This window comes from Camarhynchus parvulus, chromosome 1 (genome assembly GCF_901933205.1).
Source record: "Camarhynchus parvulus chromosome 1, STF_HiC, whole genome shotgun sequence".
Classification (NCBI taxonomy): Eukaryota; Metazoa; Chordata; class Aves; order Passeriformes; family Thraupidae; genus Camarhynchus; species Camarhynchus parvulus.
In genome coordinates this window covers 81846222-81962366 of record NC_044571.1, presented here as the reverse complement: position 1 = coordinate 81962366, position 116145 = coordinate 81846222, and the positions used below count along the sequence as shown (strand labels likewise).

The 116145-nt window shown below is 43.3% G+C and overlaps 3 protein-coding genes across 10 annotated transcripts; 2 read left to right on the top strand and 1 right to left on the bottom strand.

Annotated features, from left to right (window-relative positions):
* Positions 1-26046: 26046 nt before the first annotated feature.
* RAB30 (RAB30, member RAS oncogene family) lies at positions 26047-66875 on the top strand. 6 transcript variants are annotated; one of them, XM_030946260.1, is made up of 7 exons: positions 26104-26185; positions 36714-36782; positions 39471-39570; positions 57175-57275; positions 58623-58706; positions 63453-63636; positions 65725-66875. In XM_030946260.1, exons 4-7 carry the CDS (start codon positions 57183-57185, stop codon positions 65973-65975), a joined length of 612 nt encoding a protein of 203 aa, XP_030802120.1. In that variant the 5' UTR covers positions 26104-26185; positions 36714-36782; positions 39471-39570; positions 57175-57182; the 3' UTR covers positions 65976-66875. The 6 variants fall into 6 exon arrangements, with proteins under 6 accessions (XP_030802139.1, XP_030802111.1, XP_030802120.1 ...); XM_030946271.1 differs by lacking the exon at positions 36714-36782 and adding an exon at positions 32812-32935 and having other exon boundaries at positions 26146-26185; XM_030946279.1 differs by lacking the exon at positions 36714-36782 and having other exon boundaries at positions 26047-26185.
* Positions 66876-77974: 11099 nt separating this feature from the next.
* Positions 77975-87423, bottom strand: DDIAS (DNA damage induced apoptosis suppressor). Of its 3 annotated transcripts, XM_030961269.1 has the most exons (7): positions 87326-87417; positions 87113-87223; positions 85036-85164; positions 84120-84281; positions 82920-83037; positions 78777-81165; positions 77975-78105 (listed from the first exon to the last, which is right to left on the bottom strand). In XM_030961269.1, the coding sequence occupies exons 3-7, from the start codon at positions 85146-85148 to the stop codon at positions 77975-77977; spliced, it is 2913 nt and encodes a 970-aa protein (XP_030817129.1). In that variant the 5' UTR covers positions 85149-85164; positions 87113-87223; positions 87326-87417. The 3 variants fall into 3 exon arrangements, with proteins under 3 accessions (XP_030817129.1, XP_030817119.1, XP_030817109.1); XM_030961259.1 differs by lacking the exon at positions 77975-78105 and having other exon boundaries at positions 78437-81165; positions 87031-87223; positions 87326-87423; XM_030961249.1 differs by lacking the exon at positions 77975-78105 and having other exon boundaries at positions 78437-81165; positions 87034-87223; positions 87326-87423.
* Positions 87424-87711: 288 nt separating this feature from the next.
* On the top strand, positions 87712-115363 carry PRCP (prolylcarboxypeptidase). Its single transcript, XM_030959719.1, has 9 exons — positions 87712-87963; positions 103404-103544; positions 104658-104759; positions 105093-105274; positions 105934-106091; positions 106694-106866; positions 108280-108444; positions 109602-109789; positions 114122-115363. Exons 1-9 carry the CDS (start codon positions 87835-87837, stop codon positions 114324-114326), a joined length of 1443 nt encoding a protein of 480 aa, XP_030815579.1. The 5' UTR covers positions 87712-87834; the 3' UTR covers positions 114327-115363.
* The last annotated feature ends 782 nt before the right edge of the window (positions 115364-116145 follow it).

Below are 116145 nucleotides of genomic sequence, written 5' to 3'. Positions count from 1 at the left end.
CCTTTGTTCTCCAGCCGAGATTCTCTTAAGGAAGCAGGCCGTGTCTCTCGGTGGGCTTCCCAGAGGCTGAGGGTGCAAAGCTTTACACTCTCCTCAAGCTTCCAGAGCAGTTCTGCTGTCATCAGCCTTGCACTCTCCAGCAGCTGATTCCTGGAACAGCCTTGACTAGAAAGTTTGCCGATGTAGCTGCAGTAGAAGACCTGGTAAACCCTCCTAGGGCCAGGATCCAATTTAAATTGCTTTAATAATTGGCTCTTGCTTATACCAGAGCTGCAAAGGGTGATTTGCTGTTGAAATCACACCTATGGGTTTTTGCTAGCAAAGCTGTATTGATTGGTGAGTGTTGTTACATCCTGCTATTGCTAAATCAGCAAAACTTTTAAATATAAACCAAATCCCTGTCATCTGCCAGCCAGATTACCCCTTGGCCAGGTTACATAGGTGTCAGGCAGCCTCCCTCACTTTTATTCACCTTTGGAGTTGTACTTTGGTGACCTCTGTCTGAATAACCACAAGCTTTTTCTAACCGGATTATCTCCTGTTTAAAGCTAAGGACCTGGGTTGTTCTGAATGCAGAGAGCCTAGTTTTGTTCATAAGGTCAAAATGTAGGAAATGCTGGAATTACACATCTGTGGAAGCACAAAAATTTGCAGTTTACTTTTCTGGTGAGTACAGCTGAGTTGGAGATGCATGATGAAGGAACCAACTTTCTTTACTTTCAAAATTCTGGGTATTGTAACTTTTCTAATATGTTAGCCTCAGGAAGTTTATATTTAGTAAAAGATCATTTGCTGGGTTGATAACTGAGAAAAATTCAAATACAGACATAGTGAAAAATACGTTCAGTATGTCTAGACAAATGTACCAACCAGTATTGCCTTTCAAAGTTCTGCAAGATAGTCCTGGCAGTTTGCAATCTCTGTAAGATTTTCAGTGTGATGGGTTCTTCTTTACAGGAAGGCAGACAGACCTCAAAAAGCAATGAGCCAAGATCAAAGACTAAGGATAGACAGGAAAGAAACTCTTGAATCTACATATTCCTGTCTTTGTCAATCTATACTAAATACCATGGCAATTAAAAGATCTCAGAAATATTTCGGACAGTATTATCAAACTCAGTATTTGGTATGTGGACATAGCACCCAAAGATGTGACAGTAAGTCTTGTGAAGCATATCTTTATTTACACTGACTTTAACTATATGGGCTACCACTAAAAGCCTGACCACAGCACCTTTTTTCCTTGTGTTCCTGGTGCTGAAGACTTGCTGCCTCCCCAGGAAGATTTCTGTAATCTTTGGAAACTCCATGTTGTTATGTTGTTACAGCTAGATTGTTACTGGTACCCAAGTTGACATGCCACCAGCTCACCTTCTGAAATGACATCTTCCTGGGTCTTGGGAGATTGGAGGACTCAAAACCCAGATATATTTTACTCTGGCACATCTGTGTCATCTTCAGCTACCCAGAGAGATATTTATTACCATTCTGTGTTAGCTGGGTGACATTTTGCTGGGCAAGGTTCTGGGTTGCTACAGAAACTGTCTCTGCAGATCCATTCAATCAAGCAATGCTCTAGTGACAAGACTCATGCTTTCAGCAAGATCATAAATAATTCACATTTTTGCTGGCCAGCTCTCCATGCCTTCCATACAAACAGGCTGGGAGCTCCAAGGAAAGGAAAGCAGCTGCAATTAGCTGGAACTAATATCTAGGGATTTAAAGGCATGTTTACTAAAGTAGACAATATTTTGGAAACATTTTGCTTTAGAGACTAATTTTTTTATTATTATTTTTTGAGACGGGCAATCCAGCAGGCCTCTTTGTCAACTGTTTTTTGGAAAGATGATGAGCTGGTTTGACTAAACCTGCTCCTATCACATGGCATCACACTCCCCCCCTCTATCCCTCCCCTGCCAAGGAGGCAGCTGGCTTTCTCACAGATAGAGTACGCAGTCACGTAACACCATGGAATGGACATGGAAAGGATTCCCTGGTGTTTCAGACCTGCCTGGCTCTCTCTGCCCACAAGCAGCCATTGGCACAGACAGCTCTGGGTACCCACAGCAGTGAGGGACTCGCAGTGCTAAGGCTCTGTTTACAGGGCACTGCAAGTGCTCATTAAAACTTGGCATTATGCTGGAGAACTGAAATGCTGTTTCTACACACAAATTCAAGAGAACTCCCTCTGTACAAGTTGTAAAACCTTGTCACTCCAACTTCTTCCGTCTATGCAGACTATCTGTCCAGTATTTAATCCATCCTCTTCTGAGCCATACTTCTGCTGTTCAGTTCTGAGAGTTCAACTCTTCCTCCTTCTACAACAACATCCCCTTTTACAACTATTTTCAATGAATGTGGGATGAATGTCAACAAATACAGCATAGATATTAAGGAGTATGGGATAAATCACTGAATATTGGATAGATGGAATCTACAGCAGTATTTGGATGAGCCAAAGTCTTATCCATCTTTAGCAAGAAGATTCACCCAAGAATTTTGTGAGTAAATTCCACATAATTAAGCAGTATTTGGGTTGTTTTAGTGTTTCATGTGGCTGCAGGTAGCCCAGCCTCTGCTCAAGTAATGGACTATCTCTTTTTTTGTGTGTTACAGTGAGATATTTAACACTTAAGTGTGTGCTGGTTTTGGCAGGAGTAGAGTTGATTTTTCTCACAGTGGCTGCTCTGGGGCCATGGTTTGGATTTGTGCTGGAAGCAGTGCTAGTAACACAGGGTTACTTTTGTTATCCCTTAGTGGTGGTTACACAGAGCCAAGGCCTTTTCTGCTCCTCACCCCACCCCACCAGCGAGGGGGCTGGGGTTGCACAGGGATGGGACACAGTCAGGACAGCTGACCCCAACTGACCTAAAGGACATTCCAGGCCATAAGGTGTCATGCTCAGCATATGGAGCTGGGAGAAGAAGGAAGGAAGTGGGGATGTTTGCAGTGATAATATTTGTCTTCCCAAGTCACCATTACCTGTGGTGGAGCCCTGCTGTCCTGGGGATGGCTGAACACCTGCCTGCCCATGGGGACTGGGGAATGAATTCCTAGTTTTGCTTTGCTTGTGTGTGCTTTTACGTCACCTGTTAAACTGTCTGCATCCTGACCCAAAAGATTTCTCACTTTTACCCTTGTGATTCTCTCCCCCTTCCCGCTAGTACTGGAGTGTGAGCGAGGGACTGCACAGGGCTTAGTTGCCATCTGAGGTCAAACCACAGCAACATCACATGTCCTTGGTGGTCACCTGCATCTGCTGGAGCTTGTAGGTGCCAGATCATTGTGCTGGGAGCTGCCACATGAATTACAGCCCCTCCTGCCTCCCCTGTTCTTCTCATCACAGCTGTTTCTGGCTGTGAGATATTCAGGGGGTGTTTTGAGGCTTCTGGGCATTGCACCAGCTTAATAGATATTTGAAGTTGATATGGGAGAATGCATTTGATTTTCCTCGGTCCCTTTTTAGAAATATTCCTAGTCTGCCAACTCTGAGGAATAAGGAGACTGGAAAGCTATAGACTTCTGGTTGTGATTTCAACTCGAAACAGCAACAGCACACAGATCCATGTGAGAGAAAAGACCTAATCCTGTCTATTCATGCAACTGATATTTCTGCCAGAGACTACAGTTGCAAAGTATAGCAGGTGATGGAAGGTGTGTTGTGTTTCTTTTTACTTCACAGATTCTGTTGGGAAAACCAGTGCTCACCAGCTCCTACTCAGCATGTGTGTCTGATGGTTCATGCCTTTGTGTCCTGGTCCCCATTAAGTTGCAGTCTTGAAAAAGTTGCTCTGGTTGTCAGGTTTGTTTTGAAATTGAATCCCATCCTTTATTATAACTGTGACCTTCCCAGTTTTGCACTATTGGTAAACTTCAGAGATGTATTTATTATTCCATCATCTGCATTGTTAGTGAAACATTGAAACAACTCGGCTAGAGCCATGTAGCCACCTTTTCTGTGCTGAAAATATATGAAACCAAATTTGTACTGGGCCTGGATGGGTTTCAGTTAGTTTGTTTATGAACATGCACGATGACAAAAATCTCACTGAAGTCCACGTATCTGATGATATCTACAATTTATTGCTTATTTATGAGTCTTGTTAATCTATCATAGAAAGAAATTTCATTGCAATTTCTACTAGATATAATTTATACCTGATGAATCTATGGTAGCTGCTACTCCTTTCCTAGTTATTTTCAAAATTCTTACAAGTAACTGTTTATCTACTCCAAATTGAAGGAACTGAAAGTGGCTGCCCTTAATTTGCTAGTTTCAAAGACCAAAGCCATCAGATCCTACTTCTTATTGATGTCATTGAAATTACACACAGTAACCCACCAGAAATGCTGGAATTGATTTATGTAATGAATTTACAGCCTGCACCACTTCGTGCTCCCAGTGAGTGAGGACTTGGCTAACAGAGGAGCATCTGATCTTTGCACTAACACTGTGAAAATCAATTGGGAATAAAAAAGACGGTGTAAACATCAAGCTCTGAAGAGAAAGAGCTATTCCCTTATGTCTTTATGGAAGCAGACCTGAGATGAATGCCTGCAGGTGCACATCACTGTGCTCTGACAGTGAATCACTGATAAATATGTTCTGAGAACAGTTACACAACCAGTTTTGCACCCCCTTAGAAGTTGTAGCTGCTTTGCTTATGGGACTGTTATGTGAGGCAAAAGCCCTGCTCAAGTAGACATTTTCAGTGCTTTTTCCTCTCCAAGAATCTGTTTACCCATGCAAGGTTTGCTATTGGTTTGAAAAGATTTTTTCATCTAAATCGATGTTGTCAATTACTAATGTCTTTGTTATCTATTGTAAAAAAAAAGAGATTGAAATATTGGCAAAGATTTGCAAGGCATTTCTAAAAATATATATTTGTGGGGTTTTTGTTTGATTGGTGTTTTCTAATTAAAAGCAAAGCTCCCATTTCTCTTTTAACAAAAGAACCCTGTCCATCAGAAAAATGCTCAGTTTTGCAGCGAGGTGCAAAGTAGTTTTCTCAAAATCAATAGATAAGGTAGGTGGTGTCTTTCTTTTTAGCTCTTCGTTTAGATTAGAAGGAAGCACCTTCTAATTGAATTGAATTTTATACTGCTCCCCGGGGCATTCTTCTGGGAAGAACTGTTGCGATTCTAGGCTAAAAACCTCCCATTTGCCTGAAGGTGTCCATTTTTGGGGTTCTGCTTACACTACTAGCCCAACGATAACTTTGTATAGAGGTGAAAAATCTTTTTGTATGTATTGTATTGCAGAAAGTTTCCAGCATTTCTCTTGAGAAGAGCAAATCTGGTCTTGGGATGCTGCTTTAACTCTTACTTAACACAGCTGTGGTTCCAGCAACATAAATTCCCACGAGTAGGAGTAGGACACATTAAGAGCCAGGAGCAGGGTGTAATGTTCCAGGAACATTAACACCCATTGAGTAGGAGACAAAGCCGGCACCCTCCCTCTCTTTTCCCACTCCCTTGCTGGATGGCTTGTAACGTTATGCATCTCCCTACTAACACATCTCTTCCCTCTCTAATTTTCAGCCCGGACAAGAAAACCCATGGATCAGAAAACAAATTATTCTTGCAGTGCCCCCAAGCTCGTGTGTTCATTAAAATATAATTGTTGCTAGCTCAACTGCAGAAACACTTCCTAGAACCTCTTCTCTCCTTCTCCCACCCTGGACAGACCCTGAAAAATATCAAACCACAGGGGGCTGGACTCCGCTAGCGGGATAACCACATAGAGGGTGGGGAGACTGCAGCGTTATCAGCACATTATCTCTTGTTATCCAGAAAAGGCTCTTCCCGGAGTCTTCAAACAGGATTTTCCTGTTACTGTGTGTGGGCTGGGAGGTTTAATGACATTCTGACTCTTCCTTTGCTAGGCCTGCAATTGTCTTCCAGAAATCTTTATGGAAACCTTTATGCAAGGAGGCATAAACCTGCTCGGGAGAGCAGTCTCAGTGCTCGACAAACCCAATCCTTCTAGCTGTCACCATCAAAATACAGCCAAGCGAGCAGCCAGCCCCCTCAACCCTTCACACTAAGGAACAGTTTTTGACTTAAGCCTATTTTGTATCTTGTAAGAAGATTAAAAGAATTAAAGAGAAACCTGCTCAGTCCGTTTAATATTAAGCATATGACACATAGCTTCATCTTGTACAGGGTCAGAATAAACAGAAGGACATAATGATTATACATATTTTATGCTGCTCTTGAGGACTTCTAAGCTGGAATACCCTGCCTGCATCCATCTCCAGAGGATCCCCAGAGCTTTGTAGTTGCATACAGATGCCAACAGCCACAGTTCTTGGAAAAACCATCCTGAGTGAGTGTCACAGACATCCTTTTCACAAAAATCATTTCTTTAGGATTTTTTCCTTCTGGGAAGCTGAGGCCCCAGAAACAAAAGGTAAACAATAGGTTATCTGCTTCTGTGGAATGCAACAGGTCAGTTCTGGATTGGCCCAGATTGAGTGTTTGGAAATAATGGCCAATCCAGAACTGAGCTCTCTCGGACACAGTCCGAGAGAGCAAGGTTTGTTGATCATTCTTTCTATTCTATTCTTAGGTAGTTAGCAGCTTCTGAAAACTCTCTTTTTCTTTTTCTTTTAGTATAGTTATAATGTAATATACATATATATATCATAACATAATAAATCAAGCCTTCTGATCATGGAGCCCATCTCGTCTCTTCCTTCACCCCGAAAACCTTGTGACCAACCGTCGACAAGTGAGCAGAGTAATCACTTCAGTATACTGAAAAGGAAAGCTCCCTTGGCTGTGCTGCAAGGTTTTGAGGAGGTGAAAAGTGGTTGGCAGTGGGTGGGATGGGGCTGAAGTCACAGCATCCCTGTAGACCCTGCCCAGGGGGTCCCACACAAGGTCCTCATGAACCAGCACTTCTCTCATCAAAGGTGTGAGTAGACCCTGCTCATCAATCACACCAGTGCAGTGCTGGCACATTGGTGTGGGGGACATGGAGAGGACAGAAATTTTGGCCTTGAAGGAGGGGCCCTGCAGCAGAGCTGTGCCTGCCAGCCCATTCCCCAGGACTGCAAGACAAAAGTAATATGAGCATGATGACTTCTTGCCATACTGGCCATGCCTAAAGCCCTTGCCTGTCCCTCAGTAAATGCCAAATTAAGTGCAGCCATTTTGACGACTCTGTACAGTAAAACAATTCACTGGCTGACCTAGATGGAATAATTACAGAAGTACTTACAATGTACTTCTTCACAACCATCATAAAAGTCCTGGGCTAATTCCCAACTGCTTTTATAATCTGTTTGCCCGAGTTGCTAGCAGGATAAAAGCTCCAGCTACAGTTTATTTGCATGGTATAGGAACATACAGCTGCCTAATATCCCTATTTGTTTACAGCACTGTGTTTGTTCAAAATGTACATACAGTAAATATTGTCAAACATAAACAATCCATAATGAACTAACAAACTGTTGTCTTTGTACTGGGAGCAGCTGGTATATTGGGATATACCATGAGAATCACCATTTGGAGATGTGCCAGGTGAGATAGAACTAGGATGGGTTTCTGGCCTTGTCACAGCCAGTTATTGCTTTGAGCTGGGTTTATATGTGACAATACTGTGCTTGGGTATTTTGGCATATTTTTAAACATATGTAGACAAAGGTAAAAGTTATGTGTTTCTGTCTGGAGACACAGTCTAGCTCCATAATAAAACCATCCCACAATAATCCATACATGTATTTACCCCACATTTTATATGATTTAGGCTGCAATTTCAGTTAAGTCAATAAATTTGCAGATTTGAATTATCGAGTCACTAAGTAAATACAGCAAATAAGCAGAATATATACATATTGATGAGCTAGTGATTTACAGCAGAACTCATTAGCAAGCAGACACATTACTAGGTTGCCCAAATAAAATCTTAGGTTTTCTCTATCTCAGTTTTCTCCCTGATAGCAGAAATTCTGGCTTCTCCTTTTGCCCTTTCCCCCTTGCTGCTTCCATCAGGAATAAGGAAGTATAAAGGTATCTATTTGTTTCACTCACACTATGTGAAACACTGCAAAGGGTACACACCAGCTCATAAATAGGTAGAGAAGCTGCAAATATGCTTTGTTCAAGCTCTGCATCTGTTATAAAGGGCCCCATGGTGCAAAGTGTGCAAAGGCACAAACATTTAAAAGGGCAAAACTCAGACTCATTGATACAGGCCAACAGGGTAGCTCTGCTGAGGTGCTTTATGAGTCCTTCTCTTTTGCCTTGCCCTTTTATTGCTCATTACCTCTGTACTCACCTTTTGTACGTGCAAATGCCAGAAGAACAACTTGATGCTTCCAGGACAAAGTTTAGCAATGAGTTTACATTCAAATCTTTGTTTGGCAATTGGCTCTTGTCATGGTCACATGCAAATCAGCTAAGTGCAAATCCACAGGGCAGAGGAACAGCAAACTAAGGAATTCACATTATAATCCTGCAAGATACCTTAAAGCAGGCACCTCCTCATTTTAGGGGTAATAAACATTTATAATTATATGAGCACTCTGGTGGAGTCAGCAGATCTTTGAGATGGACCTACCTCCAGTTTTCCCTTGAAAGATACATCCCAAAACACAAAGCTCTTAACTTCAGAAAGCAGATTTTGTTAAACATAAAGGAATACTTTTTACAAAACCCCAACAACAACAACAGAGACCTCTTCAAGTTAGGCAGAACAGAAACAGAAAGTTTCTAAATTAACTCCTTGTTAGTTTAGGTTCTTTCTTGCAAACACTTTTCTCTGTCCATCCTATCCTTAAAGTGGTTCACTCAACTGATCATTCTTAACAGCACCAAAGAAAAGCATCTTGTGCCCTTTCCAGGGTTCCAACCACAGCTACAGCATCCAAGAGAGAGGCAGCATCTTCCCTGGTGCCAAAACAACAGCCTGTATGTTTTGTTACACACCATGTTCCAGGGAACACAATAGTCAGTGAACAGAAAGAGAGCAGAAACTCCCCCTGAAAGCTGCAGAAGGAGGCCCCAGGCTGTGGCTGCCTTGCCACAGATGCTCTGTAACTGCCTGCTTTGTCCTGCTCCAAACCAGCTATGTGTCCAGGTAGGTACTCATTAGAGGCAAAGAATCTGGCAATTTTGTGCCTTGTGTTGACTTATGTGGGTAAATGAAGGCATGTTAGTGCATGCACAGTGCACATGCATGTTTATGCTTTATATAAACAACTACATTGTCAGCATTGCAAGATAGCAATCTCTTGTGGTCACTTGATTGGGGATGTAGAGCCTATGTAATGGAAGGCATGTAGGTAGTCACTGTGGACATGGGTTCAAGAGACTGGTGATTTCACCCCAGAGCTGAATGCCCTCAGACTGTGACCCAGCTTGTGAGCTGATGGAGTAAACACATCTCCCGCCCCATGTATGCTTGAATCTGACACAGCACATTTACCTACTTTACTTAAAATCTCAGCAGACTGACGACAAACAAATCAATGATCTATATTTTAGATGATTTAGGCTGTGTTTTCAGTGAAGTCAATAAATTAGCGGATCCAAATTGTCCAGTTACCATAACCAGGATAACCAGGTCACATAATAAAAAAAGTAAGGTTTTTTAAGCTTATCTTGGAATATAATGAAGGTCTAGTTTTCTTTTAACCAGAAAAACCCAGCTACTATTTAGCTAATATTTTATTGACACAGTTAACATGTCACTCGAGGACCCTATTATTACTGGCCATAGGTATCTGTGGAATATTAAGGATATATTTTGGTCTTTGGCCAGTTAAATGATCCAAGCAGACAAGGACTGTACCTGAGCTCAGTTCAAGAAGTGTAGTTATACAAATGCTTGCCTTTGTATAATACATCCTTAAATCTCCCTGCTTTTACATGTTAGCAGTTTCACATTGGTTTTGCCATCTCTATGCAGTTACAGAGTATTTTGAAGAATTTAACATGCAGACAGATGATGGTTGAATCATCTCCAACAGCAGTTTTCCCATAGCATTGGCTTTTTCACTGAGAAGAACATACCAGTGGCAGTGTTTTCCTTTTTCAGCAATTGTAGGAGAAACAGTTCACCTTCCTCCTCTCTGACCATGGCTTAATGACACAAAAAATCCAACATTAGGGCTCTTGGCATCGGACCAGATATACCATAACCTGCTACCCAAGGTGCAGATCCAGCTTTCAGTCACACTGTTAATAAAATTGCTCTAAAATTTTTCTGATTTCTTAATGACACACTTAATGTGATTAAAACCACTGCTCTCTCTGTGCCATTGTCACTTCGTGTCAGATTAGATATCAGCTACCAACTGTTAAAAACTCATATCAACTCCATACCAGACATACTTAATTCAATGACACATGGTGATGTGCCCACACTGACCTGGAACCAAACCTATGTGCTTGGCGATCCATCACTGCACACATCCAGTAAAAATGATGAAAAGAGCCTCATACATGCACTGCACACACTAAAATTAAGACATGCTTTCACTGAGAAAAAGTTAAAACATGAATGGTTCGAGCAACTGTTTAATTTCTTAGGGTCTCTCTCCTTAAAGTTACTCTGGGATTTTACCAAATTTGGTGTTCCTACAAAAGGGTGCAAGGCAGTGTGTAAGGGGCATGGTTGAGAAAACAGCCCTGGCTCCTGGTTCAAACTGCAAATGCAGGACCTCTATCACTATCAATTTTGTTTTACAAAAATAATCAAAATCTTAAAAAGTACAGTATGTCCTTACATTCCTTCTTTTCTTGTCAATCACTGTCATGCTTTCAGCATTTTTAAAGCACTCCAGATTCTTACTGTGGAAGAACAGAACAAGCAATAAGAGCTCACAGTTCAACTTGTTAGCTTTTGGCCTAAAAAGCACAAGGCTGTTTTGGCATTTTGTAAGAGGACATTCCACTCATAGCTAAATAGTTTTCTTGTACAAGTTGTCAAGGGGATTTTAAAAAGCTTTGCATGTTCTTCATGTGTGAGTAAATATTGAGGCTTGGGATGACATGGTATGCTGTTGGTTTTGGTTGTAGTGTTTCAGGGAAGGGTGAGGAGAAGCATGGAGAGAGAAGTGGCATAATCTCTGTTTTAAGTTAGTTCTTGAACTCCTGGCTACTTGTTTTTACTTGTATTTCTGAAAGATAGAACTGCTCTGGGCACTGCCTCACATTTTCCGCTGCTTGGAGTTTGATCTTTCAGTATTAAAAAATGGCAGTTTGCAACCACCCAAGTTCTGCACTGTTGTTTTCTCTCAGGAATTGACATGTCTGCCCCATATCACTCATGACCAGGCAGCAGGGTAATATTTTTCTGTACTGTTGTACCAATATGTGCTTCTTTCCTTTGTCATAGAAGCTGCAGCATGTCAGTAGAAAAACAGACCTTGTAATTACTGCGAAGACTTCTAATCCTTAGAGTTTCAGCTTGCTTTAATGCTTGCCTTAGCTCAACTCAATAGAATGACTGGAGTTGCAATAGCATGTACAAGGTTATTCTTTAGTAAATCTCTTTCCCTTGGCTTCCCACAAGATGAAGCACCCCCGTAGCACTGCTGCAAGGCAGAGACAAGATACATGCAGGAAAGAGTGGAGCTTGTTTTGCTGATAGGAAACTGCTTTTTGAAAGTGAAGCAGACCCTCCTCTGAGCATGCATTCTCTTCAAACATGTCACAACTTCGCTGTTTCTAAAGTCTGTCTGTCCTGTCAATTCCTTCCTTGTTGATTTTGGCAGAAAGTTCACACAAATCAATTAACTGGTGACAAATCTCTGCTCTAAGAAATTAAGATCCCACTGGGAAAACCAAGAATAGCCATTAAAAATGTTCCACAAGAAAATGCCTCATGTTGCATCTGCATTTAATTTGTCAAAGGCTTTGCAAAATTCTGTGCCTTGATGAAGCAAACGTCAGTCTAAAGGCATTGCATTTCAAACCTGGAAAACTGTTGGCTCTTTTACCCCACTGATGTAATTTGGTTTGTTCCACCTTCTTTCCTCCTTCTTTGTAGGATAACAGCTAAAATGAGCTGCTTCCAGCTTCCTTCCAGGAAGGAACTGGCATATACATTATGCTTGAGCTCACACCGGGTCCAGCGATGGGCAGGATCAATAATAGACTGTATTAGGTTGCAATGCAAGATGTAACTGCGAGTATGTATTCTGTTACCAGCTGTTAAAACCAGGTGGTTTAACCTTTTCCCACTGGATTCCCAGAGGAAGACCGGACCTGTCTGCACCTCCACTGGACCTTAAGAGGAGAACTGCACCCTTCTGCAGGATCACTGCTTCAATAGAACCACATCTGTCACTCCAGGAGAACTTGCAGCCACCATTCAATCAGACTGCTACCAACACCCTGACCCACAGGGCGTCAGGTTATATTCTGTCAGTACTTTTTTTTTTTACTACTGCATTTTTATTTTAATTTTCCTAGTAAAGAACTGTTATTCCTATTCCCATATCTTTGCCTGAGAGCCCCTTAACTTCAAAATTATAATAATTCAGAGAGAGGGGGTTTACATTTTCCATTTCAAGGGAGGCTCCTGCCTTCCTTAGCAGACACCTGTCTTTTCAAACCAAGACAGTGACTTATGACGCTGTCCCAGAGACAAACAGGAATGTCTCCCTGGCAGAAACAAATTAACAACAGCATCACTCTGCAATCTCCAGCTATTTGGCAGCAAATCCAGCAGTCTGCACAGCCACTGGAAATGCAGCTCTTCAGCCAAGATGTTATGCCAAAGTTAAACTAAACTAAATCACTCAAAATTAGGGCCATCCAACATGTTCTACCTAAGCCTTTGCTATATTCTGTAAAGAAAGGATAAAAATACCCAACAAAATATCTCACTAAAGATTTTGTGTTATGTTTTCAGGCACCTAATCTATTTCATCCCTTGAAGGGTCAGATGTCATATTGCTGAGATTTCACTGGCATTAGGGCCTCTCTCCAAAAGGCAGTGAAATATAATCTTGTGAAGCATTACAGTATGTACTTTCCATTTGAATCCAGAATTTTGTGGACCCCTGGATTCATTACGCTGTGGGAGGAGAGTTAGGTACATACAGTAAATACAAATAATTAATCCCCCAAATCAAGAGTTCATTAATTTAAACCAAATTATACACAGGTAATTTTTCAGCAAGTTATTATAATTCAAATCAGCAGTGATGTGGATCAAACCTTTTCCCCTAGGAAAGAGCAGTAATTAATCCAAAACTGGTAAAACTGGGACCAGTTCAAGTGAAAACAGTCATCCAGTATCATCAATCCAAATCCCAGGGGACAGGTCGCAAACAACAAAGAGCTTGTACAGTGAAGGCTCAGGGGTTAGAGATGACTCAATATTTCACTGCATCATCGCAAACAGGAAGAGGCTATTTCATAAGTCATGGGTCATTTCCATAACTTGAAAGCCCATCTGTATACAAACAGGTCATTACAGCAAGGAATCACACACAGGATTTTCCATCTTAACCTCAAGCAGAGCACAAGCGCTGGGCACGCTTACATCCTGCAGAAAGCTCTGATTAGCCTGGTGTAGACTGGAAACTTCCAGAAGAACCACAGTGTATGCTGGTGTCATTGATACACCCTTGTGTCTGCAATAATCTTCTCTTGTCCTCCTGATCCTTTTCCTCTAATCCCTTAATCATTGTTGTGGCATGTCTCTTTATACATACATCAAACGCTTCTTGCACTATGGATATGCTTTTGGAAACAGGCTCAAAAGGCTTGATACCTCCCAATCAGGCAGGAAGGAGGAAGTGAATGCTATTCACATTTGGTATTGCCTGTCTTCTGTGCAAGAGAAAGCCAGAGGTCATCTGCTGTTTGTAGCCTTTGTGAAGATGCCTCTTTAATTTTTTGCTTGAGTTGGTCCCTAAGTTGCTCTATTTCTGCAGAGAGGAATACTACTCTAGTAAATACTAAGGCTGCATCTGTGCTATACTTCTGCAATAGTTCAAAACTGCTGGTAGTCAGGTGTTTGGGTTTTTTAATTGAAGAACTTTAGATAGGAATTCCATTTTGAAAATAATTTCTGAGCAGTAAATAAACTGAAATCAAGAACAGAAATGTCTGAATTTCAGTTCAAACCTTTTAAAACTACTTAAATATATGTAGGAAAATTCTGAACAGAGCATCTAATTCAGAATATAAATCACTATATATTAAAACATGAAACATTTTCCATCATCATTTACTACTACCTTTTATTTTGTAAAGCTTCTCAACAGGTCTCCAATCAACAACAGCCTGAACTACATATTCACGCACACATGGTCCCATGTGGAATTCCACTGATTTCAGAGAAGTTAACGACTGTCTACTAATTACATGAACTGTTACACTTTAGTCCCTTAGATGTGAAATCAGATCTATAAAATCTACCAAGTGTGTGCAGGCCTTCAAAGATGAAGCAGAGTATGACCCAACGTTAGCAGCAGCAGCCTGCAGGCACAGTGGCTGAGCTGCATCTCAGCTAGATGTGGAGATCAGATATCTCACTCTGAGCTAGTCTAACCTCTGCTTCCTCTGTGGTCAATGAACAAACATCTCAAGAGACAAATTAGTCTCCCTGCAACACAGACACAAGAACTGAGTCCATTCCTACATAAACTACTCACATAATTAACCATCTAGTCATTAACTGTTGCACATAGTGGGACTCCACGTGAGAATAATTATACACACACAAGTGCTGTTTGGGCTCAGGCTCCTGCTAGCTTGTGTTCTCTACACGGAGATCTTGAATTAGAGTAAGAGGTGCTGAAATCAATCTTGGGATGTGTGCAGCTCTCCACAGAGCGCAAGGAAAGCCCAAGCACGCACTGGGCATCTGTTCAGCGAAATTACTTCCATTCAATATTAGTGTCTTATATTTCAATCCATAATAAATGCTAGAGCAGTGACAACTTATGTAATTATTTAACTCAAATCCCTTGATCCTTAACTATATTTGGTTAACTAACTTAACTATATTTGGTTACTCTTACCTGGAAGAATAATGCCAGAGGAGAAAAAAAAACCAAAAACAAATCAGCGAGGGGAAGCTGAAACAAAAACCTTTCCTAGATACTTCTTTTTTGTAATTACTAACTAAAGATGAAGTATTAGGCACTAAAGGAAGCACTGAGGCTGTCACACTCAATATTCATGCAGTGGAGTGTTTAAACATTACAGCAATACACAAACGGTCTTAGAGCCACCCTCTGCTGGCAGACACTCACTGGTACGCGGGGCCAGCAGCTCAGGCAGCTACAGCAGCCTCTCCAGTTCCAGAGCCAGCAGAGATCAACGCCCCTGCTGTGCATTTTGCACCACCACGTAGCATTCAGCTACTGGGAGGGACCGAGGAAGGCCCCTCTCTGTGCCCCTTTGCGTTACAGGGCGCCCAGGGTCCTGCAAGGGGAAGCTGCTATTCCCTTTCTCCCCTTACAGCTGCATCCAGCCTGGGTTTCACCTTACAGCCATGCCCCTAGGAGTTTGCCAAGAGAGAAGATATGAACAGGATTTATGATTGCACAAACCGTGCTCTTTGCTGCTCTGCAGGCAAAACAGGTGGGCTAGGAAACCACAAACCCTGCCTGAACAAACCCTGTACTTACTTGCACAACCACCTGCATGATTTTTAAATAAAATACAAATGTAATGTTTCTGTTTTGAAAATTAGACCTTCTTTTATGACATCTACTGCTTTCTAAAGAAATAACATAAATCTAGCTTGCACTTTGGACTCCGAAATGTGAACATACCTGCAGATGTCAAAACCAGGCTATATGCAAATGGATGAATAGTTAAAACTGTATCAAGAAGTTATTTATCTATGGATGGCTTCCAATATAATCTTTACTAAAGAGAGGGCAGTAGTTGACTATGATTATGAATGCACTACAAATTAGGGGAACCCCACAGAGGTACTTCAAAGTCTTTGATTCTCCTTGTTAAAATATGTCAACAAGTTTTCCAAGGGATAATAGCTTTGACACAGAACACTGTAGACATAATGTGTATGAAGGCCTGGGTTTGCTCAGCCTGCTGACAGGTTTTTGCACTATTGTATTTTAGCTGTGACAGGCTGGTGCCCAGCAATACCGTGGGTCTGCATCTTCCCTGGGCATCTGCAAACCACCACTTCTGTGTTGGAGGCATTTGAAGCAACTGGCTACAGAGGTCTGGTTTTTCTCGGGTGTCATCAGTTTAGGAAATAGAATGCACAACCTTAAAATTTTAAAATGCAAATGTTTAACATATGAAACTAGGCAGATGAAGAGCACTTTTTGTCTACTTTTTAAGTGTTATTACATCTCTTTCCCTACCCAGATTCAAAGAGGGCTCTTTCCTCCAAACTTACTTTTTTTCTTTATAATTATGGGATGCTATAGGTGGAATTCTGCAGCCACCAGAATCATCATCTCCCCTCAGCTAAAATTTATTACTATAGGGAATTATCCTAGGGTTTCTCACACACTAAACACCAAGTGCAATGTACTACTTATGGGTGACAAGGAAGTAATAGAAAAAAAAAAAAGGGAGTTTGAAAACCTGTGTGTTGGCAGACACGTTAGCTAGAAACAAAATGGTGATGAAAACCAAATGCCATTTGTGGATGGTGGACATGAGCAAAATAATGCCTTGTTTTTCCTGCTAAGTCACTGAGTGCTGAGCAGTAAATTCAGGAAAGACTGGGATAGCTATTCCCTTACATCCATGGAGGTGAACATTACCTGGAGGTTGCACACATAAAGCACTGCCAGAGCACAGGGAAAGTTCAGACCGCATGTTTCCTTTGGGAGAAATAAGATGGTAAATCAATACTACCCAAGAAGCAGAGTCACTCATACCAGTGAGTGAGGCAGACATATTCCAAAAGCAAGATCTTGCCTGATGTGATTTGTACCTAAATTTAACTTCAGGTAACAGAGAACCAAATATAGCAAAAGGTTGGGATATCTGAGGTACCATCAAACCCATGTGAATGAGGCTGCAGTGTCACTCAGAATGAATGGCAGCAATGCCACCCATCCCAGAGAGCCACATCACTGATGTGTTGACAGAAACTTGTGAGACCCTTCACATCCTTGCTTTCATGGCCAAGCATGTCACATGCCTCAGTGCTCATGATAAGGTTAATCCACCCTCCCAAGGTTAAGAGTTTAAAAGACAGTCATGAGCAGTTTTAACAAAATAATTAATGCCAACTGTAGATCATTCATGCTGTGGACCAGACGTTTGTGTTCTATTTGTTCTCAAGAAGGAATAGCTTCTGCATCCCACGAGTTTGTCAATACAAAGCTCCTCTCCTTTTCCATGATTCTCTCAACTTACTAATTTGTATTTTAGTAAGTGTTAGATTATGAATTATAAAACAATGTATACAAATGTATTTAAATACATACATTTTATATACATATATGCCTAGATTTCCAGATATGTACTTAGAAACAATTTACACTATAAAAATATTTATGAATTATTGTATAAATATTTATAATTAATAACATTCATTTATTCTCTTTGGACCTACTAAAATAAACTCTATTTCATCACCCCCTTGTTTCCAGGAGGTAGCGTGGGACAGCAGTTCCTCCAGTCACAATCTACCCTGGAGATAAGAGCTTTCAGTTGAGAAGAATTTTCAGGAGGGCAAATGCACCTCACTGCTGTGAGTTAGTAAAGTGTGACTGCCTGTCATTCCTGGTGACACACAGCACCCACCTGGCTGCCAGCTCATGTGAGGATTGCACATGCCTCTACTTCGTGTTTGTTTCTCCAGAAAGGTCAACAGCAGCAACAGCCTAACTCTTGGGGGATGCAATTACTCTCTTAGCTGACATCCACTGAGGCAGAGCATGTACAGTGAAGCCACTGCAGATCTCTCTGAAACAGCTGCCACCTCATTGTCCTCATCAGAGGGCAACATTCACCATTATCAGAACAGGGAAAGAAAATCATAATTGCATAGCAAGAGCTCACAGCAGAGCAGCCTACACTGGAAGCAGAAGCATTGCAAAAATGACAATAGGGAGTAGCTTTTCACCTATCGTATGTGCAACATTTTAGTACCCGATTCTCTTTTGCTGATCTACTCTGCCACCAAATATATAATTGTATTTGGCTATGTATGCAGGGGTAATATACAACTCCCTATATGTAAGAATTAGTTCAATCAAAGGAAAATATATCGGTAGTCTCAGTAATTTAAAAAACCTCAAACTTAGGAGAAAAGTGTTCCATATCTTACTCCAGCTCTGTTTGCACAAGGATTTGTCTGGAGTATGTTGAACAATCTCTAGTGCTGCTTACAGACATCAGGATCATTTGAGCTGCCTGGTCAGAAGGCTACACACAGCAAAACCACAAAAAGGCTGTGTCATGAGACCTAACACAGAAACACATGGTTAAAAAAGCAGCCATATGCACAAGGGACACAGCTGCTCCTCCCCGACGAAATTAACAGCATCCTTAGGTGCATAATTTCATGAGTCAGAGACTTCAGCAACAAGGCAACAACTCTGGACTTCTGGCAGGCACCCAGTCACCTGGTTTTTGTGCCATGGTGAAAATGCTCTAAACCAGTTCACAAACCTAATTCAAGTTCTAGAAAGCCACAGAACTACAAACCTCTTCCTCCAGACATCGGCAGTGACCCACAGAAAAGCATACCCAGGGCAGGGAGTGTGTGTTAACACCCTGATTGAGACACTGATAGCTCTGTATGCTGCTCCAGATAGTTGCATTGGCGTGAAAGGGAATGGTGTACTGCAGCATGGGAAGGCAAGGGCAGAAGGTAACACCAAATTCCTGAAACTACCAATGTCACTGCTGCCTCTGCTTCATGCAACTGCATTTTTCAAGAGCTCAAAAGCAGGGAATTCAAGTAATTACACCATCTAGGAATGCATGCCCAAAGAGGCTCTACTAGAAACAGAACAATGCCGATACACATGAAACCAGAACATGAGGGTTAAAGGTTACCTTGAGCAAGGTTGCCTAAGCAATCAACTACACATCTCTAAGCTATCTTTCCTGTATTGTGGCACATCAGACCTATTAAGACCTGAAGAATGTATCCTTCTCACCTTGTGAGCCCTAGGTGCTGTGCATGCAGAACAAGGTTCAGAAATCATTCTGGGTCCTGCAACTCAGCAGGTAAAGTGAGCAACGCTAGTGTGACCAACTTTAAATCTCTGCAAGAGCAGTGTAACATTATCTTTTTCATAAAGTTGTGCATCAGGAAACCAATGGCTGCAAGAATAGCTACTGAATTCAAGAGGAAGCAGGTTTGTCTAACTTATGTGGACTGCAGCCAACACATGTAGGTTAGCTCCTCACTAGCAATCCACTAAATTACATCCTTAGGACACCACATGTAAATAACTTGGCAGAATGGAGCAAGTGAAACCATGTGAGTGGAAACTTGGCCAGGAATCTGAGATACTTACTGTTGCTGCCAGTTTTCCAGGAAGAGGCATTTGCAAATAAACAGCAAAAAAAACCCACCCAAAAATGGAAGAGTAAACCAGTGGTAACTTACTAGAAGTTACCATATAGAAATACTAGAAGTTTGGGTAAAGAGTCCAGGGCAAGGAAGAGAGCAAACTCAAGGGACTGTAGCACAGGCAACACAAATGGTGCTGTCCTAGGAGCTGCATGCTTTTTCACAGTGCAGCATTACTTACCCAAAAGGAAATGTTTCTGTGCACTGAGGAATGCTCTGACTACAATACTGTTGTTTAGGTACTTGCTGCCCAAGCTTGTATTTTAAGCTGAATCATACAGGAATGCAACATGTAATTTTGCACCACTGCACTCAGCCCAAGAACCCAAAGACACTTGCACGCATGATCAGGGATTCCATCAATTTAGATGCGGAACTTGCTTTGAAAATTAATAATGGTGCATCACTTCACATAAACATAGTTGCTAAAATTAAATGTTAACCTCTGGTTATGGCTTTCACTTTTCCTTCATCCAACACTCTTCCCCTACAACCTCACAAAAGAAAGCACCAAGGAACAGTGTGCGACACTTGCCATAACCACAGGCTAATATTGCCCTTGTCAAAGGAGGCAATTTCCCAAAATGCATTCTTTCAATGAAGATATTCTTAGTGAGCTTTTAATTTCAGTAGAACTTATGTGGCCCTTAAAAATCCTCTGCTCTTTCCCCTCCCACCTTTTAAAGTTTTCATTTTTTTTTAATGTCAAAAGATGTAAAAGCTAGTACCATGCTTGAATGTTTGTCAGCTCATGGACTGCTCTTCTGGCACAGACAAACCCATCAGCTGAACAGTATCAGCTACCAACTCAGGTTTACCACACCACAACAAAAATAGACCTTCCTCGGATTAGTGGCAACTGAGTCAGGTCCACACCAACCATAACCTCTGGGATACCTCTACCTGCTTTATGCAATACAGGATTTTATCAAGCTTTGTGCTGAAGAGGGCAGTGCATACAGAAAGTACATCTAAACCTGCACTCCAAGTGTTTCTTGTTCCACATGGAAATGCTCAGGCTACTCATTGTACATATTAAAGCCAGAACAGTGGCAGCCAAAGGATTCATGCTCAGCCCTGAGTCCATCTGAGCCATGTTTGTGTGCCATTATCCAGCAATCCACGGGTGAGGAAGGCTTATCTTCAGTGCACAGCTACAATCAGCCAGCTGGCTCTGCAGGAGTTAGGGGGCCAAGAAAAGCTATTGTTCCAGGAACTAAAAGTACTTGACAAAAACTGAAGCTCTCTGGGTGGTTCTGAACTGCGTAGTGGCATATATCCTTTTAAGAGAAATGCAGTCTGCCTACAGCCTTATGGTCTTTAGTGGTCATGTCAGGCCATCCCACCTTAAGAGACATATCCATGTGTAGCTAACAGCTGCAGAAGTTTTCTCCTTGTGTTTAGCAAGTTCTCCCCACTGCTAGTGTGCCTTCCAAAAGGGAGCTTCCCACAAGTGGAGTCTTGGAGCCTCCTGTCCTTCAGCTGCTTGCAGTTTTTCAGTGTCCTGACCAGCACTTTTAAATTCTGCATATTGCGACTATCTTCCCCAGTATCTAAAATAAAATTAATTTCCTGTTTCAGTATTAGAGGAGCTCTCTTTTCAAATGAGTTTGCTTGAGTGAACTGAGTGAGCTCAAAGCTGTGGAAGCAACCACCTTTTTCTCTCTACTGAGCTCTTTCAGATACCAGATCTAAAGAACACAGGGACTTGCAGCAGCCTGCACACCCTTTCCTATTGTGTAACTGCTATTGAACTGCTGCCATGTTTCAGCTGAAGAACATGTCCATCCTATTTTCGCTCTTGACTGCTCTTAAAGCACTCTTCTCTGTGCTGAAAGACAAAAAAAAAAAAAAAAAAGGAAAACACTTTATAATTAGTCATTAGAATAATTTCCAGAGTTGCTTTACACTTGTTTGGCTATGCACAAATACTAGGTTCTTCCAGATATTGGTTTAACAGTTGCCTCCCCACAATTTCCTTTAGAACACTTCAAAAAGGCACAGAAGCCTTCCACTCTTTTTCTATTTTTTCCAAGCTCACAATGTATTCTTGGCATTATCATTAAGATACTTGGAAACGGTAACACGATATACAAGTACTCACCTGTTCTTCCCAGCTGAACTCATCCTCTCACCTTTCCCCTTGCAGCTCCAGAAACTTTTTGGCAAACAGCTCCATAAGAAACAATTAAAATAAACCAACCTTCATCACAGCTTCTTCATCCACTATCATCTGAGCAGTAACTTTAATTTGAAAGAGTTTATGCTCTTCCCCCACAGGCTTTGAAATAAGCAGTTGGCCAGTGACACTTCCAACTCCTTCCCCCAAAGGGACTTAGAGCCAGGATAATTAAGAGGATCTGAAAACAAAATTTATGTGCCAAGATGAGCATAGATGGTATCAGTCTTAGAAATGATATTCCACTTCGTTTCAGTGCACATGTAAACCTTTTTGTCCAGTTAATTTGTATACCAGAATGACATTATGCCTGACCATCATTTCCAAGAACCCCAACAGCTCTCTGCTGACATGGATGTGACAGTAGACCTAGACCACCACACACCCCAAAAATTATGACATGATGTATTAGTACACTTCATCTTGAAATCTGTGTTTCTTATGCAGCCTGGCTTTGTATACTACCCAGTGAATACTCAATTTAAGCATCCAAATGCTTGGTTTCTTTAAGAGCAAACTTGTCAGAATGAGCACCGAGACACAAAGACAGGTTTCTACGTATGAACTTGGATTAAACTTAGACTGAGCATTTTCTTCTTTGAGCAAAATCACCACACCTTCCTACTTCCTCATCTCTCCTTCAGGATCTCCCAACTGATTCTCCAGGTCAGGAAACAGGGCGGTTGCTTACCAGAGTCCTCAGTGCCCAAAATCACTTCAGTAACAAAGACAACCCACAGGTATTGCAGTGCAGGATGACAGCACAGTAAAGCACACAAAAACCTCTCAGCTGCATAGGCTGAGAAGCACACAGACACTGGAGCAGGTGTTCACTAACAGCATTAAAGCAGAGCATACTGATGTTTAGGAAATTCCACAGCGAGGTTTTCAGTTCTGCTGTCACCTTCTGTCGTTTCCTATGGGATGCAGCCACAGCACCTATTTCTGCAATAGGACGGCAAGCTTCTTACAGACATTGCAATTGAGGCCTGTTGGGTCAGGATAGATTTGGACACTGGCACTTTCAGGTGAACAGATTATCTAAGTCTGAGACATGTAACACAGGTTTCATCATTGACATCTCTGACAAGCTGTAACCAACGAGTAAGATCCATGCACTGGCAAGGATCAAATCCTCCAAAACAGACCAAAGTGAACAACACACGCAGGGAAAACTTGTTTTACTTCTCTCTCGCATCAGCTGATCATTTTGGTAGTTTCTGAAGTAATTTCCATTTTCTTACCTTAGCTGAGACATCAGTGGCACCTACATCTACCGATAAAGAAATAAGATATGAATAACAAAATAAAATTATCTGTGAAGTGGGGTGCACAGCATCCTCCTCAGAGCAGCAGCACTGACTGCAGGGGAATGGGGACGGAATGAAGGGAACCACTGCAGGTAAAACCAACTGTTTGTAAACCAGTTTAACAAAACATCCTGTCATTCAGCCAGCAGACCATCCTGGATGAGAATTTCACATGCACTTTTTCTGACAGTTATAGAAAAGATAACCAAGCTTCACCCACTCATTCCACTGCAATATTTACCATCCTTACCAGGTATCTTTACGCAGAGATAAAATCACAGGCCTAAAGTCTACAGTGGGCAACAGCTGTGACAGAAGTCATCATGCCAGTGCCCTTTATTTCACCCACAGCTCATCTAATTGAAAGATATCTGCATAGAGGAGAAACAGAATAAGGAAAGAAAAAGGGCTGTACTTGTAATTCAGAATTCTCCGGATATATGGAACTATTGATGCTATAAATTTTATTAAAAGAGCATTACCCCACCACTCCTTTTCTTCAGTGAGGAGAATGATAAAACTGGAGAACCCGCCTGTGAGGAGAAGCATTCTTAGAACACCGGACTTTTTGCAGGATGGCATGCAACTGGCTCAGCTTCCTTAACTACAGAGAGCTGCACCTAAAGTGATAAAAGTATAGCATACATTGCTGTAGTACCAGCAAATCTTGAAAGGCTGCAACGTCCAGGTGAAGTATCTGCACCACAGAACATCTCACAACATCCTTCCTCCAGCACTCGTGCACCTTGTGGCAAACACACCACCTGTGTAGTTACTGGGCAGCAATACCCTGGGCCAATGCCTTGTACTTACCTCCAGGAGGAGCCAAAGGACGAAATAAACCCTTGTGACTCCATTTTACCTGAGCTGTACCACCACTGGACTTTAGCCAAGACTTCAAGCAAGCCTGCAAAACTCTTCAGGACAGTTTGCAATTAAATATCCTCTTGGCATAATGCATGCTTTATTTCACAGGAATCAGCTGTAACTAGAAATGGTATTATTTCACAAGCCATGCCAACACTTTGACCATCTTCCCTTCCAGTTTCGAGCACAGCCCTTCCACACAGGGTTTCAGGGAACTCCAGTCCCCTTAAGGCTCACAGAGCTTTGATTACTCACTCATTTGGTGAACACATTCCCATTCCCCAGCACAAAAGACTAGCACAAGCAGGGACAATGTTCACTACAAGAAAGTCTAAAAGCACTGCTCAAAATTCCAGCCTACCTTCTGCATGCCAGCCGGAGGGCTGGAACTAAGACAGCACCTAGTCAGCTGGCTAAGCCATGCCAGTGTGAGACAGCAAGCACAGACAAACAGTGGAGAAGCAAGTCAGCGTGGCTGCTCCCATACCATGTTGAGATGTCTTACACGATCTCATCCGCCCTCTCAGCTTTTTCAAACTTGATTTACGTGTCTATGGACATAGAATTATACATTTGGATTGGAAGTGACCTCAAAGACCATCCGGTTGCAACCCTTTCCTGCCATGGGCAGTGACATCTTCCAGTAGATTAGGCTGCCCAGTACCCCATCCAGCCTGGCCTTGAGCACTTGCAGGGATAGGGTATCACAGCTTCTCCGGGCAACCTGTGATAGTGCCTCACCACCCCCACAGTAAAGAATTTCTGCCTCATATCTAATCACAATCTACCCTCTTCCAGATATACTAAGGACTTGAAAAGGAAGCAAAGCTCCTCCTGCTGGTCACACCAAGCCATATGTCTCTGACAACCAGACTCCATTAGTGCAATTATCAGGCATCGGGAAGAGCCAGAACCCTTAAAAAACCCCTCAAACCAGGGAAGCGCAGGCTGTCACCTGCCGTGTGACAAGGGCACGTTCCAATCTGCTCCCTGCGGGCAGCCGCCCCACCAAGGCGTGCCCTGCTCTTTAACCCATAGGCCGTGCTCGGTCCAAGGGCCCAGCACCGTGGCCGGTACGGCCCCGCCCGGGCCCCTCTCCCGGTAAGGCGGGGGGCACAGCCCAAGAGGCACCGTGCCCGCCGCGGCTCCTGCGCCACAGCGCGGCCTCCCCGTGCGCGCCCGCACCGCCCGCACGCCCCGGCAGCCGTGACCGGCCGCCGCTTCACCGCCACGCCGCCGCTCCTGCCACGCACCCACCGCAGCCCCTCCAGGCCCCGGGACAGACTCCGATCCCACGGCCCCGCTCCCAGCACAGAGAGGCGCTGCCTCAGCCAGAGCCGGCAGTCACCGAGTGACAATCGGCCGTGTCCTTCAGGGCACCTCCCCTCCCCGCCGCGCCCCTCCGGCTACTCCTCAGCCTCCCCCTTCTTTGTCAACCGCTCGCACGAGCTCTTCCTTGCCCCTTAAACCAAGACAAGACTCCCACCCTTCCCCTTTTTCCGACATCTTAACCCGGCTCCCCGACCGCTCCTCCAGAGCTAAGCGTCCCACGCCATCAACATGGCGACGGCCACCGCCTCCTTCTATACTCCTCTCCCCAACGCGGCCGCGCGGCGCAGGATCTGCCGGGAAATGGAGTCCACGCCCCGCACGCTGCCGCACTGTGGCCGCTGTAAGAAAACTACAAGCCCCAGAAGCCCTCGCTGCCAAGGGGCGCCAGCCAATGGCGAGGCGGCGGCGCGGGCAGTGGCCCCGCCCCGGCGGGCGAGAGGGGTGATGTCATTGCCCAGCGGGGGCCGCGGGGGCGCGCCGCGCGCCGCCGCTCATTGTGCTCGGCCGGTGCCGCGTCCGCGTCCGGCGCCGGCGGGGGGGCCGCGCTCCCGCTGCTGCTGCGCTGCCTGCGGCGGGCGGCCCCGCTCGTATCCCGCACACCGCTGCCCTGCGCCCAGCCCTGCAGCTCCTGTCCCGGGCGTCCTGGCCCCAGGGTGGTTCGGCAGCGTTCCGGAGGGCTGCGCTGCGCTGTACGGGCGGTGGGGACTGAATACGCATCCCCGAGCGGGACTGCCTCTTGCGCCCAGCCCCGCTGCACCCATCCCGGGGAGTTGCCCCGTGCCGGGAGGGTGTCCAGCACCCATCCCAGTGGAAGTGGGCTGTCTCCCGCTCATCTCCGGGCTGCGCACCTCGCCCGGCGTGCGGGGGCTGCAGCGCCCAGCCCCGCTGTGCCCGGCGTGCGGCGGCGGCCCGGGGCTGCCGCTTCTTCCCAGCGCCGCCGACCGGCTCCTGGCTCCCGCCTCGTTTTATGGTCGTGGAGAGGGAGGACAAATCCCAAACCAGGTGAGTTCTGCGCTGCTCTTCTCTTTTTGCGTGCTTTTCCTTGTCCTGTTACGTCCTCCCTCCCAGGCCCCCGTCTCCCGATGCCCTTCCCCGCACTATGTGCTCCTCAGCGGGAGCAGCGTTGCCGGGCGGGACCGCGCCGTCTTTCCCTGGTCCTGCTGAAAAAGGAGGGGCGGAGGGACGGGGAAGGGGGCGACAAAACCCGCTACATGGTGTCATCCCGCGGAGATGAGTCCCTCTCGCTGCTCTTGGGGCCCGGGGCTGCATGTCCCGCAGCCCCCGGGAAAGTCCCGCAACTCCGGGATGCTCCGGGCGCCCCGGCGCTGCGCGGTCCCTGCCCGCGGGGAGCCCTGGCTCCTCTGTCTCCCTCTCTGGGTAAGAGTGGAAAATAAGATGGATTTGGAATCGGTGTCGTTAAGCGCTGCGGAGCCTGAGAGCCGGGCTCCTGAGGACTGGATAAATCCGAGGTGTGCTTTAGGGTGGTTTTGGGGGCGTTGGTGTGCTGTCGTGCGGCTTCCTTGCTTTGACTCCGCTATTCCTCCCCTCTTTCAGGGAAACGGGGAGATTTGAATCCAGCTGGCTCTCAGTCCTGGCTATGTGCTGTTGGTCCAGGTTTCTTTTCCAAGTCACATTATGAGTTAGTATCTTAAAAATTCTTGGCTGGACAGTCGGATGTTTTATTTCAACTTCCATACTACTCTTCTGATCTTTTTCAGTTTTATTGTAAATGCAAAAAGCGCCTCTGTTTTAAACTTTGTACAAACTTCGTGGTCCAGCAGAGCTTCATTTTAGTGTGGCTTTTTATTTGTTTCGCTGTTCCTTGCTGTTTGCAAGGTGCGATTTGGATCTTTACTTGAACAGTGCTAAGATATTAGTACAATGTAAGAGATTTTTTTTCACTATTATGTAACATCAGAAGGTTTTATCCCCTTCTATAACTAAATTGCTTCTGCGATTGCTAGTGGACCCCAGACACCTCATTTTGTGCTGGTGCAATGAAATGTGTGCACACAGAGGGGTCCTGCTCCCTTCAAGTCTGTCAGTATCTTTCAGTGCCTTTTAAAGTTAATCTTCACCAAAGCCCCACTTGGAGGCTGCTCTGAGAGCAGCAGGAGAGTGTGCAGCTGAGCTGATATTTTTAATTTTTTTCCTCCCCTCTGCTGCATATTTGCTTCTGCGCTTGTCTTGTGTAACTGGCACTGTGTGTCCTCTGGCAGGGCTCTCCCTGGAATTGCAGTGCTGGGGAGAGGGTGACATGAGTGCAGTGGGGACAATGAAACTCCCTGTTTGGTTTGCTTAAAGTGTTTGTAAACACCCAGGCGGTGTTGGGGTGTCCCTCTGCAAGGGATGGTGCTTTACAGCTGCCCCTCTTCCAGTGGGATAAACATGCTGCATCCACACCTCCTTGCCTTTATTTTAACTGTGTTTTTTTCTTCCTTCCTCTTTGCTACTGACTCAAAGGGGAAGAACAACAGTGCAGGCAGGCGTTGCCTTTACTTAGTCTTTTTTAACATTTTTGTTTCCTGGAATGGCGTTTTCCTCTTTATTTTACAAGGGAGGGCGCAGACAATCTAATAGAATGTTTCCCATTTTGGCTGTAAAAGGAGAAGTTTTATAGCAGTGATTTTGTTAGCTTGGGATAGAAGGCACTGGATATGAAGTGATAATTTGAAAGTGTAGCCTGGGATTTGTTCTGGGAAACACTGATGTAGAAGCTGGTAAGAACAAGCAAAGAATCCATGGCCAGGGATTTTGCATTTAAATCCTACAATTTTTGTGATGCACATATTTTTAATTTCTGCTTTCAACTTTCTGTATGTATTTATATTGAACAAAACAAGCAATACATATTTGTATGTTTTTCAAACTTTATTACATATTTTGGATTTAGAAATACTTGTGACAAGGTATGTGCTAGCATTTTCAAGCTATATTATACTATATCAGGAGGTGGATTAAAAATGTACCTCAGAAATCTACTTTATTGTATTAATCAGCTTAAACTTTGCCTTTCAGAAACTGAAGTATGGACACATGAAAAGGGATAAAAAGCTGAAAATCACTTGATTGCTATGAAAAAACCCAGAGTTAGGGGACCCTCCCTGTTGTCCCACAAAGACCTAGATGCAGTGTATGTGTATGTGTTTACTCTGAATCAAGAATTCTCCAAAGCAAAGAAAATATCCCAGGAAGGCAGCTTACTTCCCCCCCCCCGCATTTCTTACTCAGGTCAAGTTTCTGAAGGGAAGTTTAGGATTAGGTGGTCTCATGGTCATACTCTCTGGAGTTTTCTTGTATTTTAGTCCTGTTCCTCATGAAATTGAGTATGATGCCATTTATTGGCTTCCCAGTGAAGCCAGAAATCACATCCTTGCAAATGGGTTTTATGAGCATCACCTGTGTGCCTTGGTCTGTGTCAAATTGCCTGTCCCAGAAGTGTTGCTGCCCTGAGATGCTTGGATGTCACCCAACCTTGTGGACAGGAATACCCAAAGACTGGTGAGATGAGAGGAATTAGGAAGAGCCAGAGCTGGGCCAGCCTTGCTGACTCTTCAGCTTCTTTGCTCCAGAGATGAGCTATCAGAGGACAGGGATTTCTGTAACCTGGAGCTGGGACCTGGTGAGACAGCTGAAGTTCCTGAAGCCAGAGGTGGATGGCTGGAGGTGGCTGTTTGGGGAGGAACTGCGGAGTCGCTTCCCAAGCAAGCAAGGGGAGAAAGGTGTCTGCAGGCAAACACCCCCCATTTGTCGCCCTGCTGTGAAAGAGCTTTTCTCTGTTGGCTGCTCTGGGCTGTGTGCTCCCCATCTTCCCAGACCCAGCTGCAGGTGGTGGATGTTGCTCACAGCCTGAGCTGAGTGTGGGGGCTCTCTAATGCAAGCTGTAGAGAGCTTGTGTTTCCAGCTCTGGAGCTGCCCAGGTTTGGGTCCTCGCTGGGACAGCCAAGCTGGCATCCATCAGCTGGCAAACTGAGACACTCGCTCTGAGTTTTGTGGTGTGTCCCAGAGAGGTGTATTTGCAGCTGGGCTTTTTGTGGGAGGCACAGGTTTGTTGGCATTTTCTTATTTTTACATAAAATGTAGCCAAACAAGGAATTATAATAGCTGGGATCTAGATAGATTCCATTTCTCATTTTAAGGCTTATTGCCTTTTTTTAAGGACAGGACCAGAAGTTTGAGTGCAAGCCTTGCTCTCTGTGAGTACAGAAGGAGGAGTGGGGAATGTGCTAGGTTCTAGTTTGTGCATATACAAATATGCACATATTTGTCAAATAACCACCCAGGCATGGAGAAAATTAGAGAGATTTGTTGCACTTGTGTGGCTGGCATGGCAGGAGTGCAGAAAGTAGCACAAGATGGGCATACCCATACCTTGCAGTGATGAAGCTCTTTAGATACTGATGCTCATGTGGATGTTTGCAAAACTTTGGAACAGGAGGTTTAAGAGACAGTAGAATAATTTCCTATATTACAGATGGGTTTCTGACACCAAAAACATCAGCCCAGTTGGAGAGGTCTTGGGGCAGTTGGAGAGGTCTTGGGGCAGAGATGCTCAGCAACAGCTCTACTTTGGCTGGAGGGCAGATGAGATGACCTGAGGCAGTGTTTTGATTGACTTCCTAGTTTCCACAATTTCATTTTGCAGCAAGTCATTTAGCTTCCCTCTCCCTCCCAATGCTTCTGTCAATAAATAACTAAATTCTCATTTTATTTTTAATGGCTCTCTTACAGTGGGAAAGAAGTGGTCTGTCATGTTTGTCATATAATCCTCGTTGGCCTGTGCATAAATCATGAATTTAAAGTGGGGGGAGGGAAGGGGTTTAGCGAAGTATTCCTCAGGTGCTAATATGTTGAAATAATTAGGGCAGAGCAAGGATAAAACTTGTCCCTTAAAATCATTGTCAGCTTTTAAACAGTCAAGATCACACTGAAGTCTGTTGCTGTTGCAGTAGTTTCATAACTAATCTGTGCTATTAAACATTGGCCCTGCATAAGGTATTAGTGAGATTTGTGTTGTAATGTCATTTGATTTCACCTTGCATAGATAAAAATAATTAGAGAGCTTTGTTGCTTTGAGCTGAGGAGAGATATTTAGGTTGTGAGCAGCTTGAGATTCGCTTCCTATTTGTCATCTCACCTCTCCTGGAGTTACTGCTTCCACTACACTGCAGAGGTGCACTGTTCCCTAATATACTTAAGGCAAAATTTAAACCTATTTAAAACCTATTTAACCTAGCTATTAGTTTCCTGAGATAATTTGGGAATACTTGTACAAACAGAGGAGAAAACCTTCAGTAAGGTCTCACAGAAATCCGCTGCTGTCCTTTTAAACATCACAGGATACCCTGTTTATTTTCTTTCCTTTTAGCAGAAATACTGTCTTTTGAGTGCTGCTGAACTAAAAAGTTAACTGTAACCTTTAAGTATCTGAATAGTGTTTTCTTTTAGACCTTGAAAAGAGTAATGAGAAAAGGAAAGAGAGAAGAGGAAAGGGAGGAAGGGCTCTGCTGGCATGAAAAAAGATGAGCTTGTGCATGGTTTCTTAGAAGACTGTATCCTGCAGGCTGAATTTAAAAGGGGAGTAAAAAAAGAGGTGTTAGAGATGCCAAAGTACAGAAGTCAAGCAGTGCTTGGATTACTGTGTCCTGCTAAAGATGCCCTCCATAGAGAGAGGGACTTCATGCAGGGCCCCAGCAGCCCAACCCTCTGCTGCACTGTGCTGCTTCTCCTCTGCAATGAAGGCTCCAAAAACTTGACTCTGCTTTTTTTGATTAAGCAAAAACTCAGTTTCTCAAAGGGCAGCATGTGTGCATTTAAAGTGGGAGTATTTCTTGATATAAATCCAGGCTGTTGTTTGTAAAAGAGAATTGTCATGGAACTACCATCCTGTAGGCTGGTGCTGAGCCCTGGTGCCAGTTTTTTTGGAGCAGTGCAGAAAATGAATCTGACTGCGTATGAGAGTCTCGCATCCCCCACAGGAACAATCATTTGCATGTGCTTTCCTGAGTGTTTCGAACCAAAATTCTTGCAGCCAAAAAAAAAAAAAAAGAGCTTTTATTGCTTTGGCAGGAGGGATTACCCGTTACCTGGCTCTGCAAGGATGGGAACCCTCTCCAGAGTAATCAAGCAGTTAGAATAGAATACTTTCAGTTGGAAAGAACCTACAAGGATCATCTAGTCCAGCTGCCTGAACAATTCAGGGCTGACCATAAACATGTTAAAGGCATTGTCCAAATGTCTCTTGAACACTGACAGGCTGGGGTATCAACTATCTCTCTCTCTCTAGGAAGCCTGTTGCAGTGTTTCACCATGCTCTTGGTGAGAAATACTTCCTCGTGTCCAGTCTGGACTTTCTCTGGTGCAGTTTTGAACCATTCCTATGCATCCTACCACTGGATATAAGGGAGAAGAGAGATCAGCCCCTCTCTCTCCACTTTCATTCCTCAGGAAGCTTCAGGGATCAATGAGGTCACCTCTTTTCTCCAAACCAGAGAAGCCCAAAGCCTTCAGTGCTGTCCATAGTGCTCTTCCAGCCTCAGCAAAGCTGTGTGGGGTTGTACAGGACATTTCACCACTTAGTGGGGTGCTGCTGAAGAGACAGCACCAGCTCCAGGGGAGTTGCTAATGTCCTTGTTCCCACCTTCTTTCTCCCTTGTTTTCCATCTCCCTGAACCTCTTGCTCCAATGCAGCCACCCCAGCTGCACCTTCAGGAGCTTGGATACTCCCAGACTACAAATAAATCTGAAGAGTAGGTATAAATGGAGACTTTAACTGAGGAAGATGGGATGCCTATAGGAAACAGATTATTAGAGGTGCTGAGTAGAAGAATTTGTGTCTGGTTAGTAGATCACCCTACATGAGACATGAAACTTAAGGCACAGGAACTTGTCAAACCTTCCTGTCTTTTCAGTGCTTTCTTTTGCTCCAAATAGTCATTTATCCATAAATATCAGCATGACGAGAGATCCAGAAAAATCTGTGCTCCAGAAAAGTCCCAGATCCATGCTTGGGACATGGGCCATTAGTTGAGATGTGAATGCCAGCATTCAGATTTACAACCAATCAAAGGAAACTTAAAGGACTGCCAGATTTAGAAAAGATTTTGGGCTTGCTGTGTTGCAAAGAACGTGTTCAGTAATGAAAAGCGGACTTGAAAAATAATCATTAGCACTTCTCTGTGATTTAAATTTCATTGCCTGAACTTGGAGAAATGGAAAACAGATCAGTCAAGGCTTTTCATCTAACAAGTTTTTAAAGAAAGCCAGATTTGTGTCTAATTAGTGAGAATTTCTTCATGGTGTTTCTAGGGCCTAAAGAGTGGCGTTTTCGTGACAGTTGGGGCTGCGCGGGAATATTTACTGAAAATAACATCCTTACTTAAAAACATGGTAAGACAACCTTGTAAAACCTGAATTGGCATCAAGAAATCCACTACGGCGTCTCCATACTGTGTGGTCTTATTGTCCTGTTGCTTTCTGATGGTAGTAGGGAGTTGCAAATTCCTTCTTCTCCAACACTGGCAGTTGAGACTTTATAATAATACCTATTGAACTTGATTAACTGAGAGAGAGGACAACTGCCCCTTGAAAATTTTTTTTTTAATTTTTCTGTTGTTCTTGCCTTACAGCTTTTAACACAAATACCTGAAAAGTAAATGTAGTCTTGAAAAAGCTTTCCTGGCTCATTTGGTATCCCTGCTACTCCTCTGGAGACATCAGATTATTCCATCCTGAGACGAGTAATCTTTAGAGGTGAGAATCAGGTAGCCTGAAATTGCTGTGGGGGTGTCAGTTCATTTTTGCATATTGAGAACAAGGTTAAGAGAAATAACATTGGCCTTTTTATTCTTGCATCCCCCCTGACGTTCACCGTGCAACATGTCCTGTAGAGAAAAGGTCTAAATTCAGATAAACCTGTGGTAATGAGTTTATTTAAACCCCAGCAAAGACTAGAGAAATTTCTAGCTGTTATGAAAACATAAGGGCAGATTTGGGATTTCTGTGTTTCTGTGGACTGCTGAGGACATCAGAACAGTCAGCATCTGGTTCACTGGAGATGTAGCAGTGAGTTCAACCTGTGTGATGATGGCTTTGGGCTGTGCTGTTCTTCTCTGTAATCCCTTTTTCTGTGGCATAATTACAGAAAGTGCTTTTACTCTAAAGGGGATGTTTTGACACAGTTTGCAGCTAATTCCATTTATTCTGTCTAAAATACACTCAAGTGCAGTGAGTATCTGCATCATTGCAATTACTCCAGCCTTGCTGGCAGTAGCTGTCTTCTGTCTGTAGCCAACAGAAGATAGTGGTACCCTCTAATTTCTCACATATAAGAATCCTTACTGTAAATATTTGCTCTTGAGAGTGTTAAGTACTTATGAGGGGATTTTTGAACAATGTTGGGTCTATTGGAAAAACCAAACATGTGAAGACTGTGTCAGAGTTACATGTACCAGCAGCTTGAAACAGTAGAAGCAGAGTCGGTGCTTGATTTCTCTGTTGCATTTGTCCTTGTTCTGAACAATTTGTTATTTCTAAAAAGGGAAATGTGCCCATTCCCTTCAAGTCAGCAGTATTCACATTTCTAAAATGTGGTAATAGCATTTTGCTTGTATTGATATGTGTGTGCACACCTAGAAAACCCCCAGATAAACACAGGTTTCTGTTAACTCTTTAGTTTCAGCAGGCAAGCAGGAGTCTAAAGGTGAGCTCTTGACTCCAGGCTGACGGATTTCTGCTCGACCTGTTTAGGAGAAGGAGGCATGAGCATAGGGTTCGGATGGAAACTGCTTTGTGGGATCTGTAAGAGTGAAGTCTCATCTTGTGTGGTTGGCGTGCCGTGAACACCTTGTGCAGGGATGTAGTGTATGGTCAGTGCAGAAACAATCAGTGTCTTTTAGCAGTTGTTAACTCCAAATTCTGTCTCTTTGCCTATCACCCAAAACTGAAGAATAAACTTAAATAGATCCATATTGTGATTCTGAGGTACTTCTCAGTATTTCCATTATGTTTGTAAATGACTTTTGCTACTGTAGAGTGTTTCCCTCTACTAGGAAATTTTTTTTTTCTTTTAAGTAGCGGTTCTGTTGTCATAGTTCTGCAGGAAAGCTGTGTCTTGGTGCACTTGCACTTAGCTATGCAGGTCACTGGTCCCTTTGTGTCACTAGGAAGCCCGGACAAAAGTGTCTTCAAAAGCATGGCTTGTGAGAAGTGTCTGCTGGGTCACATCCCTGTGCTGGAGATGCTGGAGATTGCCCTTTCCTGTGCCATTATATGTGGTTATTATGGACCATTCCTGAATTTTCTACTGCAGATGTGAATGTAGTATGGGGAACTTGTAAAGCTCCTTCTCAAGCTGCTGCCTGGCCTTCATGTTACTCGTGTGCTTCCATCACGACTAACTTCACCTTGCTCATTGTGAGTATCCAGTCTTTTGTCAAGGGCCATCACATTTATATCAGTGTTGTCTCTGATCTGTTGTGCCTCTGGATTGGGAAACTGCTTGGATAAGTCTGTCTTAAAATTAATCTTTTTTGCTAGGTTAACTTTTTGGGATAGCATCCTCAGGCTGATTCATTTTGCAGCCATGTGGATGGTTAGCTGGTGTTTAATAATAATAATAAATAAAGGCATGTTTAAAACAAATCCCCTCAGTTAAGAATTTGCAACTGAAGAAATTCGAAATAAATTGAGTATTGATTTGTACAATGAAATAACCAAGGAAAACATTCATTGTGGGCTGAAGCTAATTCTGTTAGAATAAATGAGGCTGATTGTGAAATAAATATTAAATAAAGTATCTCATTAAGTTCTGCAGTTTTGCAAAAGCCGTCGCCACAGGGAGGAAGAACCTGGTGTGAATGATTGTTTGTTTACTGCAGCTGTCAGTCATTGTGGGGGTGAGTGTGGTGCATCAGTTTGTGGAGTAGCCACTAGTAACCAGGTCATCCTGCTTAAATGTCAGGCTTCTTGCTGGAAAATGTGTGAAACTACATAAAAATTCTTTCCATCTTCTTAGCACATCTCTCACAATATTTCTCGTTTTGCTTGATGACATCAGTTCTTGGAGATACAGAGGAAGGTTTTAAAAATATCTCCTGGGCAATGCTGGGTGATGCTTAGCTAATGAATTTATTGATGTCTTCCTGATACTCCGGAGGGTTGATCCATTTCTTGTTCTTCCTCTGATGCAGTTTTTGAGTCATTAATCTCTTCGTGGCTGCTCCTGTATTTTGTGTATGGATTGAGTTTTATTATCCATTATAAGGTCTTTGGGATAGAACTTCTGTCTGTTAGTCCCCCTTTCTACAGTGAAAAATGTGCAGTTTTCTACAGTCTGTAGGTGTTACTGTAATGTGAGTAAACAGTGCTGTGACTTGGGTGGGAATAGCCATTAGCAGTTTTGGGGAAACACAGTCTCCTTGCATTCATTGCAAATCAATTTATATAAGTCACAGTTTCCACTAGAAATTACATCTTTTGTACTTTGAAGGCAAGACAATTGAATTCTGCATCTCTCTTCTGTTTATAGGCAAGATCCTTCTAAACTTTGTTTCTTGGTTGCCTCCATGCATAAAATTGAGATAACCTCAGAGGGCTGCCCTGAATATTCATCAGTCATTTATTGTATGCCACTGAAGAAAAGTGTTACCAGCAATGCTAATGAAGTTTATTACTCAGCCCCTCTGCTTCACATTTATTGGTATTTCAAAGATCTGCAGTCTCCACAGTGAGCTCTAGCAAGTTCTTGACTGGACTTAGCCTGTAGATGACACTAATAACTTTGATTTATGTGGGGCTTTCCCTTTGGAAGAGCTCCAAAGAATTTTATAAACTGCAATGCAAGCCGTAGTGTAAATATTGCCTTAGCAGCCACCAGCTATCAGGGAGGTGCTGTGTGATGGATATTGCAGTGCAGCTGGATGTGAGGGGATAGCAAGGAAAAAAAGGAGTTCTGCAAGTGTTGGAGGTGACATAAGGAGAGCAGTAAGAAAACAAGCAGCCACTACCTGAGTTCTGATTTTTATCTTTGACATGATTGATTCTTCTGGATCAAATGACTCTCACATGAAAGGTGGCATTTTTGTCACAGCCTCGTGATGCTGTGGTCCTGGTTCAGTGCTAGTCGAGCAGAACAAGCCCTCCTAGCAACCAGGGTTTTCTTTTCATGCAGAGTGTGTATATTTCTGGATGTCTTAATTCAAATTCTGGGGTGCAGCAATGTGTTTTCAGTGGTTCCTCAGGCTGGTATGGTTGGCTCTGGGATGTCCTCCTCCTGCAGAGGCAAAAGGCGCAGTTGCTTTGAGTTTGCCTTGTATAAGATCCAAAAGACTTGAACACATACCCTCTTTACTATTAAGCTGATGTCCTATTAATTCTAAATCCTTTTAGAAAGTGTAAATAACTTTGCAAAGGTGTTGGCTTAGAATTTATTGCATTCAGTTGGGTTTGTTCACTGAATGGTATAGCCTTGGCTTCCCCCCTGAATTATAGGTGCCCAACTTGCACTGTCTAAATAACATTGTTATTTTAGGTCCCAGACACCATCATTGGAGAGAGATGGCAGAGTCAGAAGTGGGTCATTTTGGTTAATTCCTTGAAGGTGAGTGACATAAAACAGTGCCACCATGTATGACATAATCTGCCAGACCAGTTAGTGTGCTAATGGAACTGGGCACAGGGCTCAAGGTGTCAGATCACTTATTGATAAAGGAGTGGTCCAGCTTTTCTGCCCCATGCAGGAGCATCTTTTTTAGAAAGGTTTGGAGCACTTTCAACTCTGGTAGCTGAGTGCTGCAGCTTCAAGGGCTCAGAAGCAGTGAACGGAGGTCCAGAAAGCAGATAGTACAAATGAGTAGCTAGAAGTGGTAGCTGTTTGGAACAGTTGGAGAAGAAATGCATGGTTGCTAAGTGTGCTCTTGTTCAGTGTCCTGAACAACCAGCCAGCTGTAGCCAAACAAAAAATGGCAAGAGCAGAGGTCAGCCCAATAGTGACAGTGTGGATGCTGATTTTGGGCTCATCCCAGCCACCTGGGGATCAAAAGAATTGTAGCAATGATACTGTTCTTTATAATTTTGCCAAAACAGTCTTCCTTCAGTAAATTCTGAGCCTGTTGACTAGATGATTGTAAAAGCTTGTTTTTCTTAGAAAACAGGGCTAAAGTGTGTATAATGCTTTGAGGAACAGGAATTCAGCTTTAGGAGCTGTTGAATTCAGATGCTTGTTTGGCAGTGCTCATCTGAAGATTGACTGGCATGAGGTAGAGGTTGCACTGTATCATATTTAGGCTTGCTGTGGGCAAACAAGTATTTCTTTTGGAGCACCTAATGGAGACCTCAGCAGTCAATAGAGCAGAGTTTGTGGCTTGGCTTTGTGCCTGGCTATAGGCTTACAGCCGTCTTTACAGCAAAAAGAAAACACAAAGTATAACTATAGCCTGGTGGATGAATTTATATTTTTGGTATATTCTATTGCTGGGACTATTTTAAAGCCTCAGTGTCCAGGATTCTGGTCTTTCTAGATATTTAGTTCTGCATTTTTCTAGGCCATACCATTAAATATATATATATTGATAACAGTCAATGAGTGCATTAATGTTTAATCCAGTACATTTTTCAGTTTTAGGATCCCATTCATCCATATTGCTGTAATCGATTCCTCCTGGAAATGCTGTGGTAATTAGAGGAGAGAATGATTTGCAAGCAGTGCTGTGACATGTGTAACCAACCTGTCTTGTTTTGAGCCTTTCATTACCTTAGCTTATGACTATAATTGTGTACCATCTCAAGGAGGAGTGTGAACTTTTCATTTGCATGTTAATGGCACTTTGTCTGGGAAGGTGCTACAGGGTTTCAAGCAGTGCTATGCAGAAAAAGTAATGTGCCCAGTAAGCAAACAATTTTGATGGTTAGTGGTTCAGACATTGGTAATAATAAGGGTCTTTTTTCTTCTGATACAGCAAATGCATCTTTCAAATGGGCAAGACAATTGGGATGGTTTAGAAAGAGAATTGTTACAGAGAACTCCTTCCTGTAATCAGCATCTGTCTCTTCTTAGGAAGGAAGGAAGTGCTTATAACTTGTGTGCCCCTTTGAGAGGGAGACTGCATTGATTGAGTCTTTATATGTGTTGTGATACATAGAGATATGTTGGGAAGATCTGTGTGCTGAAACTCACCGGCTTTCTCATGTGTGAGATGTGAAGCTTGTTTGGCATTTGAGGGCCTTGTCCAAGGCTCTGACATTTTACTCTCCAGCTTGTAGTTTTACAAAGGAACATCTGTGATTTTTATCCTAAGCCTGAAGTGGGTCCCAGTGCCTCAGTGTGGGATTGAGGTTGTTTGTGCTCTTGCAAAGAACAGGATCATAAAGGCTATTTTGGTTGTTCCTGGGAAAGTAGACTCTCCATCACACTTCTGCTTTTGTGTGGGAAGGGCTCCCTCTGAAGGCACAGAAATCCCTGTAAATATCAAAAATGCATCTTGTGTCACATTTCAAATCTTTCATAATTCCCTACTCTCCTGCTTTTTGCAAGAAACCCAAGCCACATGCTTTCCTGTCACCATCACCTCTCAGCCTCATGGATCCAAGAGGAATTGCCATTTGCTGTAGGTCAGACCTGGAGGAAAATGAGTAACATGGGCATAACAGCTTAACATTTCCATTTAGGAACAGTTGGATGAGCCTCAAGAGGGGAGACCTGCTGCTTTAAATTAGGAGTGACCACTCAAGTGAGATTCCTTCTGCCTCCTGCCACTGTATGTTGCTGCAGCATCCCGTGGTCCATCATTGCATCCACAGTAGCTGTCAGTGGCAAAATGCAGTTTCCACCTGTCAGAGCTCAGTGCTTTCTGGTGGGTGACTGCAGGTTGTGATCACTAAGAGGTAGGGAAAGGCCAGATAACAGCAGTATTTTTGTGCAGGGGAAAGCTCAGTGAGTGTTTTCAAGAGACCTGACCGGCTGAGAGGGAGAGCACGGTTGACAGGGCTGCTTTTGCTTTCAGGATAATTGGCATTTGGGGATGTAGGCTAGGCTGTAAAATGAATATGAAAAGTAATAACAAGGAGTTGGAGCCATAGAAAGAAGAAAAACTGGAAACCCTGAAGATACAAATTGGGTGAATTGTGCTTTAACAGGATATTTTTTTTCGTGTGTGTGGAGATGCCAGTGATCCAAGATGAGATCTATCGAGGCTAGAGAGGTACAATTGCAATAACTGAGATGTGAGAAGATGCTGGGTTGTATTAATCCTGAAGGGACTTCTCTTTTTTTTTTCTTTTTTTTTTCTAGAAGGCTTCACTGCTGCACTTCTGCAGGAAATTACTCTCTTGCCAGCTGAAAGTAAACCAGTTCTTCATGTGAATGATCTGTGTGAGCAGCAAAGGTGCAGGTTGGTGAGGGTTTGGTTGGGAAGAGTAAGGCTGTTCTGTGAGAAAAGGGAGGAGAGGGTTTAAGGGAAGCTGGGTGGTGTCTGTTTTAAGCTGGAAATCTGAAATCTTCTTAGGTAAGTATCAGCTACTTGAGAGCTGCATCAGCCAGTTCAGATGCTGCACACAGAATGTTAAATCAGGATAGACAGTATTCCTGTTTGAGTCTGGGGACAGAGGCACTAGTGTCTGGGAGAGAATTTGGACAGCTGCAGAGCGGTGGGATGTGGCCTGTCTGCCTGGAGAAATGGTGAAGACCCCAGGAAAGGCTGGGCCATCATGGATGGCCTGTCTTCCAGCATCTAGGAGCGAGTGGGAAGAGAAGGTAGAAGAAAGTATTATCTTCTCTATTGTGGTAGCTACAGCTTTTATACAAAACTTAAAAAGGTAAATTTCCTGAATATGGTATAAAAATAGTTCCCACAGAAAAACATCAGCCCTATTACAACTTCCTTGACAGACAAAGACAAAAAATGTACATAGAGAGCATGATACCAGGGCAGAGGAAGGTGGGTATTGAGACTGCAGAATGAAAAGATACTCATCAATGATAGTAAAGAAAAGCAAAGCGAAGCTGGGGACATCAGCAGGGAAAGAGTCTGGAGAGGTAAAATAGTTCAACCAAGATAATATGAGGCATAGGTCTGGTTTACATGGGATTATTTCTGAGTTTCTCTTTTTGAACAAATTACCTGATTTGTTATTTTTTTCTCATTTTGCCTCTGTTTACAGAGTGTTTAAAGATGGACAATAATTCTTAGTAAGTAATTTTTCTGTAGTACAGAATATAATCAGGCTATCAGCCCCAAATTGAAGTTTTATCATGATACAGGCTTGAAGTTACTGTTAATGATGAGGAAAGGAGAATATGTACATACTGTTTACACCCAACTTGCTCTCCTTTAAAATTTAAAGGATGTACAAGGTCGTAGGTGTGAGGTGGAAAGTGTGCTTGCGATAGTCAAATGTTGAGTGTACCTTTCGACTTCTTAATGCAACATTTTTAAAATGCCACAGGCTACTTTCAATGTGATAGACCAAAAAAAGAGATATATTCTCTCAAAGCACAACTCACGTGTTGTAGGAGCCCATGCAACTTTCTGTACAATCTGGTATAAAGAAAACTCTTGTCATGCACATGGAGGTACCAACAAGGAGAAAATAACAAAACAGAGAAGAAGAGTCCAGCAAGTGTGTAAAGCAGAGACACCACCCCTATTAGGTCTGCAACACTTCTCTGGTGCTCTTACATAACCCAGATAATGTTTGACTCTGTTTCTTGTTCAGTGTTGGCTGTTGTAATAAATGAAGTAATAATTTACTTTTCTTCTATATTACATATTTAATCATGGCTTCCTAATTCCTCTGTGCTTATCACTACCAGGCTCCGGATCTGTCCATGAGTGTATTTGTGTTGAGGGTGAAGGGAATGATACTTGTAACCATGGTGAGACTTTACTTTGCTTGTTTTGGGGCAGATGTGAGTGGACACAGACCTGCTCCAAAAAACATGCACTGACTTTTTAAAAAGCATTCACTGACTGCTTAAGTGTAATAAATATACAAAAGAAAAAAACAAAAAAAAAACCAAGCACAGTGCTTTCTGTGTGACCCCCTTTATTTGCAACTCTTGTATTGTACCTGGGAACTCTCACTTGGTGCTTGCCCAATTTTGTGGGAAGGGGAGAGAGGAGGTTGCCAAGAAAAGAGACCCAAATGAATTTCAGGGAGTGCTTGGAACTGCTGGCTGTAGCTTTGAGCAGTATGTGAGGCTCCTGCTGTGTAGCATCAATAGGGCTTTAAACCAAAGCATGGAGTTAGCAAGCCCACAATGAAAACTTATATCTTTCCACTGGAGGTGAAGTTGTTCACTCCAAATGCTACATGGATGTGGAACATTTGGCTTTGCCCCAGGCCCACCTACATTGCTATGCCAAAACCATACTCAAACCTGTCCCCTTGCATTGCGCCGCAAATGGGACACTTGTCCTTTAATGCCTAATATTCCCTGATTGTCGTGGGCTGTTTGGTGCTCTTGAGCAGAAGCCTATTTGTGTCTTACAAAGGCATGTTCTGGTACAGGTAGATGTGTTAGCTGGAGCTGTAGTAGCTGTTCTTCAGGCTGGCACTGGAACCTGATTTATGCTCAGGGTTTGAATTCAGATTCCCAGATCCAACACACAGAATTGCCAACGTATGCACCTCCTTTGCAATTTTAAAAACAGGGGGTGTTCTAACTTTTGGCAGAGATGACCTTGTGGCTTTTGTCTCTGTAGGCAGCTGGCGGGTGTCATTCCAGAGTTAGGGATAGTTTTTTTGCCATTTGTTTTTCCCATCTTTCCCTGTGGGCAGTGTTCTTCCTGCCCTTTTTTGCTGTGCTGGGCAGGGATGTTCCTCTCCACAGTGCAGCTGGCTGGACTCATGCCTTGGTGCTCCAGCAGCATCTGCAGAGACATCCTTAGCCCAGATTCATCCCCTGTTCTTCCTGTTTCTGCTGTCTTTTCAACCTATAAATCTTATTTCTTCCTTTCATAATCTTAACCTAAAATTGCCTCATGGTTTCTGAAAAACACTTTTTTCTTCTTCTTTAAACTTAGATTTTTACAGCTGTAACATGTTTCCGTTCTCCATCATCTGTAGCAATTGAGACTACTGCCAGCTAAGCAAATATCCCAGTCCAGATGAGGCCAGTTTTACAAGCCTTGTTACCCTGCCTGGATTCTTGACCTCTGCAGCAGCTTCTCTTCTGCTTTTTGTCATACATGTATCCAGTAGTTCAAGTTGCCTCAATTCCAGTTGTTCTGCACATGACAATTGCAGAGACACTGAGGAACTTAGGCTACAAGGGAGCAGCAGCACATGATAAGAGGGATACTTTTTCCCTTGGAATGAAGCTAAATAGATTGGAGGAGAAGGTAATTTGAAAAGGTAGTTCAAAGCTGAAATTCTTATGTTCTTGCTGGAGTTAGCTGACTGCAATAAAATTGTGCAAGTCATTGTAATCCCTCTGTTTTCAGAGAGAAAACTAGTGAGTTCTTATAAATCTGCTTTTAAAATTAAGACTTAAGATAATGCTGTCATTCAAGTTCCTTGCACAGAGCTTTACAGGATGGGTGGATTTGGGCTTGCAGTGCCATTTCAGGGCAGTGCTGATGGTTGCTGCCTTGGAAAGAATAAATTCTAAAGTGCTAAATAGCACTGTCCTGCAAGCAGTCAGCCAAATATCCTCTTATATTCTGACTTGTGGTTTTGGTCTTCACCTCTTTTACCTGCTAAGAGGATAAATATGCACCAAAATAGGAAAAAAAACCCTATTCTGTTGTCTGGATATCCAATTTCAGTCATGTGCAGTATAGAAATACATACTGAAAGAAATAAATATGGAGCTTCTACAGAAGTCTTGTCTTTGCTTTACACAGGCTCTGTTAGACATGAAGTCTCTTTAGAACTCACGACAATTTGCTGTGCAAGAGGAGCTGTTGTTGGTACATTGCTTTGTACTTGGTGGGAGCATGCTGTGCTGGAGGGCAGCAAGGCTGTGCTTGTGTTTGAGGGGATAAATGGCAAACTGAAACACAGTGTGAGGGAATTCTTTATTTCCCTAAATAAAAATGCCTTATGTTGAGTTTTGAATTACAAGCAGTATTTTTGGGTAGGCTGCCCATTTTGTTAAAGAACAAATGGTGCTAGTCTAAATAGTTTTGTGCAAAATTGGGAAAATGCAAGGGATGAACAAATGTGAAAGGTACCTTACTCCCATAGGCACAGTCTGTCTGCCTCATACCATCTCAATTGTCAAGCTCTATCCTAAAGGAAAATGTTTAAGTAAATATGTATTTGAGAAGCTGAAAATGCAGTCTTTTTTGTGACTGAAACACTTTTCTTTCTGTATTGTGTGTCAAGATCTTGAACACCTGAGTGTAACTAGTTGTAGCCTTGAGACTACCACTGGGTCTCCTAGTCAGGATGGAAAATATTTGCTCTGTGACATCCTTTCAGCCTAAAGCTGTAGAACTGTGTGGTGTCCTAAAGTGACAGCCTGTTCTTCTGTAATACCCAATGAGAGCTACTGTTGCTTGGTTTTGGTTTTCTCAGTTTCCCTTTTTCTTTTGCAGCATGCCTTCAAATTCCCCTTTGGCCTGTGCTCTCTCCCTTGCCCATTCCTTCCCACAGCCATGTGCGTGCACAGCAATCCAGACACTCTGCACCCTGAGCTGAAGGTGCCAGCCAGCAACCCTTGCAGGGAGAGCATGCCCTGGGACCAGTGTGATGGGGGTTAGTCTGGCTGGAATCCTCCATGGAACAATCATGTTTTCTGTGTAGTTGGCTTATTGGATGGGTGAAAGACCCGAGTTCTTCTGTCCCTTGGCTTGTGGTTGTATTCCCGGTAACTTCGGTAACCTGAATGTTCCATCCCCTTGGTGTGGGTGAGGGTTAATGCCTGAGCCTTGTGATACAATTCAGTGTTGCAGCTGAAGTTATTGTGGGAATCGATTTATCTCGTACTTGAGACAAAGTGACCTCGTTTGGTACTTGCCACCTGGAAATAAAGGTGGTGTCTCACCCATGGTCCTGCGGGCGCAGCCTGGCCATGGAGGAAGAACGATGGCTCGCCTTCCTTCTGCCTCATACCCCAAAGATAAAGGATCCAAATTAGTTATCCATGTGTTATCTCATTATCTTTAGCTAATGTGCATGGGCATCCCTGATGCTGGATAAGGTTTGTGCAGGAGCATGGTTTTGCTGTTGTGATGAAGGTTCAGCAGTGCAAACACACTGAGGCTTTGGGAGGATGCAGGCCTCAGTGTACATGGCCAGTGTTGGAGTGCAGTGGTGTAGTTTGGTACACAGCTGCTTTTTCAGAAAGGTAAGGGCAAGAGCTTGTGGCTTTCCTTAGAGAAGGGGCTGCTTTCCAGCCAGCTGCCCATCTGTGGTGGTGCAACTTCTGCTCTCCCCAAGCAATCACAGTGGATGGGGGTGTTGGAAAAAAACCTAACACGCAGAGGAGCACTGCTTGCCACACTGTACAATAAACATTATTCCTTAGGGTCCTCTTGTTCCTTCTAATCAAGAGTATTGCACTGAAGTCTAGGAGTGGAGAGCAATTTGCAGGAGGGGAAGGGCTGGAGATAAACCAATGAACTAAAACCTGCTAATGAAATGAGTGATGTAAATCTGCTGTGGGGATATCCTCAGCTTCCCAGATTTTAAGCATGCAGCCAAAGACAAAAGGCAGTGTGACTGGAAGGAACAGACTCTCTGGGGACCTGCTTTTGAAGTTACAGACAAATTATTTCCCTATATTTAGAAAATCTACTGTAATGAAAGATGTGTGGTGCTGGTCATGCTGGCAGGGTGTTTTGTGTTGCCTGGGTGGGAGCAAACGCTGGGGTTTCTTTGCTGCTGTTAACCTGTCTGGCAGATCAAAACTCACAAACATCCATGGTTCTGGCTTGCTTTGAGAACATGGGAAAACACACCCGTTGTTGGGCATGTGGCAAGAAATGGCATGGTGATGCTGAGTGTGGGAGCAGAGGAGGGGGCTCACACTGCTGCCAGCTTCTCCTGGCCATGCTGTGCTGGCAGCCTCCCCTGGGGGCTGGTGGCTGAGCCCTCATGGAGCTGAGACGCCCCTTGCAGCTAGTTCAGGCTCCCTTTGGCAGGCAAGAAGTCACCACATCCAAGAGCACGTGATTTTCATTGCCCGCGCCTGAATGTCTGCTGGGGCTGAATTGCTTGGATCCCCAAGAGCTGCTCAGCAAGAAACAGCAAACATTGTCCCTGGGAAGGAGCAGCTGTTTATATAGAGTGCACAGTGGGTTCATGAGTGATTATTAGGAAAACATTGCTTTCCAGTCATAAAAAAGGGCATTTTTGTTGTTTCCTTTCCTCTAAAACAGGCAAGTTGGAGAGTCAGGGATTTTCATTTGCCATGACAACCGATGAAACTGCCAAGCCATGTGATATCTTTATCCTTCCTATGATTAAATTTTTTTTTTTTTTTCATTTTTAAGGCCATGTTGCTAACAGTGGGGAAACATCAGGTGTTGTTTGCTTTTCTCATGTAGATTAGTCAGGATTTAATTTGCATGTTTTTATTTAAGAGCTTTGGAGAGCTGGGAGGTATTGATATTTCCATGATTTATGGTAAGGATGGTATCTTAGTTCAGAATTGCTGTATTGTACTGCAGTTTTCCCCCCTCTGCCCCTCTCCCCCTTTGAGACAGGACCACTCAGCACTGTCTCCCACAGGACAAAAATTATCGTGGGACCCATCAGTGCTGCTGAGCAGTGATGAGGCTCAGAGCCTTGGAGATGTTGGTTTACACAGGATACAAATGGCTTAGAGACTTTATAAGCCAATAGCTGTTCTTGTGCCAGGGCAAGGTTTTGCAAAGACCAGGTGTGAGGGATGTGACTCTTGATGTTTGGTCCGTGTGAGAGCTTCCCTTGGCTCTAGGTCTGAGCACTTCACACTAACCAGGAGCCTGGTGGTGGTGTTGCTGTCAGCAAAGCTGAGTGCCAGCATTTATCGTCTCTTTTAAAAATTGCTGTCTTCTATTTAGGAATTTCCTCAGGGTGCCAAATATAGATTCAACACAAGAAAAAAAGCCCCACAAGCTCAAAGCTCAACCCCAAAAGCTGCTCTGTTGCTAAGGAATAAAAATAGATGGTCACAAACAGGGTGCTGACGTGCCAAGTTGTGTCCCCATGACCGTGCAGCTGCATGTGCCAGGTCCCTGTCCCAGTGGCAGCACTGCCCAGGCTGCACACCTCAGGTTGGCAGCAGTGTCTATGAAGGACTGGCTGCTGCTTGCTTTAAGTAAGCAAGAGGAAGTAACTTTGTTTCCTAATCTTAGTCCCAAAGAGGTAAAAACTTCAGAGGGCTGCTGCCAGGAGATAGTAGTAGTACAGAAAAAAAAACTTTTTTGTGTGCTAATATCTATAATACAGCAATGTCTGTACTGGAGGAGTTCTGAGAGATGGGAAGATATTTTTGAACAAAAGCACCATTCCTTGGGAGATCCTGGGCTGTCACAGAATTGCTGGTCATTGATGGCATCAGGAGGATGAGTATTGGTGCCGCAGGAGCTGTGGCTGTGCCTTCACCTTCTCTCCAAATGCAAATCTTTCTCTGCACATCTCTGCAATAATTTATTAACCCATGTGGCTGGAGATGGGCAGTAGCTGAGCTGGGTGCAGAGGTGTGCAGAGGTGTAGACATGATTTATCTGGGCTGGAGAGCTGCTGTGGCCAGTGCCATCTTTTAATATGTGTGTGCATGCACATGCAATTCTTGGTTTTGTGGGGCCCTGCCTGCTTAGTCCTCAAGGTACTGCTTGCTGCATCAGCTCTAAACAATAAATCTCAACGACCCTGGAACACAATTTTAAAAATAATATTTTCAGATTTTGTATTTCTAGGTGAGCTGTTTGACTAACGTCCCTGCAGTAGCAGGAGCCTGGAGCAGAAAGCTTCTGCTAAGAGCTGCTTTTTTGTGTTTAAGGATTTGTTTTGGTGCCAAATTTACCCTGTGCAGTTTCTTGAATTGCAGCTGGTCCAAAGCTGAGATGAGGTTTTAACAGCGGATAGCTGCCCTAGAAGACTAACTGTACGTTTGCAGTGGTTTAGGGTAAATAAAAAGTACTGTAACCACCTGAAACTATAAGGGGAGCTGAAAATAGGCTGTGTGTTAATGTGTGAGCTAAAATGTAATCAAAGCATGGATACTGAAGAGACCTGTGATATCCTTATAAAAATCTTACTTGGGAGCCATCATATGATGTTGCTGTTATTGAGATACTCAAGATAGTAAACATACTTCTTTACAAAATTAAATTCTGTAACCCAGGCTATAAAGTCTAATTCTGCTGTCCCACCCTCAGTTTTTTTTTTTCCCCACATCTGGATTGGGTCCCTCCTGCAGCTGTCTGGAGCAGGCAGGGTTGGAAGCCTTCCCTTTGGAAACATCTTCTTAAGCCAGTCCTGAAGCTACACCCAAGTCTCTATTGTTTCTACTTTCTTCCCTCTCTGAACAATTTGTTTTTGTGAAACATCTGCTGCTCTGGCAGATACTCACAGTTAAAGCTGTACTGCAGTGTTTCTTTGCAGAAATGCAAAGAATGTTTCCTGCCAGATCAGTCCCTTGCCAGACAGGATGGTTGATCCCAGCTGAGGAGTTTCCATCAAATGAGACCATTTTTAGAGGGGAGAACTTCTTAGAGGGCATGTACAATGCTTGAGCTGGTGGTGTAGTTCCATTAGGAAGCTGAAGCATTGTGTGCATGAGCATGCCTGGTCCAGGTAAAACGTGCTTCCCATCTGGAAATAGGAGGTGGTAAGCTGAGGACCACTGGGGCAATAATTAGCCTAGGAATAGGTCAGAACTTATCACCCCAAACTTGGCTTAGTGGCAGACAGGGCCCCTGGTTTGGGACTCCAAGCTCATCCTTTGGAGGCAAAAGCCTGTAACACTCAACTGTATTCCTCCTATCCTGTAGCTTCATGTTCAAAAAGGTTGTCACTTCTAGATAAAAATCCTTCCCTTACAAGGTGTAACAGAGGCAGAAATCTTTCTGAAATGCAAACCTGCTGTGGCAAAGTGCTGCCTGTCCTATTGCGGTGGCCCGGGTGTGATGCCCAGCTCACATGTGGCTTACGTACGATGTTGCATGTGTGCTCATGAAGAGGGAGCTTCCAGCTGAAACACAGGGTCACTTCTTTCTTTCCTCGTGTAAGTTGAAAAATAACCACAATGAAGAAGTATTTTATCTCAACAATCCACCTCTGGAGTAGTAGGTTGCCCTTGAATTAGGGGGTATGCCTGAAAGTTTTGCCTGGGAGTGACAGCCACCTTCTTGAGGCACCAGGAAGAAGCTGCCCCTGTAACCCAGGTGCAGATGACTGACTGAAGATGGGTTGCTTGAACTTTGCAAATTAATGCCCTGATGAATTTGTGTTCGTTCCTGGATAAAGTTGCTCTAAGCAATTGTCCTGGGGAGGCTGTTTCACTGCACATGATGCTGTAACAAAATGTACCAGAGGAGCTGGTTAGGGATTGAGTTCCTCTCAGTGAAGTGTAATTGTAGAATCCTAGAGTGGCTTGGCTTGGAAGGGACCTGAAAGATCATCTGGTTCCATCTCCCCTGTTATGGGCAGGGAACCTTCCTCTAGATCAGATTACTCAGAGTCTCATGCAACCTGGCCTCAGACACTTCCAGGGATGATTTTCACTAGTCCCTTAGAACCCAAACTATTGTATGGATCTATGATTTTTTATCTTTCTTCTCTTCCTCTGCTGCTGGTATTGCTAATTTATTACTATTACAATATTTAAATTACATATTTACAATATATATATAGAATATATATTATATATTCAAATGCATATTATTTATATGTAGAAAATGTATTTTAGAATATATTTATATATTCTATATTTAGACTTCAGGTATGATATATCTGTCCTGAGCCAAAAGCTTTCTTTTTTTAGCTTTTTGATTGTTACTCCAGGACCCTGTTGATTTGGCACAGCCTAGGCTTCCCCAGTGGCATGGCAGAGGAGCATCATGCACAGGGCTGCATGGAGCCCAGAGCCCAAGCTGTGAGGTACCAAGCACAGCCCAGACCTCAGACACCTGAAAGTGCAGTTAGCTGAGGTTTAATTACTTACTACTTCTAATAGGTTTGATGGAGGAGTGATATAAATCCCAGTAAATCACAAGCTTACTTAAGCAGAAGTGAAGAGATGGAAATAACGGCTTATTTTTTCAATTAGAAAGCATTCTTGCTAAACAAAACCTTATTGGATTTTTTTTTGTTCATACCACAAACTGACACAATGAAAACAAGATGGTCATCAGCAATTAGACATATCACTGCAGTTAAAACTCAAGAAAATTTTCTTGGATAGTCTGGGTTATGAAAGTGTGTCTAAGGCACATATTCATATTTCACAAAACATTTATGATTATGTCACTGCTAAATGGCACAGTTACACTTGTGCTAATTCTGCACTTGCAACCCCATTTGAGTCATGATGTTCCTGTAAATACTTTCTTGAAATTCTTTGGTTATGATAGCTTTTCTCGTATATTCTCCTAAATGATGGTGTCAAGCTGTCTAATCTTCCAAGTTTTTAGCAGAACCTTGTCACCCAGTTTCAAAACTTTTCCACGTATGATCATGATGCCACTCAAACCCCTGCCAGCCCAGCAAACTAATGCATCAGGAGATTTCTTTGCTTTTTATGTGCTTGACATGCACAAGCCTTTATTGTACCCCAAGGATTTGTTTCTCCTCTGGCTTTGCCTCCCTATGGGTGGGCAGCCTGCACTTCACTGCTGGGGGTTGCACTGTCCCCAGAAACCTCATGGAGACACCTGGGGTTCAGCCTGATCCTGCACCTCGTTTCTAAAGACACAAAATCTCACATAAGTTGCTGATGGATTTCCCCATTTTAGTGGGCCAGGTCTTGGTGTGGGAGCTTTAGTTCACCCAGAGAGCTGGACTCAGTAAGCTTTCCTGGCTTTTCCATGCAAGATATGTTTCACTTACCTCTGGGCTGTAGTTTAAAAAATAATTTTGTTGGGTTTTTTCCCTCCTTTGGGAAGAGGCTGTTGTTTTTGAGTGGATGAAACAGCATTTTTTGGCTGGATTTCTGGCAGTGGAGTTTTTTCCACACTTGGAAGTCAGCCTGTCTGCTGTGCTGGCTGTAAATGCTGCAACACACAAAAACATGTTGCTGCAGGGTGTACAGCTTGGTGGTCGCAGGATGTGCTAAAATGTAGCCAAGACCAAGGGAGTGTTGCTTTGAGCATGCAGTATTGTCCCCATTCCCAGGCATGTTTTAAAAGATGTTTATAAATGCAAATGTTAATATTGCACCAACTTTTTTGCAGTGAAAACCCAGATTCTGACAGTAAATAGAGTGTCAGGCTGTTCTCATGCTTCTGAAGATGGTGTGTGTCCTGGGGGTGATGGTATGTGGTTTGCTCAGGCGCCATTGAGGCATTGTGGCTGTGCATCCCAGCACGTTTTTTGTTTAATCTTAAAGAAATTATTTTTCTGTTTATCATTTTGTAACTACTGCATGTACCTCATTATTCCTACATAACACAGAAATCTTGATTAGTTTATCTGTGTGAGGAGAATTATTATTAACAGTTCCATCCTCAGATGTGTGTGATGGAATATAACTTGCTGTCTGCATGTGGTATTTAGCGCTTCCATGGCCATTGCTAATGCTGACATGTACCAGTGTCTCTGGGTGAGACAACTTTCTCTCCAGGAGGTGAGGAAGTTAGATAAGGACACTGCAGCAGGCGAGCTCTGAGTTGCCTGATCTCTCACCCAGGGTCTTTGGTGGCACTGAGATCCCCCAGGAGGTGTCCAACCCAAACACATCTTTCCACTCCAACCAAAAAGGATTAATGATGTGTGTTAATGCAAAGTCCCCCAGAAGGTTTCACTCAGAAAGCCTGGACACAAAGCCCTTTCACAATCAGGAGATGCTTGGATTGTGTGAAAATCCAAAGATTGTTCCTGGTTGTGAGATCTGTACCCTCCAGAGTTAGGCCAAGCAGGCAGATGGAGAGGGCAGCCTGCAGGCTCTGATGTCCAGCCATGGGCTGGGGTAAGGCTGGGGTGTCTTGTGTTAAGTGGGAGCACCACAGCAGAGCATCCTGCTCTCTGGAGCTCTGGCTCCAGGCTCTTCTTTGGGATGATATTGGTGCTGGATTTACCTGCTTGTTCTGTGGGGGAGCAGCTGTAATTGCTGGTCAGTGGGTTCTTCTGTAGTACCTACACAAGCTCCTGGAGGCCAACTCATGTGTGAGCCATGACCTGAGCAAAGTAGTTCAATGAGCTGCAAATTTTCCCTGGTGGCAAAAGGGGTAAGTGTGTGCTCTGTATGGTCATTGATCCAAAACCTTTCAGCATCAGCTTGCCTTTTATTTACAGAAATATGTCTGTGGCATAAAACATACATCTGATACATGACCACTTGTACCTTCTCAATCTGCTTGGTTGGTGTAGGAGAAACCCCCTGAGTGAAGCATTGAGGAGCATGAATCTCTCTATGTAGCATAGGGCTGAGGTTTTCATAATCTGGGTTTTTTTTCCAGATGCACTTTTTAAAATGTGTCTAGACTTTTGAATGATCAGCAGCTCATCAGCCAATGTTGCACCATCCCATGTACTTGTGGTTTTGCCACCATCAGCGCAGAGGCATGACCCAGACTTTCTCGGGAATTAAGTCCCTCTTAATTTTTCTAATGTGAGTGGAAGTGAAATTAAATCCTGTGGAGATGAGGAGTGAGGAAGGTGGGCAAGGAAGCAGAGGGAATTGCAGCCTGCTCGTTTGCAGCGGGCACAAGCTGGACTCATGCTTGCTGAGTGCAGGAGCCTGCTTGGGTTGGCAGGTGCTTTGGGAACAAAAATATTTTATCCTAAGTTACATAACGCAGCAGCATGTCCAGACCTGAATTCCCTGCAATTTTCTGGCCTGCGAGGAATAATTTTCTGCTTGAAATATTAGCCTGAGCTTTGAATTTTGTTGCTCATATGGCATATGCAATCAGTGTAATATCTGTATACATAACTGCTGCTGTTTGAACTTGAGATGTTTGGGTAAATTTATTTTTGTTTATAGCTGTTGGGTGATGAAGAACAGAAAATACTTGTTTATTAAGAACTATATAAATACATCAAAACCTGCCTTGGGCTACTGCTTAAATCCAGCAGGTGAAAAGGCTGCAGATCCTTCTCTGTGCCTGATTGCAGCACCAGGCTGTGATGGGGTTTTGAGGGTGGGATAGACCTGAGGTGCAAATTATCAGCATTCCTGGCTTGATATGGTTTTAGTCTTAATCCTTAAATGGGGTGAAACCTTTGCAGCTGTGGATAGTTTGGTTTTTGTTCTGTTTTGTTTCTCATCCAGCTTGTTACTGGGTAGAAAACTGGCTGAATGGCTGAGCCCAGAGAGAGGTGGTGAATGCAGTTACATCCAGCTGGCAGCTGGTCCCAGGTGGTGTTCCCAGGGGCTCAGTTTTGGGGACACTCCTGTTTAGTGTCTTTATCAGTGACCTGGAGAGGGGATCAAGGGCACCCTCAGTCAAGTGGATCACATCAAGTGGAGTGGCAATGTCGATCTGCTGGATGCCAGGAAGGCTCTGCAGAGGGATCTGGACAGGCTGGATCTGATCCTCTGTATGAGGCTCAGCAAGGCAAAGTTGGGTCCTGCACTTGGATGACAGCAGCCCAGGCTGGGGGCAGAGTGGCTGGGAAGCTGCCCAGTGGATAAGGCAACAGCAGCTGAACATGAGCATGGGAAAAGCAGCCCACTTCCCTTTTCAGGTGTCTCCCTGGGAACAGGAACTTGTTTTTACAAGGGTGGGTGAGAGGAGGAGAGGTGAAAGTGCCTGGTTTCTGTGCTTTTGGTTTGGATGGATCTCGCCAGTCTTTTGGCTGAATTGGAATTAAAAAGTGAAGAATATTGAAAACTTGTATTGCACTGTCTCACCCAAGTAGAGAAACACTGAGGTTCTGGAGCATGTCCTGAGAAGGGCAGTGGAACTGATGAGGGGTCTGGAGCGCAAGTCTGATGAGGAATGGCTGAGGGAGCTGGGGGTGTTTAGTCTGGAGAAAAGGAGACTCAGGGGGACCTTCTCATTCTACAGCTGCCTGAAAGGAGGCTGTAGTGGAGTAGGAGTCAGTCTCCTCTCTCATGTGAAAAGCAATAGGATGAGAGGAAGCATCAAGTTGCATCAGGGGAGAATGAGGTTGGAATGAGGAAAAATTTCTTCACCAAAAGGGTGATGAAGCACTGGAACAGGCTGCCCGGGGAAGTGGTGGAGTCGCCACCCCTGGAAGTGTTTGAAAAACATGAAGATGTGTCAGTTAGGGAAATGCTTTAGTGGTGGACTTGGCAGTGTTGAACTCAATGAGCTTAGAGGTCTTTTCCAACCTTAATAATTCTATGAATCTGTGAAAACTAAGTCTAAAACACATCCTGCTGTCCTTCAGCTGCATTCCCACTGATGGACCACCTCTCCAGGTAGAATCAAAGCCCTGCTTCAATTTATCCCTCCTGACCTCTTGTTCTGTCCAGAGGGACCATGTGTGGGGTCTCATGATGGGGTGAAGCAGAGCAGTGACACAAATGAAATAAAGGCCCACAAAACTGATCCTGTGTGAGGCTGGCAGGAACCGCCCATGGAGGCTGGTTGGGATGCCAGCTGCATAAACTGCCTTGGGGAAAAACAGCTGTGAAACCAAATTTTCGGCCCTGCTGCCAGCCTTGGACTCTACTCCTGCTTCATCTCATGACAGGACATGTCTCTGTGCTGTAGTGTTTGTGATTTAAATGAGTGTGGTGAGGGGTGGCTGAGGCAAGGACTGGCATCCCATCTCCTGCCCTCACTGCAGGGTCTTGTCTCCTTCAGAGGGTGGGACAGGCAGCTGCATCCTGAACACTTGAAACCACTGCAGGGATGTGAGGCAGAGCCTTGTACCTACAAACACAAGAAAAGAAAGGGGAAGAAAAAACCCAAACCCACACCAAAAATCCAAGAAAACAAAAACAAATAGAGAAGTTGTGCTCTGCATTTGTTTTGGGTTTTTTTCAAGCTTATAATGCAATGTGCTGTCTTGCTGAGATGCACATTCCCCAGCTGTGGTAAGTGGGGTAGAGGGTGAGACACATCTCTGGGGAGAGGGGAGGGTGTTGTGAGCCTGAGTCAGCAGCAAAGGTCACTTGGCTGCAAGGCTTGGCGTGCAGCAGGAGGAGAGGGTTTCATGACGGGGCCAGGGCAGTGTTTGTGTGTCCAGCACTGGCAGCGTGTGCGCTCAGAGGGAGGAGCACCCGCTGGGGTGACAGGGTGGCATGGGCAGCTCCACCTGCCCACTCTGCCTCACAAAGCCCTGCTCACTCTTCCTTGCTGCCTCCTTTGCTTTCTCCCTTCCCATGCCCTGACTTCTCGTATCTCTTCAGTTCTGGCATTTAATCTCATCATTGCATGATTTGTTTTATGGTCTTGGCTCATCTTTCAGTTCCTTTTGGGGTCATTATCACATATGATTAGTCCTAGAGCCTAATGAAAGGGATCAGACATAACTCCAGGGTATATCTGAGCCATTTAGCATTTCTGACCTCAAAGATCTGCAGAGAAAGTTTATTTTTAAGCTTCCTAAGAAGATAAAGTTGAATTTTGGATTGTTTAGGGTGCAAGTAATGGAAGTGAAATCTCTCTGGGTGGAGCATGCCCTCTGGGGTATGAAGGATCCCAGGAATGATTATGCAGTGCTGCATGAGTATCATTAGTCTTGAAATAGACTTTTGGTGGATGATCATGTTTTTGTACATGGCAGAAGCTAGTGTGAAACCTTGAAACCTTATGTTAGCTTTTAGTCTTCATTTAAGAGAACTGTCAATGGGTGTTTAATACTGCTTTTGTTATCCAGTCTCACTCTGGGAAAGCCAGTCACGAAGATATGGAATGATTGTAGCAAAGTAAGAACCCCAGAAAATAAAAAAGGGCGCATTTTTTGGGCTGTTTTTTAAGGTCCCGTTCTTTCACTCTCCTAAGAGAGGAAGGATCTGCAAGGACTTGTGTGTTGGAGCAAGGTGAAGTCAGAGCATCCTCAGGACACCTCCAGCTGCTGCTGTTTGGTGGCACTGTGCTGCACTGTGTCCCTGACCCGGGTGAAGTGACACGTCTGTGCAGTGACTCAGCTGTGTTCCTACTAACCATCTGCTGATGTGATGCAGCTCATTAGTCACTAATTGGTGTGGTTACCCTTTTTTTGGGCTGTTGGAAAGGCCAAGGGCCACATAGATGTGAAGCAGCTGAGTCAGTCTTCTACCCCTTTTGCCCTCAGGTCCAGCAGACTCTTGGTGGTGGCTGGAGAGCTGTTTCAATGTTCTCTGCCAGGCAGAAACAGACTGTCTCAGCTTTATCTTGTACTCTCTGATTGTTTGACTATAAGCCTCTCACAGCAGTTTGGTGGGACTGTGGCTGGAGCCTTCTGGTGTGTGTCACAGTGAACCTCCAAAGGAAGGACCTTTGGAGGCAGTGGGAGGCAGCACCCTGACTTTGGACTGACCATGAGAAGCTGGTTTCTCCCAGCCTGCATTTCCTCCCTTTGTCAGCTCTGTAAAAATCCTCTAAGCAATCTGGGGATTTACTGAGGATAGCACTTCTGTAATACATTTTCCCCCCATTCCCCACCCATCTGCCCTGTACTTCTGCTGCACTTACCATCCTTGACTCTATCACCTCATTCTTTACCTTATCTATAGGTACTGGTGGGTTAGGTACTGATGTTTTGGTTTTGCCTTACATGGTATCTGAACTGACGGTGTGTAAATCTGTCCCTTTCTTGATATCTTGAGGGCAGGTCTTTGATGCTGTGTGTAATACCTAGATCCTCCTGGACACAGCTGGATTTGGACACTGTCCTCTGCTTTCTTGTCTCTGGGTTTTTCTCTCTGCCTAAAATCTCCACCTGAATCTCTTCTGGCTGTTGTTGCTTTCCTGGGAGGTTACAGACCCCTTTTCTGGGCCCCGTGTTGGCAGCACCCTTGGGAGCCCTGGAGATGGAGGTGTGGGTGCTCATCCCTCATGACTTGCTCAGCTGCAGCAAATGCATTTGTCAGCAGCTCAGCTCTGCATTTGTCTCTTTGGTCCTCCCCATGCTGTCAGTGGCATAGGAAGCCACATGGATCTTCCCCCATGCAGGCAACCCTGCCCATCTCCTGTGACATTGCTGAAATATCAGTCTCTGCATCCTGCCAAGGAGCTTGGATTTGGGGCATGGAGTGTGCTGGATAATTCCTAAGCTCCTCTCTGTTCACTTCCCATTTGAGCAATCTGAAGATTCCTCACAAAACTAAAGAAAATTATCAGACCAGTAATATTCCTAACAGCATCTATTATTTATTTTCTTCTAAAAACCTCTTGTACTTCAGCTAAACTGTTGCCCCACTTTTCACTACACTTTTAGAACATGAGCTCTTTCTGTTTTTAAGGCAAGCAAATGCTGCTCTTGTTTTAAAATGAAGTCCCCTACCTGTTCTGCCCTCATGTGTGCCCAAGCCCTGCTCTGTTTGCACCGTGTGCTCCTGGAGTTGCTCATGGTAGGATTTGGGATATTTCCCTCACAGGAGTCAGTTACATGATCCCCTCAGACAATGTGATAAAGTCCATGCTGTCCTTTAGGGCTGCTGTAGTTAAAAGCAAAACAAACATTTGGGAACATCTAGGAATCAGTGTCTCAGGTTTGTGGAGCACTGCTTGGAAAGCAGAAACCAGCATCCCTGACTTGTGGGCAGCCAGGTGAGACTGCATGAGAACCAGAATGGGGCCAAGGTTTCAGAGCAGCTGACTTTGACTACGTGGATGCCCCAGCTCAGAGTGAAAAATGTTCTTCTCCCTTATCAAGGATCCCTGTGCATGCCAAGAGACCTTTGTCCTGAATATTTGGAGTAATAAAGTTCAGCTGGGATAAAAGGGCATGTCCCCACTGGCTTGGTTCACACAGTGTTGTGCTCTCTGTCTCTCTCGCAGCTGCGTAAATGAGTATGGAAGATTATGATTTCCTCTTCAAAATTGTTTTAATCGGCAACGCCGGGGTGGGGAAGACCTGCTTAGTCCGTCGCTTCACTCAGGTAAGGCTGGCTGCCTCTTGGACTGTAGAGTGTTGGGATGGGGACAGCACTGGCATGGGAGCATGGAGCCTGTGGCTCTGCACTGAGGGCTCTGCCAGTGTCACATCTCCAAAGCGTTTTGCTGCTCACACCCTTGGTGCATGCATCACATACTGGCACAAGCAGTGCATCTGTACCTAATGCTGCACCTGGCCTTGTTCTGGAGTTTGTGTTGGAGAAACCTCATTCCTCTCTGAAGGTAGAAAGTCCCCCCTGAAAGCCACTGGGACATCTCCTCCTGTTTTGGTGGTGTTCTGGACCAGTTATAAGACCAACACATTTCCTGGTCTCCTCTCCAACCTTTGCCACACAAAGTGCTCCCTGTTATTTGTCATTACTAAAGAAATAATCTGGGTCCTGAGCTGTCAGTCCAGTGTCCTTTGTTGTGACAGAATAGCCTCTGTGATCCAGGGCAAGGGAAGACTTTGCATGATGCATAATAAAGCACAAGTTGTGGGGTTTTGGACTCTCCACCAGGAATTGTCAGCAATTTTACCCTTCGCTGTTAATTTTAGTTCTGAAGCTATAGTGATTTTAGATGCTCTCCAAAAACATGTGGCAGCCAGTGGCAATAAAGCTAGTCATACCCAAAAGGTCTACAGCAAAAATCTTTGGCAACTTCTGCTGCTTGTTCTTTGGCAGCACAGCTGCTGTAGGGGATGGATGTGCCCCAAAACCAACATGACTTGGTGGGCCAGAAATCAAAAAGCTCTCATTTGGTTTGCTGCTGCTCTTTTCTGATGGTGCTGCAATCAAATACCACCAGCATTGTGCTGTCCCTTGCCATTGCTGTGGCACTGGTGATGGCTGGCACTACTGTGCTTTGCTCCTGAAATGTGACTCCATTGTTGAGAGCTGCCAGAAATGCCTATTGGTGCCACAGGGTGCTGTGGAGGGAGAAGGGAAGGCATGAGGTTGCAAATGCATCTCATCCCACACAGATGTTCACACATCTTTCAGTGCATTGGGAAGTAGGGTGGAGGGTCCTCACACTTTCCCTGCTCCTTCCAACTGTACAGAAGAGCTTTCCCTCCTCTATTTTATCCTCCTTTTCTTTTCCTGTGCTCCTACTTCTGAAGTTGATGACTTGCTGCATAATTAGGAATGTATAAGGCAGGGAAAACACAGTTTAAATTTATGGTAACCTTCATGCTGGGGAAATGTCACATTCTAAATGTGATGGAAGTCTCATGGGAAAGGGACATTGGATGAATAGTTTTGAAGATGGAAAAGGGTGAGGATTGGCACCCAGTGAGACTTTTGTCTTGCTCTAGAAATAAGTTTAATCAAACTCTTGTTTTCTTCCAGGGGCTTTTCCCACCAGGGCAAGGAGCCACGATTGGGGTTGACTTTATGATTAAAACTGTGGAGATAAACGGTGAAAAAGTAAAGGTAGGAGCCTGATGATTTAAAATCTAAATTCATGTGGCTGTACGATAGCTGAGGTTTCTTGCTGCAGCCCTTCCTCCGCTGGAAGGCACTCAGGGAATGTCAGGGCTGCCTGGCATGGCTTGGGCAATGCAGGGTCTAACAATCTGTGTGCCCCTCTCCACCATTACTATCAGGATTGTAAAAGTGAACCTGCTGGAGGGGAGAAAATGGAACAGGGAGACCTTGCAAAACTGCTGTCTTTGCTTAGGAGACAGCAAGGTCATGCCTAGCTTGAGGAAGCCCAAAGAAGCATTTCAATGCAGCCTCTGCTCACTGTGTTTCTGACAAGCAGAAATTTGTTGCAGAAATTCCCACTGGGATGTGCTTGAGGAAAGTCTTCTCCTGTGAGCTCCCAAGATGGCCACTGGGGAGAACAGACATCTGGACTTGTGTGGTTCTGCACAACGGAGGCTCATCTTCCACTTCTGCCAAGTTATGGATTTGGGAGAAGCAGAGCCAATCACAGTACTTGTGTTTCAGCAAACAGGTTGACTGCAAAGGGCAAAGTTCTCCATATTTTTAACTCTTTCACCCTCTAAAATAGCATGGAAGCCACTTCTGGGAAACTGTCCTTGTCCTGAGCTGACTCCCAAACTGAGCCTGAGCATCACTTGGCAGAGAGCTGCTTTGCCTGGGCCAAAACACACAAAGCATGGGATTGGAGACCCATCTCATGCTTTAATGGGGTCCATGGTTGAGTTCCAGAGCCCCAAAATGTTGGCTGCTACCACTTTGTTTGCTAGTAGAGGTTTCACTTGAGCTGCTATGGTATTTGAGATGAGAAAAAAGTAGTTATTTGAGCCTCTAAGGTCAAGGTGTCCATGGTCCCTGAGCTGCTCCTGGATTTACTCTGCCTGCAGGAAATTCAGGGGCATCAAAGTGAAAACCAGAAGTTTTCCCCTTGCTGTCTTCATCAAATGCAATAGTGAGCAAATGCAAGAGTGGCACCAGTGTGACAGTGGCTGGGTGTGACGCTGAGACCTGTTTTTAAGCTTGTGTAAGTTATGGGATGGAAACAGTGGACTTGGGCAGATTTTCAGCCCTGGTTTTTTTTAGACCTGTACCACAGCACCACAGAGGTGTTTAAGATGAAAATGAGGTGTTGTGTTGTTAAGTTTAGGATGTATTTTGAGAGCTGTGGTCATGCCAGCAAGCTGTGACTCTGCTGCATGTGGAGCTTACAAACCTATGGGAAGTGGTGGTGCTTCTCCAGGAGACCTTCCCACCTGAGCAGGTGAAGGACAAGGGGTGGAAAATCCTTCGTCTGATCAAGACCAACTTTATACTTAGCATGTGGCTGTGCAAATGGGCCAGAGAAGCAGAGAGCATCATGTGTAGCCCGGGTGGTGCTGATACTCAGCTTGCTGGTTATGATGCTCATTAGCAGGGCTGGCCAGGACATGAATGCTGCTTGTCCCAAGCTCTTCAGAGAGCAGAGATGCTTCTTGCAGCCAAGAGCAGCTCCAGTGAAGCAACTCAAGGATCTGAGCTGGTAAAGGGTGTGATCCCTGTACTGGAGGTGGAATTTGTTCTGTCTTGTATACATAGTTTAAATCAGTGGCCTCGAGACTGTCCTGGTCATTGGAGGGAGAAAAGCAGTCCTAGGGGACATGAATCCCATCCACTTCAGATACCTCTCCTTTTCAAGCATCTGGCTCTCTGTCAAATTCTGCTGGAGCTTTAGAACATCACTTGTATATGAGCTCTGGGGTTTGTACTGGTGAACTTACCCTCAGGATTTGTCTGTGTTTGAAGTGTTGCTCCTGTCACATAATCCTGTTTTAAGACTAATTTGGACTGAAGGTGCAAAGTTCTTAAGAGAATATTGGAAGCAGTTGTGCCAGTATGAGCTGTCTCAGGGGCAAGGATGGTTCAGGGGAGCTCTACAAGCTAAATGAAAAGTCTCTGCTGCCCTGCAAATGTCTGATGAATGCACAAGTGTCCTTTCTGCATCACCTTGGGGCAGGATTGTGTGTCACAGGGCCTTGGCAAGTGCTAGCTGGGGTATCTGCTGTGTTTCACATGGCCAATACTGGGTTCTAAGGTCCCTGTCCTGCCCCCACCAGTGCAGTAAGTTGGAGTTGCTGGAGCTGTTTCAGTGACCAAGCCTTGGTGGGAACTTAGTGTGATACATTTGGGCATTGGAATGAGCCCTCTGGCATCTGGAAGGCAAACAGATTTCTTTCAGTGGTCTTGTAGCTGAAACTTTTTGAGTAAGCAGTGCTTGTGAGAATGAACATTTAATGAGAGGGGAAAGCAGGAATGAGTCAGAACAGAGCTGCTCCGGCTGTTAGCCATTTAGCAGTGCCCAAGCTATGACTCTTGCCTCTGTACTGGGCAGCCTCCCCTGCATGTCTGCTGGGATCCAGAATGAGGGAGCAGAGCTGTTTACCAAAGAGTTTTGAGACTTGAAAATAAATTATGGATTTCTGGGAGAAAATACTTTCCAGCTTTCAAAATAGCATTATAAAGTCAGTGGAGAGGGACTCGCTAGTATGAAAGCTGTGTGCAAGCTTTTCCAGATATGAGCAGCTACCAAAGCTCACTGCCCAGTGAGCTGGGAGAGCGCTGTGCAGTTCTGGGGGGATTTTGATCTGCCTGGCTTCTTCCAGTAAACTCCAAAAATATGTGCAGCACTTGTAGCAAGAGGGCCCACAAATTGAAGCAAAGCAGATAGCAGTTACCATGCTGGTCAAAGCTAAGCATCCTCGGTGCTGTGAGCAGAAGGCTGTGCTATCTGGGCTTGGTGGAAAGCTAAATGTGTGTGCAAATGTTGGGAGGGCAGGAAGCATCAGCTGACACCAAGAAAATAAACATCTATGTTTTCTGCAGGCTGAGTCAGACACTGTCCTTTGGTTATTCTGGGGGAAAAAAAAATTGTACAAATAAAATAGTTGCTGTGAAATATTTTATTTGACAGAAATGACCAGTGAGGGAAAGTGTGAGGCATGCATTTTGGGTGCAGGAAGAGTTTATCAGTGGCTGTAAGACTGGGGGCTCTTCCCTGCCTTCTGCACCCAGCTCACAGGTAAACTCAGGTCTGCTCTCCCCAGATCCCACAATCTCTTCTGCTTTCAGTGTTCATTGGATTAAAGCAGTGGAAGAACATATTCACATCAAGTTTTTATCAATTAAGAGATCTTCTCAATAAAGGCAGAATATATATAAGCCGGAGTTAGCCAGCAGACAGTGATTAAATGTTTTTCCTGGGAAACAGCTGAATAACAACAGAATTACCTGTATCTTTCCATCTGCCAGAGTTTGGAGGCTGGTTTGTTTTAACAAGGACTCATTCATTATCTGGTTTTCATGTGCAAGTAATTTCACTTTTGGTTTTGTGTGTTACTTTACAGATACCAGGTTCAGCCATTTAAGTATGACTATGCCTAGAGATAAAAGCACAAAGGTGCCCAGGAGCTGTAAGCCAGCCACAATTACTTTCTCTGCAAAAAAGTGTTGGTTTTGTTTTTTTTTTTTCCAAAATTATACCCCACATCTAAAAGCTGCTATTGGGAGCTCTCATTTCAAACTAACATATTTATGATGAGTGGCTGGCATAGCTCAGCTTTGGAACTGGGCAAGAATAAGGTTTTCTCTGTACAGGCTGCTGAATATATGGAAAATATCTCAAATGCTTTACCTTTTTCTTCCCAAAATACACAGGATTTTGGCTGGAAATCATCTTTCCACATATTTAATTCCAGGGAGAGATGCTTTAAAAAAATAAAAGCTGAAGCAGAGAAATATTCTTTTATCTTGAAATTACGTTAATCGTGGATGTTTTTCTTAGACTTCCTTTTTGAAGAATTGAGGTTTTGATGACCCACTAAAAACTATCAGATGGTCAAAATATAAAATCAGTGTAAGTGTAGTTTCTGTTGGGAAATGTAGGCTTTGTGGATTCAGAGGGTTTGGCAAACATTCTTGAGTTCTTTGGTGGTGAGACACAGAAACAGGCTATCCAGAGAAGCTGTGGATGCCCCATCTCTGGAAGTGTTCAAGGCCAGGCTGAACAGGGCTTTGAGCAACCTGGTCTGGTGGAAGGTGTCCCTGCCCATGGCAGAGGGGTTGGAGCTGGATGGTCCCTTCCAACTCAAACCATTTTGGGATTCTGTGATGTAGCCAATTCTGCATGTTGGGAAGGCAAACCGTGAGCAGCTGGATGAGATGGCTGAAGCTGTAGAGAGGAAATGTGTTCCAAACTTTAGATAAGCTTTCAGCTGAGCTCCTTGTTCAATGCTGTGCTTTTCACCCATCACTGCATTGTCTCCAGATAACTGCAACCAGCTCCATGAGCTAGAGGAGAGGCATTCTTATTCCTTCTTGGGAATGGAAGCTGCTGTTGTTAAACTTCAGGGGTGGGAGAAGTTAATGTCTCCCTCTAGCCCCTCCAGGCTGGCAGCTCTGCCCACTGCAGAGGGAGATGCTGGAAGTTGCATGGAACCGTGACAGACCCGCAGCTTCCAGGGCTGTCGGCCGCAGTGCCAGCTGACTTTGTGCCTTGCATTTCAATCCACAAGTGCAGGAACACAAACAAGCAATGCTGGGGGAGGGGAAGCCAAAGGGAGAAGAGCAAAGTGCTTTCCCAGCATTGGTTTTGCCCTGAAGGGGATTTTTTAGGTCAAAATGGTGCTGCTATCAAATAAAAAAAATTAAATAACTTTTTTTTTTTCCTCCTTTTTCCACCCTTCCTTGCTGTGGCCAAAGCTGCAGATCTGGGACACGGCGGGCCAGGAACGGTTCCGGTCCATCACGCAGAGCTACTACCGCAGCGCCAACGCGCTGATCCTGACCTACGACATCACCTGCGAGGAGTCCTTCCGCTGCCTGCCCGAGTGGCTGCGTGAGATCGAGCAGTACGCCAGCAACAAGGTCATCACCGTGCTCGTGGGTAAGCCATGAGGCCCCGGGGGCTGCCTCTGCAGCCTGTGCTTGCACCATTCCTTCTGCAAATGGCCCCAGGACACTCCAAGGGGTGTTCAGGATGCCACCCCGTGAAGGGTGGTCCTGGTTGGGGTCTGAGGCTGTTGCATGCAGAGAGGGATGCTTCCCACCGTAGGGACTGACATGTAGATGGTGCAGCTACCACCGAGCTAAGGATGGAGCAGTTCCCCTTGTGACTCCCAAGCCCAGATCTCCACAAATAAGTGAGGACCTGCTCGAGCTGGTGATGCCTAAGATCCGATAGAAAAGAGGGCGTTCCCTTTTTGCAGGGGACTTTTATGCCCGAGGGAATGGGGGCAGAAGAATAGGACCGCAGCCAATGGGATACCACTGAGGAGGGGCGAGGGTAACCAGGGGCCAGACCACCAGGGGGTATAAGGCACAGGGGTGGATGAGGGAGAGACCATGGGATGGGAGAAGGGAAATAACAATCTACGTGACATAACATATTCAGTGCAAATTTCAAATCACCCAGTGCAAAACAACAACTAAATAAACTATTTAGTGCAATACAGCAGTGATGCTGTACTCCACTGGTGTGGGACAACCAGTCCTGTCTCAAGTGGTCAGGATCTGGGAACAGCATCAGGACATGGCGGTTGTGTGGGTGACAGCATTCATAGGTGGGGCAGTGCTGCTGGAAAACTGGATGTTCTTGCATGGATTTTAGGGAGACTAAAAATAAACAACAGAATGTTATATTAATCTGTAGAGCTTCAACTCAAGGCAAAACAGACCTCAGGCCATCTGTCTGCTACAGGCAAGGGGAAGGTTATTTTGCCTACCAGTGCTTTTCCATGCTCTGCTTGCAGCATCTGATAGTTGGGACGTGGCTTTTAAAGGTCCAAGAATATATAAAGAACAGTGGAAAAATAACTTGGGGAAAGCTAAGAAGTTTCATGCTACAGTGTCACCTTTAATAGTTTGCTATTTAAATGAAAAAATCTAGGTCATTGTAAGAGGTGTCTAAAAGTGTATTTTAGAGGGGAAAAAAAAGTCTTTCGGTTTAACATGCCCAGGTGCTACTTCAAGTGAGCTATGGGGTTTATAGAGCTTCCATACAAGAAACTCATACTCCATGAGTATGGCCCGGGTAGAAATGGTGCAGAAATAATTAATAAATTACTAACAAATGTACATTAATTTTTTTCAGTGAACATTAAGGTAATTGATAGCATCTACAGCACAGCATATAAATCATATTTTAGTCATAACATACCCTTTGAAGATGGTGACACCCATAAATCACTTGTGTTGGGTAATAATCTGTTCAGAAGGGTAACTTCAGTGCAGGTAGGAGTGGGCCAGGAGAGGTTTCCTCCTGAGCCTGCTGAGTCTGTGGACAGAGCAGCCTGTTATTGCAGGACCTGGTCTGTTACCATTGTTGTAAGATTAATTTATGGCAGAAACATCATGTTTGAAGTTAAGTGGCCAGCAATAGTGTATAATCATATCAGATGCTGGCTTGAGGCTTTAATCAACTCTCTGCCAGACAGATCTCTCTGAACCAAAGGGTTGATTTTTCACCCCACCTCACTCTGCAAGTGCCCCACAAGCCCATCCCTCTTCCAACCTCCACAGCCAAGTCCTACACTGGAATATTGAAATAGGGAATCTTCCACAACAGGCTTTTTAAAAAGCTTGTAACAACATGATGAATATCGCATTTAGCGTCTCATATGCTATAATTGACATTTTAAGTGCTCCTCAGAGCAAGCACAGGAGAATTTTCAGTAGATGTTAGCATGGAAATCCTTTAATGTTGGTTGATAGCAGCAAACAGATGCACTGGTGCTAAATTAAAGCATACTGGCTTGGATGTTTACAGGGCATATTTCATTACATGAGCTGATATTAAATGGACTTGAGTGTATCAGGGAACCCATTATTTGGAGGGAAGAGCAAGCACTAGGAGTTACATATCCAAACCACTGTCCATACATATATCAAACCCAGCTCTTATTTATCCTTCATAGACCTCAGTTTCTCTTGGTTTTGAAATTAACTCCTTTTCTAAAATATTTTATCAATGCAGGTAATAAGATTGATTTAGCTGATAAGAGGGAAGTCTCCCAGCAAAGAGCTGCAGAGTTTTCTGAAGCACAGGACATGTACTATCTGGAAACGTCAGCAAAAGAATCGGATAATGTGGAGAAACTCTTCCTGGACTTGGCCTGCCGGCTGATCAGCGAGGCACGACAGAACACCCTTGTGAACAATGTCTCATCCCCCTTACCAGGAGAGGGGAAAAGCATCAGCTACTTGACTTGCTGTAATTTTAATTAAAGTGCTGGCATGTGGTTGCCCCTTCTGCCATGGGCCAAGTGGATTTTTTTTTTTCTATGCTGGGATTTATCTACTTGAAGGAGTTCCTGCCAATCAGACCCATCTGGCTTACTCAGAGTCAGGTTACAGTCCTGGAAGCATTGCAGGCTGATGGTTCCAGCTGCATGGCAATGTAGCAGAATACAACAGGGTTTAAATTTCATTTTTCTTGCAGTCTGTGGAGCAGATCAGAAAAGGAAGAGTTGCACAAGTGCTTCATGTAATGCAGAACATGAGCTGTTTTGTTTCCTTCTGTGCGAGAGTAGACCAGCCTTTGTTGAAGATACTGAAGAGATCAAAATCTCTCTTACAGAACAATGTGTTTGACCCTTTTTAAAGTAAAACAAAGTAAGAAGAAACGCAACAATGAACACTGACTTTGGACTACCCTGGCAATCTTCTGGGCTGTCAGTGAGCGAGCTCGTAGGATGTGTACATAACGTCTGCCCCTGCGTCTTCATGGAGGACTCTGGTGTTTGAAATAGTGTTATGTCTCTCATCTACAGGCACTTTCATGAATGTGGAATAAACAAAAAAGTTACATATAGCAGCATTTTCAAGACTGAAGGAGACATGGATGCGGCTCAGTTGCTCCCTTTGGTGCTAGCAGTTCAGCAAATATTCCATAGGCCAAATGTAGTCTTACGACATTACTGTCTTCTGAATGTGTAACTTAGACTGGTTAGGAAAAAACACTAATAAGCACTGTTCATAAAAAAAAAAAAAAAACAAACTCATTACCTCTTTTTCTAGGCCGGAACATAGTGGGAAAGGACTGTGTGCTTCTTTGATATCCAAGAAAGGATGAAAAGACTTTCCAGAAATAAAAATAAATAAATAAATTAACCATTCCTCCTCTAATTAGTCATGTCCTGATGTAAAAAGTTAGCCTTGGGAAAGATGTTTGGTGGACTTGGCAGAAGTGCACGAGACATGACCAAAGTCTTGTGGGTGCATGGATGGTGTACAGGGACTCCAAGGAAGCACAGTCTGAGCTGGCACTCTACAATGTGTGCAGCTGGAAAACACAGCCTGGAGACAGAGCTCTTGTTGGGAGGCAGGAGTACAGATTTGTAGAGGGTTTTTTGATGGTCAGTGGAAGTAGCAATGGGTTGCAAGTGGTGTCCTTCCATGCTGCTCCATCCAGCTCTCGCCTTGTGGAACTGCTCTCAAAGGTGCTCTTGGAGGTCTCTTCTTGGTATCCGGGCTCTCTGCTAGGGTAGCTTTTAGGTTCAGGGCTGTAGAGTAATTTTATTTACCTGATGCTTTGCACCCTAAATCCCAAACTCTAGTACATGTAACTGTTTAGGCAACTTCTTCCTGTAGAAATTCTGAAGGGGAAGCAGCCTGGAGTTTGTGATGTTACTCCACCTCTAGCGCCATACAATGCATTGCAGTTTTACACCTTGGCATGGAAGCGAAATCAGGAGATAGTGAATGCACACATAAACAGTTATATTTAGGAGTTTGAGTTCAGTTTAGCTAATCTGGATAAATCTCTCCTGGTGATTACATGGCTGTGATATGCTGCAATTTAGAGTTAATCAATTTAATATTATTTGGCTTTTACTGAAGATTATAACAGAGCTTTTGTATTGACGTAAAAAGCTACCAGTAAGTACTTATTGAAAAAAATAGCAATTAAAAAAAGAGGCATTTTGAAATGCTTTTTTTGTTTCCTGGGAAGATTTTTTTTGGGCTGTATCATGTTGTGCCTTTGATATGTAACAGGAAGTTGACTCTGTGTCAGAGAGAGGTGGGATTGGTTTGTCATATGGCCATTTTTAATATTTTCTTGTTAATTTTAAGTCATTTTTATGACTAGTGGTAAAAGAAAGCTGTAAAAGTTATGGTATGAAGCTTGTTTGTCATTTAGGTAACATTTAGCAAAGAGCTTCTCTAAGTGTGAGATGCTGGGGGACACGTCATCTGCTGCTCTGCTCTGGTGCATTTCAGCCTCTGCTCATGTTGTAATCTGGAGGATTTGGAAATGTGTGGGACTTGGTGGCTTCTGCTGTGCTGGACCATGTGATCTGTGCTGAAGAGCAGTATCTTTTTTCTTGAGCATTCCCGATATCACCAAATGCAGCTTCATTTGAGCTTGTGAAGAGCACCCAACTCCAAGAGAGCTGATTCTGCCCAGCTCTTAGGTACTTCTTTAGAGCTGGGCTCACAGTGTTCCATGGCAGGTAAAACTCAAGTTAAAAATCAATACCATGTGCATTTAATTTGTAGTAGGTCTTAGTCCCTGAAGCTGGACCTGTCAGCATATAATTGATAACCAACAGGGCAGGGCTCTTTGATCAGCTTAATCAAGGAGAAAGGAGACTGCCCAATAAAACACCCATGGGTTACTCAGCCAGGTTTCCAAAAAGATCAAAGCTGGGCAGGTACTCTTCATCCCTGCCGAGTAGCACTATGAATGCATTTTAAAGTGCTCTGTGCATCACTTCTGGAGCTGGAACATGACTGAACAAACTGAGCTGGTCAAATAGCAGAAGCTTGCTAACTTTATTTTCTTGGATATTTACTTTGTGATTTCTAGAAGCCTAAATCTTCTCCCAGTGCTTTCCTAATCTGTAGGTGGCTATTTTGGGGACTAGCTACCTACTAGCAACCTCAAAGCACTGGTTCTTTTTATTGCTAGTGAATCTTTGTGTAACGACTCCATCTCCAGACAGTGATGTGTTTTTGTGGTGGGGTGGATGTTCAAGTAAATGACCCGACTTCTCCAGTCAAATTTGAACTGATTCCTTTCAGTGTTTATCCCATGTAGACTTAAAAAGCTGAAAGGAAACAATGGTGGTGTGTGCAACACTTTTTACGCGGTCATAAACCAAAGCTGTAGTTTGAGACTCGCCTCTCTCTCTGCTGTTTGCAGACACACCTCTTGTTGAAGAAGTGGTGTTTTATTGTAGTAACTCCTTTCCTGGAGTTACTTTTGTACACCTCTGAATATCTCTGTAGTACATACAGCCAAACTTTCCTTGTAGCACTGAGGGCTTATCTTCTCTTCTGCAGTCTGATCCACCGCTGAAGGCTTCCCGACTGGAAGAGGAACTTTATCAACTGCAGAATCTTGAAAAATAAAAAAAATCACAATTATGTGATAATCAGCTCTCCAACTAAACACCTTGCTAGATTTTTGAGAGAACTGTCAGTAAAAACCTTGTGATGATTTCTGGATAAAGTATCCAAAACCCATGCAGAATTGATATAATGGGGCCAAATTTGACTGGGAATGTTCTATCAGAGGAGCCAAGCTTTTAGTGTGGTTACTGGATTTGTATGGGTTTTGAGGGTGATATATTCACAGCCATGGAGTTCCTTATTTCTGGCTGAATGTTAATTTTTGTAGTAGTCCTGCAATGAGACCATTTTGTGACATTTTTAGCACAATGATTATGTCCAAGCAGAAGCCAATACTGGATGATCAACAGCTGTTTGCTTAATCTAGCAAGCCTGTTAGCAGAGATTAATAGAAGCATCTCTGAAAACTGGATGGTCTAAACTGATTTGCAGTGGGAGCCACTGGTTCAGTCAGGCTGATCTTGAGTAAACCACCAAACATTCAGTGCTTCAGATTGCTGGGTGTGAAGTACTTGCTGTGAAGTTTTGAATTGGGTGTTGACACAGAGTTTTCTGAGATAAGCCATGACTCCCTTCTGGCCATATTTGCATTCCCCCATGAAAATGCTAGGGGACAAAAAACCCAATTAAAAAAAACCCTTGAGATCAAAGAAATAAGATGGAAAAAGTGAAATTATGAGCTCTATAAAGAAAGGGGATGCTGGGTGCCTCTTCCTACCTCGAGCCCTTAAGTCTTGCTTTGACCTCCAGGTAAGCTGTTTGAGCGTGCAGTCAGAGATGTGTTTGTGCCGAATGCTAAAGGGCTCTATGATCATTATTTAATGAAAACCACACATGACAAATTATCAGGCAAGATAAGTTTGTTCTTTGCTATAGAACACATGAAACAGCCCCTAAAATCTGTCAGCTGGCTGGTGGTGTTTGTGTTTTTTTGGAGGTGGCTGTGTTGGTAACAGTTGGCTCCTGCTAGTCTAGGTTGAGCAGTTAATGGCTATCGAATTCCTTCAGCATCAGTAATGCCAGCAGCAGACTGGGGCTGACACAGGAGACAGTGATTTGAAAAGAGGGAAAGTCGAAGTTAGTGATGCAGAAGCACAGTGGGTGCACACACGTGGGACAACAGGCTTTCCAGAGCTTTTGCTGACAAGGGATGCAATTAGTTAGAGCCAAAGCCACTGGGTTCTGCCTTGTTTGTTATCCCTAAGGACTGCTGTTTGTTCAGCTGCTTTTCCACTTGTCTTCTCTTTTCAGTATGAAGGACTGTCTGTAAATCAGTCTGAAATGTTGAGCTGGCATGATTCCTGCAGTCAGAGACTGAATTCAATTGGAAAATAGGTGAAATTCTCCAGCTATTGGAACAGGCTGAGCAAACACATAGGATACGCTGCCCTTTGGGAACCTGGGGTGCCATCAGGGTCAGACATGGCTGGAGACACTGTCACAGAAACCCTCTCCCAGCTGTGGGGCAGAAATGAATGCTACAGCCATTTCTGCAATGGAAAGATGACTCTGGAGTAGAAAATGCAAGTAAAGAGATGGCTCCATGTGCTCATTTCTCCATCCCATCCTCTTTTAAAATTTATAGATTCAATGAAAGCTCTGGGCTTTCATAAAGGTTTCCTTTGAAATTTAGTCTGAAATTCTGCATTGCTCTACTTCTAGTGTCAAAGCACCAAATATCCTTATGTGATTGGCTCCTACCAACTCTACTAACAAAATCCTTTTTTGAGTTAATTCAGTTAGAAAAAGGTGTTTATAGAAGATATTTTGGGAATTCCCAGTGAGCAAGTATGGAAACTCTTCATACTTTTTTAAATGTCTCTGTACATAAGGGCTCACCAGAAAACCCTCTGGAGCCAAAGGAGATACTCTTAATCCATTCTAGTAGTGAAAACCCTGTTAAATCAACATATTTTCTTCCTCTTTTTACAAACTTTGTTATCTCAACAAATTTTGGGTTGACATCTCCCTTTTTCCTTGCATCAGTTCTATCCACTTGTTGCTGTGGGTAATAATTGTTGTAGCTGCTGTTCAAGGATCATCATTTGGAAGGACAGTCTTGTCTTATGATGATGAATGGTGGTGAAACAATAGCTTGATTTCTTATAAGCATGCAGTGCATCCTAAGCAGAGCAGCCTCAACTGGAACTGGTGATGTCTTTGAAATGCAATCATCCACTTGAGCTGTAGCTAAATGTACCATAAATGTTACTGACCTCACATCTGCCTCAGTTTAGGATTTGTCTTGGCTGGGAAAGCAGACAGCAGGGTAGTCATGCTGACCATGATGCAGGGCTCCCAAAGCAGTAGATGCCTTGCTCTGACTTACCCTTCTAATCACCACCTCACTCACCTGACCCAAAGTTGCCTTTGCTGTACTGAACCATATCCAGCTGGGATAGATCACCAGCTGTTGTCACTCACAGACGCCATCACAACCTTTCCCCTCATGTGAACGAGCTGTAACTTAAACCAGAAGTAAAAACTATGCCATGGGAGTTACAGGTGTGTGTTTCTTTCCCAGTGGGAGCCACATATCTAGAAAAAAAGCCTCATCTCTAAAGCTTGCTCCTTCAAATACAGTTAATGGGATAACTGGGGAAAGATAATTGAGAGCAGAAAATGAGGTGGCAATGAGTGTAATTCAGGCTGTAAATGCTGTCAGTGAAAAATTAGACTGGTTTTAAGAGCACAGCCAGGATCAACAGCTCAGCTTCTCTGTCTGGATGAACAGGAGCTGGGTTTATAAGACTCAGAGATTGTCTCTGTTTTCACACTAATAACTTGCAATTAGGACTTGGTGGATGTGACCACATTTTTTGAACAAGTTATCCTTTTCCAGTAAGCTCAGAAGATAATTTTACCTCTGGTTAGTGCTACAATATTACTCAAAAACAGATGCCAGTTTTACATTTGCACCTTTGCTTTTTCCAGTTATGATTATCTTAGGATAACATTCTCAAGGACATGCACACTCGTGAGTACGCAGTGGTGGTGTCCCTGGTGAGCATTTCCTGAATGCCTGGTCCTCAGGCAAAAAATGACATGGTCAAAACCTGTGCCAGTCATGGTTTTAGCTGTGCACCGGTCCCTGGGGCAGAGGGGATGTTAAAAGTATTCTTGTGCTTTCATGGGCAGCAGTTGAGGGCTCTGGAGTGTCTGGTGTCACATGAATGCAAACCTCGGCACTTCTCAAATCTTGATTCCTCTAGCACCCCTCATCAATGAATCTGTTCTTCTCTAATTACTGCTCATGCCTCAAGCACTGTGGAGGGATGATCTGATTGCATGAAACACTAGATCTGACTCCTGCTTTACTTAGAAAGAAGAGCAGCAGAGACTCATTTTCTGTGCCACCTTGAGCTTCTTACTATGGACAAAAGTTAATAATTCAATAAGCCCCTTCTAGCCAGGGCACCCTGTAAGGAATACTTCCCTTCTTAGAGGACCAATAAAGGAGATTCAGACATTGAGAATTTATGGGAGTTTGGTGCAAATGAGTTGCTCTCTAGTGAGTAGGTGGGTGCTGCTCTCCATCCAGTGAGACTTGGGGTGGTGTGGAGAAGGAGCTGTCCCTGGGGAGGGGGAGTGCTGAGAATGTCTCTGAGGGCTGGGGTTGCATCATTGCCACTGAGCTTTAGTAAATGCAGTGTCCCACAGTGTCCCAGCAGCTGATTCTTTACAGAAGGGCAAGCAGAGGAGAGGGAATGTCAGTTTCACATTTTAATAGAGGGGGGGTTAAATACTTGGTCTATGGTGGGGACAGCTGCTATGATTTCAGGCACTGGTGTTGCCTCAGTTCTTACAGACCTTTGGGGAAGAAAGGGTTACCACTCACCCCCACACACAGCCAGCATTGAAGGGGGAAAAACGAACTTCTGAAGCCAACATTTTAGTGGAGAAAAGGCCCTCTAATGAGAGTATGGAGCAAGCCCAGTGCTTGTTACTATGCTGATTGGGAGTGACAAGTATATCTCTGGATATTAGGGAAGTAGTTTAAAATATGCCATAGTTTTTAGCATAATAAGATGCACTGCAGATATGTCACATCCATTTTATTCTCCACAGCTGTTTACAAAAGGAAAAAAATCCCCAAAACCCTGAGATTGGAGCAGCTGTAGTCACTCAGCTGTCAATATGGGACAAGGCTCTTTCTGCTCTTTTATTTCCACTTCACTCTGTTCTGCTGCTCATATTTGGCTGTTCTGTGAATTTGCAGATCATGAGATTTTTTTCAAACTGCTTTTGATCTATACAGAAAGAATCACCCCGTTCTCATTTGAATTCATTAATACTTTGAGTAGGCATTTTAATTTTATGTTTACTGGCTTGTTTCCCTTTGTAATGTTATCTAACTGACAAGTTTGTCATGCTCTGCATTACCTTTAGACTTTTGAATCTAAAACATTTCCTCTTTCCTGAAAGCTATGATAATTTTCAGAGATGCTACAAAGGCATCTTCATTTCCTCAGGAGAAAACCTGAATTACCCTCAGCTTTGATTACTATCAAATCAACATTGAAACACGTAATTTCTTTTACAGCATGAACAAAGTATATTTTACACCATCAACTATAGTTTGAATTGTAGTTTAAATCATCTGCTTAAGCACTAACAGCAGCATTTTGTTTGTGATTTCCATGCCAGGGAAGTCACAGCATTAAAGGAATTTTCTGTGTTGGGGTTTTTCCCACAAAGGTCTGCTGTCTTTTCCCCAACAATTGTGAATTTAGCACAATGTACAGAATTTTAGCAAGAACCCTCATTCCTAAACATTTGGCCAGAAGGATGAGCAGAGGATGTGGTTTTTGTTGATCAAGCACAACCATTTCAGTGGAGAGAATGCACTACAGCTGGTCAGACAATTGATCTCGTTGGTGGGGTAGTGCTGTCCTTGGGGAGGGTATAGGTGTTAGCAGATCACCAAACTGTGAATCATTCACTGTCAGAAGCATTTGGCTTGTCTCTTCTTTAAGTTCTTGTGGTCAAGTGTGGTACAGTGGGCTTGAGAAAGGAATGTGTTTTGAATGACCAGGATGATGAATGTATGATGCTTCACATTTATTTGTAATGTCCTTTTTATACTTAGAAATTGCTTACATGTGTATCTGTATGTAAATAAATGTTTAATCCTTTCCACTTGGTGTCTAAAGTGTTGGATTTGTTTGGTTTTTGATTTGGACTGAAAAGCAAAGTTGCCTTAAATACAAAGCATTCAGTTGACATGATTTGACATTAGACCAGCAAATGAATGGCTACTGAGGATTTTCTGCTTGGGCTGAGCATATCGAGGCTCTTGCAGCATGAGACTCACAAGAAGAGCAGATGTAGAGGTGCTGCCCATGGGAGCAAGGTGCCTTTGCAGGAGAAGAGAAAAAAACCCAAACAAACCTCAAAGTAGGAGAAATTATAGAGATTTGAAATGCCAAAGAAATGCCAGCATCAGGCACTAGAGGGTGGCCTTTGACAGGGGCACCATCCACCCACTGGCCTTGCAAACCTGTGGCAGGTTAAACTCTTGTTCATGCAAGATCCTGGATTTGTGTAGGATAAATGTTGGATGATAGTTGGATGCTTTGGTTGTCTTTTATTCTTTGACCTAGTAATTTTTTTGGTTTTTAATGCCATTCCTTCTGTTCAGCCTTCAACTTTCTGTTTTCATCCTCACTGAACTCCCCTGGAGTTCCCCAGTGATCTGCCTTCCTCAAGACCTAAAATCCTTTTGGACAAGATCTCTCATTTTAAGCCTATTGTCTTTTGGTAAATACATTTCAGTTTATACTCTGACTTCTGGGGATCAGGTTTCTTCCCCTGTGCTCTGCCTCACATCAAAGATGCCTCCTGCTAACACTTACACGGAGAAACGAGCTGTGAAGCTTGAAGACACCATGTGTCTTTTATTGCCTCTTCCACTGACCTTGAAGCTCCTTCCTTGGTAAATGCCTGACATGAGGGCTGGACCATCTGCTCTTCCTTCCCCAGGAAGCTGGCAATTTGAGTCAGTGAGAGAACAGAGAGGTATTTCGATAGGGAAAAGTCCCTGCATGCTTCCAGGTAGGTACAAGGTAAAGGGAGGCGAAGGAAACATCCTCTAGATGCTCAGACCTCTTGGGAAGTGAATATTTATTGAAAGAGAGGAGGGCTGGAGTGTGTTGCTTTTGGGAGTTGTGTTTTGTGTTGCTTTTGCTGGAGAAAACAGACCAAACTCTTCCTGGGAAAGGTAAGGGGCATGTGAAGAGTGGCAGCTCTTCCTTCCAAGGAGCATGTAACCAGTGGGATGTGCAACCTGCTTCTTGTTCAGCAGGTGTAGCAGCAAGGGTACAGCCTGTGCCAGGCTTTGCTGGGGGTGAAAGAAATGGGAGCATACAAAGGCTCCCTGCAAAAAGGGAACAAGCTGCCCTGGGGAGCACATGCAAGGCTAACTGACTACAGGAGCAAAAGCAAGAGAGCTTTTTGTGCCTCTCTTCCATCCTCTCATGGTCAAAGTCTCCCTACCGAGCACGTGGGGAGCTCTGCCCAGAAGATGGCATCTTGCTGACAGGGGCCTGTCACACAACAATATTTTTTGCTCTCACTCTGTGTGTAGTCCTCTTGCACAAAGCACAGGAGATCTGAGTGCTCTGCTTTAATTTCAATAGTATGGCGCAGACAGTCCTGCCTAATTTAAAATCTAGTCTTGATTTATGGATTTCTATGCATAGGGAATCAATCACAAACCCAGTGTGCATTTTCAGGAGTTTTATTACCCTCAGAATTAAACATGCTGAGCTTTAGTCTTTTCGTACAAGCTTATAATTATAATCACATCAGCCTGCACCAAAGCTATCACTTACCCTGGTATGTGAATGAATTGTCTGCTGAAAAAAAAATCACTCATGCTGGACCAAACATTTCATGTCAAGATGCTGCCAGGTGTATGATGTAGAAGCTCTAGCAGTGTTTCATAGCCAGCTGCATTAAGTCTCTGGTGTCTCACTTGGATCAGCTCTAACTCCTGGTGATAGAGTGGGTATCAGTCCAGTTCATCACAAGGCAGCGCTTAAAGAGCCAGTGATAACTGCAGTACCCTATTATGTGCTGTAGTAGAAAAAACTGGTTTCAAGTGTTATGTCTTAAAACCTTTTCTGTATTGCCTTCCCTAAGCTCAGTGATTTGGGTATGAGTAATGCAGTCTTTCACTTCATTTCTTCTACATAAGCTATACATGCAGATTTATAATTTCCAGGCAGGCAACATTTCTTACTCCTTTTCCACTTGCCCCAAGGGTTCATCAAGTTGGATTTTATTTGCAATGCATAAAATCTTTCCACTAGGCACAGCACTTGGTAAATGCAGGCACGAGTCCAGGCCTTTTCACTTGGCCTCATCCTGAAGCCTTGCCCTACCCTGACTGAAGCAGCCCTGGTGTGGTTTTGGTGCACTGATTTGCTGGGCTAAAGCTCAGCTGGACAACTCAGCAGCAGCTTGCAAAGCCCTTGTAACTCCTTCTCCTGTCTGTGCCAGGAGGCCTTGCATAGGGAGCTCTGTGTCCTTTACAGCAGAGCCCTGCCATGTTCTGCAACATGTTCTGCTGTCACTGGCACCACACTTTGCAAGCAACTACACTCACAGGTTACCTTGGTCACAGAACCACAGAATGATTTTGGGTTGGAAGGGACTTCAAAGATCTTCCAATATCCCTGCTGCATCCAACCTGGCCTTGAATGCTTTCAGGAATGGGGCATCCACAGCTTCTCTGGGCAACCTGTGCCAGTGCCTCACCACCCTCACAGTGAAGAATTTCTTCTGTGTATTTAACCTAAATTTCCCCTCTCTGTTAAAAAACATCATCAGTTTATCAATTAAACATTGTTAAAAATTGCGATGTCTAATTTTGCTCTTTCTCTGTCTCTCTCTTTGCTATAACAAGATGTTCCTTTTTCTTCTGTTTATGTCTAGGGTTCAGGGCTGCAGAGCTCTAGGCTTGGACCTGTCTGAAGAAATCTTGCACCTCTTTCCACTGCCATCTGCTCTTGCAGGATCCTTAAATACCAGAGGTACTTTCGTAGTGTGCTTGAGATTCTTGCTGGGGACAGCAAGAAGAGATAAGGTCTTTCAGTGATCTCCAGAGCTGTGCTCCCTGTCCTTTCAATGCCAGGCAAGTCTTTGAACCTGTGCCTAAATTTCAACTGTAAATAAGGAGAAAAAAAAAATAACCGAACCAACCAATGCTGACTTGAAAAAGCTTCTTTGTAGAAGGAATTTACCTGTGCAGACCTGCTACATAACCATGTGTGACTTTTTCTTGGGTCAGCCTGCAGGAATGCCTGCAGCCTCACCACATCTGCACCCTTGGCAGGAGAGGCTGTACCTCATTCATTCCCTGCTCAGCCACAGGAGAAGCTTGTTTGATTCCAAATACCCTCCTCCCTCCCATCTCTCAAAGGGAAAAGCATTTGATTAGAAGGTGCAGAAGTTAGGCTAGAGACTGAGAAACTGAAAATGTTTACCTGTATGTTCTGTGATGGTGATCTATGCTAAAAATCATAGATAAGGAACAATGTAGTGAGAGTGAATGCCCTTATTCCTGAAAAACTCTTCTGAACGAAGAGGGAGGCTTAAGTAGATTCTGTAGAAATTATGAGGCCTCAAACATAGGAAGATAAAAACATCTGCCTTGCAGCTGAGAAGGAACCAAGTAACCCCTCCCTGTCACCAGTCACAATGTAAATGGTTCACATTCATTTTATACCTCAAAATAAAAAGTCACAGCAAGTTCTTTTAGGTCCGTTTCTGGTTCTACAAGTGTGGTGCATTCCCTTCACCCCCTTGGGCCACAGTAGGACCTTAGAGCACTCACTCACTACAAAATGTCAGCATTTTCAGGCTGCTCAGATCCTGTGACACCAGATTCCCACATCCTTCTGCCGGACCTGACCTACAAGCTTACAAGCAGCAAATCCAAGATTTCTCTGTTCAATGATCCCAAATGCAGCTGGTTTGGATTTGGGATACAGAAGACCTTAATGCAAGGAGAGGGAAGACAGTCAGGAACCTGCCACTAGCCATCTTTAACTTGAAAAAGCCTGTAGGAAAACTGGGAGCTGCTGCCAAGCTCTCAGGATGGCCCCCTCCACCCAACTCAAGGCTGTCACAGGATCTCAATGGGCTCAGATACAAGGCACCATCAAATCTTCAATGAAAATTTGGCCCTTCTCCCGAGAGTCATCAGGCAAAAATGTGGAGTGGACATGGATTCCAGTGCTGCTCTTGTGATGAAAAGACAGCAGTGAACATTAAAACACTCCACCTACTTGTACTTTATGAAGTGAGACTTATTCAATACTCACACATTTACAGAAGTGTTTATTGCACATTCTCATTAATTTTCAAGAGAACATAGTAACTACAAATTCTAATTTCCCTCATCTCTGTGGTACAAAGGTCTGAAAATAAACTTAATTCCTCTTTGCAAGACATATGCTGACAGGTGTATAAACAATTTAACTTTTAAATAGCTCTTTTCTTCCACCAGATCCTTCCCAAAAGTTACAAAAAATTAAAAAGAACACAGCACAGAAATGTATCTTTCCTAGTATTTTGGCTTCTTGGAAAAAGGGGTCCGTGCTTGGAAGAACAGCTCAGGGGACCAGACACTTGGCCTTTCCAACACAACCCCTGAATAATTTCCACCTGAGAGGTGATTCTCACCTTCTGAAGGGGAACAAGTTTTCAGGACAGGATCATTTAAAAACAAGGTCTTGGTGACACTTGCAGATAAAGGAGTTGTTAGAATCCTGGCTCTATCCCCAGGGCTTATTCTGTCATTTTGGATGAGATTTGCATCATTTTCACTGCTCTTTCTGCTTTCAGAAATAGGGTTCCTGCCAGTGTGCCCACAGGTGGATTGCAAGTCAGCAGCCCAGCTAACTGCTTTTAAATTTAAAGATGGAGTTGGTTTCAGCCCTTTGTTTGAAGATGGAGGGATCCAGTCCTCCAAGCTGGCAGGCAGTTGACTGTTCAGGAACTTCTGGGAAGCAGAGCTACCACTTTCTTTGTCTTTCCTGTTCCTTGGTCTCTCACGTTTCACTAACTTCCCAGTAAGCTGCTGCAGCAGCGTGTTCTGAAAGGAAGACCTGGATCGCTTGCCTTTGGAATGGATTTTAGTGGGATTTTTAGGGGTGAAGAGGGTGACAAAAGAGCTTCTTTCCCCAACAGGCCATAATTTCTGCAGAGGTTTTGTCATAGGAGTTGACTGTGAATAAGGAATGAAGTCCTGAGCACAAACTGAACTGCATTCTGAATCCCAAAAGGAGTAAGTGACAGGTGTACTGTGCTTGCTGAAAGCATGAGGGGACGTGGGTAGGGATGAGCTCAGTTTTGAACTCTTACAAGGAACACCTCCAGGAGAAAGCACCGATTCAGCTGTGACCTTCTCTGTCAAAGTATCTTCCTGCATTGAAGAACTACATGATTTATTTAAGAATTCCACAGGTTTTGCTACATCTCTTACACTTGCATCAAAGAGATCAGCAGAAGCATTGTAGCTGCCTTCAGGGAAGATGTTGTTCCACTGCAGCTCTTTCCTACTAACACTTCTGAAGGTATTATCTGACAGTTCTGTCAATGGTTTTAATTCTCTTTTATAAATACTTCTTGCATTGTTGGGAGCTGGTGGATCAGAGACCTGGGCTCCTGTGAGTGTAAGATCTGTTTTTTGGCTCGGTGTAGAATAGTTTTCTTTATTTTCACAAGAAGCTAAACAGCTTTCCCATGCAGAATGCACACAGGTGGCTGTCTTGCTCTTTTTTGAACAGGAGGTTTCTCCATGCAGCCTAATAAAAGACCAAGATGAATTTGCAACGTCATTATTTGCTTCTTTGGACTGCATACATCTGCTCTGAGAAACAGAAGGCTCTGGTGTAACTGGTGAGGACGCTCCACCTTCCTTGAGGGTTGAAGATAAATCACTAGGGGAAGACTCATATTGTGAGACATCACTTGGAGAGTTTGCATTTGACTGAAGAAAAGCAAACACTGTGGTCTCCCAGCTATCATTCCCTACTGCTGGCAAGAGCCTCCCTGAGACACTGGCTGCAGGCAAATCACCTACAGCTTGCCTGGAATACGATTTGTTAACACTTACACCCAACTTGCTGCTCTCAAGATGGACAAGTTTGCCTGCAAGGCTGGGTGATGTTACAACACTCCTGCCATCCTCTATTCTGGCCAACAATTCATTTAGGCTTTCTGAGAATGGGAGCTCTTCCCAAAATACGGAGTCCATCTGAGACATTCCAGCTACATTTATGTAATTAGGAGTTGAGGCATCTCTCTTGCAAACAAGGGAGTTGTGGGATTTTTCTGCATAAGAATAATTTCTACTATTAGTTTTTGGGTAATTGTTTTTTACCTCAGATTCCAAGGGATGTTGTAACAACTTGGAACTGTTTCCACGTGAACATTTGGTGTTTGAAGAGGAAACTCTCTCCAATTTATCCGTTGCAGAGATACCATCAGTCCAACTAAGCTGTGAACTTGATTCATTATCCTTCTCTTTATCCCCTTCCTTCACAGAAGAGATCAGAAACTGTGAGTCCCAAAGAGTTTGATTGTTGAGGCTTACACTGCCCAATTCTGCAGAGACAGGCTTCTCCTCTTGTTCATGCTGTTCACTCACCAGCTTTCCCACTTCCAGAGTGGGAAAGTCTTCCGCTGTTACCCAAGCAACAGATGAAGTCAGACTTAAGGATTGCTGCCAGCACCCTAAAAAACTTTCCCTGCCACTAGACTGAACAGAACAGGCGCTCCTGCTCAGGCTAGACAAGCTGCTGAGCTCACTGAGAGGTTCATCTATGGGAGCTGATGACGCATCAGGTAAATCTGAGCTGTTCTTGCAGCTCCTGAATTGTGCCAACTGCAGGAGATGATCTAAGTAGCTGATAACAGTGAAGCCAGTAACAGCAGCACTTGGCGGGAAGATCTGGCATGCCACAAGGTTTTTTGTATTTCTATTAATTCTGGAACACTTCTGCAAGATGCTGCTGGCAGCAGAATGCCCTCCATCTTCCCTTGCACAAACCTGTGCGAGGAGAAAGAAAACAAAAAAACCAATCAACTTATAGAAAAAAATATTAACACATGTTCTTTAAGTCAGGCGTAAATTTAGATCTCCCTTTTTGTCAGGATCTGCAGGGGAGAGAATACAAAACAGTCTGTCACACAAGGCCCTTCCTGGGAAATAAACCCTGGCAAGGGCTGTAAAGGGCATCTCAGTGAGAGGCTCTTTGCTTGTTGCAATTACAGAGTTTTGGAGCTGGAAAAACAACCAAGAACTCTGAGAAAGGACTTCACAGAAAATTTCTTCCTCCCTTTAGGGCACTGAATGCTTCCGGGCCTCCTCTAGTGCAGTTCAGAGTGAATGGCTGGCAGCCTAAGGCCAGTGCTTTGCTTTTATGCAGGAGGCACTGGGCAGCACTTGAAACAAAGCACTCTGGTAGCAGACACTTGACTTGGCAGCTCAGCTGCCAAAGCCAGCGTGGTACTTTCTGTGCACTACATCCGTGAAAGGGAAATGAGCTACGACCTTCATCTGCTCAGAGTTTTTTAGAGAGCAGTGCTTCAAAGGAGCTTCAACTGCAATTCTGTATAAAACCTGCTTCTCTCTACACTGAAATTACAGGTGAAAAATGACATTAAAACAGAGAGGGAATTAGCTCATGTTTTAAGAAGTGGATAAACCCTTTCTCATCTACCCCTCAAGGTCTGGCAAAGCCAGAGAGGCCAAAAAGCAGATACAGTTATCTCCAACAACCCTCCTCCTCCCTGAGTCTGTGTACAATTTGAGGCTGAAGGCTGCTAGCCAAGGACAATGCCCTCCCAGGTAAGTCTTTAAAAAGTATGTTATGCTGATTCTGAGAACTATCTGGGACATATACACAGCTGAACACAACTGTACAGAAATGTCTACAGCCAAGGGCTGAACAAAGTCTTTGAATGTGTGTTCAGCTCTTGTGTGTGCAGGAGCAGCCACAAGGCTGCTGATATCTAGGATTAGTTATATTTGTCAAGGCATCAAGCCCAGAGACCCAGTAAAGTTAATGGATTAAGTCCTCCAACTTCCATTACTTAAGATTCTGTCCACCAGGAAAAATCTCAGTTCAGATACAACCTGTGGGAGAGGCAAAACACCTGCCAGGTAGGATTTAGTTCAGAGATTTCATAATATGAATGACTCACATAAGCACCACTTGAAGAGAACCTTGAACACTGTTTCTATAGAAATACTGCTAAGAACTAATATTTCAAAGGGTGTTAAACACACAAAAGAGCCACCAATGCACATGCTGAACAGCTGTACTTTAACAACATTTTGAAAATGCTCTTAAATCCAGAAATATTAAAATGCTATAAGGGGATGTGCTTCTCCTTACATTTTAGACTGGAAAGGAGAATACACAGCATGGGAAAGGTAGGGCAGTGCTTGGAAAGAGCGTCTGTTTCCTGCTCCAACCGTACATGGTTTTTTTACAGGCTGCAAGCTGTTACTGATATGCATAGGAGCTGGCATTGCTCAGCCTCTCCAAAAAGCACCCTGACAAGCTGTTAAGCTGACTATTGCCATTCAAGATGATTTTTGGATGTGACTCATTCAAAAAAAAAACAACCCACAAACCAAACTACAGGAGTTTTGGGGAAAAGAAGCAGAGTCGTTCTCATGTCCTAGCCTTACATTTTCTGAAAAAGAAGTTGTACATGAAGCTTTGATAAGTCAGTCTATACCCCCAACTGGCTACAGAACCTCACTAAAAGGCCATAATATGGATTAAAGGTTACCTTTACTCCAAATATAAACCTTTTTCCAATGAAACAGGTTTCCACTGCTTGAACTAATGCTCTTGCAGTTGACTCTGTGTTTGTTTCTCCTGACAGCTGATTGAAGTCTTGAATATACCTAGAATAAAAACACACAGAAGTACTGGACCAGCAGAGGAAGAAGCCTTACATAGCATTTTAGCTGTACTATAGTGCTAATGAGGACACATGTTAAGGAAAAGATTTTGTACTGGCTTCAACTAAACTCAGAATGAAAACAGGAAAACCATGGACCCATAAATGAAATTCTTTCGTTCACCTAACTTGTTAGTGAGATAAAGTAAACAAAACAACCACTCTGGACAAGTTCAATACACCCACAACTTTCAGGTGTTCCCCACATGGTTGTGATTTTTCTGCCAACACAGTGACTGTACATTGCTGGTCAAGATGCTGCTGTTCCTTACACATCCTTCCTGCCCAGCCTTTACAGCACGGCAGTATCCATGTAAGACATGGAAATAACTGCTTTCCACAGCTGACAGCAGTACAGCAGTGTAGGGCAGAATGCCTGTCACAAGCATGTTACTAATGCTGCTAATATGCCATTACAAATAATTCATCTTTGAGCCAAGGCACTGGGAAAATAACAGACTAGAGAAAAAAGCAGGGAATCTATCAGAATATCCCATCCTGGCAGTTTCACATTTCAGAAAATCTGAAGCCTATAATGTGGGTGGTCAGGCTCTGAGGACTAACAGACTTTCTTAGAAATCCCTTCTTTCTTCAGGAAAATTTGGTTATACTGCCAATTAGTCACAAGGTGCATTCAAACTGTTAAAAAAGAAAAGCCAGAGGCACTATCTGGAAAAGCCAACTTACTTAAACAAAGGAAATTCAATCATCTCAAAAAAGGAGAAAGGACACAAGGAAGAAGCCAAACCAACCAAGAAGTGAGGCTCACTTAACAGGTAGCAGCAGGCTTCAATAGACAACTGGAGGATTTCTTCTATTACCTAGAAGTAATCTATCTCAAAACATCAAGATTTCAGGAAGAAACTAACTTCCACACTTTCTCAAGGTGATGGGTACCAAGGAAATGCTGGAAGGGAGCACTTTAGCAGTTATTTCCCACTCATCTTCCCACCATCTCAGCTCACTGCAGTTTTGTTAGTCTGAATAAATAGCAGCAGCTATATGGTCAGACAATCTATTCCTTACCTCTGCAGATTCTCTGCGGTGACCCCAAAGAATGGATCTAAGCAACTTCCAAAAACAGTGATGTCAAACAAATCATTAGTGTCAGCAATCTTTAGGGACAATCTATATCTGTAGCTTGCATCTTTAGCTTCACCTGTGCAGCCACATTTTAGACAGTTGAACCTGACAAAAGACAGTAAAAGGATAAAAAAGATTGAATAGATGAACTTCTGTTAATCACTGCTGAGGTAAGAATTTATCTGCAGCCGTAAATATTACTACTATAATGTATCAAATATTTCATTAAAACCTGTAAGATTTTTTCCTTATTCTTTATTCCTTGAGGCATTCATCTTACCAAAGGCTCAGAGCAAGATGTGTGTATTATGACAGAATGCCTCTGGTTTCTTTCACTGATTTATTAAATGCTAGCCTGTTGTGAAATTGAAGGGACAGTGGGTTTTGAGAGACTGTTGGGGTGCAATTTTGAACTTCCTGCGCTCATTTTTCTCACATTTCATTCTGGTTTGGGATTTTTCCTCCTGCAGCTTGAGTATAAATACCTAGGTTTAAAAATAATCAGGAAACAGCAGTGTTATTTTGTACTTCAGCATTTGAAACAACAGACATCCTCGTTTTACAAAGTCAGCTCCTTCTATTTAGTGCTGGCATTCATTGATTTACTCTTCTTCTGTGTGTCAGGGATTTCACCCACCACTGCAATTAAAAAATAAAAGCTCATCCCTTTCTGGACATGCACTCAGTGAAGAGTCATACAGGACTACCAGGTGCACTGCACATGTAGAAGGAGATGAAAAAAGGTAAAATCAGGATTTGATCTGGAGGGGCTGGATTTTCACCACTTTGTTTGGCATTCAGCTAACAGAGATCCCCAAGTTAATGGAAATCACTACATGATCCCCAAAACAGGACATACCTCCTGGAATGCAGTACCAGCCTAGAAAAGCAGTTTTGACAGGCAGGATAGATGAAGCAGGAATTCTGGATGGAAATCACTGAGGCAGCCAAGAGTCCCTGCACACTATTCATGTGCTCACAGCATCGCCTGAAACGAGAAAGTTGAAATGGCTAGAAGAGTTCTCATGAGATGTCAACATTAACTGCTTTCATTGGGGTTATTTTAACATTTTGAACAGCAGCCTTCAGGAAATTATGATCTCTCTTTGAAAACAGAAACTCTATTAATTAACAGAAATTCTATTAATTAACTCCTAAAAAAAAGGATAAAGTTATGCACTAGGAAGGAACTATTGATGGCATTTGCACACCATTGCACACAGATCATGCAAACTCTCACCTGAATTTAGGGATCTTTATCAGAATTATCCTTGGGCACAGCACCGCAGTAAACAGCTTTCTAACTATTTTCCTTAATTTAGATTGAAGTCACAACATGGGGTTAAAAACTGAAATGATTCTGCACTTGTAATTCTACAAATGTTTCAACACCAATGACTCGGAGAGGTTACTCAGAAAATCCTGAAAAAGGCTCACAAGAGCAACTGTATTTGCTCCTATATCATGATCATTGACTAGGAGCTGCCTTTTTAGCTCAACAGAGGCTGCACAGATTTGACAAATAAATTATGAACTAAACAAAAAAATAGGAATGAATTTATTTTTATTCAGTATTACTTTCCTGCAGATTTATTTGGGCTTTATTACACTACTCTGCCCAAAACATCAAGTTTAGGAAACTTCCAGTATTTTAGACAGACAACTCTTTTTCTCAACAGATGCTAGAAAAATGTAGACAAGAATCACAGAATCCTGGAATGGTATGGGTTGGAAAATTAGTTTCACGTAGTCCCAGCCCTAATGCCATGGGCAGGGACACCTTCTACTAGACCAAGTTACTTGGAGCCTCATCCAATACCTCAAATCACAGAGTTCCAACTTAAATGGCCAAAATGTTCTCTACAGCTGAATCAAACAACTCCTTAAAAGTCTGTATGTGCAAAAGCTCTTTTATCACAGCTGTAGCTAAATATAAATCACTCTTTGATATAAACTACAGAATAGGAAGGGAATTCCACATCTTCATCCCAAAACTCTCTCTGAGAGGCAAAAGACCAAAGAGATAGAGGAGACTCAAGTATGGCTTTTACAGGATAAAAAAATCCCACATTCTATAATCAATAATGATTGATTCATGTTTTGCCACCAGAAAGTCAAACTTACAGGCTGTTCTTTTGCCCTTTGGAACACCTTTCTCAGCATCCTGGTAAGAACAAGTTCTGTAACACTGAGTACTAGATAAATGTGAGTGACTAAATTCATTGCCCCTGAATAGCTCAGATAAAAAAAAAAGAATCCCAATATTCCCTACATCTGGAAAACAGAGGTAGGGAAAGGGAAAAGCTGTAATAGGGGGCCAAATAAAATAAGAAAAACCCCAACTCTTCAGAACATACATATTAACAGAAACTAATTTGACTCAGTATATTGAATAGTGAATGCCTTCAACTCTTACCAAAAGGGAACTATTTTGTTTTAGCAACAAAGGTTTTGTTTTAGTACAAGACAACAGTAAAAAGTACATGGAAAATATGTCAATATCTAGAAAAGGAGAAATAAAGTTAAGTCTGATTTTTTTATTGCCCAAAAAGGTGGGCTTGGAGAAACTAGCCGGTGCTTCCTTCCCACCTGTTTTCAACTCAGAACTCCAGAAACAGAGTTTACATGGTTCCTGTTACCTGCACTTTTACGAGACATTAAAAAAAACACACAAAAAACCCCAAAAAACCCAAAACACTAACGCACACCCCAGAAACCAGAGAACACTGCAAGAATGAAACTGAAATAGGGGAGATAAAGCACAGCGTTAGAAGTGCTCACACAGGTTCCGTCAAGAGCAAACAGACTCGAGATCTCCAGCTCTATTTCCCTTCGGAAGAAATACACAACTCACTACCTGGACGCAGACTGACAGAGGCCGGCACGAACAGATGTGTTTTACTGGAACTTTTTGTAACAAACCAAACAACGCAAACCTCAGCGCCCGGCCGGGCAATCTCAGAGCCCTGCTGCCCTCGCTGCCGCTCAGCGGCGGCCCCAGCGCGGTCCCTGGTGCCCTCTGGTGATCCCGCTGCCTCGCTCTCTCCCTAAGGAAAAACAAAGCACGGGTGGTTAACACATCCCGCTCTCGTTTGCGCCCCTGAGCCTTCCTGAGGCCGACAGCGAGAGGCCAGGCCGGTTCGACTCACCCGGGCCGGGGCAGCAGCGGGGTCTGGGCCGCCGGGTGGTGCCGTGACCTGAGGGCAGAGCGGAAGGGCGGAAGTGCGGCTGCTGAGCTCCGCCACAGGGGCGGGGCGAGGCGGCACTCAGCCAATCGCGACGCACTACGAGGGGACAGCGGCTCCTCTTGTCCAATCACAGAGCGAGAACGTCGGCCGCGCCCCCTCACGGCGCGGAACGGCAAGACAGGCGGATCACGTGCTTCGGAGCAGCCAATCGCTGCCTCCCCGCGGGAAGCCGCGCGGCCGAAACACCTATGGAAGCCGCCCCGGCCGACCGCCGACCGGTAGCCAATGGGAAGGCGCCGCTGGCTCGGGCCCGCCCCTGCACGTGTAGGTCGGCCCCGCCCCCAGGAGCCCGCCGCTCCCTTTGGGGCCGCGCGGGCAGCCCGGGAGGGGGAGCCGGGCCCGGATAAAGCGGCGGGGCTGAGCCCGCTCTGCTTCTCCTCTTCCCGCTCCTCCTCCTGCCGCCCGCGGCGATGCTGCGGCTCCTCCTGCTCCTGCTGCTCCTCGGCGCGGCCGGCGCCCTGCCCGCCCCGCTCCGCCGCCGCCGCCGGAGCGCCTCGCTGCCGGTCGGGCCCTACGAGACGCGCTACCTGAGGCAGCAGGTGGGAGCCGGCTGCGGGGGGAGGGAGTTTCCTTCGGGAGCGGGGGACACTTTTCCTGCCATTAGCCTCTCTCGAGCCGCGGGCGGGACACGGCTGTGCGCTTCAGGCTTTTCAAAAAGCGCTGAATGCCGGTTCTCTTCGGTAAAAGGCTGCAAGCCGTGAGTGTTCCGGTTAAGCGCAGGTATTTGAAGTGTCGAGGTCTGCGCTCTTCTGTGCCCGTACTGCCGCCCACAGCGAGGGGCTGCGCTCCGCGGCTGCACACACATCGTGCTTGGGAACAGCACTTGCGTGGGGATTTTTGTCTGTTTAATCACAGAATGTTTTGGGTTGGGAGGGACCGTAAAGGTCCGTCTGATTCCGCCTTTCCCCAACCATGGGCAGGGAGAAATAGCTTTTCCCTGGATGAACACAGTAGGAAAATAGCTTTTCCCTGGATGGTGATATCCATTTCGTTTTTACCTTTTTTTTTCCTTTTATACGTTCTCTGTGTTCTTCGCACATGTATCTGTAGCTCTGTAGCCTGTTGTACTAGTGGCTGGTTTTTCCAGTAGTTTTCCATGGCCTTTCCCTAGGCAAAAAGACAAAACAAATTCCAGAGCTCCCAGCCCCAGGGGCCCAAGGCCCCTCTCCTATTTTGGCTCTTTCTGGGGACCAAGGTTGAGAACAGCTCTTTGAGATATGTCTCATGGACAAAGTACAGCTAGTGCCAAAGGGGGGACTCCAGAGAAGGGGCTTGACCTGGAGGGGAATTGTATCACCACTTGTCCTCCTAACTGGTGCTTTTTATCAGTTATGCTGATTTCCTAAAACCTGTAAAAATGTACTCTGCCCTGTGGGACTGGGCTTTTATGGACATCTTTTCATAACTGCCTCTGAAAACCTTCAATAAAGATCCACTTTTATGTTACCTCCTTAGTAAAATCATCTCGAGTTTCATTTCCAAGTTAGAAAAAAAGGCAAAAGTGGAACATGGAGCAGGTTTCTATTGCTAGCTTGAACTTTGTCATCCTCTCTCCTCCAGCAATTCATTGGTGAAATCCATGGCATATGGATAGAAGAGAGGGCTCTGCAGTGTCTTTAAGTGTTGGTGTGGTTTTGTTGAATCAGACTTGGAACCCACCTTGTTCATCGGTTTTCATAAAAACAGTCAACAGTTCCTTGGGTGTGTCGAGCAGTGTCTGCAGCGTCCCCTGTTCTGTACCTGGGTTTCCTGGGGGAGGCGATGGTTCTTTTCGCAGGGAGGCACAGTAAGGGAGGAGGATGTTTTCCTAGTCCTAGGACTCTCTTGGTTTGTTCAGAATCTGGCTTGTAGCATGTGTCTGAATTTCATGCCCTGGTCTGCATAGGGAGCGGTGCAAAGGGGAAGGTGTTTAATTTAGAATGGAATAGTTTAGGTTGAATAGAATTGTAGAATAGAATAATATAGGTTGGAAAAGACCTTTCATCCATTAACCCAAATGCACCACTAATCAATGTGCTATGTCAACCCCTCTTTTAAGAATCTCCAGGGTTGTTGATTCAACCACTTCTCTGGGAAGCCTGATCCAATGCTTGATAACTGTGTCATTGAAAAAAAAAAATTTAATATCTTATCTAAATGTCTCTTGGTGCAGCTTATGGCTGGGCATCTTGGATGATATGTGGATTGAATAGCTCCTGTCTCAGCTTTGTACAAGGTGAAGTTATGATGGAGTGAGCAAAATGGGAAGATTACACTCATAGAGAGAACAGATGTAAAGAAAACAGATAATCTTTGCAAGATTATACTAAATAGCTATGGAATAATTTTAGGGTCAAGGTCCCTGACATTTGAGGTAGAAGATAGACTTGGAATTATTTTAGTGAGAAATCCATCCACTGAGATTACAATCTTCTGCAGATGGTGTTAATGGTTTGGGAATGCTCCTGTTCCAGGGATCTCCCTGCATAAATCATGGAATTTCCATGTCTTGACAACATCTTTGCCTCATGTCCACTCGGGTAATGATTTTAGATTTGTGTCCCTGCATTAGCTCCTCTAAGAGCCCTGGACTTGTATTGTGAGCATTCTGCAGATAGCTTCTGCAGTGTGTGGCCACCGCTGGCCAGGATATCACTCCTGCAGCAGTGCTGTGATTAACCCTAATTGTTGTGGCACACTGGTTATTGCACATTGCTATCATAGTATCAGTGATACTAATTCAGTGCTGTGAGCTCAGCCACCCTTTGTCATACTTCTGTCCTCACCTCCTCCCGGGGCCGTGCTGTCACCTGGCTGTTCTCCTCAGCTCTGGCTCTGACAGCCCAGGTGCCATCCAGCTGCCAGCAAAGCAGCAGAGCTGTGGTGTGGTTGAGACCTGTGGATTTTGGGACATAGATAGGTATTGAGAGATGGGAGGGAAGAGTCACAGTAACAACCTATTTTAAATATTGATGCCGCATCTTGTTCACCCTTCTGTCTCTTCCTCTCATGCCTCAAGCACAATCATGTTGACTGAGAGTGGCTACTGCTGGAAAGAGGGAGCCCATTCACTGGCCTGGAAATCCTTGCTTTCCTTGTCCAAAGACTTACTAATATTGTTGAACAGAGTGTGAGAGGTGTGTTCATCAAAGATCTGAATTCTGCTGCATGGCACTTGAAAGATGCAGGGGTAGCACGAGAGGTCTAATCACACGGAGGGCATAGGACACACTATCAGTAGCGCAGTGTGTAGAACTGATAGCATTCAGCCCTGATAAAGCCTGCACTCAGTGCTGTTGTCTGGGAATTTGTTATTGCATTATTGTTCTGTAGTGCAACATAAAATTATGTTTATGATTAACATGGTAAATAAAGTGCAGTGATACTTTGCCACCTCTCAGGATTGTTGAAATTTAATTACTTACATTATATTTCTTATGACATGAATTATCTGCTTGTGTTCCTTGCTGCCAAATCTTTCTTCTTAGCTAAGGTTCTTGTTTTGATTCTTGTTTCTCTCTTTGGTGATTTTCATCACAAGTTGAAATAATTTATATAAAAGCATTCAATATAAAAAAATACTTCATAATATGGCAAAATACTATGCTGTCACAAAGGAAATGGTTTTATTCCTATTAATATTAAACATACATTTAAATAGAGTCTTTAAATACTTAATACTTCTACAGAAGAAAACTTTGAAAGTGTAAATAGATTCCTTACATGATTTGTTGCCTAAAAAGTTACTTCTTGTTAACTGTGAATAATTTATTGGAACCTCTGGGCATGACAGTCTATAGACAGGTAACATTGTTTGAGTGTCTAGTGTGAACTTGTACTGTGAATCAGTGACATTTAAGTCTGTTTTCATAAAAATGGGGAAATAACAGGGTCAGAGTTAAGCTCAATGCTCATTGCATTAAACTTCCTCTTGTTTACCACTTTAAGTGTCAGACATCTGTGATGATGGGGCTAAAGTCTAGAATACTGAGAAATCAGTCAAGCAGTGCCTGTGTCAGTGTGACTAGCATCTTAGCTTGTTTGCTGATCTGTGTATGTATTTAGTAACTTTTACTATTTTGTCTTGGAGATGTGATTTTTTTTCTTTTCCTCTCCCTTCAAAAGTAACTGATGTCTTTCAGCCCTCTGTTTCTCCTATGTATGAGTGAAATTACCCCAGTAAAAAGGTACCTCATGCAGACCTAGAAGAGGAGATGGCCCTTGAAGGAGAAACTCTGCCATCAGCCACATCTTCAACAAATTTTGTGTGTTTAGGGGATTATTATCTCCTTTATAGCTTTTCTGATGTACTAATGTGACTTTTGTAGGCAAGTCTGTGGTAATTTGTTTGTCTGCTATGCAGTTGGTTGTGATTTGTGTGTTAAATTAATCCATCCAAAATGGAACTTTAGAGAGAATGATGTGTAGAATGTATAGAGCTGTATCAGGATCACCACTCTTGGGATGGCTTCTTTGTAAGCAGCTGGGTCTGTGACCACAGTTCAAATTCATTGGAATGAGTTGGTGAGGCATCCAACATCCATCTAGGTCTCTTTACCCAAGCAGAAATAACATTACAGCATACTGAGGAGAGTCTGGAGTCAGTCAGTTTGGACTTTTGGGAAGCCTTGTCTTGTACCTTTATATCTCTTTCTTTAGCACAAAAACCACAGCCTGAGGACTTGTGGTACTTTGTATGCAGCACTGCTGAGAGCATGATGCCTTAAAATTGCTGATAGTTGAAGGCTTCTTAGTGATAAACTCATCTTAGAAAGGAGAGTGGATGTGGTGTCTCTTACTCAATTTGATAATTGATGGCTGTGTGTGACTCTGTGCTGAGGAATCCTTCACCTCAATCTCAGTTTGTGAACTGCTGTGAATTAGTCTAAGAACCAGTGTAACAAGTACAAAGTAATTTTTGTTCAGCAACTTACTGAGCCTGGTCCTTCAATCAGATTGTCTTTTGAACTAATACATGTCAGTTGTGTCACCCCTTCCAAAAGAAGGATTCTGATTACATTTCATAACTTCCTAGGTTTCAGACCTATGTCAGTATCTTGTAATAAATTCACATGCAAGTCTTTGTGCTCTGAAATGCATCCACACTTCATATTGTGTGTACCTAAAAGGAAGATATGTTGAAGCTTCAAAGTGATGAAGTTTAAAAAGTAATGCAATTTGATCCTTTCTGGCTTTATCAGGGGTCTTTAATACCCTATTTTTTATTACAGACTGAAATTCTGAGGTGTAGAAAATAAAAGCCCTGATTGAAAATGTGAACATTAGAATGAATATATATATTTTTTTTTTAACCTAATGAAGTAGTTTTCAATCACAGGTCTAAAACTTGTTTAGGAAGACACTAAGATCGGTTGAGGTTATAATTTTTAATTGTGGTTAGCATCTTATTTAGCATATTATTGTGACTCAGAATAGTAACAGATGTCGGGAATACTTAAGATGGGTTTGTTTTTCATGCCTGGCACCATAATACAATAGCACTTTTGGCTTCTGGTGAAGGAAAAAACAAAGTGCTTTTTACAGAGCCCCTTGGTACCAATTAAAAGTTATGCCGGTGTTTAGAGAAGAAGTGATGCTGATGTTTGTCTCTGAGGTGAATTACTTGGAATATGTGTTTTACTCATCAAGTAGTACAGGGCTACTTGGCAGCTCTTACTCTGTGATTTCATAGCATGATTTAAAATGGGAAATGTAAGCTATAAACCAGGAACAATAGCTCTTACTCAGTGAACAGGAAAACGGGGAAGTACTTGTTAAAGCTTGTCAGTGAAATTTTATTTTTATGCACTACTTATCTGTGGGGTCACAATGCAGACATCAGCTTCCCAAATTAATCAGGAAACAATTTCCTCACAACTTGCAGTCTCTTCCTTCAAGTGAGCAGTTAATACTAGTGACTCAAAAAACATCAATGATCACTACTGCCTCACTGAAAATGAGCATATCTCAGTAGCTTTAATCGTTAAAAGCTGTAATAGGCCACTGAAAGGTTTCTGATAGACTGTCTAGATTAAAGAAAGTCTAAAGAACAAAACAGTAAGCAGAACTGCCTTGTGGCTGAAGTAGCAAGCCGTTCCCAAGCCAGATGTGCATGAGAACTCCTGTTACCTCCGTTGAATTTGGCTTGTACCATGACATTCTACAAGTTGAAGCAGTCTTAGAAGTTCAAAATGAAATTTTATGCTAATGAGTTCTGTATCGATTTCTTCATCTGACTTTGATCAAAACCAGCCATCAGCTTAAGAAGTTGTTGTAGATCGTGCAGATAATTTGTAGCATTTTGCCAAGTTGGTGAGAGACCAGAAGTCAAACTTGATTATTTAATTTTAAGCTTTCAGAAATCAAATACCTTAATTTATTTCATGCATCCTTAATATTTGGATTTTATATCTAAAGCAGTGAGGCTTATAAGAAATTTAGTGGGGGTAAACCAGGCTGTGCTGGGCCATCTTACAAAATGGTTAATTTGTTTTCCAGGCATGTCAATTCAGAGAATTAAACGTACACAGAAGAATGGGAATTGCATTTCTTTTAAGCACAGTCAATGGATACCCTTTGCCTGTGGTGTAATGGGATAATTTTCTTTTTTTATTTTAAATTCCTAGTTTCTGTCTCATGCTTTTGTTCAACTCTAGCATGCATATAGTATGTTCTGATATTTGGTGCTGTTATGGTGCTGCTGTCAGGAGTGCTGTGCGTGGTTGTTGTTCTCTAAACACACACAGTGAGCAAAGAACAAAACTTCTGATCCTTGTGGGCTGTTGTTTCTAACTTTAAATTGACGTAACAGCTTTTTCCATTATTCACATTTGCAGCCAAGGTACAGAGCTTATGTACAAGTTCACCCTTGTATCAGGCCTGCAGCCAAAGTGGTTATGTGAAGATTAGCTGGAAAAGGTGCTTGTGGAGGGAAATTTGAGATGTGTCTCTCTCCTGCAGAGGAGATGGCTCACTGAAAAGCCTGCCTGCATGGGATACCATGGAGCCATGATTCTGTGTGATGTCCTTTTCCTCTGATTACCAGTATGGACACACTTGGTAGTGCAGGGAGCCACAGATGATATTTCCCTGAATGCTGCTGGTTTCCCCATCATCCTGTCTACCAACATCTTGCAGCCCTGCAAGCAGAAGTTGTTCCTTGGTGTTGCAAGCTTGCCCAAGTAGCAGTCACTGTGGTATTTTTGCTATTGCATCAGGGCTGCAGAAGTAATTGCTGCTTTCTTGCTTTGTTTTGTGAAATTTTCTCTCCCCCCACCTCAATGCTTATCAGAATTGGTGGCTACTAAATGCATGATCCACAGTGGCACGTGTAAAACACTTAGCCTTTTAATGCCGATAAATTGCCATCCCTGCACTGAGCTCCTGTAATTTAGTCTGTGCTCTGCCTAATTAGAAGATTATCTGGATAGATGACAGCACAGTTTTCCTGTTTGTTGTCATTGTTCATCTCTACTTCCTTGGATCCTCGTTTCTAGGATTAGCGATAGAAAATATAATACAAATAATTGTGGTTGAACTATGTCTGGGAGAATGAAAAAGCAAATTTATTTATAGTTGTGAAAACCTGGGAAATAAAACAGTTGTAACCTGGATTAAACCTTTTAAAAATGTTTAGCAAATTAGACAGTTCTAGACCTTTTTGGGGTAGAGGATCTGAAATGCTTTTATTCCCCGTGTCTTTATACAAAAAATAAAAAGAAAAATTGAAGAAATCTTTCAAATGAGAACCATGTTCATCAGAAAAGACGAAACTCTGCAAATTCTTTTGCTTAAACAATTAATCCTACACAGAACTTTAGGTCACTCTTAAAAAAACCCGGAATGCTTTTATGCTGCTTAATCTGTGACATATTGACTTTTCACATCCAATTTTTTCCTCTCTGAAGTTAATCCTCTGAATGTGATGGATTTGTAATTCAATCTGGAAGGCACATGGAAAATATTAGTGGCCTTTGCCTGTTAGGGGTTTGAGAGGCCTTGCACAAGGGTAACTTTGTTCTTGCTGGTGTATTGCAACTTTGTGCTTTTTTCAGCCTTGAGAAATCACACCTTGTGAAGTAGGGCTCTGAGCTGGTTGTTCCCCATGCCTTGCCCCATCCCTTGTCCTGTGGAAGAATTGCACCAGAAAAATAATACCTTGAATGGAAGCATCACATTTGGGGTGTTTACTGCCATAGTAGTTAGTTGCAGAGTTATGTAGCTGGTAGAGTCTGAGCAGCACAAGCCTCTTCATTGCAGAGCCAGGTGGCAGGGGAATGGAGACTGGTTAAGGAGTGACAGGAGTAAAGCTGACTGAAGAGATTCCTGCCTTGGTCACCCATTCTCCCCCTTGTGCTGGAGCTTTGTGCCTCTCAAGTCTGGGACAGAAAATGGTGAGAGTGCCTGTGGTACTTCTCCTTCCAAATGGAGGAGTTTTAACAGAGAATAGCATCTTCACTGTCTGCTGGAGGATTTTAAAGCCTAAATGTGTTTATGGACTTCATTTTTACATGGTAAGCAGAATCTGGAGGTTGAATTGCAGCATAAAAATATTAATGGTTTGTGGAAGTTGAAATCAATTTGTTTGTGTTCTCATTAGCTGGTTGGGCTTCCAACATAAAAATAACCTTTCATCATGTACTGTTTGTTTCTAACAAGGGCTGACCTGAGTACCCTGGTGCTTTCCTACAGCATATCCTGTAGCTGTTTAAATTTTCTTTGGTCTTTTCAAGTGCCTGTCCAAACTGTGTGACTCAGGGCAGGGGTAGAGTTCCTGTCTGAAGTTTTCCTTGTTTGTGTCTTTTAATCACTGAAGAGATAAATCAATGCTAAAAATCAGACTTCCTTAAACATCACAAGAGCAGATGCTGTGATTTCTGCATCATAAGAGAAGTTTCAGAAAGATACATGAAGTGTAGAATCATAAACACATTTAGGCTGGAAGAGACTTCTAAGATCATCAAGTCCATCTGTAATGTAGCACTGCCAGGTTTATCACTAACCCATGTGCGTTATCAAAGGCCAGTGTATTCTCAAGGACACAGCTGCAGTGATAGATTCTTTCTATTACAAGAATTTGATCCTAACCCTGCATTTGTTCTGGGGGCATGGTTGGCTGGAAGCTCATTATAGTCAAGGAAAACTTGGTAACAGTTGCCCTAGACTATTGCAGTAGTTGAATAGAAATTGAAAACTATAAATAGTCAAAAAGCATGTCTGTTGTTATCCATATGGCTTGGTAAATGTGGTGGATTAACAAATAAAATTAAATCTGGTGAGCAAAACCTCTGAATTATGGAGCATGTGGAAAATAACAATGACAGAGGCAGTCTTGGCTTGGATGAGCATTCTCTTTGCTGGGTGAAAACTGGCTGGATGGCTAAGCCCAGAGAGTGGTGGTGAGTGGGGTTAAATCCAGCTGCTGGTCTTCTGGAGGGCAGGAAGGCCCAGCCGAGGGATCTGGACAGGCTGGATCCATTGTCTGAAGCCAGTTGTATGAGGCTCAACAGGCGAAGTGCTCAGTCCTGCCCTTGGGTCACAACAACCCCAGGCAGTGCTACTGGCTTGGGAAAGAATGGCTGGAAAGCTGCCCAGGGTAAAAGGACCTGGCAGTGCTGGCTGACAGCAGCTGAACATGATCCAGCAGTGCCCAGGTGGCCAAGGAGACCAATGGCATCCTGGCCTGGATCAGCAATGGTGTGGCCAGCAGGAGCAGGGCAGTGATTGTCCCCTGTACTCAGCACTGGTGAGGCCACACCTCGAATCCTGTGTCCAGGTCTGGGCCCCTCACTGCAACAAAAACCATTGAGGGGCTGGAGTGTGTCTAGAGAAGGCCAACAGGGCTGGGGAAGGGTCTGGAGCACAAAACTGGTGAGGATCAGCTGAGGGAGCTGGGGGTGTTAAGTCTGGCGAGAGGGAGGCTGAGGAGAGACCTTAATGTTCCCTACAACTTTGTGAAAGGAGATTGAGGTAGGTGGGTTTCTGTCTCTTAAGTAACAAGCAATAGAATGAGAAGAAATTGCCTCAAGTTACAACAGGGGAGGTTTAGATTGGATAGTAGGAAATCTTGACTGAAAGGCTTGTCAGGCACTGCAGCAGGATGTCCAGGGAGGTGGTGGAATTGCCATCTCTGGATGTGTTCTTCAGGCGTATCGTTGTGGTTCTTGGGGATGTGGTTTTGGGGTGGGCTTGTCAGTGCTGGGTTAATGGTTGGACTCAGTCTTAAGGTGTTGTTCCAGCCTAAGCAGTTCTGTTATTCTAACCTATGATCCTGTCTCTTAAATTTCTGGTATTATTTACATTGAAGACTTTCCATTTAGTAGGTTACACAGCCTGATGCAAAAAGGTGCAGTTTACATCTCCCTGCTCTTCCACAGAGCACCAAATGATTATGCATTTCAACAGAGGAGTGCAGATCTTCAATCTCTGCTGTTCCTTGCACAACTATCAGCCTTGAAAGCAAGGAAACACCTCATTCGTTGCATTTAAAATGAAAAATATGAAACAAAGCTAAGCTTGATTTTCTTGTCTTTTTTCCCCCTCCCTTTCTTGCACTGAGCAGGGACTAACAGAGAATCTTAGCAGGTACTCGTGGGATGAAACTTCAGTCCTGACAGGCTCAACAAAATCTGCCCCCACCCCCTCCTCCTTTGTTATACAGGCATGACAAGAAAGTCCCTGCTCTCATGAACTTCAAATTTGAATAGAGGAAGCAAAGGTTATAAGAGGAAACAAAACTAATAGGGCCAGCTGACTGAACTGGAGTCCCCCACAGCCCATCAGGAGTAAAAGCAAGAATAGAAACACATCAGTGAAATCCCAGGGAGGCTAAGGTCTACACTGCTGTTCGCACAGGAGGATATCCTCAGGCTATCCTGTATCTTCCTGTCCTCTGGAAATAATTCAGACAGGATGAGCCCTCAAAACAGCTCCATGGACATGTGGAGAGTAAAGCACAACTTAAAATCCCCTGGCTTCTCACCGGTAAAACAACTGGCTTGATTTCACATGGAATATCCAGTTTGGGAAAACAAAGCTACCGCATAGAGGATTGAAATTCAAGGCATCACAGAAAGCCTTTCAGACGCTCATAATCTTGCCAGAAACCCAAAAGCATAAAGCCATCAGGTGCTGATTTACCACCTCAAATGGTATTAGATGCCTTTGGTTAAAAACTGCCCTGTGAATTATAGTCTTTTCTGGTAAAGGCTTGGCTTTACTGCCCTGTCTCTAGTCACTGATGACCTTAAGGTGCTGCTGAGAAGGAAGTGGGTTTTAGCCCACATGTCCTGTTTTGTCTTTGTACTCTACTCATTGCCTGAGTTCCTGAATACTTCCAGAAGTACATTAAGCAGACTAACATCTGTACAATAACTAACATCTGTTGAGCCTTTTTTTGTCTCCTCCCCAGGGGAGATGTGTGGCAGAGTGGCTTGTTTTATTTTAAATGGACTTTTAAAATAGCAAAAAAGCACATTGCAAAAACCACCTTGAGATAAGTAATCTTTGAGAGGTTAACAAAAGCACATGGTACATGTGCACATATAAGATAAAGATACAGAAAGGTGCTGTATAGTTCAAACAGAAGGCACCAAGGTGGAGTTTGGCCATTCCTCCCAGTGTGAGTTTGTTCAGTAAACCAGTCTGGGGAAGGTGCCTCGCCCAGAGCTGATCAGCTGCACTTCTCTGTAGAAAGTTTCTCTGAGTTGAAGGATTAAAGCTGCTGACTTGAGCCTTCAGTCTGGTGCTCTCATGATCCTCATGGGCTCAATGCCTTGTGCTGCCCACTGACATTTGTCCTCAGCTCAGGGAGTGCAGTTCCCAGCAGCTGCTGCCTTGGGCAGCACCTACCTTCCATCAGAGCTGCCTGCTGTATGTTTGCTTTTATTTTCCCCAAATGCTTTGTGAGTCTTTGCACTCAAAGGTATGCAAGAAAATATGAGGCTTTCTTAACTGAGCAGTGTTCACAAAGGTTTTTGTATGTGGAACTGAAATTTAAGTGTTCACTTTGCCATCTTGCCTGCCTCAGCTGGCAAGAATTTCTCTTAAAAACTTATTCATAACTTATGAGTTTCAGTGCTGCTTTTTCTAATTTTATCCTTCCTCTTATTAGTATCAGAATGACTGTTCTTGTATCAGTAGATCATACTCTCATCTGTAAAACATTTCTGTTGCATCACTGATGATGACTGTGTTATTATTTTTTATCAAACTTGCCACATAGTCCTGTTTACAGAAGCTTAGAACTTTAGGCTAACTGGTTTGCATTAATTCTAGCATTGTTTAGTTTTAGAAGTGAACTGAGCCATCATCTCTTCAAACCTCCCACACAAAGCAGGCCCAATTTAAAAATTGTTTAGGATTGCTCAGGACCTTGTGCTTACTGCTGACATCTTAGAGTTGTAATTATGAAAATTTTAATTGGAAAAACCACATGTCTGCTGGTATACCATTACCATTATTGTAACCAGCAGTTAAGGTATTTAAAAATCAAGTTCTAAATCTAAATATTTAAATGTGTACTAAACAGATTTTTTTTCCTTTTTGCTGTTGTGGTCTGGTTGTAAAAGTAATTGCTTTTATCTTACTTCATTTGTGTAAGAGGGGGAAAAAACCTTTCTGGTTCAACTTTTTAATGACATCTGCTTAAGGAAAAAAAGCTATAAAAATACATGGTTAATTTGAGTACTACAGTAGGCTTCACACAGTCCCTGGGGTTTATTACCTGTTTGCATGCCTGTTCTATAAAGAATGGTGAGATAAAGCAATTGTTTGAGACCCAGCAGTCCCTGTGCACAGCCCGGCACGCTCCTGCTGCACACTTTGGCTACACAACAGCTCCATCTGCTGTTCCTCAACTGCAGCTTCCCTGCGTGTCCAAACCCTTCCTCTCACAATTTTATATTGATTCTTGGGCTTCTTCCCTCTGGCCTGACAAAATTTAACACAGTTTTTAGTCTTGTGAGAAGACAGTCCTTGGGATACCTCCACACCATGTGTTGATGTTCTGGAGTTAGAATTTCTTTGAATTTCTTGGCAATAACCAGCATTTGTGACACTTTCTTTTTTGACTGCCTTACAAACATTAGGTTTTGTTTTGGTTTGGATTTTTGTTTTACTCGTGTTGTATGTCTTACCCTTGCAAAGACAAGCTACTGCAAGATATGAAGCCCCATCATCTAGAATTGAAGGAGTTTCTGCTCTTCAGCTGAGTAATAGCTACTTGTGATTTTTTTTTTCTTCTGGAGAAGTCTGGATTTGTGTTTGTTCTGCCTGGGATCTTACATGTGTCCATGGTTGGATGTGCTGTGAGTGTGATGAACAGAGACAATTTAGCTGTTTTGTGAGTATCAAATTTCTACAGATTGAGGGAGGAATAGGAAAGAATAACATGGCTGATGGCAGTGAGGGAGTGTAGAGCATGTCAGAGTCAAGACAGAGGATCGTGACTCTTTGCTCAACATGGTTACTAAAACCACCAAAAGATAACTTAAATTCCTGTATTTTTCTCCCTCTTGGTTTTGAAAGATAGACTCACTAAAGCATTGTGATTTTGTGGTTTGTTTTGGGGAAGTAGATTTGCTGATCACATCAGAGGAAAACTCCAGTAAATTGCATCTCTAAAGAAAACTAGCCATAATTTGGGAAAAGATGTGCATGTTGGAGTATCACTCTCTTAATTTTCTAGCTCTTGTGAAATAGGAACAGTAAGATGGGCTTTAGAATCTGTTCTGCACAATACCCCATTGGATAAGCTCAGCCTGGTAGCAAAAATTTTCTCTCTGTTTTTTTTTTGTTTGCTTGGGTTTTTTTTGGTGTTTGCTTTTGTTTTCCCTCTGCACTCTTTTTTGTCTGTTGCATGTTAGGTTGCCTGCACTGGTATATATTTTTGTAGTTAGGAAAGTTGAATACTTTTTGGGGTGTAGTCCTCTAGCTGGCACTCTGGCTTCAGGCAGGAAGGATGCAGAATCAAGTTCTAAATCTAAATATTTAATTCTAGATGATTCCATAAAAGGCAAGCAGGACACATGGGCCTGTTTTTCCTATCTCTGGCAAGCAGCCTAACAAGAAATTTTAAATAGAAAAAGAATTTCTCCCATTTACAAACAAACATGGAACAAAAGATATGTTAGTTGTACTTTCTAACAGTGTTGGAGTTTATCAAACTATACAGTGACTTTTTAGATGTGCCTTAACTGATCGTTCTCTTTACTTGTCCCAAGGTCTTATGACCAGAGACTTTTTCAGTTGCTGACCTTGTTCTGCCTTTCTGCATTTAATCACTCTTAATAGGTGAAACTAAAATTAATAGCTGTGCAGGTGAGTTGTCAGTGTGAAACAAGCCCAGCGTGTGTTGGCAGTACTGAAGTTCAGTGAAAGAGCCCTTAAACATGCACATGATATAGCATCACCATGTGCTTAAGAGTAAGGAGCAAATGGCCTCCTAGAGGAAAACTGTAAAAGTACATAAAATAGTTTTATTTGGGTCTGGAAGCAGTCACTGAAGTTACTTATTGAAGGCAAAGACTTTGTCTCTTGTCTGTCTACACCATGCACAGACCTCCATGTGCTCCTGCTGTTGTAGCAGTGATCTGCAGCACACACATCCTCCCACTTGAGTCCAAGAGTGAGTAACCCCTAAGGGAGTTCACAAAAGACGTCTTGCAGCAGACTGTGCGTCTGAAATAAGTTCCTGTGCTCTATTTGACCCAAAGCAAAGTACCTGGTGTGGAGAAGCTGGATCCTGCAGCTCAAGCCTTAGGCTTTTCTGAGCTGCCTAAAGGAATCCACCTAGCAGGTATGTTACTGTGATATCAGCAAGTGCTTGGGGTTGGATGCCATCTGCTGCTCTTCAACTTTAACTTGCAGATGTCCCCAGAACAGGGAACGTGAAAGTTTGTTTCCTGTAGCAGCTGAGAGGTGTGGCACAGTTTGGGTGTGAAGGCAGATGGATGGGTGAGCAGAGATCTTCAAGCCAGCAGATGTCAGGCTGTTACCACCAGCAGGAACTATGACAGGAAAAGGTGGATTGATGCACTGATAAAAGTAAAAATTGGAAAGCTACAGGTCGTCTTCAGCTGATAAATAAAAATAGTGAAGAATTGTGAATACATGGTAATTAAGTAGGATAGGTCTTCTGGAGTAATTCTGTGGTTTGGTGTGATTTTTTTTTAAAATATATTTCATAGTAAAAGCCTGTATGGGTATTCCAGAATAAGATTATGCCTATGCAGGGAGTTACTTGTAAAAGCAATTTACTTGTAAAAGTGCAACTTTCCAGTGTGGATGAATTCTAGGGGAAGGGTCGAGGTGGATGGTGAATACAAAGCAGTGTGAGTAAAAGCTGGAAAAAAAATGACCTTAGGAATTTAATTTCTAATGAGAGAATAAATCTAACACTGTGGGATTTGGGTTAAGGGATATGATGTATATAGGCTGGAAATATTTGTAGAGCAGTGGTAAACAATAAAAACCCACTTTCTAACAAGAATCTATTTCTTATTCTTAAACAAGAATTTAATTCTTATGTCAGAAGGAGAGAAAGAAGAGGTGGGATTTTTGTTGGTTTTAGTTTTGGAATTCTTTTTTGTTTAGTTTGGTGGATTTTTTAATAACTAGGCTAGTAAGGTTTCTGAGTCTCAAAGCATCCTGTGATGATTCTTTTTACTTGTTGATACAGTTTTGTTGCATGAGGTACTTTGTGACCTCTCAGCAGATTTTTCTGACTTCCTAAATATATTTAGAATATCTGTTAAGTAGGATGCTATAAAAGGGCATGGATTTTTTTTCTTAATGCCTGAGGATAGCATTTCTCCTTCAGTGTATACACCTGTAATTTTGACCATGTTTTTTCATAAAGTAGAAATAATTTGATTAATTAGGAACATAAATTAATTTAATGACATATTTTTTTAACCTGTTAAGTAACTGTCAGCACTCCCAGTGGGCTTCAGGATCAGTTCTAGCTTTCTGACCATGTTACTGACACTTGTTCCTACAGATTGATCACTTTGGATTTGATGAAAATGGTACATTCCAGCAGAGGTACCTGGTAGCAGGTCAGCACTGGAAGAAGGACAATGGACCAATACTGTTTTATACAGGCAATGAAGGAGACATCGAGTGGTTCTGCAACAACACGGTAGGTGGGAAACAGTGGGATTGCAGTCCTGCCTGCCAGTATTGACATCCTGAGAAAGTGAGGAGGAGCAAGAAGACAGTCACAGAAGGTTGTGGAAGGATAAGTTTGTAATGATTGCTGTGATTGTTATAGGAGGAAGAGGAAGCTGAACAAAAGCACAGAAAAGGTTTAAGGGGGTTCAGGGTCCTATTTGAAGCCCAAACAAGTAAAGGGATACACTTCTGTTAAATTCCTGGAGCAGTGAAGAAAATTTCTAGAGGGAACACCATAGTTGCCCTGAGCTAACAGTTCAGAATTTTGGACCAAATTAAACTTATCCTAATGCATTAGATTCCCCAAGTAAAATGGAAGGTTTTCATGTTTGGATTTTTGTTTCTCTAGTAAGAAACATATGAAAGGAACTAGAAATCAGAGCTGGATAATTCTTGTTCTCTACAGTACCTGTGGAAGTTTCTACTTCCCTGACTGATACAGATGCAGAATGGAGTGTGTGGGTATTTTTCAGCCATTTCAATACAAAGTCCAGTAACATGACAGGAGGTGGCATGTGCTGAGCTCAAAGCCACCAAGGACTGCTTGCAGCCTTTGTCCTGCCAGCTGATGATCTCTGTCTGCTTCTTCTCATAGCTGGTGGTAACAAACTCTTGTCAACAAATAATGACAAGTTGTACTTATTTATTAGTTGAAAATAACTGTGTTGCAGTGCTCTAGATTACTGATTATTGCCAAACAAATTTTGTGTTTTCTGTAATGTAGTCCTAGGTCAAATGCATGGTTTTCTCCTGTAGCCTGTTTTATTTCCTGTGTAAGCTTGTGCCATAGGAGTTCTGTTAAATTTCCTGTATGTAGTCACAAAACAAGGATATTTAATATTTTGCAGCATTGAACTATACGTACTGTCTTTATATATAATCAGCTTCCCTGGGTTGATACCTGTTTTTTGTGTTTTCTTACTTAAATGATACCTTAAAACCAAATTGCACTCTTGTCTTTCTAGTGGTATTTTGATAGTGACAGCTTTCTAATCAAAGAATTGGAATACACTAGATTGAAACTAGAGACTTTTAAACAAGTTGAATCAATTATTTTCTGTGTCTGTTTTCCTCCAACCAGGGTTTTATGTGGGATGTGGCTGAAGACCTTAATGCCATGTTGGTATTTGCTGAACATAGATATTATGGAGAATCTTTGCCCTTTGGGAATGAATCTTTCAGTGTAAGTGTCATCTTTTGTCTTCCTAATAAATGTGTTCCCTACAAACATAATTCTGCATATTTTCATTCTTGCCAGGGCATTGAGTGTTGACTTGAGTAATATATAACTCTTTTGTAACTGTCAATTCTAGGGTAAAAAAATAAAACCAAACGAGAAGGTTTCTTTTAGTGTTTCAAGGGACACCTGCAAAGAATATTTCATTTGTTCTCAGGCACAGATTTAGACTTGTGATTTCATCTGTACACCTGATTTTAGCTGTAGCTGCTGTGGGGCATAGAAAGGCTGTTGCTGGAAATCACTTGTGCTGTCCATAACCTGCCTTCTTTCTCTCAGGATTCCAAGCACCTCAATTACCTGACATCAGAACAAGCTCTGGCAGACTTTGCAGTACTTGTTGAGTACTTAAAGACAACCATTGCAGGAGCCAAGCACAGTCCAGTCATAGCTATTGGAGGATCTTATGGAGGAATGCTTGCAGCCTGGTTTAGGATGAAGTATCCCCATGTGGTGGTTGGGTGAGTGTGGTCCTGCTTAAACAGAGGATGCGTTTCTTACTTCTGTGCGATAAATATTACTGCTCTGGGAGAAGTACCATAATTCAGGCTGGTGTGACTTTTTCAGTACTGGGAGAAGGATTCAAGTTACTTTGAATTTGGGAAGAGGTGCTGTTTGCCTGACAAAGGCAACTCTTGGTCAGCAGCTACTAGATGGTGTATTTTGTCAGATTTGTGAAAACAACATGTGAACGCTGACTTGGCACCTAGAGTTTTAGGGTCTCCAGACTTTAGACAGGTTTTTAATCTCTTCAATACCCTAGTTACCCTCTTGGAAACAAGCTAGAGAGTATATTTTCATGGACTGGGCCTCTTCATTTGAGTTCACACAATGCCTAGTGAGAAAAACCTAATTGATAGATGAGAATGAAAAACAATAAAGTAATCAAGTCTGAATTCCTACCTTTTGTTTGCTGATATTGTTGTACCAGTGTCCAAGACTTATATCCTCCAGCAGCCTTTTGCATACAGACATGTGGAATAATTTTGCAGCATTATGGTTGGTTCACCTAGAGCCCAGTGTCCAGGCTGAATTATAAATGCTGCCTAGATAGTGTCTATCGGGAGGGTATGGAAGTCCATTTTGCAGGGGTTCAGGATCTTTTTATGTCCCTTTGCAGAGCTCTGGCAGCCTCTGCCCCAATCTGGCAGTTTGGTGATCTGGTTCCATGTGGCACATTTTTCAGCATAGTGACCAATGATTTCAAAAAGAGTGGCAAGGGCTGCTCAGAGAGCATCCGGAATTCCTGGAATGCTATTAACCACCTTTCCTCAACAGGTAAGACCTCACCGGTGCTTTTTCAAAGAATAGTAAAAATCAGGAGTGTGTTACGACTTTCACCTGTGTATATATTGGGTTTTTTGAAGCTCTGCTGCTAGTATTGAAAACTTCAATCTAGCACTACTTTTCAATGCCTGTTTTGTTGTATCACCAACTTCTTTCATGCCTGGCGGGATGCAGAATCCAGGTCCAAACATTCCTAAGATCAGATAAGGACAGACTTAAAAGCAGAACCTCAAGGCTAATATTCCTTCTGACAAAATAGGCCAGATTGTCATTACTATAAAAAAAGTACTTTGCCAACTGAGGCATTGAGGAAAAGAAAATTACTGTAGTCACTATGAACTCAGTGACAGGGATTCAGTTGGACTTGAGGATCTTTTCTAACCTAAGTGATTCTGTGATTATGCCACTACCTGAAAAGAGGTTACAGTGAGGCGCTGACTAAAATTTGATCTGCTGTGCTTGTATGTGTGTGGAATAGTTTCACTAAATTAGTTAGGCTAAGCGAAAATGGTTTTTTAGTAGCCGCACAACTGACGTATGTGTTAATAGTACAGTACATTAAATACTGTTTTATTCATTTGTTTTTATTAAAGATGCAGGTTTGCAGTGGCTTTCCAACACATTTCATTTGTGCAGCCCCTTAAAAACTCCTCAGGATGCTGCTGTATTGAAAAATTGGCTGAGTGAAACATGGGTAAACTTGGCTATGGTGAATTATCCCTATAAAGCTGACTTCTTGCAGCCTCTGCCAGCTTGGCCTATACAGGTAATTTAGAATCAGTATCTTGTAGAATTGACTATTTGGTTTAATTAATTATCTCCTCCTCTCCTAGCTTGCACCTTTTCCTTTGTTTTCTTGGCTCCATAGAAGCAATGTGCTGAGAAAAGACAACCAAGATAATATCTTGTGCATATCTTGGTTTGTTGCCTAACTGCCCCTTGTAGGTCTAACAGGTTATATCAACAGCCCAGGAGAAAAAAAAGTGCCAGGGATGACTTAGAAACCTCAGCTGCCCTGCAGAGCTGTTCTTGAGTAGCAGAAATGCTGCACAAAAAGCACATGCTATTAGAGTTTCTGATGTCAGACTCAGCTGACAGAGCTTGCAACAGAACAAGTTTTGAGCCTATGTCCTTTTTGATGTGGGAAAACCAGTGAGAGAGAAAATGTGGATCTCCACAAATACACTCCTTGCAGGGTCCCTTCTCAAAGCAGAACCTCTTTTTACACTTGCAAGCCTTTGCTTGTGCAGGTCTGTTTATCGTTGGAGTGTTCTTATTCTTTTAAGACTCTGGCTGAATTTCCCTGCAGGACTTGGGTTACTGTGTGAGGTAGGTAAGATATAAGTAATTAGGCAGTAGTTAATTATAAAATAAAATCATTCCCTTGTGTAGAGCTGCCTGATGGAGGAGAGAGGGAAATGAATCTGTCCAATGTGGCTGTCTCAAAGAGCAGAATAAACACCTTGAAAATTATTTCTGCTTATAAACCTAACCCAGAAAAGGCCACTACCCATTGGACAATACTAATGTCTGAAGTCTGATTTATATAAGTTGTTAAGATACTTTATTTTCTGAAACAGTAGCTCTGATAGGACTCTGAGGGCAAGAAAGGGGGAGGGAAATGTGGACTTGATGATCTTGGAGGTCTTTTCCAATGTTAATGAGTAGCTGAATATATATTTATGTATATATATATGTGTGTGTGTGTGTGTGTGTGTGTATGCATGTATGTCCATGTGTATGTTGTTTAATCTGCTCTCTCTTGAGAGCTACCTACATCAAACTGCGGGGAACCCCAGTCAGTACCTGGAGCTTCTCTGTTAGATATCTGTATGTGCTGTCTTTAATTACAGAGGTACTAAATACTATTTATTAAATATAATCTATTTTAAAGTATGGAAAATGGATTGAAAAATTTGGTGAATGAAACATTAAGGTGGAACTGTTGGGTTTTAAAAAAAAACTTTTAGTCAGGAAAAAAAAATTTCAGGTTCCTCATAGTAGCGTGCACTACACATATACGATACTGCATTTTGTGACAATCAGGGTGTATAACTTCATAGACACCTTCTGGAAGTGGTCTGATTGTACTTGGAAAAGAAATGAATATCCTACCAGGTGTCATGTATTAATATTTAATTCCTATAGATTGAGATGACTTCTTATCTCTTCATTGCAGGAAGTCTGCAAGTTCTTGAAGGATCCCAGTCTCTCTGACAAATTATTGCTGCAGAATGTTTTCCAGGCAGTAAATTTATATTACAATTATACAGGAGAGGCCTCGTGCTTAGATGTGTCGCAGACTGCAACGAAGAGTCTGGGTGAAATGGGTTGGTACTACCAGGTATGCTCACTAATCTTTATAAATTGCAAGTCAGTGGTGGTTTTTTAATCTAGACATGATGAGAATTGTCATTTAGCTGTCAATATTTCATGCCAGAAGTATTGATATCTGTTGATGACAAACATAGTCACAAATCAAGTGTGACTATAGTGTGGAAGACAAGGCAGAAAAGAGAAGCAGGTTTCCCCGGAGGTTTAGATTGTATTTTCATTATTTAGCTACTTGTTGGGTTTCAGCTGTTCATGTAGACTGGAAAATGATGTACAGCAGACAGTTGTAAGTTGTGTAGGGCAGTCATTGTATGAGGTCCAACAAGGCCAAGTGGTGGGTCCTGCACTTGGGTCACAACAGCCCCATGCAGGGCTAGAGGCTGAGGGCAGAGTGGCTGTAAAACTGCCTGGTGGAAAAGGCCCTGGGGGTGTGCTGGCTGACAGCAGCTGAACATGAGCCAGTGTGTGTCCAAGAAGGCCAATGGCATCCTGGCCTGGATCAGCCCTGGTGTGGCCAGCAGGACCAGGGCAGTGATTGTCCCCTGTACTTGGCACTGGTGAGGCCACACCTCAAATCCTGTGTCAGTTCTGGGCCCCTCACTGCAACAAAAACCATTGAGGGACTGGAGTGTGTCCAGAGAAGGGAAGTGGAGCTGGGGAAGGGTCTGGAGCGCAAGTCTGGTGAGGAGTGGCTGAGGGAACTGAGGTGTTTAACATGGAGAAAAGGATGCTGCTGAAGAAAGACCTTAATGCTCTGTACAGCTTCCTGAAAGGAGATTGTAGGTAGGTGGGTTTCTGTCTCTTAAGTGACAGGCAATAGAATGAGAAGAAACGGACTTAATCTGTACCAGGGGAGATGTAGATTGAATATTAGAAAAAATGTCAAGCACTGAAACAGGCTACAAAGGGAAATGGTGGAGTCACCATCCTGGAGTTTTTTTAAAAGATACTATGCACTTAAGTACATGTTTTAGAGGTAGACTTGGCACTTTTTGGTTTATGGTTGAACTCAGTCTTACAAGGTCTTTTCCAACCTAAATGATTGTGTAGTAGTTAGGTAGTAATTACTGATCAAATGCTGTTTGAGCCTGCCTTTCAAAATACTGCCATAACAGGTGTTGGATGTTCTCCTCAGAATATACTTTATTGACCTGCCCTTTCTTTCAGGCTTGCACTGAGATGGTGATGCCCTTGTGCACAGATGGTGTCCATGACATGTTTGAGCCTCAGAAGTGGGACTTTGATGCACTTTCAGAAGAGTGTTACAGGATGTGGGGAGTGAGGCCTCGCCTCTCTTGGATTCTTTCTATGTATGGAGGAAAAAACATCAGTTCACACAGCAACATCATCTTCAGGTAAGCCTTGTTTCAACTGATGGTTTAGTGTCTTCCACCAGTTTGGGTTTCCAGTGTAGACAATCTGCTCCAAATAGCAAAGGCATAATAGCAAAAGGATCTGTCTCCAGCACTGCAGCTGAATAAATGATGGGCATGGTTTTTGTTGCTATTGAGAGTAAAATGGTCAGTCTGCAGTGGCCAAAGAAGCCAACAGTTCTGTTACTGCCTGTGTGACTCTAAAAGAAGCATCTGAGCTGGGATTCTGCCAAACATCATCTTTCCATGTGGATTCCTTTTTACCTTGTGGCCAAATTCCAGGTTTCCCATGCTGGTGAATTCCTACTTTTATGAACCCAAAGCACTGTTGCTTTGCATACAAAAGGAAAGTCTAAATGAGTTCTAGCTATAACACAGAATCTTGGTCACCAAAATTACTGCTCTGAGTGATAGCCTTGTGAAGGGGCTGGCATTGCCTTCCTTTTTCCCTTTCATACAGAAAAGAGAGGGAAGTAACTTTGGGAGTTTTTCCATTACTGCCAACAGCTTTTTCTTTTAGTGGCATTTAGTCAAGTTTCAGCAAACTTGTGAAAGATCCAGATACAGAGATGTTCCTATTTTTGTAAGAAATACTGGTAATACAACAAAAGTTTGTCTGAAACACATTTTTATGTGGACAAAAAGTGAAAGAAATGTTTCAGTCTAGCACAAAAAACTAGTTCATGCTGCTTGCTCTCTATTCAGCCTTCACTTCCCTGACTTTTAGGATTAAACTCTGCTGTCTTTAAAGGGAGGTTCGTGTGGTTTTACTTATGCTGTGAGGTGATTCAGGTGAGTATTGTCTATCCATCTTATGTGGGCAGGAGGTGTTCCACAAACCCATTTGAGACCTCGGGAGTCCTGACTTTCTGTACCCATTGCCCACTGTGGGAAGCTCCTAGATAGGTATTCCTCCGTGTTCGGGTTAAAATTTTGCAAGGCCTTTTCATAAAACACGTTGCCACTTCTACAAAACAAGCTCAGATTTAGTCTTTTGGATGTGGTAGATAGGTATGCATTTTAAAAGTGGAAAGTTCTCACTTGAATTGGGGATTATTTTCTGGATCACAGCTGTTAGTGTCGGTTTGTTGGCTGCAAAGGCCTTTGCTTTCCTCTTGTTTGCCTCTTGCTGTTTCTGTCCCAGCAGGATATCTACTCTGGAGGGAGAAATCCCACCCTTTTTTGGACAACTTTTTAATAAAAAAAAATTGTTGGTTTCACTTAGTTTCTGCAGAGTGTTGCTTATTTCCAAGGCTGCACAGCTCTGTACAGTAGAAATCTGCTTTGTAAGCGATAGGCAAACAAACAAATCTAAATAAGTGTTTAAGAATTTATGCCAGCTGAAGGAGCTGGAAATGAGAAAAGCCTGAAAGCAACCAAATGAATGTTAAAGTAGTGCTGTACACACAAAGCTTTTGGATCTCAAGCTGGGATGTTTCTCTTCAAACAAATACATTGTCAACACTGTACATTTTATATAAGAGCCTTTTATCCTCAAACACTGCAGAGTGCTTTACAAAAAACATCCCAGTGTTTACCAGGGGATGTGGCTCCCTGTGGGGTGAAAAGGACTGTGTTTCAAGTGACAGGCAACTTGCACAACAGTGTAGAGCAGGAAGGGAAAAGTACTCCGTCTAAAGAGAACCACTGTAGAGTGGATTTATCCAGACGCAGTGGGATTTGGCCAGGATGCTCAAACTAGTGCTGCTGCTTCTCCCTCTGTGAGCAGTACATCACTCTGCACAGTCACACTGTTGTTTGTACTGTGTGGGATTAATGCAGGGAATTCCATTGCCATTCTGGTACTTTCCTGGAGTAATGTAGTGTGCAAGTGGTTATTTAGGCTGTGGACAGGTGGTACTTGCCTGTTCTAGGCAGTACATCTTTATTAAAACTAGTCTGAGGAAATTGGGGGTTTCAGAACACTGTTTCCCCTTTCCTTTCTAGCAATTTCCCCTCCTCTTACTGAAACATGCTGTGTACTTGGTGTGGAAGTGTTGCACAGTGGTGGGAAGTGACATTTTAACACTGTTCATACATGTGGCAGAGAGCTTGTAGCAGTTGTGGTGTCTCATCATCAGTGTACTGTGGTAGTCAAAATCAGCCCAGGTTATATCAGACAGTATGAAATTTGGTGTGCACGGTCTAAAAATGGGGGTTTTCAATCTCAGTGAATCACACCTAAGTTGTAGGCTTCTGAGTCAGGGCACCCACATATCCAGTCCTGCACTGGCACGGGAGAGGCAGAAAGAGAAGGCTCTGTTTTAAGAGATTCTCGTGCTCTGTGCAGAAGGGAGAATTGTTAGCACTAAAGAAGGGGATGGAGGCAGAGAAGACAAGACAGATCGGTGTTGCTGAAGAGAAAAGGTTAGAGAAAAAGGTTAACAGGAAACATGACAATTGTGGAGGGTGGTCATGTTAAAAAAGGATGCACAGACAGTGCTGCTACAATTGTATAAAACGTCTGGACAGGACAGGAGGGCTGAAGAAAATACAGGAAAGGGAGCTGTGTGCTGTGGGATTGGCAGAACCCTATGGATGCTGTCAAGGAAGTATATGAATTGAAAACAGGACTAGCATGCTGATTTTTGCATTAGTTTTTTTCTGAAGTCCTGCTTTCTTGGCCACTGCTAGAAACAAATGTCTGACTTATTCTTTCTCTTCTTTTTCTTCTTTGGTTTATACTGGGAAATTCCTGTCCTGTGACATGGGCAACTGAGTGCTTACATGCTTGCTTAGTTTTAACACATAAATAATTGATTCCAGTTGGAATGATCTTAATCTGCAAAAACTGTAGTAAAGATTTATGATTTTGTGGTGAGCCCTCCATCCCTCCTCCCTTCAAATTTCACTTCCCAAACTGTGTCAGTGCCTCTGGTGCCATCCTTTGGAAGGAGGTGCAGAGGATGCAGCCAGAAGCTCACAGAAAAGCCTGTGGCATGCTTAGCTTCCACATGACTGGGACCAAAAGATCCAAGTTCATGTGCATCATGGGTCTCTCAGCAACTCATTCCTCTGTTGCCAAGGTGCTCTGCTGATTCAGGTGACCTTTTAAATCCAATGCTTTTGGCTTATTGGGAAACTCTCAATGTTTTTTGTTTTGCAGACACAAAATGTTTCTCTTGTCCTAAGTCATATTTAGAATCACTGAAAGTAAAGAACTACAGAGACTCAAGATACTTGGTTGTTTTGTTTTTTTTGCAGTGGTGAAACAAGTAAAATATTAGTTTAGACCTCAGGTTTTTACTTCTAGTTATTTCTAAAAAGGCTTTTTAGAAAATTCATTATTTTACTGTTATTTTCTGGTGCTACTATTGTGGTATTTTTCTAGCTGCATATCTCTGTGTCAAGGATGTTCTAATTTCTTAGCTTCTTCTAGAAATTTACCCTCTCATACCTCAGCCCATCTCTGACATTTCCTTTTGTGGACAGGTCCAGTGTTTAAAGTGAGAAACAGATCTAGGTTTGTGTAGTTCCCCAAGCACATGGATGTTGCTTTCTTTGTGCAGAAAGATGGGCCATGTGTGGGAAGGTCATTGCAGTAAAGGAAAATAAGATGTAGTACATGTTATTGGGTCAAGTCCAAAGCTAGGAATGAGAGATGGAAAGCTCTCTCCCAGCTGAACCACTGGCCTGCTCAATGGACTACGGCTCTTTGGAGCTGTATCTATAGTGTAAGGAATTTTTAAAATTGATCTAGGATGTGGGAGGAGGGGGAGTAAATGGTATTAAGTTGTCCTGTCACAGAGGAAGAGTCAGTTTAGACAGTTTAAGGGATATAATCTTCATTTTCATAGGGTTGTTATTAAAGTCAGTGCACTAACAAACTATTCCAAGCATTTCTTTGCAAAACCAGGTTGGCACTCAGCTGAGACAGCAAAAGGTAGAACTTCCTAAAAATTCAGCTCTAAAGGCTCTAAAGTGAGTAATTTGTTTCTGGCAGATTGTGAAGAAGGAAGGTGAAGTGCATTGGTTTGGGAGTTTGGGCATGTTTTGGTAGAGGGAAACCTGAGACTTTAATGACAATTACAGGTGGCAGCAGATTTCTCTTCACAGGCTTTTGCACTTTTATAGGTTATTATCTGAATTAGCAGATAATTAATGAGAAGTGTAGCCTTGCTTAAGCTGCTGATAGCTCCATACCTCTGTCAAAATTTGTTTCTTAGCAGAAGGGTGGGCACAAGACATTAAGACAGGGCTGAGGTCTGTTTCTGTCGCTGCACGTGCAAAACTAGTAGAAATGGTGATGTGAGCTGCAGCCTTGCTGCTGACTGCTGTGCACATGTCCCCTAATGAAACAGTCTTTCCTTACAGCAATGGTGGCCTGGATCCATGGTCTGCAGGTGGGGTGACCCAGAACATCACCGATTCCCTCGTGGCAGTTGTGATCCCGGATGGAGCCCATCACCTGGACCTGCGCAGCCGCAACCCTTTGGACCCCAAGTCTGTGCAGCAAGCTCGAGCCATGGAGATCTGCCTCATGAAGGAGTGGATTGAAAAGGCCAGGCACAGCCACTGAAGTGCTACTGCAACAGCTGTGGCCATTACACCTCTCTTGGCTTTGTTGGGAGTAGGGCCAGGCCTTGTGATATGGTCATTGGAGCATTTCCCTCCTCACCTGCAGCACAGTGGCCACCATGGCTCGTGTCCATGAGAGAGGCAGGCAGCAGATGGATGGAGAGCATGCTCAGATGATAAACTCCAGTCCGAGTGCATGGATTGAGCTTCCTGCTCTGGTTTGCTTTCCTCTTCTGCTCTTCTCAAATGCTGTGCTTTACTGCACAGTAGTGGGTTCCCGTTCTAAGCTTGTTGCTCTTCTCCTTGCTGCACTGAGTGATTGTTCCAACTGCTGGTGGATCCAGCAGTGGATTACATGGGAGTGCTGTTGGTGGTGAAACTCTTGCTGCCTCCAGTGTGATTGAATTTCAGACATCCTCTGCTGGTGGAGATAATGGATACAGAAATCACATCTTACTGTGATGTTTGGTGGAGATGTAGGGAGGGCCTGGGGAAAGTGGCTGTGCTGTTTGTAAGGAAACTAAACCCTTACCCTGCCCTTACGAGCCCTTACCCTTTGGAATCAGTGTTGGAAAAGAAATAAATATACAACTTTTTTCCTACCTAGTTTTCCAGCAGCTTATTAATCAGTGGATTTTTGTATTCTGTGCTGTACTGAATGGTCAGGGCTGGGCCCAGACTCACTCTGCTGATAACTGGCTGAGCATGCAGAATCTGCATCAAGATTTTACTTCTTCTTTTGCTATGAGTCCTAATTCTGAGATGTCACTATCTGTGCTGATGGTTACCAAAGAAAAATGAGTGTATTTTGTGTATGTATGTGTGTGTATCCCTCACAAATACTTAGCTTTTTAAAATCAGGAAGCTTTTGAAGCTATTCTCTTGAAGAGCAAATGGGACACTTGTGCTGGCTACATCTTATGAAGTGACAAATAATTGGGGCTGTGCCTTGTGTGGGTTCTTCCCTCCCCTCCATTCTGTGTATTGTTCAAATTCTGCATGATCTGTTTGCTGATGGCTCTTCAATAAAAGCCTTTTAAAAAAATTGTTTGCTGGACAAACTATTGAAAACACAGAATGCAGCTATTCCCTTGGATCAGCCTAAAGCCTGATGCTGAGCTCACCAAGCCAGGTGCACTGGGCTTTCTGTAAGCCTTCCAAACCAGACAAACTGCCCTGATTCATGAGACAGCATATTTGACATTAATAAATGGCTGGGGCAGTCCCCTTGTTTTTCCAGCTTTGGCTTCATTCACACTGCAGGCCTTCTTCAGAAAGGATTCTTTGCAGTTTAAAGGACAACTCCGTTTTAGAATGACTCAGGGGAAGTTTTCATGTCCCCAGACTTTTAAAATTCCATCTCTGTTGAAAAGTTTTCTCAGCTTTGGTGGTATGCCTGACAGTTGAGTATATTCCTAAGATCCCAGGTGGCCTTTTCTGTTTCCAGTCTCCTCCTATTCTCTGGGAACAAAGAGAACCCAACACTGAATTTTTATCTTTTCGAACACTCCTTAGATAACAGATTATCTAAGACAATAGATTATCTTTTTCCTCATCTAGTGTTAAGCATGGCATTTATGTTCAGACTCTGCAGTCTGAACATTCCTGTGCTTTTGAGCAAGGTAATTTAGAGACTCCAGAGAACAAGGCCAGGGCTAAAGGATGAGCTGTGTAGGATTTGCCTGAAACCTGTTGACTGAAAGCTGTTGCTGTTCCCCTTTTCCAATAGCTCCAGTTTTTGCTGTAAATATACTCCAGACTCTCACTCATGGACTTTAGAACAACATATCCTTGATTCTTTTGAAACAAAATGTATTGGT

Coding starts and splice junctions, on each gene's coding strand:
- DDIAS (XM_030961269.1), bottom strand. CDS start 85,148: ATGAATAGTGTGCAGGGACTCTTGGCTGCCTCAGTGATTTCCATCCAG. Junction 84,282..85,035: donor CTGGTACTGCATTCCAGGAG/GTATGTCCTGTT, acceptor GTCTTTTGTCAG/GTTCAACTGTCTAAAATGTG. Junction 83,038..84,119: donor ACCGCAGAGAATCTGCAGAG/GTAAGGAATAGA, acceptor TTTTTATTCTAG/GTATATTCAAGACTTCAATC.
- RAB30 (XM_030946279.1), top strand. CDS start 57,183: ATGAGTATGGAAGATTATGATTTCCTCTTCAAAATTGTTTTAATCGGC. Junction 57,276..58,622: donor TAGTCCGTCGCTTCACTCAG/GTAAGGCTGGCT, acceptor GTTTTCTTCCAG/GGGCTTTTCCCACCAGGGCA. Junction 58,707..63,452: donor TAAACGGTGAAAAAGTAAAG/GTAGGAGCCTGA, acceptor CTGTGGCCAAAG/CTGCAGATCTGGGACACGGC.
- PRCP (XM_030959719.1), top strand. CDS start 87,835: ATGCTGCGGCTCCTCCTGCTCCTGCTGCTCCTCGGCGCGGCCGGCGCC. Junction 87,964..103,403: donor CGCGCTACCTGAGGCAGCAG/GTGGGAGCCGGC, acceptor TTGTTCCTACAG/ATTGATCACTTTGGATTTGA. Junction 109,790..114,121: donor CACAGCAACATCATCTTCAG/GTAAGCCTTGTT, acceptor CTTTCCTTACAG/CAATGGTGGCCTGGATCCAT.